General features: G+C 50.0%; 16 protein-coding genes across 18 annotated transcripts; 9 read left to right on the top strand and 7 right to left on the bottom strand.

Moving 5' to 3' along the window:
* Positions 1 to 1,616: 1,616 nt before the first annotated feature.
* LOC128270185 (odorant receptor 30a-like) lies at positions 1,617 to 2,921 on the bottom strand. Its single transcript, XM_053007590.1, has 4 exons — positions 2,820 to 2,921; positions 2,331 to 2,465; positions 1,731 to 1,886; positions 1,617 to 1,667 (listed from the first exon to the last, which is right to left on the bottom strand). Exons 1-4 carry the CDS (start codon positions 2,919 to 2,921, stop codon positions 1,617 to 1,619), a joined length of 444 nt encoding a protein of 147 aa, XP_052863550.1.
* Positions 2,922 to 29,776: 26,855 nt separating this feature from the next.
* On the top strand, positions 29,777 to 62,126 carry LOC128270184 (protein tincar). The gene is made up of 6 exons (XM_053007589.1): positions 29,777 to 30,372; positions 31,942 to 32,063; positions 57,852 to 59,684; positions 59,758 to 60,127; positions 60,764 to 61,196; positions 61,263 to 62,126. Exons 1-6 carry the CDS (start codon positions 29,777 to 29,779, stop codon positions 62,124 to 62,126), a joined length of 4,218 nt encoding a protein of 1,405 aa, XP_052863549.1.
* A 3,306-nt stretch (positions 62,127 to 65,432) lies between these two features.
* Positions 65,433 to 66,210, bottom strand: LOC128272796 (proteasome subunit beta type-3). 2 transcript variants are annotated; one of them, XM_053010674.1, is made up of 2 exons: positions 66,158 to 66,210; positions 65,433 to 66,091 (listed from the first exon to the last, which is right to left on the bottom strand). In XM_053010674.1, the coding sequence occupies exon 2, from the start codon at positions 66,048 to 66,050 to the stop codon at positions 65,433 to 65,435; it is 618 nt and encodes a 205-aa protein (XP_052866634.1). In that variant the 5' UTR covers positions 66,051 to 66,091; positions 66,158 to 66,210. The 2 variants fall into 2 exon arrangements, with proteins under 2 accessions (XP_052866634.1, XP_052866636.1); XM_053010676.1 differs by having other exon boundaries at positions 66,162 to 66,207.
* A 901-nt stretch (positions 66,211 to 67,111) lies between these two features.
* On the top strand, positions 67,112 to 75,674 carry LOC128272115 (fatty-acid amide hydrolase 2-B). Its single transcript, XM_053009853.1, has 3 exons — positions 67,112 to 67,367; positions 73,599 to 75,072; positions 75,141 to 75,674. The coding sequence occupies exons 1-3, from the start codon at positions 67,252 to 67,254 to the stop codon at positions 75,237 to 75,239; spliced, it is 1,689 nt and encodes a 562-aa protein (XP_052865813.1). The 5' UTR covers positions 67,112 to 67,251; the 3' UTR covers positions 75,240 to 75,674.
* Positions 75,675 to 76,718: 1,044 nt separating this feature from the next.
* On the bottom strand, positions 76,719 to 85,133 carry LOC128273130 (eIF-2-alpha kinase activator GCN1). The gene is made up of 5 exons (XM_053011049.1): positions 85,119 to 85,133; positions 84,909 to 85,011; positions 83,754 to 84,730; positions 82,431 to 83,689; positions 76,719 to 82,365 (listed from the first exon to the last, which is right to left on the bottom strand). Exons 1-5 carry the CDS (start codon positions 85,131 to 85,133, stop codon positions 76,719 to 76,721), a joined length of 8,001 nt encoding a protein of 2,666 aa, XP_052867009.1.
* A 226-nt stretch (positions 85,134 to 85,359) lies between these two features.
* LOC128272865 (protein LST8 homolog) lies at positions 85,360 to 86,479 on the bottom strand. The gene has a single exon (XM_053010747.1). It carries the CDS (start codon positions 86,415 to 86,417, stop codon positions 85,419 to 85,421), a length of 999 nt encoding a protein of 332 aa, XP_052866707.1. The 5' UTR covers positions 86,418 to 86,479; the 3' UTR covers positions 85,360 to 85,418.
* A 134-nt stretch (positions 86,480 to 86,613) lies between these two features.
* LOC128272624 (zinc carboxypeptidase-like) lies at positions 86,614 to 88,054 on the top strand. The gene is made up of 2 exons (XM_053010460.1): positions 86,614 to 86,938; positions 86,998 to 88,054. Exons 1-2 carry the CDS (start codon positions 86,645 to 86,647, stop codon positions 88,009 to 88,011), a joined length of 1,308 nt encoding a protein of 435 aa, XP_052866420.1. The 5' UTR covers positions 86,614 to 86,644; the 3' UTR covers positions 88,012 to 88,054.
* Positions 88,055 to 88,363: 309 nt separating this feature from the next.
* On the top strand, positions 88,364 to 90,752 carry LOC128273445 (interaptin). The gene is made up of 2 exons (XM_053011410.1): positions 88,364 to 89,668; positions 89,743 to 90,752. Exons 1-2 carry the CDS (start codon positions 88,364 to 88,366, stop codon positions 90,607 to 90,609), a joined length of 2,172 nt encoding a protein of 723 aa, XP_052867370.1. The 3' UTR covers positions 90,610 to 90,752.
* A 102-nt stretch (positions 90,753 to 90,854) lies between these two features.
* LOC128272144 (AP-2 complex subunit sigma) lies at positions 90,855 to 92,237 on the bottom strand. Its single transcript, XM_053009894.1, has 2 exons — positions 92,088 to 92,237; positions 90,855 to 91,991 (listed from the first exon to the last, which is right to left on the bottom strand). The coding sequence occupies exons 1-2, from the start codon at positions 92,088 to 92,090 to the stop codon at positions 91,566 to 91,568; spliced, it is 429 nt and encodes a 142-aa protein (XP_052865854.1). The 5' UTR covers positions 92,091 to 92,237; the 3' UTR covers positions 90,855 to 91,565.
* A 313-nt stretch (positions 92,238 to 92,550) lies between these two features.
* On the top strand, positions 92,551 to 93,966 carry LOC128271336 (isopentenyl-diphosphate Delta-isomerase 1). 2 transcript variants are annotated; one of them, XM_053008809.1, is made up of 3 exons: positions 92,551 to 92,931; positions 93,164 to 93,320; positions 93,394 to 93,966. In XM_053008809.1, exons 1-3 carry the CDS (start codon positions 92,656 to 92,658, stop codon positions 93,690 to 93,692), a joined length of 732 nt encoding a protein of 243 aa, XP_052864769.1. In that variant the 5' UTR covers positions 92,551 to 92,655; the 3' UTR covers positions 93,693 to 93,966. The 2 variants fall into 2 exon arrangements, with proteins under 2 accessions (XP_052864769.1, XP_052864767.1); XM_053008807.1 differs by having other exon boundaries at positions 93,164 to 93,310; positions 93,384 to 93,963.
* A 14,943-nt stretch (positions 93,967 to 108,909) lies between these two features.
* On the top strand, positions 108,910 to 110,451 carry LOC128273116 (uncharacterized). Its single transcript, XM_053011034.1, has 3 exons — positions 108,910 to 109,277; positions 109,352 to 109,527; positions 109,606 to 110,451. The coding sequence occupies exons 1-3, from the start codon at positions 108,910 to 108,912 to the stop codon at positions 110,190 to 110,192; spliced, it is 1,131 nt and encodes a 376-aa protein (XP_052866994.1). The 3' UTR covers positions 110,193 to 110,451.
* Positions 110,452 to 111,665: 1,214 nt separating this feature from the next.
* On the top strand, positions 111,666 to 115,883 carry LOC128272021 (insulin-like growth factor-binding protein complex acid labile subunit). The gene is made up of 2 exons (XM_053009730.1): positions 111,666 to 112,323; positions 113,979 to 115,883. Exons 1-2 carry the CDS (start codon positions 112,310 to 112,312, stop codon positions 115,693 to 115,695), a joined length of 1,731 nt encoding a protein of 576 aa, XP_052865690.1. The 5' UTR covers positions 111,666 to 112,309; the 3' UTR covers positions 115,696 to 115,883.
* A 799-nt stretch (positions 115,884 to 116,682) lies between these two features.
* Positions 116,683 to 118,722, top strand: LOC128271995 (serine protease gd-like). The gene is made up of 3 exons (XM_053009701.1): positions 116,683 to 117,183; positions 117,356 to 117,840; positions 117,914 to 118,722. Exons 1-3 carry the CDS (start codon positions 116,917 to 116,919, stop codon positions 118,707 to 118,709), a joined length of 1,548 nt encoding a protein of 515 aa, XP_052865661.1. The 5' UTR covers positions 116,683 to 116,916; the 3' UTR covers positions 118,710 to 118,722.
* Positions 118,723 to 120,948: 2,226 nt separating this feature from the next.
* Positions 120,949 to 125,341, top strand: LOC128271614 (serine protease gd-like). Its single transcript, XM_053009207.1, has 3 exons — positions 120,949 to 121,761; positions 123,507 to 124,006; positions 124,093 to 125,341. Exons 1-3 carry the CDS (start codon positions 121,495 to 121,497, stop codon positions 124,883 to 124,885), a joined length of 1,560 nt encoding a protein of 519 aa, XP_052865167.1. The 5' UTR covers positions 120,949 to 121,494; the 3' UTR covers positions 124,886 to 125,341.
* Positions 125,342 to 126,031: 690 nt separating this feature from the next.
* LOC128273669 (serine protease gd-like) lies at positions 126,032 to 127,155 on the bottom strand. Its single transcript, XM_053011692.1, has 2 exons — positions 126,728 to 127,155; positions 126,032 to 126,657 (listed from the first exon to the last, which is right to left on the bottom strand). Exons 1-2 carry the CDS (start codon positions 126,962 to 126,964, stop codon positions 126,049 to 126,051), a joined length of 846 nt encoding a protein of 281 aa, XP_052867652.1. The 5' UTR covers positions 126,965 to 127,155; the 3' UTR covers positions 126,032 to 126,048.
* Positions 127,156 to 129,567: 2,412 nt separating this feature from the next.
* Positions 129,568 to 135,764, bottom strand: LOC128270182 (PAX-interacting protein 1). The gene is made up of 5 exons (XM_053007588.1): positions 135,657 to 135,764; positions 134,152 to 135,576; positions 130,683 to 133,779; positions 130,377 to 130,605; positions 129,568 to 130,304 (listed from the first exon to the last, which is right to left on the bottom strand). Exons 1-5 carry the CDS (start codon positions 135,762 to 135,764, stop codon positions 129,731 to 129,733), a joined length of 5,433 nt encoding a protein of 1,810 aa, XP_052863548.1. The 3' UTR covers positions 129,568 to 129,730.
* Between the last annotated feature and the right edge of the window lie 252 nt (positions 135,765 to 136,016).

Genomic DNA, 136,016 nt, shown 5'->3' with positions numbered 1-136,016 from the left:
GGACATCCGTGAGCTACTTTGAGTTGCCGTTGAGTTCCTCTTGCTTATCGGTTATTTGTACCGATTCGGGTTGAGAGGCCATATTTTTCAATTTGACAGTTGGTACGGGCAACTTTTTTCGCTGTCCAAATTTTTGGACAGCATTTCGAGAGCGGATCAGATTATGACAAAGATGGCAATAGAAAGAGAAGGAAAACATCATTTGTTATTATTTGTAAACGTAGTTTGGTGTCAGCTGTTGTTTACGTTGATTGCAAGTTTGTGAATTTGAGAAATAAGTGCAAATTGTCCTCGGGAAAGGTATGTGCGAAATGCGGAAAATAATTTGAAGAACAATTTGGTGAACAAGAAAAAGTCGTTGTTCATGTTATCCGCAGAAAAGAATGGCGAACCATAACGGAATTGTTGAGGAACCACTGCCCAGCTATAGCTACCAATGGAAGCGGTGCGCCAAAAATCTGTTGCGGTCATTCGGGTGAAATTCCGGAACCCTATTCCATCGTTCAGCTGGTCGATTAAATGTAATCCGTGGTGTGAAGCCTCCGCGAAGAGCTCTCGCGTCCAACAACGTCGTGATACACGCTCAGCATCCAAATACTGAGCGTATGCAACAAGCACAGACGCACCAACTAAACACAGTTTTCGCGATTTAGATTTGTTTTTATTATTTTTAAAAGACATTTTAATATTCGAAGAAGCCTATTCGGTGCAAAACTGCAATTGGCAACAGAATGAAATGATAAACTGCCAAATTAAAAACATAAACAAACGAACTGTCATTTCACTCACTGGAGCTCACAGATTTGACGTCTAGAAATTGCTAGTGTGACAGCAAAAAGTTGGCCCAACTTGCTGCAAGTGTGGACGCAGGGTAACATAGAAAGTTACGCCCGTAGCAGCGGCCACTGTTATCGGCCAGCCCGGTTGTGGGAATCGAACCCAAGCTGGCTGCGTGACAACGACTAGCGTAACCGACTTCTCAATAAACGTGGCAATAAGCTCATGGCAATACGTATCCCAGACTAGTACTTCACGCAAAGGATTCTGAGGCTCAACTAAGGTATGTTTGAAAAGGTCTTCCGTATATGTGTGGATCTAACCGTTTGGCATTGGGAACTCACCTGGAGCACATAGGAGGGGTCAGCTCTAAGGGATGCCTTTGTGGTCCTGGATACCACGATTTATACCACCATCTGCAGTCCAATTAATTCCTGTGAAAAATTATAGTTTCAACATAACCAAAATTGGCAAAACCACATTTAGTGACGTAATCATTTATTCATCAACATTTTCTGTTACAACGTGGTGATATTCAATTTTAACATCGTTACAAACGGCAACGCGACAAGTGATATTGATGGGCGATGATATTGATCTTCCATACAACAATCAATTCGTTGGGTGATGATGATCCGTTGCAATTGTCCTGGTTATAATTGGAAAAACTGTTTGCCACATAAATTTCCACATTTCTACAGAAATGTTGTTGCCAAACGTAGTGTAGTTGTACATTTATGGAAATATAGTGCCAACAAAGGTAAACATATGAGGCCCGTATTCCCGGCGACGTTTCTACCGTGACTGTGTAGGTGCAGATGCTGCTTAGGCGATATTGCTCAGAGGACATCTTTTAGCACGAGAAAGGTTGAGTATGTCGTTCGGACGACCTGGATTGAGAAACAATTGTCCGGTTAAATAATTTGTATTTGATAAAAAAGCGTTACCATTACATTGCCAAAAAGCTCAAAGTTCATGTAACTGAATTTGCCAGCCGTTATACCGACAGGCTTCTGGGCCCGCACCATAACCAACTGAAGATCCGTTTGTACGGCGGTGGTTTCGTTCTCCCAGTTCGCTTCGTAGACAGCTTCGGCAACCTGAAAACTCTTTAAAATTGAGATGCTCAAATTAGATGGCTTCGACGACATAATTGTATGGTCGTACCGCAACTGACAAGGCGTCTCCGATGAAACAGTAACCAAAGGTTTCAGTTGTACTGAACACGAACAAGACCATAAGATTGATCTGCTGTGAATTCAGAGAACCCTACAAAAGTTTACAAAGAAATTGTTAGCTTCTCTTCTAAACCATGCATTCAATCGTAGAGTACCGACCGAGATTGAAAAAAATACCAGCATGAGACTCCAATTTAGAACGATCGTTAGGAGCTGCAGCAAAAGAACGGGAGACACAATCTGTTCGAGGAGCTTGGCACAATCGAGAACTTCCTCGTGCATCTTCACCAATGTTTTCATTTCTTTACGGTGCGAACTGTTTCGAGCCTGCTCATTTAGTCGGAGCGTTATTAGATCGAAGTGTATGGTACAGACGCCGGCCAGGTTCACGATCGTGGTCAGCTTAACTCCTCCGACCAGAGCACTATTGTAGGCTAGCATAATCATGAACGTCGCAAAAACGGAATAGTGACCCAGGTTGTTTCTGATGTCGAGTCCGTAAAATTCCTCCTCCATGTGCATATAAAATTGGACAGTGTCGTTTCCATTGCGTCCGACGGTATAGGACCACATAGTGAACACCACAGGACTGTAGCAGTAGATGCTTGCCGATAGGAACAAACCATAAAAAAACACTCTAGTGGCTCTCTGCCAGTTTTTGTTACTCGAAAGCATTCTATCGACCAGCGGCTTGTAATCCTCGTTATAAACTGGGAGCACAACAGGTATTAGTTCTTAGTTCTATTAAGTAGAACTTGTATCTTCATACTAACCATCTTCTGAAAGTTGCTGTATACGTCGGGTAAGCTCGATCATTGAGTCGTTTTGCAAAAAGAAAAAGAGCGTCCCTATGTAACAATTAACCTGTGAAAGCAATTCCGCCATGCCGATGATGAGACATTCGACGTCCCGGAATCCAAATACAGTTTTTGGAACACCAACCAAAAACACTGACATCGAAAACATGATGACGAATCGATAGCGAAGCTTGGGCGGTGCCGCAATAGCTCCAGTCAATTTCGCAACCTTCATCACTTCATTAAACACATCTGGACACTGGCGAAATGGTTCTACGACTGTCGTTCTGCTTTTGCGGTTTAAGCAGTCTTTAAATCGGGTGAAAATTTGCCTTAACTCGGACATTTATCGACACCTCTCACTCTTCGTCTAACGAAGGAATAGCCTGGAGCACTGATAAGGAACAGTCTGGAGCACTGCCGTATATACAGTCTTTTATTTTCACACGAGACGCATTACATGTTTATCTTGGTTGTTCGTTTGTTTGAACACTTTGCTATAATTTGATACCAATCACACATCAAAGTCGATAGCACGTTGTTGGAAAATGACATGCAGTCATTTCCTATACACTTTTCTACACGAGGGCGTGCCGTTTGGAAAATTGTAGCTTTGAAATATCACCAGGCTTCATCGAATATGTAGCAGAAAATTGCGTGTCTCATGAAAATAGGCGTATGATGTTGGTACCGCAATATTGATAATATCATATCTGATTGGCAATCTTTTTAAACAAACTTTTTCTTTCATTTGCACCAAACGGCACAAGAAATATTGCGAAAATGGAAACAAAGGAATTATGAACGTACGAATTTACGACCAACCAATTGAATGAGTGGTAAATCAATTCTAGCGGAAACGGTACAGCTTCAACAAAAATTAGCAACTAATTGTGTGACATGAAACATAATAAATGTGACATATTCAGTTATTGATTCGGTTTGGACGTTATTGAATTGAAAGGAGAAAAAAAATTCGGCATTCCTATGAACCCATTAGCGTTTCCATAAACCTTCAACGTTTCGGAATCCCAACGCAGCTTTTCGCACAGAAACCAAGAACACATAGTCTGAAAAGGTCTTCCGTATATGTGTGGATACCATCCGATTGCGCCATTATGGGCAAAGAACAGGCAGGCCTACCTCCCCACAGTTCAGGCGGTCTGTTGGTATGCGGAGAGTTCATTCATATGGTGTCTAGACTTCGATCTAATCGTTACGCATTGGGAGCTCACCTGGAGTACATAGAAGGGGTCAGCTCTAAGGGATGCCTTTGTGGTCCTGGATACCACGATTTATACCACCATCTGCAGTCCAATTAATTCCTGTGAAAAATTATAGTTTCAACATAACCAAAATTGGCAAAACCACATTTAGTGACGTAATCATTTATTCATTAACATTTTCTGTTACAACGTGATGATATTCAATTTTAACTTCGTTACAAACGGCAACGCGACAAGTGATATTGATGGGCGATGTTATTGATCATCCATACAACAATCAATTCGTTGGGTGATAATGATCCGTTGCAATTATCTGTGGGCAATTGATTAGAAGTGAAAAGGTGGTTGCTACATAAAATTTCACATTTCTTCAGAAATGTAGTGCCAAACCTAGTGTAGGTTTTATATTCTACGGAAATGTAGTGGCAAGAAAAAGGTAAACATATGAGGCCCATATTGCCGGCGACGTTTGTACCGTGGCTGTGTAGGTGCAGATGCGGCTTAGGAGATATTGCACGGCATTCAGAGGATATCCTTTAGCACGAGAAAGGTTGAGTATGTCTTTTGGACGACCTGGATTGAGAAACAATTGTCCGGTTAAATAATTTGTATTTGATAAAAAAGCGTTACCATTACATTGCCAAAAAGCTCAAAGTTCATGTAACTGAATTTGCCAGCCGTTATACCGACAGGCTTCTGGGCCCGCACCATAACCAACTGAAGATCCGTTTGTACGGCGGTGGTTTCGTTCTCCCAGTTCGCTTCGTAGACAGCTTCGGCAACCTGAAAACTCTTTAAAATTGAGATGCTCAAATTAGATGGCTTCGACGACATAATTGTATGGTCGTACCGCAACTGACAAGGCGTCTCCGATGAAACAGTAACCAAAGGTTTCAGTTGTACTGAACACGAACAAGACCATAAGATTGATCTGCTGTGAACTCAGAGAACCCTACAAAAGTTTACAAAGAAATTGTTAGCTTCTTTCCTAAATCATGCATACAATCGTAGGGTACCGACCGAGATTGAAAAAAATACCAGCATGAGACTCCAATTTAGAACGCACGTCACGAGCTGCAGCAAAAGAACGGGAGACACAATCTGTTCGAGGAGCTTGGGACAATCGAGAACTTCCTCGTGCATCTTCACCAATGTTTTCATTTCTTTACGGTGCGAACTGTTTCGAGCCTGCTCATTTAGTCGGAGCGTTATTAGGTCGAAGTGTACGGTACAGACGCCGGCCAGGTTTACGATCGTGGTCAGCTTAACTCCTCCGACCAGAGCACTATTGAAGGCTAGCATAATCATGAACGTCGCAAAAACGCAATAGTGACCCAGGTTGTTTCTGATGTCGAGTCCGTAAAATTCCTCCTCCATGTGCATATAAAATTGAGCAGTGTCGTTTTCATTGCGTCCTACGGTATAGGACCACATAGTGAACACCACAGGACTGTAGCAATAGATGCTCGCGGCAAGGAACAAACCATAAAAGTACACTCTAGTGGCTCTCTGCCAAATTTGGTTACTCGAAAGCATTCTATCGACCAGCGGCTTGCAATCCTCGTTATAAACTAAGAGAACAACAGGTATTAGTTCTTAGTTCTATTAAGTAGAACTTGTATCTTCATACTAACCATCTTCTGAAAGTTGCTGTATACGTCGGGTAAGCTCGATCATTGAGTCGTTTTGCAAAAAGAATAAGAGCGTCCCTACGTAACAGTTAACCTGCAAAAGCAATTCCGCCATGCCAATGATGAGACATTCAACGTCCCGGAATCCAAACGCAGTTTTTGGCACACCAACCAAAAACACTGACATCGAAAACATTATGACGAATCGGTAGCGAAGTTCGGGCGGTGCTGCAATAGCCCCAGTCAATTTCGCAACCCTCATCACTACATTCAACACATCTGGACACTGGCGAAATGGTTCTACGACCGTCGTTCTTCTTTTACGGTTTAAACAGTCCGTAAATCGGGTGAAAATTTGTTTGAACTCGGACATTTATCGAACCGATTGCTTTTCATAATTCAAGACACAATCTCACTCTTCCTCTAACGAAGGAATAGTCTAGAGCACTGATATGGAACACTCTGGAGCGCTGCAGTATATATAGCCCTTTATTTTCGCACGAGACGCATTACATGTTTATCTTGGTTGTTCGTTTGTTTGAACACTTTGCTATAATTTGATACCAATAACACATCAAAGCCGATAGTACATTGTTGGAAAATGACATGCAGTCATTTTCAGTAGACTTTTCTACACGAGGGCGTGTCGTTTGGAAAATCGTCGCTTTGAAATATCACCAGGCTTCATCGAATATGTAGCAGAAAATTGCGTGTCTCGTGAAAATAGGCATATGATGTTGGTGCCGCAATATTGATAATATCATATCTTATTGGCAATCTTTTTAAACAAACTATTCCTTTCATTTGTTGATTCGGCTGATTTCCGAAAGAGGAACAAGAAATATTATGAAAATGGAAGGAAAGGAATAATGTTATGAACGTACGCATTTACGACCAACCAATAGAATGTGTGGCCAATCAATTCTAGCGAAAACGGTAAAGGCTCAACAAAAGTTAGCAATTAAATGTGACATATTCAGTTATTGATTCGGTTGGGCAGTTATTAAATAGTATGGGAAAAGAAATAGAGCATTCCCATGAAACCATTAGCCATTTCCATAAACTGTCATCGTTTCGGAATTGAAACGCATCTTTTCGCACAGAAACCAAGAACACCGACATCAAAACATAATGACGAAACTATTGCGAAGCTCTGGCGGTGCCGCAACAGCTCCAGTCAATTTCGCAGCCCCCATCACTACATTCAACACATCTGGATACTTCTTCTATTCCTGTTGTTATTGCTAGCCTTCACTGTTACTGTTGCTACATGTTTTAAAACAAAGTATAATTCAACAAACTGATCAATAAAATTCACTTTTTCAGCAAGCCATTTGCAGCACAAAGGCGGCAAATGATACAGTAAAACCACAGTCTGGAACTGTTGATAACTGAAAACGGTAAGTACTTTCAGTAACATTAGCAAGTTCTCAATTAGGCCAAATCAAACAAATTTCAACAGCACAAAAATTTCCAGTAGAGCCTCTTTTGAAATATCGCAAAACTCATCTACCGCTCTACAAGTATTGCCAATGTCGAGGAGAAATCCGGCTGCGTGCATGGAATTAGAAGATTACCCGTTTTGCTGTCTTCGTTTCGCAACGCCGCGCGTGATTGGTTTGTCAATGGCTTTCTGTCGATCGATTGATTTCCGGATCCCCGACATTATGGTGCGCACCGAGCGTGAGGAGCGCACGGTTATTTACTCTTTCCGAGTGTTGATGTTGGCCAACCCCAACGCGCGTATTTGAAAAGCTTCCCAGAACGTGACGCTATGCAAATTGTCAATCATCAGTATGCGCGCTGCAGCGAGCGTAGCCTATAAAGTGGTGTGCTTTCGGCTTCACCTTTCTAGCCACCTCCGAAGCGCGCTGTGAAGTGCTAAAACATTTCCCCCTAAAAATAGAAGAAGAAAAGATTGAACGAATTGTACATGTTTTGCCAAAGCGCTGCGGATGAAGCCAACAACTCTTGGATAAAGATTTAGCCACCACTTGAACTGCCACGGGGTGCTTGGCATCCGGACCGGTATGCAAATAAAAGCAGGAAAATTGTTTTCCCGACGTGCAAATCGATTTTCACACACCGCTCACTCTTCACACCACTTCAGCAAAGTACGGTTTTGAAAGGCAATATATTGTTGATTAGATATGCTGTTTGTTAACCTCAGGACTGCCTATCACGTTCCGAGAGCAATAATCACCGAGAGGGCGTTGTTGTGCTGAAACAACAATAGGTGAAGCATAGGTTTAGATTTCCCGGAAAATGTTTTGACTTTCACGGTTTGGTAATCTGCACGGAAACAACACGTTCCATCTTAAATTTCACCAACATCATTAATATTACCTGGCGTAGCTTAGCGAAAATATGCTGAACGCCTTAAAGAGCCCAGAATTCATACATTCAAGGCAGCATACAAACAGTAACAGCGTCTCCCGGATTTCTAGCACATCATAAACGCTGAGAATCCTTCAGTGGGCGATAAAAACGAGACTCGACGGAAATTTGGACCATTTTCGAGCATTGTTTTGGGTCCATTGACACACAGCGCAACGCACGCAGGTCATCGCTCGATTAATGATGCCCACTCTCGGCCGTCCTTGTTGGGACGACTCCGTGGTACCTCGTGTCCCGGCGCGAAACACGGCCGAGCAGGACTTCGACACGTCGGCAAAGGCAAACAAACCACGGCCCAGTCTCGTGCGCCCGAAACGGAAACTGTCTCGTGTCGAGTGTAATCAAATTAATGGTTATTGACGCAGAATTCCCGGCCCGGGCTACGATTCTCCACCGTAGCAGTCCCTAGAATGAAGGCGAATATTGTGTCGTCGTTTGCGGCCCACGGGGCGGGACGAAAACAAACAACGCACCGGGAGCTTGAAAGGCAAAAGCTGAGAAACTATTCCGATACTTATAGGCGACCCGTTCCCGTTCGAGGTACGGCTCTTTACGTGTGAGTCCAGGCAGTTCACTCGGCGGATGACGCAGTACAAAATTTAATTTCTGTCCCAACATAGCTGAACCCTAATAACGCGCCGTGGCCCCAAAAGCGGGGTGGCCTCCTTGCCTTCATGCGCATACGGAAATGAATTAATATGCCCTTAGACCCGACCGTCTAACCGAGGCCTGCCGAAAGTACCGGTCCTTTCTGTTGCCCGGCGACCTTAGGAGGATCCTCATTCATTGATGTCATTTACATTTCACGTTTCATTTCTCTGTTGACGGTCGTGTGTGTGTTTGTGGTGCGTTTGGACCACGCGGTACTGGCAGCGAAAAGGTAACTGCATAATGAGACAAAGTTTGTCCAATTTTAAGCCCCAGTTATGATGCTCTCTTATGAAATTTTAATAGTCGGTGGTTTGTTTGGCTCGGACGAAAATTTGTCCCAGCCTCGTTTGCGGTGCGGTGCTTTCCGAAGGACCTTACACCTTTTCGTGTGACTGAACGATGCTCGGTCGTTGGAATTTTGATAGGAATTCATCAGAACAGCTCCGACGAATAACAATCTAACTTTTGGTCCATCGCACAATTTTATATGAGAGCTTATCTTAACCATGTAATATTTAATGTGCATGCAATATTTTTTTGCCACAATCTGCGAAACATACTTTATACTACTAGGCTGTTCATTAAGTTTTGACGTTCGATACCATAGGGCGCTGCTACGAATCTAATTTTTTTTGTTATACTGGTACACTCTTCAAATGAACGTATGTAAAGTTTCATTTCAATCGGACACTTAGTTTTTTTTTTACAAGCCATTTAGTATCGACATGTCACATTACTGTTTTACAGCTGTTATGACGTCATCATTTGATGAAAAACGTTTTCTGGGCACGATTTTTTTTAGGTTTGAAAACAGATGGAAGTCGCTAGGGGCCAAATCTGGTGAATTGGGTGGATACTCCAACAATTCGAACTTTAATTCATGGATTTTTGCCATTTTCGAAATGCACTTCTGACAGGGTGCATTGCCCTGATGCAAGAGGATGTTTTTCTTTTTCAAACCGGGTCTTTTTTCACAGATTTTCTCTTTCAGTTGGTCTAAAATGTGACAAAAATAATCAAAATTTATTGTTTTATCAATTTGCAAATAATCCGCTAGCAAAATTCCATTCGCATCCCACAAAACTGATGCTAACATCTCTTTTGGCAATTTCTGGTCGAACTCGTTTCGGAACCGAAGAAAAAGTTTCAAATCACTCCTTAACCTCTTGTTTTGATTCAGGATCATGGTAATAGACCTAAGCCTCATCCATAGTGATGATTCAATGCACAAAATCCACTTTATCCAATCGAAAACGCTTTAAATGGTGTCAACAAAGATGCATTCGAATGCGTTTGTAGCAAATGCGGCACCCATGTTGCAAACAGCTTTCAGGAACCCAAAACTTCAGTCTAAATATTGGTTATACTGCTCAATGAGGTACAATGGGATGGTACTTAATTTCTATCAGTGATTAGACGATTTTCGAAAACGATATCCTGTATTGTTTTACGATTTCCGATGTTGTGTCTGTTTTTTGACGTTTTTGACCTGGATCGTCTTAAAGGCTACTACGACCATGTTTAAACTCAGAAAACCGCATTTTAACCACCTAATTAAAGGTAAAGAGTCCTTATACACTTTCAGTATTGGTTCATAATTTTCCTTTGCATTTAAACATTCTAAAAAAAAAATGAAATCACTGCACGATACTTGATTTTTTTCACTGTAAAACAGTAATGTGACACGTCGATACTAAATGGCTTGTAAAAAAAAAATTAAGTGTCCGATTGAAATGAAACTTTACATACGTTCATTTGAAGAGTGTACCAGCATAACCAAAAAAAATTAGATTCGTAGCAGCGCCCTATGGTATCGAACGTCAAAACTTAATGAACAGCCTAGTATGTAACATAGTACAAGAAAGGTTGATTTTTTAGGGTTCTATCTCGAAAAGCATTGTATGCACTTAGCAATATTTCTAAGCAGCGATGCGCCACTCTGCTAAGATCAATCAAAACTGTGTTCCATCACGCGGCACAAAAATTGCAACCAATCGGCTCGAGGATGTAATTGGCGTATCATGGTCTCATCATGGCGTAACAGTGACGTTACGATCCACTGAATGGGGCCCGTGCAGCCAAATTCTGACTTTCTATCGATTACATACTGAATACATAAATGAACCGGGGCGGCTGCTTCCGATGGCCCACCACTAACCCAACCACAGTTTGTTCATTTATCATTTCACGCTTCTGCGATGGGGGATGCGTGCGTGCGGGACACATGAGACGATGTTGGGGGCCGCCGCATAAAATAGCTGCTTGTTTACGATGCCACGAAGCCGATCGGTATGGAACGATATAAAATTTATCTTTTAAATCCCATTCCTGATTGCTTTCATGTGCCTCGGAGATGAAGGGCGGATCCGTTTCGTTCACGTCCCAACCGCTATGTTCTTTGATCACTTTTGATACGTGAAACGAAATCGATATGTTTTGTTTTTGGTTTCTGGGGTGGACTACTGTTCTCACAAAAGTTCCAATGTTTGGCCATGCATTGATATTGGGTTCATAACTCCCCAAATGCGTTAATTTTATCATTTTTGAACGACTGAAACTCGATGTTGTAATGAAAATATTAGCTCACTCGAACTGAGAAAGTAAAAGCAGCACAGTGAGCGGAATGCAGTTCTTGGTGGCGTCATTTCCTAGTTTCAAACCAATGCACCAAACGAGCTACTGCACATGCCATCACTTAATCGGATTTAAAAACAGCAAGTTCGACCGTGTAGCTATTCTTCCAGACAAGCTTAGAACACAGTATTGACGAGTGTCGTTTTCCATCTCGAATCGCATAAAAAAGTAACCGAAACTCACACATGAGGCGCAAAGTGCCGATGATTCCAAGGGATACTATCTGCCACCGGCTGCAAACGGATGAAGTTCACTCGGTACAGCCGATTCCTGGGTATAGCAGGAAGCATTAGCGAGTTGGTTTCTCCGCCGATCGTCGAAGCCCGCCTCAATCTCTTGGTGCCTAGCCCACAAACGGTACCGTCATCCGTTCGGGTTTTATTACTTTTCTCCCAACGAAAGTACACCCAACGAGCTGATAAATGCGTCTCCATGCTGTCCCTGTCCCAGCTTTGAATTCCCAGTTTAATTTAAAAAAACACAAGAAAACAAGAGACAGGCCAATTTTAATGGAAAGCCACCTTTTTCAGCACCTCAAACGACGAACCACTCGAGCTGGGTGTAAGGATTGTTTCCATTATAAATTGCTTCGACCCACGGTGGAATTATGCTTGGTGGAAGTAATTTTCTCGTTACTCTCTACAATCGGGAAGGATGCCTTGCCGAGCGAACACACTGCACGCTGTGCGCCCACATGGTTAGGGCGCGTTCGTTAGTATGCGGAAATAGTCACCCCCGGAAAACCGCGCCATCCATTTTTCAGCGAGGTCTGCGGGAAAATTCCTTTATTACACCGAAAACGACGTCGCCTTTGAAGCCGCAGTGGTTGCACGGTGAACGTCCTTTCGTCTGCAATCTGCGGTATTGTTTGTGACATCTCGCTTCGTTCGGGCTTCGGGGAAATTCGCTCACAATTTCCCGCTTTAAATACCATTGATTTATTGTCCAACATCGCCCGCCCCACGAAAATTGATCCCGACAAGCCCTGAATGGCCCCGACGACAGAGTGAGTGCATGGTTGTGCGGGCATAGGAGGTTTTGCGTCACATGAGGTGCGACCTCCCCCAGCATCAGTTTACGACGTGATCAATATGATTGAAGGGAGCCATCCCCAGTTCGTGGAATACCGGTTTCGCCTTTTTATTATGCGACACCCAACGATGGAATGTTGGTATTGATTTAAATCCTGTTGTGATACGCCCTGGGCACCAGCTGCCCGGCTTTCAGGGGATATTATCAAATGTAAAACGATGCAAAATTTCTGACCATATGACCGTTTGTGATACTAACCAAGCTACCAAATACATTATTATTTAAGCTATGACTTACCGTAGTTCTTTATCTCACTGCTGATGTTATCCTTTTCACTGGGGATTTCAATTGCGCCGTAAAGGTAAAGCACGGTGAAGCTCCCAGAACGAATCCTTGAAGATTTTCACTCGACAAAATTTGGAGCGAAAATATTCCAAGTAGTTTTATTGTCCACAAACAGCGTTGCATGAATGAAATATCGTCGTCACTGGGACCTGAGTGCTGCCCGAGACAAGATAAACATTCGTGGAAAAGAACACTCCTCCAGACGGGATCACAGTGGACAAAAGGACGTGAACGTAGCACTGCAGTAAACAACAGCTGTCGATCGTATCACTTGCCCCCGCGCCGGAGTTGACAGGCAGCACCCGCCCGCCGGATATTGAGACCGATTCAGAGCCAGGATCAGGCAGGGGCAACGATAAAAACACGTAACACGGGACACTTTCTGCTGCTTAACAACGGTGTTTTGCATTGCACCGTTCAGGAGCACTCCCCGATCGGCCACCGTTCATCTGGAACGGAACGTTGACAACTTTCGCAAACGATTGACAGAATGGGAGCAGAGTGCATCCAGCGGTCGGGGTGAAGGGTGGTGCTGTCTCTGTAGGTGGGCCATTAGAGTAACTAGAACGGAGAAGCGGACTGTGTAGTGCACAGCAAGCGGGACGACAAAAAAAATCTCAACACAACAACTTGTCCGCCTGAGAAACCGGATATCCGGGCGTAGGCAAGTGAACATAAATCATTGCATCTCCATTCTGCTCTCTCGCCGTTCGTCTGCAACCCAGAAGCAGCAAACAAATAATCACTGCCGTCGGGGTCCTTCGCAAACGACGCTCAGTTTCATGTGCCCATGGCCGTGCGGACGAAGCCGAGAATGACGAATGGCCTTTTCATGGGCCCGGGACCCCCACGAAGAGGTTTAATCCTTGTAAATGCGAGTCCCACTTTTAACCATGACCGCGCCGAACTTTGTGTCCTCAAACCCGTTGCATTGTGCGCCGGAAATTCACTTCACTCCGAAAACTTCGTTCCATCGAAGAGCATAAAATCGTTGTCAAATGGCAGAACACAATCGCCAGAAGTGCCCGATGGAAAACCCATCATTTTAAAATGATTCCTGGGCCCCGCCCCGTGACACTGTCGGTCGGGACACGACAGGGTGAGCCGGGGTCTACGATTTCTTCGCACTTCCGGTACCGGTGTCCGTGGAAGAGGGCAATATTTATTTTGCTTCCGTGCCGTGATTTTAATTCAACCATTTACAGTCCGCTCGCGAGTGGTCGTTTTTACGTGCTGCGTGCGATTCGGACTGACTGTGTAGAGTTTCCCGCATTTTCTTGCTATTTTCATGTTGCGTGGCAGAGTATCGTTTCTTTATGCGCTCAAGTTCAAGAAGCAACAGCAGCCCCGTTTTATGCACCATTTTATTGGCGACTCAAGGCGCTGAATAAACCGGGCAACATTATTGCAATTGTGACTATTTGCCTATGCTAGTGCCCTCCTGGTGAGTGTAGTCTTTTATTTCGTCCACAGTTTGTTAAAACCAACTATTGCAAAACCACTTCTGTGTTCCATTTCGGGCAGAAACATTGTGCGATGAACAATCAAAGTCCCTCTCCTAGCCATCCAACATCGCACATGGTTACAGCTCGTTTCAAACAAATTACTGTATTACCGCACCTGTGGTTTGTGTGTGTGGCAGCCACCGGAAATTCGATGAATATTAAATGGTAGACCCCTTAAAATATGCGTCCAATCTCACCACCTGCGATTGTCCGTGCGTTCTTCCGCGGTGCTTTTGTTTTTTGAGCACACAAAAACAACGCAACAACACTTTGCGACTTTTTTGCAAGTCTGGCGTGTAGCGTTTCGTTTCGCGCACTCCCGAGCAGGGCACTCGGTCTGAAATAAGCGGATATAATTTATGCTGAGATGCTGCTCCCTTCCGTTGAAAAGTGCTGAGGGATAATGCTCCGTTTGTAGCACCTTCACGCAAGTCGGCAATCGTGAGACGGTTTGAGGGTTTCCCTTAATAACACCCATCGCACCTTTATTGTGCAAATTATTTCATTGTTGTTCAGCAAGTGTAGCACCGATTCAAGGGCATCACCACCTAAACACTGGCTGGGATTCGCCGAGGCAGCAGAAGAGCGCACACCAGGTCCGAAGCAATCCACATCCCCGACGGTTCTGTTGTTAATTAAAACTTTTGATCCCCGCAGCTCAATTGTTGCGAATATTTAACTTCATTTTGCCAACCTCCTTTTTGTTGACCCACGATGGGATGGGTTAGGTTGAATGGCGCCGGGCGAGAAAAATGCTCGCCAATTAGTCGGCATTTGACCCACAATTCGTGGAGCAACTTTCAATAAACAGAAAGTTTCATAAAGTTCGCTTCACCGACGCCCTAATGATACCAATGCGTCAGTGTTCATGCATGAAGCCAACTTCTGGGCAGCAATATACACCTAATTAGTGCTAATTGGCAATCCCTTTCTAGAGCGCCCAAAGCTTTATTCTTGATTGAGCATAATTTTTCTCAATCGATACGCTTCTAAGCACAGGTCCTCTTAGAGCAAGCTACCGGCTGACCCTCCGCCGGAAGCCACTTGTAAAAAACAACCATAAAAAACCAGATGAAACCCGAGAAAGGTGTCAACTTGACGCTCTCGGTCTGAAACGTTGGCAGCCCGCTGTCACTGCCGGGCACTGCCGGACCCAGTTGGCTTTCCTTTCTCACACTTTTGACAGCTAACATTGCCCTTGTAGACCAGACGTGCGAGCCCGGCTCGGGTGTTTTACGTCCAGCCAGCAACTTCACATGGTAATGGCCACAAAAGAGAGCCGAAAGAGGCCCAAACTTTCCGACTGGGATGGCTGAGATGATGAAGCATAAATGCGTGGGCAATTATACTCGTCATGGTCACTTCGGTTTACCATTTTGAGCATTCCATGGCCACGCTCAGGGTGGGTTTGGTGGTGGTCAAAAAGCAGTCTTCAAATCTGTCAGCACCAGGCGCCTCCATCGTCAAGCAATGCTCCCCTTCCTTAAAGTACGAGGGCGGCGTGAAGTGACACCGTCACAACAAAAGCCGAAACGACTCCGCAGCACTCCGACAGGAAGCTGGCTGTGCGTTAATTTGACTTTCAGCCGCAGTCATTTTGCAACTCCCATTCTTTTCGCCCATTTTTGCATCTGAAATGCTTCCAGCTGACGGAGCGTCACATGCTTCACAGCCTTGGAAAATCCCTGCCACAGTTTAGGCCACGCTAGTGCCCTGCCACCAGCCACTCTCTCAGCTCAGCCCAGCATAATACAATACTGACTCGAACGTTGAGCGAGCGTCGAGGAATGTGTGATGGAACAAAACAAATCATCTTCATGTGACTGCTCGGTATGTTGAAAAGACAAAGCGGTTACATTTGCCTCGAGCTCCGAGCTCAGTGCGGAAGGTTGCATTCAGACGAGACACCCCTTGCAGCGTGTAGCATAAATTGTAGTCCACGTTGCATGATCCAGAACCAGTTTGCCTGTTTCTCTACTGTCCTCCCTAATGTGGCTAGCTGTGGACCGTTTGACTTTGGGCTTGGTTCGGTGTTGTCTGGGAGGTATTTAACCTCTACGGTATTCTGCCGGTGCTTGCGACTCCTCGGTGATCCCGGGGAGTGGTATGGTTTTCCTTCATTATTTCCGAAAGAACCGATTCTGGAAGTTTACATCAAACTTTGGCTGGATTTTCATTCATTAGGAACGTTTGCTTAAATCGGTGTTTGGCCGCCTCGCCAGTAATATGGTGGACAAACTTGGGACCGCTGTCTTGCTCGGGGCAGAAACTTTATCATTCTTCCGAAAACGAGAAAAGACGCAACACGAAAAAGGACGTGCCCATTTGACTGAAACCAGTTTTAAATGATGATTTATTGCCATGAAGTGGCATTGCTGCTGGGCCTCTTCGAGGAAATCGAGCAAATCGAGTTGTTCATTGCACTTTCATCCCTCATAATTTGTATCATATCAAGGCACGCGTAGCTGATTGCTCTGGTCATCAAAGTTCAGGATGTTTCTTTCCAGCTGTGCTGCTTTAAAGAGAAGAAGCTAAAAATCGTATTCAACAATAGCTTTTTGTCATGTTCAACAAAGACGACGAATACTTTACTTCAAATAACATCGGCGTACAATCGGCATACAATATTACTAGTTTAATAACTTTTATAACCAAACAACATTTTAAAATTATTCGGATTCGAATCCGAGTTCGACTTTCCATAAACAACCTATGAAACAAAAATACTTTTGATTCGTAAACTAACCCCGAGTGGCCGCTGCTTAGTACAGAAGCATTTATTATTCGCATAATTGATGAGCCCACAAAAGTAAAACACTTCCTGTGCGCCGGCTTTTCATAAGGAACGACCGATGCCGCCGACAGGTAATTAATTTTACGATCAGAGGATCCACCCCAACTCTCGCCGATGCAATAACGTCGGCTCACGGCTTAGTCCCGGCATCATTTGCGCTTATAAAAATAAATCCTCGTCCGCTTTGCATGATTCCCCGGGCGTGCCTCTAATTGCATAACTTCCTGCCGCTTTCTTCGCACTGTCTATCCCAGTGTTTATTATCCTTCGCTCACCTTCGGCGTAATCCCTCCGTCATAGATTATAATTATCCTGCACTCTAATCCCAAATAAATGACCCTTTTCGTCGCCCCAGTCTGTCCGTTCTGGGCCGCCTCGAGGAGTTGTGTGAAGTGTCTACTTCCTTTGGTCCCGAAAAAGTTCTCGTCCCGCTAGTAGGGTTGCCTGACCACACCGCTCCACGGGTAGAATATGTGAAAGTTTTGCGGAGCTAAAGAAGTTTCCGCAATGCGCTTTTGAGGTTTGAGTGCCCGGGGCGTTTGCTTGCTTGTGCTGGGCAACGAAACAGGATCGATTTTGCTCAGTGAGCACAATAAAGTTGAGTAATTTGGCCACACAACAAACATTTTTGACGAAGTATCGTGAAAGAGTTGTTTATTTTTAAGATAATACAAAGTAGTAGAAAGGTCATCGAATACGCCTTTTAGAGGGACGCCTGTATCGGACAACAGAGGACACCCACAACCAATCAAGCCCTAACCTATCGTAAACGGCTCGCGGCAGATTTAATCCTTTCATTCATCACCGATTTTACATTGGTTGGACACGACATAATTCCGAATTACACACTTCAAAGGCTTCAAACAACACCACCCGGTGGTATCACTCGAGGCCAAATCCCACAACCGCCGAGATTCGACGGGCTGCAACCTTTACACCATGGCCACCATGGTACCACAGGGACCGCAACCTTTTCGGTAACCCCGGTTTTATCGTTGCGGCCGTGAGTCCTGTGGAAAATCCCCGAAAAATAATTGCGCCCCTGAGCGATGCGATTCGCAGGATCCACACGATTGAGTCCCCGCCATTTTGGGATCTTTTCACGCATGTCTGCCGGGTAATGGTTAGATAAAGGTTAGGTCTGTCGATTCCGTCGAAACCTCGCTCGGTCAATCTTCGTTGCCCCGGCGTCTCTGACCGTCTGGTGCTGTCTAGTCCGACCGTAGCAGCATAAGCCCCGTCAAAAGGTATTTAATGCTGTAGTATCTTGTCCTCTTGTCCTCTGTATTGGTCTTCGGACACTGCGCCTCTTTCAATCGAGTTGGTGCACCGAGTCATTCACCGTGGGCGCAGTAATTGAATTAAACTTGCAGTGGCTCTTGGCGGGCGTGCTTCGCTCTGATTGTATGTTACTGCATGTTGGATAATACCATCGCCTGCCCTACTAAAGGGTCGACGCTAGGTATCGCCCGTCGAAACGCAGGCTCGGACACACCGGCAGGCACCAGAACGTCACCGTCGGTTGGAAGTGGATTCAGCAAGGCACGCTACGTTCGTTATCCCTTCGAAAAACGGCACATCAGACTGTGGCTATGTGTCCGTTGTTCGTTATTTGAGTTCTCCGCACGTACGCCGGATGGTGAAAATCCGGAAACATAGCGACACAAAAGCAACGCACAGGACTGGACCTCAGATTGGAACCCATACGTGACCGCGTGCGGGTAGCTTCCTTTTTAGGAGCAACTTTAAGAACGATATTACCCATCCGCCCGAGCGACGGCGCATTACAACAGCATGTCACATTGCATTCGAATCTATGGCGAAACGGTTGAACGAGCCTGTCGAACTGCCATTTTGTTCCTTTTGCCTCCTGCTCCTACTGGTGGACAATATTGGGTGTGGAATCCAACGTCACCATTGAGGTTATGGCAAAAGTTTAACTGCCTTGACTTTGGCTAGTGAAAGTCATTATCGTCCTGTTTAATAGCTTGTCCTGCAATAATCGTTGAACCCCTTGCAAAAGCCAATGAAAAACCATGCTCCATTATTTGGCAGCGCATGAATATGAGTAAGTTGCATCTGTTGAACGCCTCCAATAGTTGTCATATTCATTATTATAACTTTCCAACTATTCTAACCATTACAACTATTCTAAAAGCAGTTCATCTTTTTATCAGGGTTTTCAATACTCAACAAGTCCGATGACTTGCTTTCCGATTATGGCGTTTGTTTTGAATTTGAACTCTTTAGTAAGTACTATTTATTAGGATACAGTCATCAAATCTTTGATATTGCAAAACGATTGAATAATCATTTTGAACCCTTTTTGATTAGGGTTAGAAATGTTAAAAGTATGAAAAAGTATACCATTTATTACCATTTTCACAGTATGCCAAAATACTCTAAATTTAATAAAATTACTGCCATAAAATCCTGCAGCAAGCGATCGTTAAAGGATCATTCTACTTGCTGTAGCAGTCGCATATTTCAACCGCCATTTTCTCCCCAGAGGCACGTTTGCCAAAGTCCAACGACATTCGCAACGAACGGTCACCGGGCACTCCCTCCGGCTATTGACCCGCCCTCGGTTGTATGCCCTATGACTCAAGTAGGCACATCCACTACGCCAAGGCACCTTCTTCCAACCACGCGCTGCACCCATTGGCTTTGCAGCTCGTTGCATGTTGTTGTTTGTGTTCATTACACCAAACCAATTGCGGTTTTGTAGTACCCGCCCGGTGCACTCTCGGCCGAGCGTCCCCAGACCCTTCCGTCGACTTCGCTGACCTGCACCGGCGGCTGAACTTTAACCGTACCGCCGCTAATTGCGTTACATCGGTTTCCGCGAAGCATGTGCGCGGCCGGGGCAATATGGCCAATTTCCCGCAGACTGCGATCGTACAACCAGATTGGCCGGGAGGCGTGTGTGCTACGCCACACCTGTAATGCTTGCCGGTGAAGGTTTAATTAAATCATTCAAATTATTTAGCGCACACGGCACGGCTAATCATCTTCTCTGACGTCAGGTATAATCAGACGAATTCTAATGCTTCTCGAAATAGGTGGCGCGAATGGTTTCCCTGGAAGTTAATAAGCCAATCTGGAACTTGATGATTAAGGGCACTGCAAAGCGCACCGTTTGATTTTTGCCACTTTCTGAAACTTATCCCTATCGATGATCTTAATCCTAAATGTAAGCCACCAATAATACTTGAGTTCTGTTCAACCGTTAATTTGATGAAACCTAAGTTGTATATTAATATATTATCAGAAGAAAGACATTTCAGCGTAAATGTCACCTTAAGGCAACAGTACATGAAGTGAGAAACGAATATTTTTCTATACGCAAAAGAGCCTGTGGTAAATTCATTTCGTTTCTACCTGAATCCCCGAACAACCGCAAACCGCACTCCGTGGATTCATAAATTCTCCCAGAAGTGCCCTTCAGGCCCCAGGTGGATAATTACAAGCACCAGGAATCTGCTTCGGCCGGCCGGCCGTCGAGCAATCATCGTCGAGGCGATTCGTGAGAAACACGCTCAAACATCAAACTTCCGACTCCGAGAGCCCCTAGAGTCGGCTGACATCGAGATTTATCAATTACTCATAACTCTTCTCGGAATCCACTCAAGATATTCCATTTCGGTTGCACAAAACGGCGGCACCCTTCTGTGCTGTATCGCACTATAACTCCGGCCCTCCGTCGGCACGAGGCACTTCGACGAATTGAAAGCAGCATTCTGGGGGACGGTAAGGACGCTTCTAGTATTTACCTACGGCCGCGTTCCCGCCCTGCAGGCGACCCGGTAGCCAGGGCTTTGCGCAAGACGCGCAGTAATCGACCGACCGATGCCGGCGGCTGTGGGCAAATGAAAATTATCCTTGGGCATTGCCGTTTGTCACGTTTTGCAATGGAAGGCATCCCGAAGCAATCGGGAGACTCGACTCCCTCGGCGAAGGCTTCTGCCCTTACTGCCAACTCACTCGGGCGGTTAAGAAGAGTTGGGCGAATTTGGCTGCGACACGCCAGATTGGATTGGGTTCAACTGGCCCACCCGCCGACCGGCGGCCAACCGGTCCCGATCGGGTGGAATGGATTTCAAATTGGATTAATGTTTTATACACGTTTCTGTGCAGATCGTAAATTGAAAATACCTTCCATGGTTTCCCCGTCCCGGCGCTATTATAATGGACGGTCGGCTGAGGCAAAGGACTGGTCGCAAATTTATCGTACACTGTTTGAATCCTGTTATGTTGCCACTGGATGAACGCTGGCCGTTCGTCATACAATCAATTCACGGCAAGACTTAATCCTCACTTTAAAGGTCCCGTTCGCAGGCACAATTGAACCGCATTGATTACTCTCGTCTGCTGCATTTTGCTACGATAGCCTATTCCAGTTACTTTGGCACTAATCATGGCTTAGTGCTATAGAAATAAACTAATTTTATTAAACGATTCATATAATTTATTCACACCACACTCAACCCGGTTTCTGTTTTAGTTTAGTTTTTTCAGTATTAGTTTTGTTGAGTTTAATATTTAACTGATTAGTAAACGATTTAAATGTTAAATATTTTCAATAAAAATGTTCCAAAATAGGTTTCAGGATTCATCAAAAGGATCGTGAAAACCTATGAGTCTCGTGGAAACAGAAAGGGCATCTGCCTCGTGTTGACCGAGCGCCGACAACTTTGTTCCACAACCGACAGCAAAACGTGCGAAAGCCGCGTGTCCGGATGCTGATAAACCCTTCCTGCACGTGGTTGACCGCTCAACAAGTTCATACGCAGCGAGACAGTGGGCCCCGAGGACATGCACTCTCGCCCTACAAGCTCGCCGCAACCGTTGGTTGCAATCGGCAAACCGACGTAATGGTTAACCCGATTCTGGTATTTTGCGTCGGTTAGACTCTCTTTTTTGCGCTGCCACAGTGCAACTCCTGCTGTCGTTACCAACACAGCTCTGCCTCGCGTGCGTTACGAATGTTACGAATGGTAACCCTTTTCCGGCTAAACCATAAACGAGCAGCTGCCACACGAAAGGGCGAGGAGAGTTTTAGATTTGGGAAAAAAGTGAATAACAGTTAGACGATGTGCGAAACCATGGAATGATTGAGGTCATCTGTGAGTACATCATCCGCGCCGCGCAACGGTGGGTTAATATTCCGTTGCGGCACTCGGGTTACTCACGCGTGTGAGCCACAAAGTCATCTGGCTGATGCTAGAATTCACTTCTTCACGATTAGCGTTCATGGTGTAAACGCTTTTCCGACCGTACGACATGAAGCTCGTTTCGTCTGAACTATCAGTTTCTGTTCGGATTGGATTGGACTGGGGGTTCATTGAGTTTACAACAAGTTTTCAATTCTTCCACCAAGACAGACATTGGCAGACAAAATGCCAAAGTGTCCCATCACAAGCAACCCTCCGAAGTGTCCCTCAAACAAAGTAAATTGAAAGCCACCGAAAGGATTAAGGAACGCCCACATAAGTGGCCCTCAATTCAATACCCTTCATTGCCACGTTTTTTTTTCGCACAGAGAAGACGCTGAAAACCCTTCAGTGGCGTAGCAAAATACATAAAATTTATAGTCAACTTTGCAAGACCCCGGGATTGGGCTTTGGGCCCGTTTAAATGCAACATTTGTCATGTGACAATCGCAATCGTATTCGCCCCGAGGTTCACCTGTTCTTGGCACCTGCAGATGGAGACGCTTGGTGGCCCGTGAGCCAGCGTCACGTTCATCCGTGCCCTTTCCGCCCGATTGGAGCCCAGCCTTTCGTGCATCGTACCGATGCAGCTTTCGATCACGTTGAATTTCTTTTTCTCATGCACCGGCAGCACGTCCCAGTGCAACGACTAGTGATGCATAGCGCTGTTGCCCGTGGTATGATTACTGTCTGGCTTCCGGCACGACCGTTCGAAAGTTGGAAATTTCCCAGCACGAAGAATGATGAGCATAACGGCAAACGTTTTGTTATTTCGTTTCTTGCATCGTTTTCAACCTTATTCGCAATACCATTACAAAAAGACTGTAAGAATCACTTGTATCAGTTTTCGGAGAACTTTATGCTAATTTTTTTTTATAAAACAACATGTTTTGACACATGTTCAACATGAATGTTTTGAACTTATTTTTACAAACTCAAATCATACTTTACTATCATCGACAAAATCATAAATGAAAGGTTTTCTAAAATTATTGTATTTTCATTAAATATTATACAAAGTTTGCCATTGTTTCAAGAAAAGTAGAATGAAGAACCAGCCAGCAAATACCCCAGTAGATACCCAAAAAGGGCTGATTTGATGTAGAACGATAAGAATGATGATGTCCGTAACGACGATCATCAACGGGATAACGATGATGACGATGATGATATAGGTTACGAAAGTAATGGGTAGGTTGCCGTGCGCCATAAACGGTTCGCCCCAGTTCACTTGCCTCGCTGGAGCGGATGAACCGAGCATGACTTATGGGAAAATATTGAGGAAAATGACGGGCCAACCTACGGGACAATGGACGCGGTACGATTGGTAAAAGTATGTGTAAGTACAAGAATGGCTGAGCAACCAAACAGGCTGGGCGCTTGCGATTGCCATCGAAAGTGAGTTTTAATGGCCGGTCACGGGTGCGTCACGAACCCGCAAAGCGCAAGCTATTGTGGGCGACATCTTCGGTCGATTGTGCGTATCATTAAAATAAAGCATTGGCTCCGTTCAATATCCGGCAGACCGTGGGACCAACAGCAGCTTGAATGTCGTTCATCTCCCGGCACATCAAACATTCCGGCGCACATTTATGTAGCGCAGCCGTGGACTCTAATCCATCACCGAACGCCGGCTCCGTAGGGAAGAGCTCATGTAAGCCCCTTTGGAACGGTCGGTAGCCTCCAGTCGTAAGGAAACCGATTCCACGCGTACGCACGACCTGCAATCCTGCTACCGGATGAGTGACATTTGTTTTTCCTACCCTGGAATGATGCCCCACAGAATGATGGATCAGTTAGTCGCAGTCGGTGTGCCTTGCCGTAGGCAAACACACGCAGCTCCAACACGGGATGTTTTGGGATGTTGGCCGATGCCGATTGCAATTGAGACGGAATACAAACAAATGCGCGACGCGTTGTGGCGACTTTAGGCGCGGTTTACTGTACAAGTTTGACTGATTAAGTCGTCGCCACATGGCGCACCGCAGGTTTACTTGACGCTGATAATCCACTCACGCGGTTAGTGGCGGATGCCATTTATTTACTCAGTCATCATACCGTGGTGTCCTGTCGCAGGAAATAACCAACATGTCTGGAGTGACTGAGCGATGAAAAAGCCGTCCAGGATTTCGAGAAGGCCCAATTGATAGAAAAATAAACAAATTATTTCCCATTCGATTAAACGCTAAGCAATTTACGGCAAAACAATAAAATGAAGGGAAATAAGTGCACCAAATTTGAGGCTCTTAATCCGCAGTTAAGTTAATTGAATTGCGACTCGCGTGTAAGCTGAAGAACAATGCTTAATGATGTCATCTGTTCGCGGAAAAAAGGACCAAAAATTTTATTTGAAATTATATTGTCCCTATGTTTACTCATTTGCTGGTCTTACATTTGCCAGAAAATGCTTCCCAACTTCTCTATTTTCTTTACGCTGTCTTCATTTGGCGTCGGTTTCTGGTGGATTTTTCGTTTCTTAATCAGCGCTCACCGTTGCCAGAGTGGTGCTGCTAAGTAATGTTTACTGATAACCTTGTTTTATTTGCTCACACTCACACACACACAGACAGCAGCTCTACCTTGAGGTTTGCTTCCTTATTCAGTTATTCGCTCAAAACCGTCTTGGGATTTCTGGATTTTAAGAATGTGCGCCACGCTGGTCGTGCAAAACAGCAAACAAAACATAAATATACCATAAAAATCTCCAGCCAGCCAGCCAGCCAGCCACTGGTGCCGCACAAAACAGTAAGTGGTCCCTCTTCTGGGCGAGGATTATGGTGTCATAAAAAATAAACGTGGAATGTCCTCTGCGATATACCGAGGGAGGCCACTAACGTCCGGGTGGTGGCCAGGGGCCGCCTCTTCTAAGAGCTTCCAAATCGATGCTCCAGATTCTGGCATTGCCCCGAAATGGGCTATACTTTTGCGTTCACGGCATAAATGAATGACATCTTCCACGCCACGTCACGGGCCAGGTAAGATCTGGGGCTATTTAACGGCTGCTAAAATGGTGCTCCGGAAGTGTTTTGTTTGGCAGAAAGGTACGATGTTTTTCAACGTTTTCGAATTGTTCCTTTAGAGGCCAAATTTAAGGGCACGTGCAGTCGGTAAATTTTATTGGCTTTATTTTGAAAACAACGTTAAGCTTGGATATGTTTACCATTCATTTTATACGCATGTGAAGCTTACATAGGTATGTTTATCTCTTCACAAAGCTATCCCAAGATATGCTAAGTTAAAGACATTTTTAATTCAAAGTTGGCGATTTGATTTGAATATGTTCTTTTTTAATAATACCGAAAGCTATATTGCATCACATTTATAATTTATTTTGATTGATCTGTTAACAAACAGCCGCTAGGGTAGGCAGCAAAGCATTGATCAAAAAAGTGTCGGTGTCTAGCCGACTGCGGCACCATTAATTTGTTCCTCCACTTGGCACGGAACGTCCGGATTTAACCGACATTCCCACTGCGGCCACAAAACCGTCCAGATCGGCCCCGAACTAATGAGATTAACGACTGCATTATGTTGTAATTAATTCCGGAAAGTCCCCGGGTTTTTCCTCGCGTGGATCATTTCGCAGCCCCACTCGGCTATGCGACTTTACCTCCCGATGGGCCGAACCGAAAAAAACACAAAAAGACACGAAACTTTACTTCCACAAAGCTGTGCTGTCACTTTTGTGGGAGTCGAAAAAAAATGAGTGTAATGTTATTAAAAATGAGAGTATAATGTTATTAAAAATATGTTTCTACAGTCCCGGCACATGATAAAGAATGGCTGACAGTAACTGTTTTTTTTTTCGTGTGTCCTCGGTTCGTCTTCCGAATGCGATTTATCACAATTTCTCCTGCGCCACCCGAACACTTCTGTTGGAATGAAAAAATGCCCCGTAAAATAGTACTACACGAACGGTTCGAATCTCATACTCCCAGACCAATGCTGTCCATCCGCTGTTGGGCCAGAGCGGATAATGAGTTTATTACGGGCCAGCGACATGACACGGACGACGAAACGGTTGTGTGGTCAATTACGAATATCAAATTACGTCGGTCTCATCAATCAACTCACAACTCCGGGGCCAGCTCCAAGATGGAACGGAAACCAAAATAACAGCCCCTCTTTTTCTGCATCGCTGCTTTAATGAGTAGATTATGGTCGACCAGCAATATTAAATTAACCTCCCTTAAAGGCATCGCGATCTAAGTCCTGATCGGGATTGACGTTTTGACTGGCACGTTCGGAAAGGATTCAACCAAACGATTTTCCTATTATTCTAGTTTTCCTTTTAAATCCTCCTTAACTTTCCAGTTAGCAGGGCCCTCGCGAAACACGTTTTAATTATTTGCAAACCGCCTTTGACATGCATTTTAATTACCGCCACAGAACTGACGACAGTTCGATGTCACAGAGGATCGTTTCCGCCCGGCCGGATAATGATAATTGATCGGCTTATTATAGTTGGCATTGGGCCATGCCACACACACAGCCACCGTCAGCCAAGCTCGGTTTCGGTTTTCGACAAGTTCCCGATTGGCGACAAGCCCTTGATAGCCCGTTTCAGTTGAGTTTGGCGCATACCAAGCTAACAACTTGCCCTGCCGACGAAACAGACAACTAATTGATATCGATTTTTAATTAGTCCCTCCGGGATGGGCTGGCCACACACTCCAATATGTCGCCGCGAAAAGCGTGGCGAGCATAATCTTCCTTCGGTCCCCACCCATCAACCACCCATCCCTGAATCCACACATCTCTGAATCGCATTCCGCCGTTCCCGTTTTGTGTTTCACTTCAGTCTCGAAGCTAGTATTTTCATTAGGGAAGCGAACGGCGTGGTCCAATTTTGAGCCGTTACGGACTGTGGCACTTATCGTGGCACAGTTTTCACTCGAGGCTCTCTCGCTCCCGTGCTCTCTCTCTCTCTGTCAAGAGTTGAGTTTTTCATTTTGCCTCATTTTCTTCCAAGAGCCACTTCAAACGCCAAGCACCGTCAGGAAATGGCGAAACGGCGCAGCCTCAAGCGGCCAAGAAGGAAGGAGTTTGAAAGCAGAAAAAGTAGGTCGCTTGAGTTGGCTTGCACTTGAGCACTTCCGCGTAACTCGCCACTATCGGCAGTCGTCCATCAATCTGCGCGTTCGGTGTGTGCGAGTGTTTGTAGGTTTTAGTACTCCAACATAAGGACTACGACTCCGACGGACCGAATTGTTGAAACTCGCACAGGTGCCTTATGCAACAGTTTTACCCACGTCCGTCAACCAGGCCAGGCCGTCAAGTGTGGACTAATGGATGTCGAAATGGATTCTGTTGGAGAACTGTAGTCAACTCAACGGCAGTCCCGTAATCCAGGGGGCTTTCCATTCGTGTGCTTAAAATGTCCGGCCACACGCTGATCTCTGGAGACCATTTTTTCGTTCCGTTGGGAACACGGATAAATGAAATAATCGTACCAATCAAATCACGCAGATGTTCATCCTTCTTTGACTAACATTTTGCTCGGTACGGCCTAGAGATTGTACTAAGAAAATCTCTTAAACAAATTTGTCTTTTCCATTGAATAAATTTAAGATCCATTTCTGCATTAAAATTAATTTATGCACCTCCCATTTGACACACAAAACGCAAACTGTTTGCAAACTTCCTTCTGCCAACTCGAAAGCTCACCGAAAAGATGGACTCCGTGTCGAATTATGTAAATGAACATTTTTCTTTGGCATCCCCGCCTGGCATCACTCGGCATGGCGCAGATCGAGTGCAGCAGTGGCATTCCGTTTCGGCTGTCCCACGTTCATTCTGGCTGACGAAAAACTTGCACTACATTATCATCGTCGTGATCGTCGTCGCTGCAGGAGCTCAGTCGGTGCCGCGCGCGGTGGTCTTCCTCATCACCATAATCTCGCCAACCCGCCAACGAGCGCACAAAAAAACGGGCCGTATGCTTGCCACAACACGGCCCTCGCAGACTCGGTGCACCCCGAACTCCCATCGGCAGCTGTTTCACGCCGGGTCGATTTTATTTCACGTCCTTTCGTCTGCCGTCCACTGAATTCTCTGAAATGTCCTTCGTTGCCATTCGGTGCCATTTCCCGGGACCCGCTGTTTTTTTTTGGCAACTGTACGGCTAAATCGATCAGTGCAGTGTGAATGAAAATGTGCTAACTAAACGAGACTTTGATTTCGCCCGCCGTCCTTTCGTTCGGTCGAGCTCTGAGTGTAACGAAGTTTCCGGCACGTCGCATAAAAACTGGCGAGACAAATAAACAATAATGTGAGAGCATGGCAAGGGAAAAAAGGTCGCCAATGCCGAGGTACTCGAGACGACGACGAGATTCGATATCGCACCGTCATGACCATTACACGTCAGCATGTCTCGGCCTCGGCGAGCCACTTACCTACCGGCTAACGCCTCCCGTCGATGAAGTGGGCCGCCGAGTTCACTGGACCATCCATGCCTAACGTGGTTTCGCACGTTGCTGCCACCGGTAAAGGACACACCGACGCGCGCGACCGACGTTAGCTTGAACTCATTTTTCTCTTCTCGCTCCACGGAAAACCTGAAAGAAGCTCGCTCCAGGCAGCGGCCCCACGGCATCATTACACCGCACACCGGGCGAAAACGAGGGCAGCCCAACACAATACGTTGTTTACAACTTTTGGTTCTTTTTCTCGGCCCCGGGGGCGCGCTCAAGCTGCCCGTCGGCGCCAAAAATTGTGGACACTGCTCGACAGGACGGACCAACATCATCGATTAGGAGCACCTGGGCGCCAAACAAAAAGTAGCTCACAAGGGGGGGACGCCCACAAAAACCACTGAATGAGAATGACGGCTGATGGCTGCAGCACAAAACGCGTGTTACTCTCGCGGTGAAAGCCACCGGTTTGGGTTAGATTATTAAGCTCCCTGTCAGTCAAAACAGGGTCAAACCCTCACTAGACGTGATGGGTGGATTCAGATGTAGGCCATAAATCTTTAAGCACTATTCCGGACATTATTTGTGTTCGGCTGGAAGTCTCACTCAACAAACTTGAGGACTGGCCATTGACTTTTCACTAGATTCGAGAGGATTTGGTTTAAGTGTCGTTTTTTAGTCACCAAAAGTCGCTCAACATATTCTAGCACTGCTCGGGAGTTCTTCCGTTTGGCTTTCAATCGATAACTCTATAGCGCTCCTCATTTCCGATGTTCCATTCCAGATCTTGTGCCAGAAGTTGGGACGGCACGGCACCGCATCCGCGCAATAATGCACGCCACACCTCGAAGGCCACCTGCGAAGGGCTTGCTGCAGAACACATAGCCGTCGTCTGCGTCGGTCGAAAGATGCTACATTATTCAGCTTTACCTACACCTCATCGAAACGCCATTCGCCACGCCACGCGTCTAGCATATCCAGTCTCTTAGTATGTCCAACGAACCGAACATAAATCTTAAACCTCGAACCGCGAGCTGTCGGGCATAGATTGGCTTCCAACGCACGCCGAGCTTCTAGAACAGGAGCGCCCGGGAGCCTACGGGACTGCGGGCCTCCTACAGGCCTCCTTCAATAATTCTGTCGCATTTTAAACTATTCAGCGTGACACAGACACGGTGCCACGATGTCGATAACGGGGTCGCTGGTCGGCTACGAGACCGGAGGCGACCTCTCGATGGTGTCGAAGAAGAACCGGTCGTTGCTCAACATCACCGCCACCTCGACCGCGTCCTCCAAGCAGTGCCAGAGCCTAAACTCCAGCATCTCGCACAGCAGCGTGGTGCTGACAAGCAGTAACACCATCGCCACGACGCAGTACGTCGGTAACTCCGGGTCGCTCCGTCGCCAGGCGCCAGAAGTGTTCCCTGGAAAGCACCGAAGGCGCCGGCTACACCTCAACACGCTGTGGTCGATCTGGTACGGCATCCTCGTGACGCTGCTGCAGGGCTACCTGATCGTGCAGGGCACGCACCGCTACGTCGGCCTGTCGGCGCTTAGCTGGAAGTACGAAAAACCGTCCACCGAGCTGGACATTCAGATCGTGTTCTGTGGGCTCGTGATACTATTCCTGCCGCTGCTGCTTGCCTCGGCCCTGTTTCGTGTCGGCAACCTTGCCAACGATGGCATGAAGCTGGCTTCGGGGACGAAGCTATGGCCCGGATCGACCACCGCTACCGGGCACGACGAGCTCGAAGAGGAAGCCTTCGAGGGAACGCTCCGGTAAGTTGAGTCCTAGACTTCCTGTAACAACAACTTTCACAAGTCGCTCCACCAAAATCGGGAGGTTTCCAATCCGGTATGGTATCGTCTTCGTCTAGAGAGAAGCGCCCTATAATTGTATTTATGTTTGTCTTGTCAGACAATTATTTGAAGCGTGATCTAGCACGAGACGCGCTACGACGACGTGCTACCATGCGCTAGGCAAAGCAATTTTCATTATATTCTCATTACGTGGCACACGATGCCACGGAAGAGCCACATGTTCCGTCGTCGATAGCACGCCGTTCGAGATGTGGTTTCGCGCGACCAACCGGCGCATCGACATTGTTTCGTGAAGCCCTGGAAACCCCTGGATTGGACGAAGTTTTCATGCCGACCCAGGCCGGGAAATGCAAAAGCTCATCAGTGAGCTGGCAAGATTCGGCAGCGATTCTCGCGCGGTTCCGAGACGGCACAACTTTAATTAAAAACTACCCCGTCGATGGCTCATCCATCTCCGAGACCGAGCCGTTCCCTCCGACCTGTGTACGTCGGGTCTTCCCGACGCGCTCCGCTGGTAAAGATCCAGCATTCGTCTTCCCGTCTTTCGCGTCAAGTTCTAATCCTGTTCGAAATGAACGCAGCCATCGTGGGACTACTGTGCCAACTTCGCCCGAAAATTATAGTGGAACAGCGGAGTGTTTTCGTAGCAGCTCAATTAGAGAGTAGAACTCCGAAGGATCTAGGCCATGAAAGTGGGCCCGTTGCAGATGGATGCATCTGTTGTGGTGATAATAAATTATTTTAGTTTTGGGCCAGGTGGCGTGAAAACTGCAGCGCCATCGTTGTGCTGTACGATAAATCTTATCCAAACCACCACACCGCAGTGCAACTGCCATTGAAGATGCCGTTTTTTCGATGCCCTCAGAAATGGCTTCCATCTGAGACTACTCACCTAACGGGGAGGTTCAGATTCCGTCAGAAGGTCCATGGTTCGGTGCTTGAGATTGCAATTCTCATTGAAAATGGGAAAAAAGCAAAAGAATAGGAACGATTTGAAGAAGCAATTGTTGCGTCTTCAGCGAACTTCACCAACACTCGAAGACCAACTAACCGAGGAGCGATTTGAAATTTAGATCTTGCTTAATGGCAGACACCTTCTTGACGAAACGAGCTCCCGCCTTTCTCAGTCCAAAGACCGGCTGGCATCTGTTTGCCTCGGAGTGTCACTCATTTTCGCCCGATCAATCTCATCTTTTCCAGCATCGAGCTGTCGACTTACACACAGCTTAGCTGAAGAGTTGCCCCGGAGCTATTTGAATTAAGTGACTTCAACGTTTTGCATGGCTTCTTTTCTTCGCTTTGCCGTTTCTGTCGGTTGTAGTCGGCTTCGAACTCACTGCCTGTTCAAATGGAAGGCTCGCCTTTGGCACATTCAACTTTATGTCAGTAGTTAATGCCTCATAAAATGTGTGTCCCATTGTATGAAAAAAAATCCCAACGGTGGCATCCTGTTGAGCCAACTGCTACGAGCCACGCGATATTGAAACTTTTATTAACATTAAACGTTTCCCTTCCCTTTTTCTCCAGCTCCCTTTGGATTCACGGTGGACCAACGTCGGCGTTCATACACATCATTACGGCGATCTGCTTGCTGCTGCCCCGACTGCTGTTGGAGGCCAAAGTGATCGAAAATGGACTGCTGCCTCGAGGTAACGTATCGTATGTTGCGTGCTCCTTTTTATTGCCTGGCCCTGGATATGTTTGCCTTGTGGCTTTTTGAACATTAAAAAGCGATCGCCCAACAGCCCCGAGGGGTAATTAAAATCGTGTCAAAACATTATCCGCGCTATCGATCTATTATTGGTTATTAATTAAAAAGGCATCATTGGTTCTCGCCGTGGTCGTTTTATTTCATGTGAATTTTATCTCTCTCTGTATTTATAGTAATTGGTTCCGCGTGTGCACATAAAAGTCAGCGAACATAATATGTGCGAGCATTTTGTTTTTACGTTTCTGGTTATGATGCGAATGTAACACCAGGAACCTCACATCAATTGCATGGAATGGTATCTTGTTTCACTACCATCAGTTTGTAGCACCATCAGTAGAACGAGTCTTGCAGGCATCGCATCGTTTCAAAAGCTGCTTACGGCGAGAAGAACAAACATTTCCAAAGCAAGTTGATACCTTTTTGCGCATGGAAACCGGCGGCTATGGATTGGCCCACGGGAAACCTCTCGAAAACAAATAAAGGTCTCGTATACTCCATTTCAAAGAAAGCATCTCTTTCCATTCTACGACATTGCTCTGCTAGTTAACCGTCGTTCCAAACGTGGGAGCTTTTTCCGCTATTTCTTTCGGGCAGCTTTTTCCGTTGTCTTCCCCGAACCGAAGCGACTAGTTCGGACGGGTAGCTCAAGTGTCTGACAAATTTGGTGACACAATTAGATTAGTCACAAAAATACCTCCATCTTCCGGCAGATGGTAATTGAGTCTAGGATGTAATTTTGAAAACGTTTAACCCATTAACTCACGGTTCTTCGAACGGTTTGCTGTTTAACGTTAAACTTTTAAGTGGATAAAATACGTTACAACTTTTGCACAAATGGTTCTATCGTGTCATCAAGTTGTGACCATGGCCCATGAACAACGACTTCTCAAGCTTTTATAAAATTTTACATCCCGTTTTTTCCTTCGCAACTACGGACCACCCATTCCAAAAGCATTTTCGCAAGTCGGTAAACAATCGCCGTTCCACCGAAACAGGCCCCGGGGCGGTTGGTCATTTGCGGAACGAGTGCATTCTTTACGGCAAATTTTCCCCATTCGAGTAGGAACTCCTACTTAAGTTTCCCACTAAACTACCCTCACGGGCGCAAAATTTACGGCACCTGGGAAGAGCTCCTTCGTTAACTACCATGGGGACAGCACCGACGACGGCGAATTCGACTTCACCTGCACAAAAGTTTCTCTAATGGAAAAGTTAACTGAAATTAAAGACGACAATAAATAAACATGAATTAATGTACGCTCGGAACGCGACCGATAATCGTGCCGTGGCACCGTGCAGGACTTCTGCGAGGGTCGTCCCTTCTAAACTCGTAACGCGTCGGGTATCATCGCTCGGTCGGTGGGTTTGCGTTGCGTTTGGGCGTTAAATGTAATTTCCCCGTTTGATAGCAACCCTGCGGTGCTAACGAACTTCAGCTTCGAAACGGGAGTCGCCTACCGTAGACTTAAAAGCGTGTGTTTACTTACAATGTCACGGCTCACCGCATCGACGACCGTTTACGTGTATTAGTGGGCCCGGAAAAGGGATTGTTCTATAGAGTCTTAGAGAACGAAGTATTCGAAGGATACCTGATACGAAAGGATACGTTTACGGAGCTTTTGCGTCGCGGTATTAGTACCAAATCTGTCGCGCTGTATTGTTTCAATAATTAAATTTCCACGATAAACCCTCATACTCATCAAGTATTTTGAAAGCCCATGCCAAAGGATCTAACCATGTTTTTACATATAATACCCTATCGAACATCTACAGGTCGGTCCCACGGCTTGTAAGCACCAGGTTTCGCAGGGCAATATTAAATTAGCTTCTCACACCCAGCTTGTCACCAGTGACAATATCAAATTGCACGTCTACTGCCCATTTTGTCGACCGAACCTCGACTTCCGGCCATCGATGACACGGTGGTGTGCTCCAGCGTGCAACATGCGCTCGGCCTATGTTTAGAACATGGTGTATTGTTTGCAAATTAGTCTAATTGGATGTAGTCCGACCGCAACGGCCGTCGCCACATCAGTCGGATGCTTTGTCTGGTGTGGAACGGGAAAACCGGGAGCTTGGAGTGCCCGAATAGCCACATCGGGCGCGACTCTTGAAATGACAGTAATGGAAAAAGATTTTTGTAATTTCAATTTTGCGTTTATTTTACTAGTCAGCAAGCAAGTTCCAAATCACGAAGTTAGCTAATTGCTGCATGTTTTGCAGGAAAAATAAGCAACGCTCCCTCCGTTGTCAATTACTCAAAGGACAAATACATGTCCATCCCCTACCTTACATCGTTACTAATTGTGTATCGTTTCTTTAAGGCTGTTCCGTCCTCAGCGCGCCATTTTCGATCCTTCGTTTGAAGGAAGTTTGTTCCCCGTGATGGTCCCCAAATTCCTTCCCTAATATTTCCGATTATCGGGCAGTCCTGCCAGGATACGGTTCCTTTCCGTTCCGTTACACCAGCACGCCGTTTCCAATATAAATTCTCAACCCAACCCAAAGAGCAATACTTCTCAGAAAACTTTTGATTTCGCAACACAGAATTATCGTGAGGGGGGACTTTACGGCAAAGGGCGGAACACGAACCATCATCATGATTTAAAAATAAGTTTCCCTTCGTCCCGATTGCCGTAAGTGGGGTGCCCTATGTCAAAATGGCCAAATGTCTTACCAGTGCCGCATCGGGCTCGAAGACGAAGGCCCACTTCCGGCGGTCGGTTGCGTTGCGGAAACTTTCCCGGCGGAACCATCTGGTCACATTCGCTCACGGGACGGGACACTCTGGAATCGGGACACTCTGGAATCGGGACGCAGAAATCGTTCGATTTTCCAACCGACCGACTGCACCGCGCCATTACGCACTGCTCCAGAATTGATTTACGGCCGCATGGCCACGCTGGCCACCGAGAATGTCACACAAACGGTAAAGATGGACCCAACACAAACAGACACACACACGTAAGGCTTGTAATTTACTGTCACTGCGGAACGAATTCGAGCGGCAGAACGAATCCTCGGCACTCAATAAATGGCCCAGAATTTAGTGACTTTCGATTTCCCGTTTGTGGAAAACAAATAAAAGTTGTATCAGCATTATGCAAGAATCGAACTCAAACATACGGATTTAAGAAGTACCTTATTTAGACTCCCGCAGGCGACCACAATGGCCCAAACCGTGGCGTACTACTTTACTGAGGCGTTCTGAGTTTTTTCGTTTTATTACCTAAATACGGGAAAGGATCCAGGTCCGTGTGCCGGGTTAACGGCCCGTCCCCGGGGGAAATCAGCCGGCCGGCACAAACTTTTCCCATAAAACACATCACCCATGTCCCGTGTCCGGTGGCAGGCAGGGGCTCCACACAAGCGGGGGAAAATTCCCTGTCGCTGCCGAAACGGTAAATAGAAAATCGATACCTACGGATCCGTAAGGAAGAGTTGTGCCGGCGTCGGTGATGTTGGGTAACTTTCTTCACCCATTACAGCCGCAGGTGTAAATTAATGGATTTTTAACACCAATTTGTTATCGTACTCCGAATTTGACCACGTGTACCGCGCCCACACGGGTTCTTGGAGCCTTCTGCTGATTGCAGTGGCGCCTTTTTGGAGCAACACAACTGACCCCGAAGGCTTCAAAACGCTTACTAACTTTTTTGGCCCGAAATGAAAACGATTTGTCAATCATCAAATAATATTACAGCATCCGGTAAAACAAGCCAAACGCCACCTGGCCGTTCCGTCGGTCGGCTGTTTGAAGGGCCAGTTTTTCTGGCAACTTGCAAAATTAAATTGGAAAATTCAATCAAACAGCGCCACTTTCAATGTCAAATGTCGTCTTGTTCGTTTCGTTTTTTCCCGCCCGCATGGCATTTGCTATTTATTTGATCTGTGTTCATGTTCGTTCTTTACCGCTAGCAATGCCATTCGCCACGTCAACAAACACGTCACCGCGAACGACAGCTGTCAAAGCGCGACGCAACCAGCTTCCGCGACACGGTGCCACGGCACCGGCACCCGAATCGGAGGAAATTGCGAAAAGTGAAAAGCCTTCGCTCGACAAATAGGCCATTTCTCTCGGCTGACGGCTCGTCGGAAGAAGTATCGTTTATTGCGCGGGGTTAGAGGTTACGCAATCGTTCTAATTTTTTCAAGGACCAATTACAGGGTGGGTCATTGGAAGTCGAGGCATCTGTTTTTTTCGAAGAAATACTTTAAAAATTACATTAGAAGTACATTTAAAAAAATCATTGTTTTTTATATATTCAGCCTGTATAAATCTTTGGTCTGATAAAACGATACATTAAAAAAGTTCCAATCTTTTCATACTTCCAAAAACATAAGGACTCAACAAAACGCACCCTGCGGGCGCTAGCTTCTTGTGGTTTTCTTGTAGAGAACTTGTGCCATCGACAGAACCATCCCAGATCGGACAAAAATTCCGCTCACCCCTAACCGCTAACAACTATGCTTCGCTCCAAAGCTTCGCAAAACTTTGTTTGCCTGCAGCGTGTTCGCAGCACGTTTTTCAGCACCAAGCATTCTCTGCCGGTCCTGGTGTTTGCCACTATTTTCCACTACGGCTCGGAAAATATTAAAATACAAATGAGTCATTAAGTCTCCCCGGTCGCTTCCTGTGGGAAGTGAGTTCTTCACCGGCGACCGGCGACCGGCGGAGGAAACATAAATTGTTCGCCACACACCCGTTCGACGTGCCCGAGTGTGTCGCATCGACGCCAGCCGGAAGCCACCAAAAGCCTAGACAAATAGCAGAACTATGTTTGTTTTCCACCCCCCACGGGGGCGGGCTTATCGTCTTTCGGCGTCGACGGCTGAAAATAAAGTTACTTTACGAGAGCGCCACCTTCCAGGCAGCTTCAGGTTCGGGTTTCTCCCGGCACTTGCGGCCGGAAATTGTGCGGTACGATAAGGAAATGCGCCAGCCAGTGCCGCGGCCGGGCCAAACTTTCGTTATCCGTTGCCACGGCTCGCAGTCCCCAAAAAGGAAAGCGAGGGCTGGAGTAAAACTTAAAATCTACACACCTTGCCGCATGTTTCCTGCAATTTACTTCAAAAACGGAGCGCCTAGGCCGACTCCAGAGTGGAAATGTGTGTTCCGTTAACAAGGCACCTGCTCAAAAGTGAAGAGGAATTGTCCCGACGACAGGAGTAAAGAGCATGCTAGTGATATACGACGGTTTATGGGTTATGAGGGTTACAAGATACGTAGAGCCCGTAGTTTCAACGACAAGCGGCTTCTAGACGGCTGGTAACCGCAATGTTCTACGACTTCGGCTCATAGAGCTGCACCTGTAAGGATTAGAGCGGGTGTTAAGATGCCAATGTAGAACTGTTCGAGAAGAAATTGATCAATTAGTACAATCCAGAGCGTCGGAGCGATTTGAAGTGAAACTCTTGAAAAACACTGCTGGTTTTCAATGTCTAATTTTGTTGGCTGAAGCCTAGGACGTTTAAAATCGGGAGTTCATCGGGGAATCGGAAACTCGAGCTCTATCTCAAGGAAGTGTTGACGAAAGTGAATTGTTTAAATATGAAATGACGCGAATTTCAATGTGCTCTAATCTCTCAAATGCTCAAATAAGAATAAAATATTCCGATTTGAATTTTTTTGTAAAACGAAAGGCTTTTCTGGGAATGCCTCACATCTGTGTTTGGATACCCGTCCGATCACCACGACGGGCCATCACAATGGACCATCTGCTTATAATTTCTTCCGCATTATGTTTAAGTTGTGGGAAATTTTGTGGATTAGTGTTCCTTCTGCTGCTGTCGAAGTATGGCCAAACATTGACAGGATGCTTGCGTGATGTTATGCACGAAACTTTCAAGTAAATTTATCTGCAAAAAGGGAGTGATGAGCTCGTAGAGCTCAAAAGAACTTATACTACAAGAATGGTTGTACAGAATTTGCCTAAAATTCATCTTCAAGTAAATTTCGTCGTCCACAAGTACAAATCTGTCGTACTTCTTTGGATCCGTTGAGTACAATTTTCGAAAGCACCTTTAGGGCTTTAAAATCGGTTTCAATATCCGGTTTGAACAAAATCCTTCATGAATGTTTTTCCTCCGTTGCGAATGGTCGTTTTTTAGTGCATTTTTGCGCAATGTGACCAAATTGATCGGTATTGCATTTTTTTATTCTTGATTTACCAGACCATTGACATGAGTGACCAAGATAAAGCTTCTCAGTCCGGCTTCCGTCGGTAAAAACTCCTCTAAATTTGAAACTGGAAACACTGGAAAAGGATGCATCTGCCACAATAAAATGCTGTTGCTGAAAGACATTAAGTAATTCTTCCCGATTCAAAGGCCCGATTGGTCCCCTTGGTTTTGTTGAATTCCGAATGCTAGGTTGTATTTTCTTATTTATTTAATTGAACGTCCGCTCAAAGTTCCACATAAGGGGTGTATCATATAATTGAGGAATCAGTATCAAAAATTGACCCTGGCTGAGTCCGAAGGTACAAGACCGCTACGCCGCTTTAAATAATGGTAAATCTTGTCCAAATAATGGCTACACCAATATTATCCCGGAGAAATATTGTCCCTCAAACACCGTGCCATGTTTACCTTTCCTGATTTTCTCCTCTCCTCGGAGGTCGAAGCATATTGTCGCTCCCCGGCAGTCAATCCCCACGGGGGCGCCCTCCGAGGGCGTTACATGATTCGGTTGAGAAAAATTGAAAAATTGAATCCATATTTTTCCGCTCATCCGTGAAACGGACGACGCCAATGATTGAACGCTAACGACAGCGAGGTGCTGAACATGCAAACAACCCTTTCACTCCCCTCACATTCCTCGGGGCGGATAAAATGTATCGATGGGTAATGTTGGCCTTCTTTATGATCCGCCTCTCCCCCCGTCAACACACCGATTTGGTTGAGGAAGGAGGCCCTTAAAGGTGGCGTGCAGTTTGGCCCATTCGAAGGATATGATTTCTTAAACCCCAATGTGCGGTGCTTCCTTGCCGAAGGGGTCGCACCGTAAAAAGGGATCGACCTGGCCGTTATGCTGTTGGGCTCGGGCGGGCGATAGGCGCAGAGGTTTATAATCGTAAATGGCACCGAACCGGAGCGGAATAGACGCCAAATTGATTTTTTCTTCTTTCGCCACTCGAACGCATCGAACCGCACCAACAACAGCCTTGTTTCGGGTAACGTGTTTGTAAGTGAGTTTGGAGGGTTTTCATTGTGAACAACATCACGTCGAAGACGTCGTAACCCGTTTGACTCCATTCATATCCACGAAACTCCCCTTTTTATTTCGTTTGTCATACATTCGCCGTTGCTCCATTTGAGTGATAAGTTTGATGGGCAGGAAGAAGAAGGCATTCGTTTCAGGGTTGAAGGGGTCCGAGACCCGGGAAACACTGGGGTCAGGAGCAAAAACAGACATCACTCGAGGACGTAGTTTAGAGTAGTTTTAGTAAATGGCTTATCGCTGCGACTCGAAACGTTTCTATCGATTTAAATGGCCCCAACATTCATCACCTACACACACCATCGATCGATGCGCGCTGATGTTTGTGGCATCTCGATCCGGCCCGGAAGCCAGTGCCGCCGTCCTTCGGCATCACGTGTTGCTCAAGGATGCTCAGAGTAGCGATCTGTACGGGTGTTCACCTGAAGCGGACTATAATTTACCGTCGATGCCCGGTTGGCAGTTCCCTGGAGATGGCAGGCTCGTTTTCCGCCATTAAGTTCGATGATAAACGGTTGGCAATTATAAACGGCCAACGGGTGAGGCCCATTCCCGCATCCCTGCGCATGTTTCGCATGTGTACGAAACATAACTGCACTTTGGAGAAATGCATATTCTGCCCACACCCTGCACCGAAAGCCCACCCTGAAAGCGAATGCTTTCAATTGGTATTCAGCGAGCTCACGTGGGCTCATGAAAAGCAGCTCGGGCTCATGAACATGAACGAGGGTTGATAGAAAAGGAGATGACTTTTGGGAAATTTACGAGTAGTCTTCTGGGAATATCAAAGGCAAATTGCGTCCGAATTACAGTCGAACGTATTTCAAACTCTGATTTTAATGAACGTTGTTTAATTTCATTCCACTTTGGATGGAACGAAGTTTGCGAAGTTGGCTAGTAAAGCATAATTTTTATAGTTTTTACTTACATGTCGGTTGTCACAAGCTCTTGAAAGTTTGTCCCGTTACTGATCGAGCTAATGAAACAGAACAGAGAGCAAGAGAGAAGTCCGAAGGTGACACAAATCACAACGACGACCTCTCTCTTTGTCACTCATTATCGTACACACATTGGCTGCACGGCACTCACTTACGAAACGGAGGAAAAAGCAACGATTTCAGTAATCAACTACTTCCAACTTACGCAATACTGGTCATTAAAGCTGATCACTTAGTATTCCACGTTAAGACTAATGCAATGGCCGAATTGTTTGGTTATCAAACAGTTTTACGATGTCCGCTACGGCAAATAATTTATGCCATGATTTCGCCAAGATACACCGACGGACTGTGCGATCGAGTGATCGAAATTCGGATCGATAGCTGTCAACTCGTTACGTCGCTGTCTCTTTTGCACACACACGGGTCGCATGGTCACCGACAAGCGTTTGAGACGATCTAGTCAGACACAGGCAACAGTTAAACAAACAATTGATATCGTTCTGAGAGTTCAACAATCCAATTGTCTAAAAAACATTACGAAATTTTGCCTCCTTATCTTTAATTTTTGAAATTGCCTAACAGAAAGTAAATTCGATGCCGAACCCCAAATGGGAAACATTTCAATTAACCCACTCAGCGACAGCTTTCCTGACGTGTATTCCTCCCAAACGCCATTTACATTGATCGCCACCAATTAAAGCCCGAGATTATGTCCCCCTCAAATACACACACATCTCTCGAAGCCCGTGTCACCTTTGTCTAATGCCCCCCTAAACGACGGTCTTCGTTCTGGTTTGCAGATGTTTTAAGCTTAGATTATCTCCCGGGCAATAATCTCGTATTGCGTCGCAATCGTCCGTAGCGGATGGCCCATGGCAGCGCGTCGCGTCACTTCCGCAATGGCCACCGGGGACCAGAACAATGGCCAACAACGCCCGGCTCTTCACAGCCGGGCGAATTTGCATAACTAATGACGGCTTTCTGACTGCCGGCGACCGGTCGCCGGTTGAGGGGCAATGTGCGACCTGTCTTTGATGGAGCTATGTTATCAGTGCACGTTACCGTGCGCTGTCACTCTGAGGCTCGAGAGTGTCGTCACCTGGAGCCGACATACGACGGTGTTATTCAAATTTCAAAAGGATTTACAAATTGCAGCATAAAACAAGTTTCATCCAACACCGCTGTCCTTGTCGAGCATGGCGCTAACATGTGTGCGTGTGCGGCTCGAGGCAAATAATGAGAACGATGATGACGATGGTTGGCTGCAAAAGATCAACCGTTTCGGGCCCACGTGGCTGACACTGCGCGAGCACGGTTTGCGTTGGAGTGCGAGAAATGCGATATCCGTTCTCGATGTGGCGTACGGACGACATTTGAGTCCATTGAATCAATAGTTCGTTTTAAAGCAGCCCCTACGTACGCCATACTGGTAGGACTTAGGACCATGTCACGGTTCCGAGATGGCTGTTGGTTTCATTTTTACGCAACCCTCGTAATGCGGAACTTTACGTCCTTTAAAACGCAAAAAAAGATACACTAAGATTGTTAAATCAATAGAGACAAATTTCTAAGCTTTCTTTGTCTGCGAGAAATCGCTTGGCAAAACCTTAGCCAAACTCTGATGATCCTTCTTTCATTCGCTGTCCATTTACATAATCCCACAATGAACTCGTCGATTGGTTGAAAGCCGGATACAGCCCCACGTCACGCTGTTCGCTGGTTGTTACTTCAACCAGCGAATTAAATTTCACCAACATTCCCCTGGCCAAATGAACCTTTTCTGCCGCCGTGGCTTTCTTCTCCAAAACAACAAAGTTCGATTATACGCTACAACGACTACGGCCAATCTCACGGTACCTCCGGGTGACTTAAGTTCGTTAAGAAGCCACGTTCTTTGTGATGGAAAAACACAGTAAAACTGAGACAGCGTCAAAGCGTTAGAATTGAATCATTCAATAAAGCACTAGTGCTGCCGGCTATCCGAAGGTCGGCCTGGCCTTTCTTCGGTCCCGGAAACGTTGCCAGAGCTGTTGGAAAACAACATTGAAAATGTGCCAGAAAAATGTAAACTATCTACCCAGAAGGCTGGAGGCCGGAAACAGAAGAGCACTAAACTAACGGCCAATCAAAGGCCAAACGGAACACGCAGGCAATGATCCAATTTGCGAAAAAAAAAAGGGACGCGCAACCGATCCGTGCCAGAAATGGAGGGAAGGCCGACGGATCTGAGCCAAGTGAATCGCGGCCGCCTCCGTCCGATGCACCACAAAGCCCTGTTTCGAACCGGAAACAGATCCCGACACCGGTCCCTTTTCTTATATTTAATTCGTTTCCATGCTCGCTCGCTCGCTCGCTTCAGGGGTTTATGTATGTTATCAATAATGATGTTATTGGTGTTGTTCCATTTCCGTTTTTACGTTTCGATTTTCCACGGGCTGGCTCCGACAGCTTCTGGCACCGACGACACACTCTCTGGGTCGTTCGAGTGCACCGTTTCCTTTTGTTTCTTGCGCTATCTTCGATCGGTTGGCGAGAAATTTCCATTTGCCCCATGTTTACCTTGTGCCTTCGACGCTTTTCTTGATGTTTAAATGGCTAATAAGATTTTTCCTCTCGTGACAACGAACGAACGGCCCGACGACGGACCACCGCGCTTCGGGGGGATTTTTCTTTCCACCGCTTGTTGTACACCATTTTTCACGAGGGACAGCCGGTCGCCAGGACGCAAAATGATTATTATTCAATGAAATGAAATTGAGAAAACTTCCCGCGTAGAGAACTCGGATGTCCTTTAGATAGAAAAAGGAATCACCAAACCAGGGTGGTCACTTTGGCGATGAAACTTTGCCGTTGCACAGGGAGCTTTCTCCCGGAGCCCATTTTGTGTCGGACAGCGTCGGTGTGAAATTATTTTCTAATGGTGCCATAATTGTATTTTCTACAGACATTTTAGCTCATTTTAGTGTCTGGTCGGCGCACGTTTTTTATTTGTTTTTCACGGAAGCCGAGGGGAGAGTCCACGGAAATAGATTTAAAAAAATGGTGGGAAATTCTTTGTGCCGTGTCGGGTTGTGTCTTGCGACGTCGTCTTCCAACTGGCGGCAGAGCTGGTCTGTTTGTCGATCGAAAATACTTTCCACTGCATTCATTCGTTCATTTTCTGTGGTAGTCTCACGACCGCGAATGTTATTTCCAATGCAAACAATTTTTCCGCATTCGCAATGATTGCAAAGCGGGAAACCCCCGAATGCATGAATGGAGTAGAAGGTATTTCTGTATAAATATTTAATCTTGTTCAGAGCAGCGCCCAGGGAAATACTCAAAGTACCGTGAAATCGTAACTACGGCAGAAGGAAAAACTATTTAACTTAAATTCCCCATCGTCGGTGATTTTATTTCGCGCCCCCCATAAATCGGCGAGGACAAAATATTGTAAACGCAATCGCAGCGAAAGAAAAAAGAATACCATTAGGCGATGCTTTTAAACTCATTTCCACATGAACTCTCGCGCGTCACGGATGTCCACTTTTGTCACTTTGCCCATCCACCAGGTCCAGGGGCGGTGCTCAAGTCATGGTCACGACTTTCGGCCGTGAAAAACGTGAATAAATAATAATCTTGCGGACAAGTACCGCAGCAGCAGCTGGAGCTGGAGTTGTCGCGTGGACGGTTCGTTTGGTTTCGGTAAACAAGCGGAATGTTTCAGCATTTCTGCCAGTTCCGGGAAACGAATGTCGTTGGAGCGTGTTTTTGTGAAGTTTCGTGGTGGGGCTGGAAGATCCACTCGAAACTTCCAACCAACAAATCCGCTGCCGTCAAATGCACGAACCGCAAGAAGGAATTATTTCTCTGTACCGTTTCCGTATCCGTGAACCGAACGCCGATGCGCTAGCTGCCGATATATTTGTTACTCTCTACAACTTAGTTTGGCATACGTAGTGCGACAAACATTCCTCGATACCGAGCCTATGCCTGTGCTACGATTAGAGAAGTATATTTAGCAACGTACTGTTGCTCAATCTCTTGAAAAATCCCCAAAAAACATACAAAAATAAGACTGAAGAGAGAATTCGAATGAGCATTAAACATCGCTTAAGAAATAATTCATCAAGTCTTAAAATATTGTTATTGGAAAATATAAATCATAGCAACCAATCATTTTTTCTCACAACTGATAACGTTTGTGCGATATTGAAGTTGAACACATGCTCGAGGACAGATCTAAAGGATTTCTCCGAGTACCCCAGAGTACGACGGCATTAAAATAACTTTAATTCTTATTGAACCATTATAACAAGGATTATAAAACTAAGAAATGTCTACTTTGAACAAAGCAAACAAGAATTTAATAAATAATCTTCTTCTTATACACACATACGCGTTCCATGTTTTTCATTATTTCACTTCAATTCGTTCATATGTGTAGTAATTAACTATACTTATCGTACTAATAAAATACGAACACCGTTATGCTTTAAGCGTTAAAGAGCATAACCTTGAACTGGTGATCTTCAGTCCAGTCAAATTTTATTTATGCTTTCCTTCAACTCCAGAACTCTTCGCCGAGCTCGACCCACAACGCACGAGAATACGTACAAAGTTACAAAAATGTCCTAATTAAAATTCCAATCCCTAAGCCCCGAACCTTCGTGACGGGGCAGCCAAAACAGCGATTCCATGTCCGTCGCATTTCGTAAGGTTTTATTTCTCCGGTCAAAAGAAAACGATGGAATGCTTGTAATGCTCCCCAAAGCTTAACTGATCTCGCCAACAAAAAAGTTTACCATTGAAATAAGCTTTCGTTATTTGATCCTCTCGGTGGCCACCTTGCGTCCAACGCGAGTGTTTATCGGCGCCCGAGGATCAACTCCGGGATTCGGCCACCGAGAAAAGTTGGGAACCTTTTTCCCGACTTTTAGGGAAGCCACCATTTGAAATTGTCTTCACCCGAGCCCACCCGAATTGTTCAGCCATCCCCGACCCATCGGCCCTGTTCGGTCGGTGTAAACTTCTGTCGCCTCCGGAGTCTCCCTCGTGAAGTGTTTTCACTCATCTGTTGTTGTTGGGGAGGGTGTGCGATAATTTTTCCAGCGGTTGTAAAGTTCTGGCTTCCCGCACACACACTAACAAGATTTCCCGCAGAGCACGCGATCCCGGACGATGGAGCCTTCCGGAAGCACCCCAGAAGAGGGCGGCCCCCTTTGTTCATCGGCGCGCGATTAAAGGGAATGGCGGGAAATAAACAACTTCGTTTATGTCTTGTGTCCCGCGTTATCGTTACACACGAGGGCCTACCATCACCACGGGTAGGCCCCTTGGTTGGTTAGTGTCCCTGCTCCCGGGCCGAGTAATTGCTTCAATCCTGGCCCAGCAATATAACAATTCCTGCACAACACCCAGCCGGCCTCGTAGGGTTGGCTGTGACACTTTATGAACCACATCCACATCTTCCCCAATTCTGGCGATAACCTTCGCTGGGGTTGAACTCGCCAACCGCAACCTATGACCTCCCGGGGGAATACTTTCCCAGCCGGGGTTTTTCTCCGGACCTAACTACGCCATGGTCGTAGAATAAACAAAAACCACAGAAACAAATAAATACTGCAAGGATGGCGGACGATAGGCGAATGGAGGCGATGTTGCAGCACCAAACCGAAACCGAGCCATCGCTGGTGTCATTGACCAGGTCCTGCTTCTGTGGCTTTTGTGACTTCAACTGTAGCATTTCATGTGGGAAGTTGTATTTTTTCATCCCTGGAGTTTACTTATCCTGTTTTGATAATATTAGGTGTATTCCTAGAAATCCGCAGTTTTTTTACCAAATTGAATCATTTATTGTTCAAAACTCTTTACAAACTGGTCACTCAAAGTACTGTCCGTCGCTAGCCAGTACTTTTTGCCATCTTTCTGGCAATTTTCGGATTCCATCGGAGAAGAATGTCTTATCTTTCAAGGCAATCCACCGATCAACGAAGTTTTTACATTCTTCATACGAAGTGAACCGCTCCTCAACCAATCCATGTGCCATTGATCTAAAGAGATGGTAATCGGAAGGAGCCAGATCTGGGGAATACAGCGGGGGGGTTAAGACCTCCCATTTCAGCATTTGAAGATATGTTTTTACCGGTTTCGCGACATGCGGCCGGACATTGTCGTGCCGCAGAATGATCTTATCATGCCTTTGGCCATATTCTGGCCGTTTCTCCTTCAATGCTCGGCTCAAATGCATTAGTTGGAGGCGGTAGTGGTCTCCGGTAGTTGTTTCATTTGGTTGCAGCAGCTCATAATAAATTCCGCCACGCTGATCCCGCCAAATGCAGAGCAGAAGCTTGGCTCCATGGAAATTTTGCTTGGTCGTCGATGTTGTCGCATGACCAGGATATTCATACGATTTTTTGCGCTTGGGATTATCATAATGAATCCACTTTTCATCGCCAGTAACTATTCGATCCAAAAAACCTTTGCGGATGTGTCGTTGGAGCAGTTGTTCACTCATGCATAAACGGCGTTCCACATCCCTTTGCTTCAACTCGTAAGGCAGTCAGTTTCCCAGCTTTTGGACCATTCTCAACGCTTTCAAACGTCTGGAAATTGTTCCTTGGTCCACTCCACATGCATCTGCAAGCTGTTGTTGTGTTTGGCACGGGTCGCCTTCCAGCAATGCTTCCAACTCTTCATCTGCGAACGTCTTCACTGGTCCCGGGTGCTCCTTGTCCTCAGTGCAAAAATCACCACTATTGAAGCGCCGAAACCGATCAAACCAACCGGTTTCGCCTATAATAGCATCGTCATAAGCCTCCCTAAGCAATTGGCATGCTTCGGCTGCAGTTTTCTTCAGATGAAAGTGATACAACGACACTTCCCGCAAATGACGCTTTTTTGGCTCAAATTCGCATATGGTTTCGTGTTAATAACAATCTCACAATGGCAAAATTGACAAATTTGATGATGCAGATTTGTTGGCAGATGCCTAAGCTTGACATTTGACAGTTATTTGATGACATTTGTGCCTTCTATCCAACAGTAGAGCCACCTATATGCAAACTGCGGATTTCTAGGAATACACCTAATAGTTTATGTAATATATCCTTTTTTACACTACACTTGCAAAGACGTTGACCTCTCTACTTTAACTGACCCAACCCAACATCATACGACGCCGAAGTTCTGCTTTAAGGTTGCATTCCCAACACCAACGACCCGGCGTTGCACCGGCGACTGGCTGTTTGTTTTCCTTCCATTACTTGCATCCTTGCGCTCGGTGAGGAGCCATAAAAAATTGCAACACAATCAAGATTACACCGCCACCGTCAGCTTCGGGCTTGGGGGCTCCTTCCCTTTTCCGGGAAAACGAATTATCGATTCAGTTTGTTGCGGCTGGATCTGGCCGGCTGCTTGTCGGCAATCGGAAAGTGGCTAGCGAAGCGAACTGAAGGTGAACGAAAGCACTGAACACTGTTGTTGTTTATTGTGGTTTCGCGGTTCCGTTCTGTTTTCGCTGATTCATTCGCGGCAATAATTCGAACTCAGCTTATCATTTCTTGTTTCGGTGATTGGTATTTCGAACTAACACCCCATCGGCTCTGTGCTGGAAAACAAAATGTTGAAAAGTAACAGGAGACCGCTCAGGAAATGATATTTTTCCTGGACAATTGCATACCTTCAGGCGCAAAATAGAATCATGTCCCACAAAGATTCAGTAACAGTTAAATGTGGGATCGTCCTAACTTTAATAACTTTCTTCGAATGTGCCGCACTAAACGGTATACATCTTGGTTTAAATTCCTCTTTTCATGCTTAACGCTTCCTTTCCACACGACTGGCGACGGCTCCGACTCCGACTCCAACACAATTACAAAGCTCGATAATCCCCTCAAATAAGCCACACAATAAATTGCGACGCCGACGCCGCCCACCGCGCCCTAATCCGTGGATCCGGTTTGGCTGCAGAGATTTTCACTTTTGAATTATCTTTTCAGGCGGATTCCTGGTGGCAGTTGTGCCGGCGCCAGGCTTTTCGCGCTCCGTTCGCTGCTGTCTGTTGTTGATAAAATAATAAACCTGCCAAACCTGCCCGCAAATCTCTTGCCGTGCGCCCGTGCCCGGACTTAAAGTGTCAGAAAGTGCAACCATCCTTTAACACGGCCCCGTTCTTGTGGCCCGGACTCCCCAGTTTGATTCCCAAGGGGAGGGGGCCGGGTTTGTGGTTACCACCGTGACTCGAGCACCCTCCAGCCATCGGCGACATTTAACGCGACGGTGCAATACGCGGTTTCGGGGTGGTGGCAAAGAAAAACCCATCCACAAAGAAGCACCTCCGGGCCGACCGGGGTTGCAGTGGGAATGAAACCGGAAGCCTTGATAGGCTTTTCCGGTTCGGGAAGGGATTTTCCACACGACCGAGCCAACTGTGAAAAGGTCCTTCGAGGGAAAACGAACGACCTGGAGGGATGGATGCACGGCGTCACGATGCGAAGGACTGTGACTAACTTTTCGCGCGCTACAGTAATTAGGTAACGAGATAAGTGTGCGGCAAAAGTCAACCACGGCCACCGCCACCGGATGTCGGGAAACCCCCGTGGAACACCGGGCGAGGTGATTTTAAACCCGTATTTGATCGCATTTTCCGCATTCATTCGGAAAATAATAACTTCCCACGACAAGCGGCGAGTTGTGTCGAGGATTGTGCCAATGACCTTTAGCTAAAAAAAAATGTCCCTTTTTATAGGAAGTCCAACCGAAAGTTAACTTGTTTGCCACAGTCGCCGCAGTGTTGTTTGTTACATCACCGTTACATACGGCGCTTGTGTTCGCTGTTTTGCACCACTCAAAGAAAGTTTTTATGTTACGGTTTTGCCATATTTTGCGGCCGTGACACGTACCCGCGGGAAAACCGTGTTTCACTCAATCAAGTAGAACTTATAATTGGATCAAGCCACTTGTTTCTGTCGGTTTTGGCCAGGTTATGCTTCCGCATGGCACGAGGCACCAAACGAAGACCTTTCCACAGTTGTCCAAAAACAACAAACCAGGAAAAATTGAAAACCATATTAGCAGCAAAAGGTGCTTTCAAGTTGGCAAAATGACTGATTATTGCACTCCAGCGTGTCTTGGGCATTGAAAAAGAAAGTAACTGGAAAAGGAAAACCCAAAACAACGTCAGGCTCTGTCCCAGGGCAAAAGAAAAGTTAACGAAAGTCTCAAAGGTTTGAGCCGCAGGCCTACATCGATACTTCTTTGTCAATGGAGCGACCCATCTTGAGGCTAACTTTTGGGCTAACTTTTTCCCGCTTTTGTGAAAAGTAAGAGCCCGTCCCTTTTTTCTTCCTTTTTTCGGTTGTGGCCCATTCGCTGCACTCTTCGCAGGCACTTCAAAGTGTTAAGCACGTGCTTGGCGTCGCCGTGACCCGGCCTCAAACATTTCGTGGTGCCCAGAAGGGGTTCCATCCTTAAGTATCATTTACCGACCGCATAACGCGGAGAGCCGGGCAGGCTGGCTTGAATGAAGGCTTTTCTTCGCATCTCCTCAGTGGCTCCTGTTGCACCGGCCGAGCACCGGCAAGTGGTCTGTATTGTTTTACTTTCCACAATTTATCACTAATCCCTTCCCGGGTTCGCGCCAAGCATCCACCATTCGGCCGCCAAAGACGGTGGAAGTTTATTTTTGACTTCCTCCCGTTTTTGGAAAGCGAAACAAAAAGCAAGGTTTTCGAGGGTCTGTCTTTCCATTCATATAGCAGTAAACTTTCTCATCACACACACACACTATGGACCGGCGCGAACACCGGGAATAAAGCCACTGTGAGCCATCCCTTTGCCGTGCGCAGCATAACAGATCATAATTCTCGGGCAATGTTTTGACACTTCTTCGGGGGCCTTACCTTCCTGTCGGCCAACAAAGAACACACAAAAAAGCACTCAACATGAACCGGGCGACCGGTTCAGTGCGTGTTTTGCGTAATCGCCTGCGTAGGCACTCTGATAGGGGTACAAAGGACATTTCGGCAAAAGGATTTCTGACACCCCTTTAGGGGAGTGGCCCGTTGGCGCTGGTGTGTGACGAGGGTTTGCTGCGTGTAGAAAACTTTCGGTTCCGAACCATATGGTGCACTTTTTGATACCGTTTACCGATTTCTGAGGTTGGCTTCTGTTAAGCTTATTTTGAGATTTATTCGAAGCTTGACATTTCTCGTCATAAAAGAAGATTATGAGTTGCCACGAATCGAAGAAACGTTGGTCCTTTGACGTATCTAAGAACACTGGATTCCTCAAAAATCGCTGTACTGCGGGCGGAACGAGGACGATAAGTTAACGGGCGAAATGGCGTAGAGCCAACGCTAACAGCGATAAAAGATCCTCTCGGATCCATTAGAATTACAAATTAATTTCAAGCTTTGCAAACGGCTTGCGGTTCATTCGCCATGTTCCCGACCCCACTGGAAGTGGGCACGAAACTTTCGACAACCGAAAACCGAACTCCGATCCGTCGCAGATACCGCAAATCTTTCGCTTCGCCCACAAAGTTCTTCCCACTCAAGGCAAGAATTTGAATCATCGCCCAAAGAAAGCTCGTGGAAGAGATTTGTCCTTCCACAAAAAGAGGCGACATTTTGCTGTCTCGCCGATGTCCTCCCTAATTTCAGCATGCGCCTTCGGTTGACACCGGCTCGTAAAACAAATACGGCCCACCCTTGAAAACCAACATCATTTCGATTCGATCAACACAAACATGCCAAACCGAAACCTTGTACATAAATCATGGAACTCATCCGGTGGTCCCAAATGTGATTTTACGAAGAACGAAAGGCAGGTGAAAAATCCTGTTCCATCAGCCTCCAAGCGGTGCTACCTCGGCTTCACTGCCCCGGAAAAGGAGAACCGGCTGGCGAAATGGAATTAAATTTCTGTTTAAGATGACAATGGCAAAAGTAAACTCAATTTCACTCTAGACACAGTGTACCTGAGGTAACCCGCCGACGGCTTCGGAGACAAATGCACGCGCTGTTCATTCGAGGTGTCTGATTTTTATGCTCTCCTTCCTGTAAAACTGAGCCCAACCGAGTCATTACAATGCTCCGGCGGTGATGATGTTTGTGAACATTTTGCTTCCAATTGTCGCAGCTTGCGGCTCAGGATGGCGTATCAAGTGGAGAACAGATGATGGCAGAGCAAACGGCGGAGCACGTGACTTAAGCTCCCGGCGGTGAAGGTTGGCCCAGAAGCGGGTTGCACATCGGCGTACAATGTCTGCATGTTGTTTCTGTAAACATCGCCGGCACGAGCATGTCTCGGAGGGCCGCCTTCCTATTGCTTCCGGAAGTGCTCGTCGCGTCGCGTAGGATTAGTATTCGGTGTTTAGCAATAAGTTGCCATTCGACCCCGCCTGCAGCTGGGAGTCATGTTATTCTCCGATCCGTACACTTTCTACTTACGGCTCCAGTCGAGGAGAGTTAAAACACAATTTAATACAACTCCCCGTGCGATGGGAAAATCCGCACCCGGCTCCGGGCAAAATGGCGCGCCCTGAAAACACATGGAAGGATTGTTGTTCGATCAGAAGAGCGACACGTTCCACGGTAGAGGACCGCAGAGACCCAATTATGGCGTGCGTGCGTACTACAAAATCGCACCAAATCCTACAGCTTAATGAAGATAAATAAATTCCGGGCAAAAAATACCACAGCACTCCAATCCTTTACGGACGGCTTCAGGCCAGCGCTTCGGGGCCAAAGGAATAAATTTATTCTGCGAATCTTTCTTTACGCGTTTTTGCTGGCAAAAGTTCTTTCGCTCGTCCGCCCGTCCCACGCTCACACAGTTCGTTAACTTGTTGCGTATTACGCATTTCGACATCAAAGCACCGAAATGATCCTTCGGCTACGTTCGGCGGTCCGACGGACAAAGATTTTGCCTTGTATTCAAATCGGTGGATGAGACAACAACTGGATTATTGTTTATTCATAAATTATGCTAACAAACCTCAAATTTAAAGAAAACCATATTTTATTATGGGGGCCGCTTGGAGTTCTTTGTCTGTGCGAAGGAGGCGCCTGGTGGTTCGCGGACAGTTGTCTTAAAAAATCTTGAAATGTTTAAATTCGTTGTGTTAAATTTGTGATAACATGCTCATCCCATTGTGAGCACCATCGCCATCAAAAGGCCATCTTATAACTCAGTAACAGGTCAATTACATCCCTCGGCTTACCGTTAATTTCTTTCTAATACCCCCATAAATATTCCTGGAACGCAACGGTTATCCTGAAAAACATTCCATCATTCTTATGCTGGAAATGAACTGACCGATCCCTCGCTGCTGCCCGCTGGGCTTAATCAGAAATGGATCAGCTTTAATTGCTATCATCCGTATCTCGTCCCTTGTTCCACCCCGTGCACTACAGGAGACGTGTCCTCCACAATGGTGATGCCGGTCGTTGTGGAAGCAAAACTGCGGAAAACTTGTGCCTCTCCACCGGGTTCCACAGGAAATAGTTTTCACCCGTCGTGACCCTTCCGAAAAGCGATAAAAGATCCCCAAGATTGAGACATTAAACAGTTTCCCGGGTTTAGTAGGGTGGTCGGTGAAAGTCGCTCATGTAGGGAGACCGTTGCAGCTCCGATGGTTTATATTCCGGCTCGATTCGATTGCGGATTACGGTGGGTGACTGAATGGGTGTCCGCACCGCCATGTTCTAGGGAACGGGAAACCCCTGGATCCCTGCAAATGAAATGGGCAGCGAAAGATATAAGTTTGCTGGAGGAGGACATAAAAAATAAATTGAATTTAATCTCGTTACTTCCGCCGTTTGATTCTTGTGGCTTCGGCCGGCCGCACCCCTTATTAACAACTTTGGATTGACAATAAATTGGGTTCAACTGGATTGAGCTGGAAAGTAAAGTTCCATTCTTTCGAAGCATTGTCCGTATTGTCCGCCACAAACATTGAGCATGTGTGAACTCGGAAGAAGCTAATTATCGGTTTAAACTGTCTTCGGTTAAATGTACGATACATACATTTTTCGTGTCAATTCATTCAATCTCGTTAGAACCGCTCAAATTTCTATTGAATCGAGTAGTATTTTTATTTTCAATCTACGGAATATTGTAAAAAATGAGGTGGAATCTGTTACCATTCCAAAAATGTATACCAAATGGCCGGTCTATGTTAAAATTGCATGAATAACAACGCATTTTTCAGATAACAAACATTAAGAGAGGTGCACTACAAGCAAACAAAGAGTCCACTAAGTAAAAAACCCGCAAAAAAGCAAAGCGTTACGGGCCGTTAGCAGTGGCCCCTCTTATCCGGTGGCTCACAGTCTTGGCCAACAGTCCGTTTCAGCCATCTACTTGGGACATCCTTTTGCCGAACTATGTTGGCCGGCGTTATTGAGCAACAAAGTGCATTTTCTACATCCAATAAAGGACACACTGCACAAGTACCACTACGAGAGCACATTGGCCAATGTTGAAGGTTTCCGGAGACCTTCCGTGTCCGTAAGGATCCTCCCGCTCTTTACCGGAAAACCAAAGCCAAACATCGGAATCGACAAAACAAAGCGGAAGAAGGGCTCCCGCTGCCAAATGGAAGGGAAAATTGAATTTTGTACATTTTTGTATCAATTTCTGCGATACCGTGCATGGTCCAACGTCTGCGTGTGGTATTAGGCAGACCAGCCGTATAGGGAATCGTTTCCATAGCCCATATTACGCTTCTAGTTGTAGCTCTATCTTCAAAGCCAGCTTCTTCGTGGCAGGTCTCTTTTTGGGGTGTAATGAAAGCAAGACTGTAGTGCTTTAATCAACCCTTTATCCCACTGCGCACGAGAAAAATGCATACATGACCTGTGTCTGCAGGAGATCCATGTAAACATCATCGTTTCTTGCGCTCCGAAATGATCAAAACAGCCCTCGGCTAATGGACCCATTAGCAGCCACGGGCACACAAAAGCAAAAGAAGAACCCCACTCCTTATTAAACGGCCATGCATTCATCGAACACAGAGTGAGGTGCTAAAAAAATTAAAAAATACTCTACACCGCCATGTGGGAGTCGAGTCTTACAGGTGGTTCGCAGGTGAAGCTAATTAAGCTGATTATTTTCCACTTCCTCGCGGAAAGCCATTCCGCGACTGGCAAACTGGTAACCTTTTCTCGACCCAATCAGACTGATCGCCAGCTCGGATCGGATCCAGTTCCCGGAGTGAAGGTCCGCCCAATCGTTGAGCTCAAAGTGGGCTTCCCGGCAGTTGTGCGGGGTGGCCGAACCATGGCACCAAATTCCACGGTGCTGCCAGCTCCTCCAGCCATCTCTGGCGGCGAAAAATGTAATTAGAGCTAATGACTTCCATTCACTCGCTGGATTGCACTTGGACCGGATGTATTTTATTTTGCTCCGCTTTCGGTTTTATCACTCCCAGGATTTTTTTGTTTTCTGTCGCACGTCTAGTCCTTTTTGCAAACCGATGCTGCTGCCGGCATCATCTATCGGCACGACGACGGGCACCATCGGGAAGCGAGTGCAACGAAACGAACTGGGCACTGGCACTCTAGCGAGTCCACTCCCAGACGGGGGCAGTAGGACGGAAATGGGAGCATAAAATGCAACGGAGATGAACTACGACGACTGATTGCAACTCTGCCGACCGGCCGGCCGGCCAGCCATGCTGTACGCCTTGATTATCGCAATGAATGAAACCATGCAACCATTCAGCGGGAAGTGCGTCAGGATTGCTTCTGCTTCGCGCAACTGGAATGGAACAAAGAAGCAATTCCAAATGGGCCGCGCTTTCCCGAGGACTTCCAGCGGACGGCCGGCTCCATGGCGCAGCCTTTAACTGCCATGTCTGCCATGATTTTATAATGATTTTTAATTAATGAGGCACCAGCGAACCGTCTTGCCGTTGTGAGCCGTGTCGAAAATGTTATCTAAAATAAATAGTTGGCAAGCTTATATTTAAACTGCCATCTCGTAAAAGTTGAGTCGAGAATTTGGCCAAGCCACACTTGCATATCATCGCCCAACTGTGCACCGTCATCGATGAACGATTCACGCCACACCTCATAACTGCTTGCGATGCAGCAAAGTTTTGGGGACAACGTTATGATCCTTCGCCTAGCTGATTGTCCCGTTACGGGACGTTTCGCTCGTTCGCTAATCTATTTTTCAATTTGGTACGGGAAACGGGAACCAACTTCTACTTCATCGACGTCACAAAGTTGTACCATAGCCATCCACTACCAGTATCGGTACGGGCCACCTTGAGACTTGCGAATTCTCAAACATAAGGCCACCTACCGGTGGAACTATAACTACTATGCCAAAGTTTTGTGGCCGAAAACTGCCACGTGAATCTCGGTTCGTTTGCGATCAAAAATGTTTAATATCACACTGCAACGGGGTTTTGCAGTGTGATATTAAACTGCAACGGGAACGCCCAGCAGCGCAACACTGGCCGGGTTCTATAAAATTGTAATAATGCCAATAAAACGACACCTGCGTACCTAACCATTCCGTGCCGGTCATTAGTGTCGTACGCACGGCTTAAGTAAATGAACGCAATTATGCCGCACGCCAAAATTAAGACGCCTTCAGGGACGGAGCTACACCGAGCAAGTACAGGACCTGGGGCAAATTTAGGCTATTGGAAGACAAAAAAGTGTGTGTTAAGAGAGGTGTGGTTAAAAGGAAAAAAGGAAGTGCTCGGAATGGACGAAACACTTGCAAAATCAACGAAATTAAACGCCTAGAAGAATGGCGAACCGTGCCCAGGGCCAGTTATTTTTTCTACTCCGCTCCGCTTAACCGGACCACCGGAGGCCGTAAGACCTGAATGTTACTATGTTGACGTTTAATTAATCACGTTTCAAGTTTTTTCTTTTTGCAAATGCCGTTCCGTTCCTTTTCTGGCCTTTTCCCGCAGAGTTTTACATCATCGCAGCGCGGCCAGAAGGGAGACTGATGAAAAGTTAAATTTCTTTCATTCACTGAAGCGGGAGGCTCTCGGTTCGGTCGTCACTCCCGACACGACGATTAGACGGATCGGAATGTAACGAAGCGAACCGAGGCGAATCCTTGCCGAAGTCGAGAGTAGTCAGTCGAACGAGAATTTGAGTGCTTGCTGCGCTCCGGCAAAAAAAAAGAATTCTGCCTTCTTTTATTAAATCCCTCATTGCCTATTGGTGTTCAAGTTTTGTTTTGGTGCGAAAATTACATGTCCTGAATTCTTGTTGCATCGATTCGAGTCGTCTATTGCTATGGTCGGATTGAGATTGAGAGACCACACTTGCATATTTGGCTTTTAAAATACGTTGGACTCCTGTCCGTACGTCCATCCACATAAATCCCGTCCGTAAAATGTTAATTCTCATGCACCGCTTCTGTAAGGACTCGATACGGCCTTAAACGGCCTTAAAGTACACCCAAGAGTAGTAGTTAGTGATATAAAATTCCCTTTCAGACCATCCGCTAGTCCAATGGGCCGGTGGTCACCATGATTAACTTTCACCCAACACACGGGTGAAGCTCAACACTGCGGACTACCGTCAGATCATGCTGGTTGCTAGTCAAATATTGACCATCCACTTCATAAGCCTGCATTTACACGTTCGATCATCAAAGTTCAATGAGGCGTAGGCCGCACGGCAAACACGACTCGGCACCGCGCCGCGCCATCGAGAGCATCGATGGTCAGGTGTACGGGTGGAACACCCGGCCACCCCTCGTGTTATCCGATAAACAAACACGGGACCCGGTTGGAGATTCGCCATTTTTTTGTTGTTGCTTCGAGCCCCTCTCGGCTAAAGTGCTTAAAATGGTGGGCAAGTTATCCTAACGACGCTATTTGGAGCACTTCCGGAATGGAGCTTAAGAGTTTTTGCTTGAAACTCTTCCCCCGCTGGGTTAGTTGGCCGCCCGGGGATTATGGAAAAAGAAATAGTTTCCCATCGGTACAGCGAGAGCAAGGAGGAGGAACCAATTTGACTGAATTATGTATCGCCACGGGCCATGGGCCATCGAGCCCGTGCGCTTCGCTCAAACTTAAAACGGAATTCTTAAACTAAAGCCACCCCGCTCCAGTTTTCTGTGGGAAGTGTGTCATCATCATCAGCGTGGTAGACAATCACTCTCCGCCGTCCGCACTTTCCTTCGTGGCGCAAGTTGACGAACGTTAAACGCTCCTTCGTACCAAGATTGCATTCCGGCCACTGATTCTTCCTCGGTGCCCCTCGGTTCCGGACGCAGCCAGCGTGGTTCCCAGCGGAAACGAAACTAATTTATGATGTCCCTCGACGGAAGCCGACGCTGGGAAGAGTCAGCTCTCTGTGAAGCCGCGGTTAAACGAGTTGCCTACGGGACTCCGGATGCAGTCGGTTGTCGGAGAGCTTCCCGTTTCGTGTAGGAACTGGTTGGCAGCATGCGATTTAGTGCCGCAGAACCAATTAAAGCTCTCTCGAGCTTTGAGCTTCAGAAGCGTTCCCAAACAATCTTCAATCGACTCCGCAATAAAGATCCCCTTTTCTGGCCGTCAACTAACCATTTCTACAATTCTTGGCCTTTCTTACAGAGAACGTTTGGCGGACGGACTTGGACTTCATGGTGACGCACAGCGACCGTCTGGTGGTGCTTTCGTTCATGACCTCCTCGCCGACGTACCCGAACACCAGCACCACGGCGCGACCCGGGATGACGGAGCTCGAGCGGAAGCTGTACCGGAACGGGTACCTCGAGCACAGCGATCTGGTGGAGAAGTTCTCGAGCTACGACGACGACGACGATGCGTTCGGTGGACTCGACACGAGCGACGAAGCGTTCCGGACGCACGAAGCCCTCGAGATGGGCGCTGGTGGTGAGTCGTTCGGTGGCTCTTCGAGCTCATCGGTGGCATTCTCGACCATGGTCGACTATGCGAGCGAAAATGTGACCACACTTCAGACGCTGCCACCGGTGCGCAACCTACTCACCACAACCACCACCTCGACGAGTCCGGTACCGCCGAGATTGAAGGCCCCAACCTCCACGCTCACGTCGACCGTCCCGTACTCTAGTGCCGAAGGAACCACCGCTGCCGGGGGCAGTAGCCGTGAGAGCCGCCGGAAGGAGGCGAACCGAGCCCACCGGAAGATACACGGATCGGGCAAGGGACACTCGGGAGCGAAGGGCAAGTCACAGCACGGTCACCACGCCGGCAATCACCACCACCACCAACATCAGCACAGTCACCAAGAATCACGGAATCGGTACGGGGAAGACATCGACACGCGGCTCGAGCTCCAGGAGCACCGCGAACTGGACTGGAGTCTGCTCAATCAACCCGAGGGTACACCAACGCTCCTCGAGACACCCGGCGGCGGCGGCGGTGGGAATCGAGCTCCCAAGGAACCGTCGCCAGCTCCGGCAGTTACGTCGAAAAGTCCCCCCCGGCGTACCACAACCCAGCTGCCTCCGACGACCTCGGTTCCGGTGATGAAGAAACCGCCCGCTACGAAGGACAGTGACATCCACGTGCTCAAGCCGGTCAACCTGCCGGAGAACGTCGTGCCTTCGACCCCGGTGACGACGGATTCGAAGATCATCGAAATCAAGCCCAGCACCGGGAGCGTCACGAGCGGGGGACGCAAAAGCAAGCGCTCCGAGCCGTCGGCGACGGACCCAGCGGTGGACAGTTTCAGCAGCGAAAGTCTCGAAAGCATCGAAAGCATCCCCAGCGTCGACGAGGACGAGTTCATCATCAAGGACGAGAACGGGATGGAGATCAAGCCGGCCTTTCTGATCGGTGCCATTCCGAGCGCCAACCTGACGTTCAAGCCGCTGGAACTGTCCGGCTTTCCGGCTCTGCTGGCGGCCATTTTTGGCTCGCCGGCGGACCGTCAGTTTAGTGCGGCGTCAGTGTGGGCCACGGTGCCGAGCCTGGAGTTTGTAAATCTGGCCATTGCGCTGGCCGTGTGGGCCGTTCGCTACCCGTCCGTCTTCTGGCACACGTCCAAGTCGTTCGCCTGTCTATTCAGCTTGCAGATGATCGCGAACGGAGCCGACATCCTGCTGAGCTTTGCCGGCGCGAGTGTCCTGTACAAGCTGCAAACCCTCGGCCAGGCGCTACCGTTGCAGGCACCGGCGCTGATTCTAAACGGCACCGTCACACTCGCCCTGACGATCCTGGCGCTCATCCTTACGATCGCTTCCTCGATGGTGCTGTACCTGTACGGGCACGGCAAGCTGACGGCGAAGGTGCGCGATCGCCGCCTGATCACGGCCAAGCACAGTGCGGACGTGTGGGCTTACTTTGCGCACTGCTCGTCCCTGTGCTTCGTGCTGGCGCTGGCCGTCGTGAAGGCTCCGCTGATGCACGATCTCTGCGCCACCTACCGGGGCAGTCTCGATGGAGCCGTTCTTGCCGCGGGTATGTCCGGATTCACAATCCACGATGGAGCACACACAAACTGTCTCTCTCTCTCTCTCTCTATCTTCTGCAGCTATGGGCTCCGTGCTCCATCTGTTCCTCTGGATCGTCCTGTGGTTGGGACTGACGGCGAAGCGTCGCTGGCACTTTAAGCTACCGCCGCTCGATGGAGGCCGCTTCGGGGGTGCCTCTGGCGGGGGTGCTGCCGGTCAACCGCTGCTGCGTGGACAGGGAAGCGTACGCTCACCCGGCGTCGGGGTTCCAGGTGGACTACCGACCGGTCTACCGCCACCCGGCACCAACTCGTCGGGCGGCGAGGAAGACACGATCTACTGGCCCAAGATTGCGCCCAACTCGCCCAAACTGAAGGTCACGTTCAACGAAGTTACCAGTACGTCCTCTGCCACTCACGGTCCAATCGGGCCACACGAACACGGCAAGCGGTAAAGCATTCAAGACAAGTCCTCACGGCTGGTGGCCGAATTCGCGTGTTGTTTGCGTGTTGTTGTTTGTGTGTTTTGCTTTTACGTTCTGAAATTTCTATTTCTTTTGCTTGAACTGTTAGCATGGTTAGAGGTTAGGTTTGCATCCCACAGCCCAGCACCTGGCCAGCATTGCACCAACCCGTAGGCTTTCTCGTAGGGTGAGCCATCAAGTGTTTGGATTTTAAACTACCGATTACGTGACTTTTTAGACGTAGAATGTTTTTCCAGATTTTAAAGTTTAAAGTTAAAAGTTTTTTCCAAATTGGGGATTCTTCAACTCAAGTTAGATGAAATCTTCGGCGTTGAATTGAAGTTGAAAACTTAAATGACTTGGCACCCCTTCTTCAGAATCCAAACACTAGATGGACCACCCTCGTTTATCTCCGACGAGTCCACATCCGAAACCACAGCGCCCAGAGCGATCTCTCGAAAGAAGTCCTTTCTATAGCACGTCTGTGTGTGTTTGTTTGTGTACGTAACTCCTCACTAGCGCTTGTCTGTTTGTTTGCATCGTTTGCGTTTCATTGTGTCCATCGCGCCCCCCAAAGCAAAAACTAACCGACCGTACCGACCATTCCGCTTGTCCATCGCCAGCCATCCGTCCGGTGGAACCACGATACGTGTGTCCAGTGTTACGGGGGAAACTGATGACGGAGACTACGCTACGCTAAGGGGCCCGCCGGGCGATCTGCTCGGTCACCTGGGCCCCTACGAGCACCCTGCCCCGTCCGGTTCTCCGCCACCTCCTCCACCGCCCCCGTCTGACGATTGCGATCTGCTGGATGTGGCCAGCAACAGCAACACACTGGTCGGCAGCATCAACGCGGACCACGCCGACGACACGTCCGAGGAGGGCAAGCTGTTGGCGTGCGTCCGGGACGACAGCGTGACGTACGCCTCGACTCGCGATCTCGAGCCTCCCCTCAACCGGACGGTGTCGCGCGAAACGTTCGTGCGGTCACCGGAGCAGCTCTGCAGTCCGCTGGCTCCCGTCACCGTGACCGTTCACAACCATCTCGAGAACTCCGTAAGTCTGATCTACTTTTCGACCGGGAACTCCACTAATGGACCCTCGTCCCCTGTCGTTCACTAGGGCCCTGGATCAACGCCCCGTTGTCTGCGGCGGGCTGACTCCGGCATGCCGACGGAGGCCCTAACGCCACGGTCCGACTCTACCTCAACCGAGAGCTCTACGTCACCGCCCGACTGCCGGGACGCACCGTCGGAAACGTCGAGCGGGGTGCACTCGGGCGAGGAAGGGCGCGACGAGGTCGTCATCCGGCCGCGCTCGGGTCCGTACAAGTCGGTCATCAAGGCGCCGCCACCGCCGGCCATTCAGGAGGAACCGTTCGGTCGCTCGACCAACATGAAGATGTCCAGCTTCAACAAGGACGGCACCAGCGCCACGCTGCCCCTGACGCGGGGGTCCCACGACCTGCACCACCACGCCGACTACCCGCAGTGCAGCACGATGCCCCTGCCGGCCGGTTACCACCAGCAGCAGGCGCAACACAACCTCCTCTATCACTCCCAGACATCGTTCGGTCCGCAGCCGGTTCACTCCGGTGCCGGCGGACGGCAACCACAGCACACGACCCTCCCGAACGGTGTCCGGTACGCCACGTCGTCGAACCAGTTCCTCAAGCGAATGCCGTACATGAAGAACGCCGAATCACCGTACGGCCACCTGGGGCTGGGGGCCGGCCATCACACCTTCTCCAAGCTTCTGCACGACCCGCTCGGCTCGACCGGCACCATGATGATGATGCCCGGGGTCCCCGGCCACCCCCACGGCCACGGCCACATGCCAGCGCACTCGCACTCGAACCACAGCACGTTCCTGCCGCCCGCCACCATCCCGGAGGACCGCGATTCGGCCAACTACTCGATGATCTCCGACCAGGACCGGGAGATGTACATAAACGCGCCCAGCCACATCGCACCGATGCACCACTAGGCCGCGTCGGCCCGCAGTCTATCCGCTTGCCTTCATACTCTAAGCGATTCATGCTCTCTGTACATAGGATCTGTCCATCTCGTAGAATACGCTAATCACTCACACTCACACAGTGTACATAGAATACGCCGCGGGAGCGATGGTTCCTTTGGCAAACATTGCTATCGCCATGTCATTCGCATCTTCGTGCTTGCCTTTAGCGCCACTGTAGAGGATCTTGGTCCTTCGAGTTCAAGATCATGTTCCGCCATCCCGCGCAATCATCTAGCAATACTAGGGCTGGACGGAGAAAGAAGGCATACGGTGAAGGGAGTCTTCTGGGATCGAACTGCTCAACTACTCAACTAACCCGCTAATCGTTTCGCCGCTTTGAAAGAGATCAGACTTTCGAACCGTAGCCTGTTCGAAGTCGATGTCTTTCGTTTGAATATTGCATATCGAAGCCGTAGCGCCGAAGTGGAAGCCCCGGAAAACGGTCCACGAACGCGGCGGACGACTACGCAACAGCCATATCCAAGATTCTGCGCGAGTAACAAACATACCAAACCAAAGCACAGCCATATCACCGTAATTGTCCCGCCAGACGACGAACCCGAAACGGATACATATGATGGAGCGTAGTGAAGCGGTAGAGAGAAGGACGTATATTTTTCTCCGTCATCCCAAGCAACGGAAGGCGATGCATATTTTGAACGATTTATAGCATTTACAGCGAACAGAGGCCAATCGAGAAGGTGAAACAGTCCATACAGACCACATACTCTCCATCGTGAACGCAACATCCATCATAGAACCCGCTGATCAGGAAACGAAACATATTAGCAGCAACAGCAACAGCATTCGAACCGCCACGAAACGGTGCTACGGAGGCATGGCAGCGTTGTAGTATTGTAACCACAGGACAATATAAACATGAGACCGATTTTTGCTTCCCACTCAACCTTCGGCGCCCCCCGCCCAGACGGAATGGCGGCGACCGTGTAGTGGGACTTTACCGAGTCACTAGCGACACTTGAGACAGGTTTACCGTGCAGGCCGTAATTGAAACTGAACCATGAAACAATAAACTATTACTATCGCATAAGGAAACGGAGACGGGACGGAGAGGCCAACCGATGCCGGAACGCTAACCCAAATAACGCAACCCCTTTTTACGATACACGTTTCGGGGGCTGGCCTCTTTTTGGGCCGGGTGGGCAACCCAGAACACAGTATAAATGTATAAATGCTCAGCTCAGAATGGTGGCTTAGATCGCAGCAAGATCGTTCTATTGGACAGCATTTCGGAGAAGGAGAAGAAGGTAAAATGTAGCAAAATTTTACGGAAAAGCATTCAACTCAGTTTCACTTCAAAGGCAGCGGTTCCAGGGCTCACAGCTCCCGAATAATGATCAAGTGATCAAGTTGCTCACACCACATGGGGAATGTTCGCGATCTCGAAATTCGAAAACGTTCCTTCCAGTCTGACGAAAATGACCTGACACATTGGCCGGTCGGACACCAAAAATCTGCCTGCCGGCGTTGGCGCGAGTGTGTAGTTAAAATTTACAATGATCGATTAGTCATATACGACCGTGTTTTTGTAATGCGCCCTTTTACTAACATTTACAACCGTGGGCGGCCCATGCTCAGGACCTCGATGTCCACACACTCTGCGCCCTCTGCGGAGCCGGCATCAGGAAACAGAACAGGACACAGGATCGACCGCTGTGTTCGACGTCGCTCCAGAAAAACCATAAGCCACTTTTCCTTCACCGACGGTGATCGGGTTGTACAGCTCATTCGTGTGAGAAACTCAGAATATTCCTTCACATTCAGTCGATTACCGTGCTGTGACTTGCATATTGGCGGGCCAGATGTGTATTGCTTGAATTGCTCTCCCTGCTTCGTGCTTCGTTTCTTTTGCTTCCGGAACCTGGGTTTGGCCACCCCCCACTAAACTATCGATAACGGAAAACGGATTCGCGCAAACTGCAACGCTATTTATTGGACGTCTCGTTTGGCGAACCTGCGCTGAGGGTTCGTGCCAGAAACGGAGAGAATTAAACCGAAAAGATTGATAAGGAACGCTCGGTAAGCTAAAGAGTTACAGAGAAAAGCTTATTTATACATATAGACCCAAATATATATATATTATATACACTTAAACACACTTATTGTAGTATGATAAGGAAAAGGACAATGCGTAAAATCAAAGCATAACGAACGAATGCGATAGTAAGATACGCGACGGGGCGAGAGGACCTTACGCTGACAATTAGGCTTATCGGGACCGATGTGTATAGTAATGTTTAGTTATCGATTGAACAGTCCCGAATATTCGCTCTTAGTCAATATACTTCCCTCACTACGTATTGAATGTGTTGATCCGGCTAGTAGTCCACCCAGAACACCGCACGGCGACACAATTAAGAGGACCGCAATTGGCAAAGCAATTGGCAATTAAAATCATCACAAACAAACTAAACTGGCCGTTTTAATTCGAATTTGGTTCGTGTTCGTGCTTTTTTTAAATTCAAAATTCAAAATCCACCTTCTACTACCAGCAGCAGCAACACACGGCGGACGCGAACCGGAAACTGGGAATGGTTTGGACCCGCACAGCAACGTGGAGACTGATTAGACTGACTTTAGCCACGAACCCCCTGGGGCGCCCCCGGGTATTTGACGACCTGTACCGAACGAGCTTGATTTGTTTCTCTTTCCGCTAGCGATAAGGCCGTTAAGTTTCGCTCTCTTTGCCGCTCATTTACCGTTGGGTTAGCTAATTTTTCCATTACACACCGATCTACAGCAACCGATCAAGTACATCGTAGCATAAGAAAACAATGTAAAAAGGTGAGGTGTGATGAGCCCTCGGTGAGAGGGACGCGTCCAGTTTCACATTCTTTCTCTAACCTATCCGTAATGCTTGAATAAACTGTATCAAGATGGGAAAACATAAGCTGCTACACAGAGTAATGTAATGCCACTAACTAACTACCGGCCACCGCTAGACGCTGACGCTCGTATCAATGGAACGACGGCAGGGCGCTAAGGAAACCCAGAAACCAAATCACAATAAACCACCGCTTTATGTAAAAGTATAAAACGAAGGCCGAAGGGACACATTTAGAGGGACAAACATCCGAACATTCGAAGAATAGTTTTTTGGCCTTCCTTGAAAATCAGAAAACAAAGAAACATTCCTTTAGTACGCGTTGTTGTGTGTTTTATTAAACGTTTCACGGCCTGCTGCGCGATCACCGCCAATGAGCCGCGGAAAGGATTACAAAGTAAATGAATGGAAAAAAGGATCCCTCGCGTTTAATCCATGCGCGTTTTCAGCTTCTTCACCGTGATCTTTTCCTTCTCGATGATGTACACGGTCGCACCCCAACCGGAGATGGCGTCACGGTCGAACGCGTTCACCAGGGACTGCGAGATGACCTCGAACAGATTGTTCGGCTCCAGATCCGGCTTCCAGAGCGTCTCGCACATACCGTACAGCTGTTCCGCGCAGGTACCGACCACAACGAAATCGTTCGGCAAGTTGGGACACCCGATCAGGTCCATGTTGCAGATGAACGGTTCGTAGGTTTTCGGGTCCAGGCCGGCGATCACCGGCTCGATGAAGTACGGTCCGAAGCGCTTCTCGTACAGAAAGTTGGAGAGCATCGCCGAGAACCGCTCCGGGGTCATCTGTCGGTTCTCGCGCACCTCGTACAGATTCTTCCGGAACAGTAGCCGCTGGTACACGGTCAGGATGTCCGTCTGCAGCCCGACCAGCCCGAGATACATGTGTGGGTTGATTTCAAACACTTTGTCGAAGTCTGTCGCAATCGTTTGTGCCTGCACGCCAAAGCGATGATCCGTCGCGACGGCCACACAGTTCTTGCCCTTCATCGCCACCACGCAACCACCGTTGTACGCCAGAATCGACATCGCTGGAGTGGCCTTATCTAACTATTCCTTTGCCAATAACACTGTGAACGGAAGCAGATTTCTTTTGTAAGAATCGAGTATTTCAGTGAAAGAAGCAACACAATTACCTACAAACTGTTCGGGCGCCGCAAGAGGTTAGCTGTTTACTTGCAGTTTTGCGGTGGCAATGACAGGACAGAAATTTTGACAGCCGACAGTTTGCTGACGATGGAACCCATCAGCTAGCGACACTCGAGATTGACGACCTAGTGAAATGGAATTATTTTTGCATTTCTTTGGTTTAAGAAAATAAAAGATACTTTGAGCAGCTAGAAACTGGTTGAATTGAATTAAAAAAGATTTTCAACAAATGCAATCAATTTTTACTTTCCTATTTTTTCCCCATGTTTGAGCTACCAGGCTTTGAGCTACTCTGATTTGAATGTTCACGAGCACACACACAGGCGCACACAGCATCATAACATTTTCGCCCATATGTTCACTGTTTACACGCACTTTGGGAAAACATGGTCATAAATCAACTTTAAAAAGTGAGTGTTTTAGTAATATTTTCCTAAAATAGACAAGTTATCTATGACCAAGCCGAATTCCTTCTCGAAATACCTTTCTGATTTGCGTAGATTCCGAGAATTTATCTGTGAAAGTCAAAAGAGTGATAAAATTACATTTTAAAATCATTTTTATCAAACATTCTCCATAGTGCCGATATCGGGATTCGAACCCAAAGTTGCGTAACAACTAACGGTTGCGCGTCACGGTGTGATATGAAATATTTGTCAAAAGTTTCTATAAGGTTCTGTTTCACACTGCTTTCTCGATAGATGGCTTTTTTTAAACTAAAAAATTCAGTTACAGTGTATCAAAACTTTGAATAATGATTCCGAGGATCAATAATAACAATACACTATAAGAGGATTTTAGGTTATAGGATTCTTCCTAAAACACAATATTCCATACAAATTCCCCATAGTGCCAGAGGTGCTAGGCCGCAAAAACGCAGTTGCGATGAACGTATCGCCAGTCACTCCTTGGCCACAAAGTGCCGCGGAGCGACATAAAAGTCGCTGGCCCCGCCAGCCTGATCCGATTCCAGCACCACTACTCGACCGGTTAGCGGCTCCGAGACCGAGAAAACCAGATGTGCTTCTAATACTGACCGCGTTTATTAAGTGGCCGCGTGTGCGCGAACGTCGACGTGCTGATGAAAGTGCACTCAGAAACGGTTACTACGATGAGTTCGCCACTGAAAGCGCTGGTGGAATTCCTGCGCCTCATCTACTCCAAGTGTTACCGGAAGGTGGTCCGAGAATGCAACCAGTAAGTTCTGTGGGACTGCCGATAAGCTGTGTGTGTGTGTTTGTTTGTGTCAATTTTCAAGTTCAATTTTAGACCCAGCCAAGCCCTAATGTTATTAATGGTCCACTACACAGAGGGCCTGTGCACGTTTTCAACCTGTGCATTCCACTAGACGTAGGCAAATGTATGATGAAGCCGAAGCAGGCCACGACGATTGGCATGAAACGAAGCCGGTGTGGAATCCTTCCTCCAAAGATTGCGGACCGCGGGTGTAAAGAAACAGCCCGCACCCCCAGCAGGTGGGGGATACGGTCGGGCCCTTTAAGCCCCACTCTACCACTGGCTGGGGGTGATCCACGTCCCATTGCGCCACCATACGCACAGCACACGCTCTTTTTTTATGGAGTGAAAGTCGCAGTAGTCGCAGTGAAATTGTTTCGCAATCTGCACGCGCGTCCGCAGGTAACAGAAAAACCGAACCCTCAATAAGCAGGGGTTCACGGTTCAAAACTGCCACCCCCGAAAAACGAGACATTCACCCTTTGGCTAACCCTGAGCACGGCGGCAATCGAACCGAATCTGTCAATCCAAGTGTTGTGGTGGTGCTCCCGAAATGCTGGTTTCCCCAATCGATTTTGCGGGGTTCGAAAAAGCTACAACCGATTGGCCTACTGTGCTGTGTGTTGTGGTGCTGATTGTTGATGTATCTGCTGCACGACCTGTGTTTGTGTGTGTACGCTTCGTGGAAAAAGTGCAATTAGTGCAAAAGTAGTACACACAAGCGACCCCAAGGTGGAGTGAGAGCGAGACAGAGAACAGAGAGAGACAGAGGGGCAGAGTTTCCAGTTTGTAGCCAAATTATCGATCCTTTAGCAAGCAAGCAGCCTTGTGCCCCTCGTGCCCCGTCCAGCAATCAGGAGGGGTCCACAATTTGATCTTGTGGTTTTTTAATCACCACAAACAAAACGTTGAACAATAATCATCGAGTATGCTTCGATTGTCCACTGGAAGAGCTATGTCTCTAATACTCAGATTTTGCACAGGAAAGGAGTGTTTCGAAGTGCAGTTATTCTCCGCGGAACGAACCGTACCCGTATGCATTACAGACCGGGCCATAGATTTATTACACTGCACACCGGAACCGTGGGCACAAATGCATAATGCATCAACACGGCACTACACTCGTCACCGGTCCGTCCGTATCACCTATCACCTTTATAAGACTTCCTTCTATGAGTCCACATATGCAGGCCGGTTTGCTGCATTTCCGTAGCGGACTTGTTCTTCCCCCTGCGGAAGATAAACAACCCTCTCGAAGCGTTAGCAAATAGCGAGCTCGAACCTGCAATTGCATTTTTCCTGAACACCTGAACGGAGGATGATGCACCGACGAAAGTGTTGGGCGCTTTAAAGACCCACAACAGAACACAACAGTCGTTCGTTCTGATCCAGCGTTTCCAAGACCGCCCGGTAATGAAGGTCAGGACAGTTTGCAGACCAAACAAATTAAGCGATCCATCTCGTCTACCGGGTCAGTGGTTTGAATGGGATTTCTTCGCCAACTGGAGACTCAACATGTTCCCGTTTCTTTTAAATGTCGCTAGTTCTGTTTATTTGGATTTTAACTATCTTGTTCGCCTGTTTGGCCAGAAAAAAAACGGATGAATATTTATGAGAGATGTTCGATCCGAGCGCACCGCCCACCGAGTGGTGCCTTTTGCAATACACTGGACTGGACACCAGAGAGAGAGATGACAAGGTGAGGCAACAGAGGTCAACGCTGAACAGCGTTCGAACCGGTCGGTGCGCTTAAAACCGGGACAAAGTCCGAGGGTCCCAATTCCCTGCCATGTGCCATGCGAAACCTGCCCAACACGCACCTTTTAGATTCCAAATACGAGCCGATTGCGTGAACTATTTCTTCCGCGCCGGCCGCTTCGCGTGGGTCACGTTAACGCCCGCCCGGTACAGATTTATCGGCACGAGGCAACGAAATCTGAGATAAAGATAATCAGTGCCCTGGTGCCGGTTTCCGTCTCCAGTCATTGTTCGATTGTACCGGCAGCAAGCAGCACACAACAAGCCAATAAAACCAGTCCGGGGTCCAGTGGGTGGAAGCCTTGTTATGATACCATGCCCAGTAAAATCGGCCTCGCTGTAGGTCTTGCCACCTACAGCATGTTTAGTGTTGAATGAAAAACCGTATCACAGGAACTTTTCAATATGTGCTTACATTATTGCCTGTCCTTGGTCAGCGTTGCGCACGGAATGCACGGAACTCTAACGATCTTATCGTTCGGGGAATGCGTTTTTTTTGTATTTGTCTATTGCATCTCCACTTTAAACCCGCGAAGTGGCGAAGGTGACACCTCGGCCCAGAGAACTAGAAACCAGCGGGGCGTGCCGAGCCCTACGAACAACTCTGGTGCTTAACACGTTTGACGCAAATTACTGTTTCGCGCCCCTTGACTATGCCTTCGGTAATTGCGGGCCACAATGTCACGGGAGCTTTCCGTTGATCGATGCCCGCAGCTGATCGTAGAGATTCCTCCAGGACTCGAGGCCACAGCCCTTATCATTAACGTCACATAACTCACCAAGCTCAACTCGAAGGTTGGGAAGCGAAATGTCCCACGGAAACCTGCTCCCACCCGGAGAGGGCGCAGGCGAGTACGGTGGTTGCGTGTGAAGGACGTTGTCAGCGTTTCTTTTTCTATTCCTTTTTTCGGCTACCCTTTTGCGGCCTGGATTGGGTCGATACCCGTCACGGATAGTATGAAACCGTTCCCCGAATACCGTGACCCAGGCGAAAGATTATAAATCAACCGGTCGGAGAACGTTGGGGCCACGGTTGACCACTGGCTGCCCCCGGCCCGGGCTGAATGAATGAAGGGTCCGTACTTTCGGCGTCAAGAGGAAGCCCGAACGAGGTGTGTGTGACGTAATAAACGGATTTCAACACCGGTTCCCGTGGTTTGGAAAACAATTAACGGGGTAGTTTGCTGACCCTAATACTTTACCACGCTACCCGGTGGTTAATTCATTTAAAATATTCGCTTCTTTCCGAAAAGCGTCCCCACGGATCTCTAAAGGTGGTCCTTGTGGTTGATCTTTTCTGTTCTGCTAATGGGCACGTTCATTAGTGGCGGCTGTGAATGGTTAGAAATGAAAGTTCTCTAATGTTCGAAACCGACACCTAATCGATCACCCGATCCCGGTGATCTTAAAATCCACTAGTTCCCCGCGATCGCGTTATTCATTATGCCATGTTCTGCTGTGCCGAAAGTGGCCCTCTAATAGCATGTTAATTCGTGGCCACGGCAGCGAAAATCCTGATCCTTTTCGTAGTGTCCAAATAGCACCCAGCACACTGACTTGACGTTTCATTTATCGCAACAGCTGTGCCGAAGCCGTGCTTCTTTATCTCATGCCATTAGCGTTATTTTGGCAAGCGAGACAACTGGCATGTTAGCAACACTAATGTCAAGTTTTGCATTTTTGTTACATGAGGTTTGAATGTTTTGAGTGCTTCGGATTGATTGGTTTCGGATCATGCTCCCCAAAAGAAAATGTTTGTCCAGTAAAATAAACTCTGGAATACAGGCCAAAATATCTCTAAGGTGCCAGACGCCGAATCTCTCGATCACTTAATTAGAGCTTGTGAACTGGACAGTCGTTCGTCATTATTGATACGTGTCCGGTCCACTGAAGTCTATTGAGTTTTGGTCAATATCATAATCTTCAGTGAACTTCATGAATCATGATTCCTCAGCACTTTCCGCCTACGGTAGCGAACCTGATCCGACTTGAGCATCTTCCGGCGAGAGATGTGGGCCCCAAAATCCAGTTTGAGTTCTTCTCCGGTACTCGCGGGTGTCTGCGGACCACAACGGTCAAATCGTCACGAATTCGAACACGAACCTACAAAGTTAGAAGATAATGGAATGGATCAACGAAACAGGTTTAAAACATGCGGAACCACTGAGTGGATGTATGTTTACATTTCTTTTTTGCATTATGCGTCACCGTGGCGGCCACGGCCCGACTCTTTGGAACCCGGTGGTGTGTACACTCTCTTACCAAACAGTCCACTTTGTAGCCATTAAGGAGCACTTTGAACGCAGCATCGCTGGGTACGCAAATACATTACAGCAGCGCCACGAAATCCGATCGCACAGCGGAACCGAAGTGTGATAACAATCGTTCGGCTTAGCTTCTATTGTTCAGCCACCCGGCCACGTACCATGGGTCGTGTAATTACAGCCTGGCTCGTTTTACCTACCCCTAGGCATCTGTTACGGAACACAGATCCATTTCAGATCCGCCACCCGCTGGGGATGCTCCAACATCGCCTGCCAGGCCCTTTTTTCGGTCGCACTATGGACACTGTACACACACACGCGTACTAATGAGATACTTTCGGTTCGCGAACGATGGCTCCAAAAAATTCCTAACAACCGGTCCACGAGTCGGACACGAACTAGACACTAAAACAAGTACCATAAATTCCAGAGGGAAACCTGTTGGTGGGAAACCTTCAAGAAGTTCCTTTTTATCGCACGTGGCCTCATCTTCAGGCTTCAGGCGTTTTATTAGGGTCGGACCCCCAAATGTTTGCGGGCCCTCCGGGCTTCTGCCTCGGTACCCGGTACAAGGCCATCCGGCAGCGATGATCACCGGCAAGGCAACGATCGTGTGTGTAGACCCCGAGCGCGGGTCGTGCCTAGCGGACCGAACCCGAACGTGGACAACGAGCGAGAGACGCTTCCACGCCAGCGGGCCGGATCAGTCTGACCAGAGGTACGAAACCGTTCGCCACGCATCCTCCGCAAAGAAAAGGTGAGGGACCTCCAAAAATTTATAGGCACAATACGTTATCATTCCGGACCCCGGTACGGTGTGTTCTCTACTCGTCGTGTTTCGCAGTTCGCCAGTGACGGGGGACAAAGCGATAGCCGTGAAGGACTATCTCGTTGGCATCCTGACCCATCTAAGCTGTGTGTGTGTGTGTGCGCGCTTTTCTGTGGTCAATGAACCAAACCACAGCATGTGTGTGACCTAATATCGCTAACGATTCGTGGCACATCCGCCCCTGCTGAACCTGAAGACGCGATCTGAGGCGATCTGAGGCGATCTGAGGGCGAGAACTGGTTTCCGTGGCCTGCGTTGGAAGACGGTGCGTTGTGTTTGTTCCCGATCGACCCATTTCACAGTTAGCTATGCAAATAGACGGAGCGACAATTGTGACAATCTGGGGCTAAGAGGCTGCGGAGTTTAGAACACATTCGCAAATATTAGCCTACTGCGCTTGCTGCCTTCGCTGTGCTGTGTTTGGGGAAGTCGCACAGTGGTGGCAATGAATAGAGGGCTACAGTCCCAACGATCGGCGTAGTTCAATCGAGCTTACGGTTGGTTAAGTTTCAACAAACAATACGCTTCGGGGGATTAAACGACGCCTCGTGCGGCGGGTGCTAAGTGGACAAACTAATTACAAGGTGCTGTTTTGTGCGCAACCAAAGGTCACAGGGGCTTAGGCAATATCCTTCGGACCGAACGGAAGTTTCCTATAACGCGGTGGTGGTGTCAAGGTCACTGTGATCAATCGCAAGCGATCGTTCGGAGTGTTGGGCTTTATTGCACCCTCCACGCGACGTGTCAGTTATGGACGAAAACAATTGCCCCTTTCACATGGCCTCCTCATCACCTCTTGGGTGTACTAAAAATATGTTTTCGCTCTTAATTTAGAACCGATGGGAAATTATTTTCAAAGCACCGAGGCCTTTCGAGGCTAAAACCGGAATCCCCGTGATTATCCTAACTCCTAACGGCGCAAAACTCAGCATGCCACGTTTCCCACTCGAGAAACCCCCCGGGTTTAAGTAACGGAAACGGAGCTTTTCGAGGGTCTCTTGAATCCCTTGGCCTCCGTCGGCCTTGAGTGCGCGCCACTTCAGAGAGGGCGCGCGGATATTCGCACGTTCCGGAGCCTTTCGGCGAAGGGGGTCCTCAAGCCTTTCGCTGTTTGGAATGCACCATAAAATTCCGATCGCAGCACTCCAGACCGCTAAAAAGTGTACTACTTTATTATGGGGGCTATTATGGCGAGACGGCTTATCGGCTAAATAATCTGTAAAGGCTTTCGATCGTGTTTTATAAAACGTACGATCCTCTCACGGCCCTCGAGGCCCTCTAATGAAGCATGTCTATTAACGCACGTGTCCGTTCTTTTGAATTCCCTCTCCCCCGCAACAGCGCCATGAGTTACGCTATACGACGGCTGCTTCGGGCAGCGATGTGCGTCTTTAGCTGGTTCGTGGTGCCCTACTCGCAGTGCGTCAGCGGCCGCATAGCACGCCGCAAACTGCCGCCCATCGAGGATCCGCTCCTGCTGCTGACCGCCACCGAGCTCGCCGACCGCATCCGCTCCGGACGCGTGAAGAGCGAACAGGTGGTCCAGGCGTACGTTTCACGCTGCCGCCAGGTGAATCCGCTGCTAAATGCGATCGTCGAGGATCGCTTCGAGGCCGCCCTGGAGGAAGCCCGCACCACCGACCGCCAGCTGGCCGAGGGATCGTTGGGGACGCCGGAAGAGTTGGCCCGCGACAAACCGCTGCTCGGGTTGCCGGTGTCGATCAAGGAAAGTCTGGCCGTGGAGGGCATGAGCAACACGGCGGGTCGGATACTGCGTGACCGGAAGGTCGCCCTGAGCGATGCGCCGGTCGTGCGGCAAATCAAACGCGCCGGCGGAATCGTGCTGCTCGTGAGCAACACACCCGAACTCTGTCTGTGCTGGGAAACGTACAACAGTTGCACCGGCCTGACGCGGAACCCCTACAACCTGCAGCGCACGGCCGGCGGATCGTCCGGAGGCGAGGCGGCCCTGATTGCTGCGGCCGGTTCGCTACTCGGCGTCACCACCGATATTGCCGGTTCGTCTCGACTGCCGGCCCTATTCAACGGCGTGTTCGGTCACAAACCGTCCCCGTACGTCGTCTCACCGTTCGGTCACCATCCGTCGTGTGATGACGAGAACTGGGGAAGCTTCTTCACGCCCGGCGCCATGTGCCGGTACGCCGAGGACCTGCCGCTGCTGCTCGGAGCCATGTGCGACCCGGAAGGGACACCCGTCACGCTGGACAAACACGTGCCGCTGGCCGCGATCAAGTGTTACTACATGGAAAACGATGGACCGTCGGGGCTGACCCGTCCGCTCGATCCCGACATTGTGCGCGCCATCCGCGACGTGGCCGCCCACCTGAACGCGCAGCGCGTCAACCTGAAGCGGCTCCGTTGGACGCTGGACATTTCGATCTGCAAAATGCTGCGCATGAAGAACATCGAAACGATCTACAGCCCGCAAGCGAACGGGAAGCCGGCGACCACGATTAAGCGCGAGGTGCTCAAGTATCTGCTCGGGCGCTCCAAGTCCGACCTACCGTCGGTCATGATTGGGCCGATGCAGCACATCATCAACCACTACATTCCGCAGTCGCGGCTCGACTTTCTCGACGCCCAGACGGAGAAGCTGCGCCGGGACTTTATCGACCTGCTCGGCACCGACGGCGTGTTTATCTATCCCGGCTTCCCGAACACGGCCCACCGGCACTACCGCATCTTCCACAAGCTGGTCGACACGACGTACATGATGGTGTTTAACACCGTCGGACTGCCGGCCGCCTCCTGCATGGTGGGACTCGATCGCGACAAGCTACCGATCGGTGTGCAGGTAATGGGGACTGCTTTTTACGCCCAGCAACAACAACAGGAACATTAACATTGCATTGTCCACTGCAGGTCGTTGCCGCCCCGGGCCAGGATCATCTCATCTTCGCGGTGGCCAAAGAGCTGGAACGACGGTTCGGTGGCTGGGTTCCACCGCCATCGGTCGAGTGAAGTGAAGCGCAACACACACAACCCGGCCCGCGCCGGGGACAGCCCGTCAGATTGTGATCCTTTCGAGCTTAGGACTAGGTTGCTGTTAGACATGTTGACCTTACGTTACGTGTACACATTATCGTTGCGTTTTGTTTTTTTGTTTTGTTGGACAACCCTCCGATTGCAATGAGGTGCACTTTTTCAGTCGAGTTATGTGTCCTTCCTTCGTCAGCCTTCGTTTCCGGATGGTATGAGACGCATAGGATCTCCGACGGCCGTCACAAGACAGCTCGCACTGGGCTCACTGAGCGGTGAAACTGGCCGTGTATTACGTATATATCGTTAATAAGTTCGTAACTGTAGTTAATCTGAGACTGTACGGTAGAAGGGATACAATGTTAAACATTACAGATACATCATAGTCCCCACTGGAATAGAGTTTAATAAATTACATGAACCTATCATACGCTGTTTTGGCTCGTTTTACTGCCGAATTCCGGTAAGGGTTAGTTCTAAAGCTGCTAGACCGTAAGGCTTTGTTCGCTGAAAAATCGGCCAACTGATTGGTTGCGTTCACTGATGGCTGATGACTGTTCCGATTCGCTAGTAACTCTAAGTGGAACGCTAGGCTCAGGGAGAATGAGCCAACCACGGACCTCTCTATTCTTTTAGAGTTATAAAGCAATGGATCGTAACAATAGGTAGAAAAATAGTTTAAAACACGGAAGTTATATGACACCAAATGCTTACAAAACTGTGACTGTGTGAAAATGGTTGAACAAACGCCAAGGCTTACTTCAATCAGCTTCCCGGTGTTGAAGTTTACACGGCACTACATTGTGGTACGGTCAGCGATCAAAGAATGCCTTCGGAAAACGGCTTCTGTATGCTATTGAAAAGCACACACGTTACGTTTTATCCTGGCACACTGGCCATCAGGAAAAGGTAGATTTATGAGGTACCGAAGTTGCACGACGAACATACTCTGGTGCTTTTTCTCAACATTCCGGGCCTTTCTAAAGGCACTTCGAATGGGGGAACGGCGGGTCAGTGCAACGAAAGCGAAGAACGAAACAGCCGCGACATACTTTCCTTTAAACGTAGATAATTTCTCAAGGCAACGCAATTAAGCCCTCCGCCCTTACGGACCTTTCAATGACATCAGAGTGCAAGGGCAGAGAACGAAAGCAAAGAGTGCCAACGATCCTTGATCAGTACACAATGCTCATGCCCGGGGTGAAACGGGAAGCAAGCCATTACGTGACAAACGACGAGAGTTCGGTACTGGGTACGGTTTTCATGTCTTTTATTCTCACTTCTCGCCAATCATAGCATCCACGGTAGCGACAATTTAGCCCGCCCGTAGCTTCTGGTTACATGTAAGATAGTATAAATCCGAATGGTATGATAGTGTCCGGCAAAGAGCTTGGCGGACCCTCTGCGTCGATCGTCACTGTGCCTCCATCGTCGTCGTACCATCGTCGGTTGACGACGCGATCACGAGAGGATCGTATCGTCTAGCTCTTCGTCTTTGCCGACCGGTTGCAGGGCGACCTTCCGCAGCGCCCGGCTTACGACTTCGCTGAGCGATTCCCGTGCGCCCGGTTCGAGCAGGGTCAGACAGCGCTGGTGGAACTCCTCGCCGTTGCGCAACCGGAGCACGTGCACGAGCGCAATCTCCGAGTTCGATTTCACGTAACCGTTCTTCTCCTTCGTCCCGTTGACCAGCATCGGAATGGCGAGCTTCAGATACTCGGGTGCGGTCCGCTCTGCCGGGACGACCCGCGCCAGGTAGGTGCAAGTTTTGGCCAGCAGTTGCTTCACCTCGTGGCTGCTGTGATTCATCGACTTGACGAACGGACCGATCACGGCCGTCGGTAGCCGCACGCCCTGCTCGACCCCGACCATCATGCCGTACTGCAGCAGGTAGCCGGCCGCTCGGACACCGTTCTGGGCGACCGGGACCTTATCGCAAGTGATCGCCCCCGTGATCACTTTAGCGATCTTTGTCTCGTACCGACCGGTAACGATCGCGGCAGGGTGTTCTTTCAGCGCCACGAACAGGGCCGCCGTCCGGCCATGTCGGAGCGTAGCATCGTCACCGTAGTCCTCGTTCAGCAGGTGTGACCCGAGTGCGTCATCGAGCTGGTCAGCCGACAGCCATCGACAGAGGGCCCCAAAGCAGCCGGCTGCCGCAGCCCGGGTCACATCCTCCGGGTGCCCCAGCAGCCCGGCGAGTGTGGCGTAGATCTGTTTGCGCAGCGGTTCCGTCATCTTGTCCCCGGCCGGGGTCACGATGCCGCGCAACGCCTGCAGCATCGTCTCGCGCACGGTGGAATCGTCCGCGTTCCGCACCCCGTTGTGCATCTCCATGAACAGTGGATCGGGTCGGGTGTGGATCAGGATGAGCTCGGCCAGTGCGTGACCGGCCTTGATGCGCACGGTACGGCTCGGATCGTGCAGCGCCTTCAGGAAGGTGGTCTGCAACTGCGGCAGGAACTGTTTCAACATGATGCCCACTTTGTGCAGCAATATGGCGAGCGTCTCGAGGACGGACGCCTTGACGCCGGCATTGAACCGGTCGCCCAGGATACGAATCAACGGACCGGTGATGTGGACGACCGACGGTTGCAGCGAGCTCGGAGAGGTCAGCTGGATCACCTCACCCAGCCCCTGGGCCGCGTTCTCCTTCTCCTCCGGCAGCCCATTGAGGATCGCTTCGCGGAACACCGGCAACAGGGGCGTGATACCCTTCGGCAGACAGAAGCCGGGGAGTTCGCTTCCCTTCGGCAGGTCGCTGCTGGCGAATTTGACCGCCTGCCGCACATCCGTCACGTGCGCGATCTGCTGTGCCGAGTCGAGCGTCTTCGTGACCGCGTTCAGGGCGTCCCAGGAGCGCTGCAACACGTCACGATCGGAATCGGCCAGCAGGCGGAGCAGCCCGCGGAACAGCTGGGGCACGTACTGAGAGTAATCGCCGGGCGAGTGCGTGCAGAAGGCACACAGCAACGTGGCGGCCGCTTTCCGGGTTTCCGCGTTGTCCGACTTGGTAGACTCCATCACCGTGTCCATGATGGTGCGGATGCCGACCTCGTCGCTGACGGACAGGATCACCGCCTGGCAGTACTCCAGCTCGAGCACCTCCTCCGGGGTGCCCTGTGCAGCGGCCAATGCCGACATGAGCGCCGGCAGAATCTTCGGCAGATACTTGGTCAACGCTTCACCCGCCACCGAGGCCAGGATCGAGAGTGCCTTCGTGTTGACCGGTGTGGCCGTGAGCTGCGGAATCAAGTACGGTAACACCACCCGTGACTTGATGGCCATCACCTGCCGCAACCCGTCCAGTGTCCACTCGGCCACATCCGGGTCCGGGTCGGACAGGCTCTCCAGCATCGACGGCAGAATGTCCTCGAGCGCCCGCGACCCGACCGTCGTGTGCAGGGAATCGAACGTCTTAGCGGCCGCATGCCGTACCTCCGGGAGCGGATCGGCCAGTGCTTTGCGGACCGTCGGCACCAGGCTGTTCACGAAGGTAAGCACCATATCGCGTGACGTGGACGCCATAATTTCCGACAGCCCAATGCAAACGCCCTGCCGCTGATCGGCCTGGTCCGAGTTGAGACCCCGCTCGAGGATCGGAATGATCTCCGGCAGGACGCGTTCGCCCAGTTTGCGCACCAAATCGCCGAGCGTCCGGGCTGCCACCTGGCGCTTGTCGTAGCTCGTACTGGCCAAACACCCGAGCAGCAGCGAGAACAGCGTCGGCAGAATTTCGCGCAACGTCCGCGGCGTGTTTGTGACCACGACCTTCCACACGTGGAGCGCGGCCTGACGCACCATCAGCGACACATCGCTGCGGCCCATGTACAGCCCGGCGAGCACGCGGTTGCGCCGATCGGCACCGAGACTGCGGATGATCGCCTTGTGGCTCTGTTCCGTGCCAAAGTTATCGTCCTCCGAAGCCGTCTGCGTCGTCATCTTGCCCGACACGCCCGAAATCTTGTACAGCAGATCTCCGAGCAGCTGCACCGAGCTGTACCGGATGCGCCAGTTATCATCGAACAGTCCCTTCTCCAGCTCCGGCAGCAACAGAGCGATCGCCGACTCCGCGTACAGATTGACGATCCGCTGGCCCGCCTTCAGCGCCGTATCGCGCACGTACTCATTCTCGTCGGCCAGCGCCTTCAGGATCGGGTTAATAATCTGCCCAATGTACGGTGTAAAGTCGTTCGGAAAGGCCGATGGCATGTAGATGAACATCATGATGTACCCGTCCTTGACGTGCGGCGCAATGTCCGTGCGCTCGGCCGTGGTAATGATTTCCGGCATCAGTTTGTGCAGCTTCTCTACCCCGAGCCCTCCGACCACCTCCGAGAGACCCTGCGCGGCACCGGACCGATCGACGCTGCTCGACTCCGAGGTCAGGGTTTGCATCAACCACGGGAGCAGATCCTCGAACGAAGACTCACCCATTCCGCGTACCATCGCGCCGAGGGCCCGGGCGGAAACGGCACGCACTTCCGGCACCGGATCGAGCAGCGACTGCTTCAGCCCCGGAATGATGTTGGGCAGGTACGGGGTAAGGTCTTTCTGGTCCGTCAGCGAGTACATGTTGCCGATGATTTGGGCCGCCATTTTGCGCGTCTCCGTCGAGCGGTCCATGAACGCGCGCTGCACCACCGGCATGATGAGGGCGAGCGAGGGCGCATCGATAAAGTGCACGAACTTTGTCTCCAGCAGCGACTGCAGACAGGCCGACGTTTTGCCCGAGGGATCCTCGAGAGCCTTCAGCAGCACCGGTACGATCGCCTGGATTTCCGGGTTCTTAATCACGCTGCCAATCACGCGCAGCGCATCGGCGCCCGCTTCCTGCACCTTGATGTGCGAGTCGCCGAGGACCTCCATCAGCTTCGGCACGATGCTCGGCAGGCAGGAGGACAGCTGTTTCGGGGCACAAAATGCCATCGCGCCAAGCAGCTCGACCGATGCGGTCTTCGTGCGCCACGAGTCCTCATCCAGTGCGTTCAGCAGCGACGGTAGCACCAGCTTGACGCCGTGCGCCGACAGCTTGGCCATCACCGTTTTGGCACACTCATCGGCGGCCTCGCGCACGTACGAGGACGAGTCACCGAAGCACTGCAGCAAATGGGGCAACACGTGCACGATGTACGGCTCGAACAGACGCCCGAGGGTGCTGCAGAGCATCTCGAACGCAAACAGGGCCCCCTCGCGGCACCGGTAGTTCTTCTTGTCCTGAATGTTGTTCGTCAGCTTGGACATGATGTCGAGCTGCTTGAGCGACAGAATGCCGAGCCCCTTCACGATGCCCGCGATCCCGTAGGCGGCCCCCCGTCGGACGCCGTATTTTTCCGACTTTACCAACTGCTGCATCAGCTTCTTCACCATGGCCGGGGCTTCCTCCTTCACCGACGGGATCAGGTGCGGTATACAGTTGGCCACCGCTTCCTGTACCTGCTGCGACGGTGTAGCGAGTGCCGCGAGCAACCGATCGATGATCGGTTTAATGCGTGGATCCTCCCGATCGAGATGGCGCGCCAGCGATCCCATCAGAATGACCACCGCCTGGCGAATGTTGTCGTACGAGCTGTGACTCGGCGCTTTGTCGAGAAACTGCTCGAACGTGGGCAGCAGATAGGCGACACTTTCCTTCCCGTGGTGCTCCACGATCGCTAGCGACGCAGCCAGCATCTCCTTGTGGACGATTTCTTCACGATCGCGCAACCCCGAGCGGACCATAAACTCGATCAAACTCTTCACGAGCGGTTGCGTCAGAAACGGTGCGATGTGACAGAACGCGATCGCCACACCCCGCCGTGGACCCCACGGATCGATGGCTGGTTCGATTTCGCGATCGAACTGATCCAACCGTGCCGGTATCATCGTCAGCTTCTCGCGGTAAATCTCGAGCAGCTGCTCCTGCACACCGTCCACCGCCGTAGCGTCCTCGAGCAGAATGGACACGAGCGATGCCGCGGCCGCTCGCTGGATGCACAGTTCCGGGTGGACAATGTCCTTCATCAGCTCGTCGGCCATCACCATCGGCAGCTCGTAGTTACCGTCCTGCCACAGGTTCTCCGCCAGCAGCTTCGTGTCGAGCGACACGTCGTGCTTGGCCACCCACAGACGCCGCAACACGCGCAACCCTTGCTCGTAGTCGTCCGCGATCGACGGCAGCACCTCGATCATGATGGCCAGGGCACGCAGGGCCACGTCGCGCACCGCGTCCAGCTCATCCTGGAGCGCCGTCAGCAGCGCCTCAACCTCCCGCTGATCCGCCCGAGCCGTATACTCGCGCCCCGAGCTACTTTCGGCCACATCCAGCAACGCAGCCACCGCTTGCGTTTGAACGCGTCCCCGGTGTTGCTGCGTTAAGCGCAACAGAAGCCGGATCATCTCGAGCCGCGGCATATACACCGGATGGTACAGATCGGTAAAGTCGTTCCCATCGACCGTATCGCCCCGGACCTGCGCGTGGTACGCAACGATCTGGATGCCGTTGATGAGCAAACTTTCATCCCGAGCCGCTTCCGGTAGCGTTAGGGCGCGCTTCAGGAACTCGAACGTGTAGCTGAAGGTGGGCGCATTCAGCAGGTAACCCTTGGCGCCGTCCTCCTCCCGGTGCACGTTGTACATATCGATCGTGTCGTCGTACAGCGACACCAGAATGTCGCTGACGAGCTCCACGATGTTGGCCGTGCACCAACCTTCCTCCAGATCGCAGTGCGGTTTGCTCATGCGCACGGTGGCGATCGAAATGTCGCGCCCCAGTTCGGCCTGTTCGGCAGTGAAGCAAGTGTCGCGCAGGCGAACGTACAGCCGCACCATCGGTGGAGCGGCCAGCGGCGACGAGAAGACTCGCACGATGGATGGTAGCAACGAAGGGAAGAACAGCGACAGTTGCTTCGGCGTTCCTTTGGCCGCGCCTTCAATCTGCGACACGAGGGTCGCGATCGTTGCGCTAAGGTTTCGCAACCGTGTCTTGATCGCGTTCTCCTTTTCGCGCTGCTTGTCGATCGCCTCCTTCTGTTTCGGGGTCAGTTGCGGTGGTTTCCACGTTCCCTCTTTGCGACGCTTCTCCTCCAGCTCACGGCGCAACTGCAGCTCCTCCAGTTGCTCTTTGTAGCTAAAATGGGAAACGAAAAGGTATTGCGGACATTGCGGATCGCTCCCTCCGTCCGAACTACGTACCTGTACGCCTTGTTTTCGCGCTTTAGGTGCGCCGTTTGGATCGGTTCATCCGAGCTCGGCAGGACGCTCTTGTCGTACAGCTCGCCGTCGGGCATGAGGTACGTGAAGTACTCCTCATCCGTCACGTTGGACATGCGCGAATTGTTCAGCTGGTCGGTCACGTTCTTCACCAGCACCGGCAGGATCAGTTCCGGGCTAATGCGCGACAACGTCGCCAACGTGCTCTCGTACATCGGTGTCGCTTTGTAGCCGTTGAAAAAAGCTTCTCCGATCTGGGCAGTGTTGAGGGCAATGAATTGCTTCCCGTCCAGCTTATACCGCGCCAGGATTCGCTCCCAGAGGTCACCCCGTACCGAGCACGCTGCCGGATGGTGCGAGCAAAGCATCGCGCTCAGTGCGATCGACTGTGCGTTCGCACTGGCCAACAGCTCAACGTCGCAGATGTCCCAAATCGCATCGACCAGGGCCTGTGCTGGCGCCACACCATCCTCATTCGGTTCGCCCTCACTCAGTATCTTGACCGTCTCCGCGTATCGGGTCAGCTCCGCCAGCAAACTTCGAGCCAACGGCACTCCATCCTCACTGTTCACCATCCGGCGGGCCAACGGCAGGCAGTGCTGACGCACCTTACGCAACGGTGACATCAGGCAAACGATCGCTGCCCGAAATAAGGGATCGGCCGAACCACCACCCTTCAGCTCGGAGCGATGGTGCAGTAGAAGCTGCTCGCAAATCACCATCACGTAGCAGAGCGTTTCGGCGTTCGTGGTGGCCAGAAACTTTTCGCCCAGAAACACCTGCCGGCCCATGTCGAGCACGACGTGCCAAAAGTCCTTCAGCTTCTCGTCCACCGTCCGGTTGGTGAGCAGCACGATGCAGGCCGCTCCGACGCCTTCCGAAACGAGCGGCGTTTGGGTGGGATTTTGGGCCGCCCGTTCGACGATCTTCGAGAGCGGGGCCGAAAAGTCGCTACCGGCCGGGAGTCGCCCGTGGTACAGACACGAGAGGAACCACTGCAGGTAGCTGGTGCGGATCGGTTGGGCTTTCGCTTCGAGGCCCTTCTTGAAGAGCTGCACGATTTTCGGCGGTACCTCGCCGCGATAGTTGACCGTCCAGAGGCCAAACATTTCCAGCGCGTGGCACACCACCTTCTCCTGTATCTCCGACTCGATCACCTTCGTGAAGTGATCGCACGCCGACGGCAGTATGGTTTGTATCTTATCAGCGGGGATTTTGTTGTAGCTTAGATTACCGGCACCCTGTGGGAGAAAGGAACAACGGTCTTAACACGGTGTCCGCTTCGATGAGGAACGCTGCACTCACCTGGAGCAGATTTATCCTCAGTTCGGCGACCGTTATCTTTCCGCCGGACCCATTAAGCACCGCAAACACCTCCTTGAGCAATGCTTCGAGCGCAGCCGCGGAACTGCATTTGAGGGCTACCTGTTTTAACGACTCGACCGCCTCCTGCCGTACCGTTTCCTCCTTCGAGGCCAGGTTCTGTACGAGGGCTTTGCCGAGATCGAGCGCATAGTCGCTAATGTCCAGTTCGAGCTCGTTCACTATTGCACCGACCGCCCGCAGGATAACCTCAGCCGAGCGCAGCATCGATCGCTGCAGCGCTGGCGCAATGAGCGTCCGGAATTCGTCCGTCGTGATTGCCTTCAACAGTGGCGCGCACCCAACAATATCACTGGCGTGCGGTTTCGTCTTGACCGTGACCAAACCCTTCACCACGTGGTCGAGGAGTTTCGTTTTGTGCTGCTCCAGCAGTGAAACCGAGTCCTGCTGGCGCCGTTGGGTGTACCTCAAGATCGCGCACAGCATCACGATCACTCCGCTTCCGGACGGTTCCAGCGCCAGCAGCCGGTCGAAGTAGGTTCGCTCGAGGCCGTCCTTTTGGTCGAAAAAGTCACACAGAACGCTAAACGCTTTGTCGGAAATTTTCTGTACCCCGGAGGTCAGGGCCAGCTGATAGAGGCCCGCCTGCACCTCGAGGAGCTTCGTAAACTCCTTCTTGCCGGTGGCCGACGTGTGGTCCGCATGCAGGGCGACCGTATTTGCCCATCCTAGCGCCAGCACCGCGGCCTGGGCACCTTTTAGTGGTGGAGCCGACGCTAGATCTTTCGTGTGGAGGGCCTTTAGCACGGCATTGAAGTGTTCGTACGCCAGGTCCGGATGGTGTTTCAGCACCGCCACCAACAGCTCCTTCACTAATGCTTGTGATTCGGGATCCTTGTACTTGGTGAGTGTTGTGCCGATCACTTTACAGATTCCTCGCACGATGGTAGCGTTAATACCTAGGGCAGGGAGAGAAAACGACACATTATTGCACAACGTTACATTGCGGCCGAGCGGTTGTCATTTCCCGGCAGATGAAAACAGTTTGAGGTTAGATTGAAGTGCACTGCAACTGTGGTTGATGTGAAAGCGGCCATAAGTCCATCGACGACTTACAGAGGACGCGGTTTTTCTCACCTGGGTTTGGCAACACCGCAATCACATTGCGAAACAGCTCCGGTCGCTCATCTACGGGAACATTTAGCACTCGATTCGGTAGATCTTTCAGGGCCTTAGCAAGCTGTGTGGGGAAATGAACAGTTACATGCAATTGTGTCCCTTCAAAGTGCTTCAAACCTTGCGTTCCGCCTAACAGTGGATCATTGCAAACCTCGACAGGACTCTTACCTCTGCATCAGCCATTTTTACAGCAAATTTTATCAATTTTCAGCGTGCCAAACCTCGCGAAACGAAACCCGCAGTTAGTGACAACTGGACAAGCGGTCTGGTTGGTTACCTTTTTATTTTTTCAACATTTTGACAACTTCCAGCATCGTGACAGCTGCCAAAACAAACGCTTCCCTGCAGCTAGTGCGTAACCCGAGAGCGAGAAACGAACATTTTCAATTTGGTTTGATTCATTTTATTTGATCCGCTTTAGAAACGTTGACTTTTACACTTTAGCCGTACACCATTTGAAATTGCAGTTTAATGGGGCGCCGCAAGACTGGTCCCGTTGTTCGTCGCGGTTCCCGCCGCGATAGCTACATCGCGAAATGCTAGTGCTGTCACGGCTTTTGCGTGGCCATTGCACTCACGCTCGATTGCTTGATTTTCGATGCGCCACAAACGGACCAGCATGTCGGACGAAGCGGTAAAAATGTACTTGGAGTCATTGCTGAACGCGGCATCCCACATCCAGCCCTTTTCGATGCGCAGCACGGCCCGTGGGGTCCAGCCGTCGGTATTATAGATACGTGCCGTGCCGTCGCCGGAACACGTCACCAGCAAGCTCGAGTCCGGACTGAATTTGCACCGCAAAGCGTACCTCTCGTGGGCCTGTATCTTATGTTGCGGCTGCCAGCGATTAAGCGTCGACGCCGTACCAAGTGAATCGCTCCAGTTCGACAGGGTCCAGATGAAACAACCACCTCGGTTGGTCACTGCTGCCATAAACGCCCCGTTCGGGCTTACGGCCACATCTTGCATCGAACACTCTACCTCCGGCATCAGGTGCTCATGGTTGTCCGACTTCACGTCCCAAAGATAGATGCCTCCGCCGTCGTGGGCCATCAGGAGCTCGACCTGGTTCGGCAGTAGACACACCGAGTTCACCGGACTCTGGCAGTCAAAGATGCGCTTGCACGACGGGTTCTGTGAGCCCATGTCCCAGATGCGCACCTTTCCGTCTTCACCGCCGGTAAACATCAATTTGCCATCCTCCTCGAACCCCACCCGGGTCACGTTCTTTGCGACGCCATCAAAGTTCACGATGGGGTGGTTCGAGTGCATATCGTAAAGCCGGATGTGCTGGTAACCTCCGGCAGCAAGCAGATTTCGCTTGGGGGATATCTCCAGCGAGTTCACCTGCGAATCGGTGTGTTGCATCGTACGCACGCAGGCACTAGAAAAGGGTTGCCATATCCGGATTGTGTGATCGTAACCGCCGGTTGCTAGGATCGGTTCCCCTGCCAAATCCGATGCCATTGCCGAATTAAATCACGGATTGCTTCGTTGCGAAAATATGTTTTGATTTCACCAGAGCATCTTCAAAACTACGAATGCCTGTTCTGCACTTTGCATGTTGGACGTCAAAAAATGTAAACAAACTGATTGCCGGTCTCAGCCACTCAGTGTACAATGAACGACAAAATTGCTCGTTCATTCATTTGCCAGTCGTTGTTCTAGATTCAACCCGGTTAATAGTGCTCGTCATGGGAATGTGCAATAAAAACCACTTTCTTCTGCTCTTATTGATTGCGTTCTTGGGAAATGTATTCGGCCATACCAATGAAGCGCGTTACGATAATGTGCGGCTATATCGTTTCTTTATTGAAACCGAGGACCAAGTGAAAATGTTGCAGAAATTAGAAAATACCAGCGATAGCTATTCCTTTATGGGCCACGCGAGACATGCAAACCAAAATTTAACAGTCATGGTAGCGGGTCACAAGATCGCGGAGATAACGGAGTTGATGCACAGATACCAACTAGAAGGAACCATCTTGGTAGTATAGTGATCAGCTTTGTTTGTACAATTGCTAACAATAACTTTTCTTCCCCGCAGTTATATAATATGCAAGAACTGATTGATAAGGAGAAGCTCTCGATCATGCCAAAAAGTACACCGGCTGAGAGTTTTGATTGGTCTCACTATCATCACTTGGACAGCATCAACCGCTGGCTGGACTGGCATGTTTCTCATCACCCTCAGCTGAAGACAATTCAGCTTGATCTTAGCTATGAGCAGCGACCATTACGCGGAGTTATGCTATCGAAAGACCCGGCAAATACGGCCGTGTTTTTGGAGTGTGGAATTCACGCCCGCGAATGGATCTCACCAGCGAGTTGCACGTTTATTCTCAACGAGCTACTGACCTCCGATCGACCAGATGTCCAGCGCTTGGCACAAAATTTCAATTGGATCATTTTTCCGGTCGTAAATCCCGATGGATACCATTACACCTTCGAGGCGGACCGTTTATGGCGTAAAAACACACGACCGTACGGCCTTTGCCGAGGGGTAGACCTGAATAGAAACTTTGCCAGCGACTGGAACGGTCCGGGTGCCAGTATGGATCCATGCCGGTATGATTTTGCCGGAGGCAGCGAATCAAGCGAACCTGAAACGAAATCACTGGCTGCATTCCTTCGCGACAACGTTGGCCAATATCGTATTCAGACATACTTTTCCATTCACTCTTTCTCGCAGCTAGTAATGTTCCCCTACGGGTACACCAATCAAAAGGTGGCAAACTACAATGATCTTGTGTCGATAGGACTGAAGGGTGCCCAGGCTATCAAAAATAAGCATGGCAAAAAGTATGTATCGGGGGCAACGATAGAAACGATTTATCCCACATCGGGTGCTAGTGTCGATTGGGTTTACGGTGACCTCGGTGTGCCGATAGTGTTTACGTTCGAGTTGAGAGGCCCGCCTGATAGCAACAACATGTTCGTGCTGCCCGCTAACGAAATAATTCCAACCGCCGAAGAACTTCTCGAAGCTTTGATCGCTATGCTGGATCAAGCCACTCGATTGGGATATTATACGCGCGATACGACCAAGGAAGACCTTTGAATGTCCGAAAAAGGTTGATGTTGGTATCTTGATCTGATAAACAATAAAAGACATGTAAAATTACTTAACACTTGCCTGTGGTTTTCTTTCAACTATTCAACGATCTGGCGCAACGATCGAGTACAAAGTAAAAATTGAGCAAAATGAACTCGAGATGAATGTTTGTAACGGCGTTTTAACTGTTTGTTTACATTTGTCCTTAATGACAGCTTGAGTTCATTTTGCTCAATTTGCCATCAACAAACGGTAGCGTTTTCGTTTTGTTTTGGAGTTAAGTCTAGTTTCCGGTGTTAACTATTGCTTGCTGTTATCTACCTGCATAAGTTCGATTACCGCTCGCCGGAAGAATGTGATGAGCGATTCCGGTGAGACGGATATTTTGCTGCTAATACCACCAGACTTCTTCAACTGCGAGTCCCCCGCGTTGGTGACGCCAAGAACACCCAAGGCAACCACCAACTGTTCCCTTGGCACTGTCGATCACCTATCATATGAGTCGTTTATCGATTGCAACGGCACAGCTTCAATGGCGGGGATAGAAAACTGTTCCATGGCACAATGTTCGGCCGCAAATCGAACGGAACAGTACGTGGCATCAACCCCGTTCAAACGGCACAACCACCGGGACCCGCACAAGGAGCGATACCTTCTGAACGAAATCGATCAGTATCTGCAAGAGAGCGATCATCATCGCCAAGCGCAGGAATCAGAGAAGCAGCAGCACGATCACCATCACAATGGCATCCGTAGCCCGCACGAGTCGCTGGTTGACATAAACGGTCTCTCGATAAACGAATACTCATCGTTATCGGGGAACGATTTTGGCAATCTTTTGAAGCCCATTCCATCGGGCGGACCAGTACCACAGAAACCGCCACGAAATGTTCAAAGCTCGCTACTGGTGAAACCGTACAGTAAAAATGGAAACATGCTCAATCTGAGCGATATCTGGCCAACACAGGGCAGTGCCATGCCGGACTACCAGAAAGCCTTGCAAGAGGAACGGCTCCGTCGGCAGCACTGTGAGCGTAACATTCAATCATTACAGATAAAGTTGCTCGAGTACGAGGAGAAAATGTCCGTCGCCCTCACCGTGGACAAGGAAAAGGTGTCCGTCATTGGCAAACTGGAGCAGGAGGTTGCTCGTTTGACCAACCGAATACGCGACATGGAGGGGAACCATATAGAAACGCATGAAAAGCTCATGAATGAGAACGTCGAAGTGCGTAACAAGAATCTGCTACTCGAAAACGAGCTTACGAGCACCGTCAACCTATCACGGAAGCTTCAAGAACAGAAGGACATACTGGAGCTGAAGGTGGACAATTTGGCCAGTGCCAATCGGGACGTTAACGAGGTGCATCGCAAACAGCAGGAAGACCTTCAAGTTCGGCTCGCCAATAGCCGCGATAGTGAGCGGCAGCTGAAAGAGCAAACGGGGAAACTGCGAAAGGCGAACGAAGGGCTTAACAGTGAGTTACAAGAAGAGAAGAGGAAGGTAGCGGAGAATGCCGGTTTACGCGAGGACGTTCGAACGTTGAGGAGGAAAAATGAGATGTTGGCGAAACAATTGGCTGATGCTTTGCGAGACAATGTGGGCCTCCAAGAACAGACAAAGCACATGAAACAACAAATATCCGTCCACCAAGAGGAATCGGTAAGAATCAACTCGGCGCCGGCCATATCTTACCTTAACGTAATGATTTTCACGAACCCTTTTTTTGCTTTCAGAAAAATCTTTTAAAAGAGTTGGAAATACAAAGAATTTCGTTGAAAAAGTACTACCAATCCCAACTAGAAGATGTGGTAACGGATAAGTTGAACGAATTCCAAAAACAGCTCACCACCGTCGAGGAGGAATTGAAAGGGGAAGCGTTCAAGAAGGAGCGTGCACTCGCGGATCGTGCCAAGCGGCAGATCGAACTGATCGATCAGAAGCGTGAACAGGAGGTGCTTCTTCTTACGGAGCGATACAACGAGCAGGAATCCTTGTACCGGCTCCAGTTGGCAAACTCGGCCAAACGTATACACGAACTGGAGGATAAACTGCGCACCATACAGAATCGTCGGGCGGACATTGCCTCGCAGCTGCACCTGATAATGGAGACCCAGTGGAAACAGGCGCTCGATGTGCTGATGAGCCCTGGGGGGCAGCATTCGGAGGAACGTTATTCTTCGAAGTTGTCCGATTTGGAAGCCAAGTCACAGTACTTCCAGCGCCTGTCCGCGGGGCAAGTCGATAAGGACCGGCTCGATGGTGTTTTATCGCTGAAACAAGCGATAGTAAGCGACGAGGTGAGCAACTTCCAAACGCCAGTGCAGGCCAGCCATCGTCAACCTTCCAACGGACCGCCGTCAGGCTTCCCGAAGGAACTGCTACATAACTATATCGAGCTGCTGCTAGAGAAATCCCCCAACGATCTCAAACGGCTTGAGGAAGTCCTGTCTAGCTGTCGAAAACAATCGGAGAAAGAATCGTGCACCGAAATGCACGGTGCCGATGGAGCGGCGAACATAACAAGATCAGCATCGGCCACGGCACTGAATCAGCTCGGTAAAAAACCGTACCCAAAAGGTGCTCCGAGGCCGTGGAAATGATAGATCTATGCCTACACGAGAGGTTGCTTGCAATTGTGTACTTTCTTATTTTAAAATCCACCGACGTATTCAGCGATTACGGAGTGAAAGTGTGCCTTACTTTTTAAGATTCTGCTTCCCTTAACACTCGGGATGCAACTGATAGACAAATAATAAAGAACTGTTAAAGTGCCTTCTTACCTTTGGCTACACTCACGCGCATGGAAGGCAAAAATACTATTTTCGAACGTCTGATTTCGGTTTCATGGTCTTACTCCGTTTTATTCGATTTCTACGCAAAACAGATCATTCAATAATACATATATTATATTATAGTATAGTATAGTAATATTACTATAACGTTTCTTTACGTTTGTTATGCTTATGTTTTCCCTTTTTCCGATTAATTTAAACGATTTCATTTGGTGAGTTGACGCGCCCATCAGAGTGTCGCGTGCTGTAGGATGTACAAAAACAGGGATGTCTCTACACAAACGATACTGGCGTGGATGCTGTAATGGATAACTGCTCCCCTAGGCCACGTTGGTGGCCCGCCTTTCGTCAACGGGCGTGTATGATTTTACTTAGGTGTGTTGTTCAAACGAAGCGATTGTGAGTAGATTGCTTATTCGGCCACTTTGTAGCTTGTTTTGGGACCAACGAAAACACACTTTCCACGTTCCACGGCACAGGAAGCAACGCCGGAGACACGGAAAACACAGGCTGGCCGGAGGTCCGTAAAATATGGCATACCAAGGCTCCAGACGTTTGACCACCTCATCAACCGCCGATTTTGGAATGATTTAATCTATTACTGTTTGTGCCTAGCGGCGGGCAGCGGTTTGTTATCCTCCAGTGTGGCCATCCGCACTGTGGCACACCATATTTGTGAACGCGGAACAGAAGAGGCAAACGAGGAGAAGCAACGACGAACAGTGTTAATATCTATGCACGTTCGTTCGACCACCGTCCGGTGCTTATTCTAACGAGTTGAGCGTTAGCAACTGTTTGAGAACTTTCGTCTGCGACGTTTCGCGGATTTCTCCGGCCAAAAACATCTCGTCCACCACGGTGTACACTTTGTAGAAGTTGAACACCAGATCCAGTTCGCACACGTTGTGGAAGTATTCGTTCAGCACCTCGACAAAGTTGTGGATCGCCTCCAGGTAGCACAGGTTGTTGTCGTTCACGTCGACGCAGATACAAAAGTAGAGGCCCGCGTACCGGCGGTACACGATCTTGAAGTTTCGGAACTCGACAAAGTTCGTGTGTTTCGCGTCGCGCACCGTTACGACGGCGTGCACTTCCTCGATTAGCTTCTGCTTTTCGTCATCGTCGAAATTCATGTACCACTTCGCGAGCCGAGTTTTGCCCGCCCGGTTCTGTATCAGAATGAAGCGAATCTGCAGAGGGAAATATGTGGGTGGAACACAGGAAGTTTGTTATCGGGTCGCCCCGTCGGTCGAGGTGTTGATAGTGCAACCACTCTCGGCACCTACCATCGTTGGCGATCTGTATTTTTCCGCAGTTTCTTCGATGCGTGGAAGTTTGTGGTCGAAAACCAGTCACAATCACACCGATTATGCTTAAGAATCGGTGGCACGATGACAAATTTACACTCCGAAAACCAGCTCTGCAAAATTACGAGATTGATTATCAACCAAATTTTCGTTTAATCAACGTCAAAACGTCAACTTGACAGCCCGAAAAGGCTTTTGGCTCAGCAAAAAGGGCTATTGAGATAAACACAGAACGAATAATAAAAATATAGAAAAAATAGAATCTTGTCCTCGCAAACGTGCTCAAAATTACTTTTCCAACGCATTGTGCAAGCGTTAAGCAACGACAGACACGTTGTGAAAAGATAAATCGAACTCCAAGTCCAGGACACTTATTAAAAACGTATGTGCATTGTTGACGTTTGAATCTGTTTGCCTGCCAATGTCACTAGTTCCGTGAACACCGTCGAACCCGAGAGCTGTGCAGGAATTTCCGTGAATCAATTCCGGTTGTGGTCAGCTTCAAACGTTTATCAGTCCTCCTCGGTGAAGTAAAGTGCGTTAGGAAATGTTGGGTCAATTGTTACGTGCCGCGAACGGACTAGTGCGCGAATGTCGCACTTATTCGAAAGCGGCATCCGTAAGTTCCGCCAAATTGCAGGAACTGGCGATGGAGGAGACCTGCTTGGTGGTAAACGATCAGGATCAGACAATTGGAACGGCATCGAAGCGAGACTGCCATCGGGTCGCCCCCGACGGTAACATCCGCCTGCACCGGGCGTTCAGCGTGTTTCTGTTCAACAGTGCGGGAGATATGCTGCTCCAACGGAGATCCCGCGACAAAGTACGTCCCCATCGCAAGCACAGCTTTCTCCTGCTTCGCTTTCCGCGCCACCCGTGCTCGATAGCAGCACCGTGCGGGTCAATCCGCTCAGTCTTACGTCACGCGAACCACGCATGAATAATTCAAGCCCTTCTCCGGAACACTGGCGACTAGTCCCGATCTTAGGATTACTAACGGTTTTTTCTCCCTGTTTTGTTTCGTTCGAATGATTTGAATATGGTCCACCCGGAAGATAACGTTTCCCGATTGTTACACGAATGCCTGCTGCAGCCATCCGCTGTACGATATCAAAGGTGAGCGCGAGGAACTGAATGCCCTTGGCATCCGTCGCGCTGCCCAGCGAAGGTTGAACTACGAACTTGGCATTCCGCTGGCACAGGTAAGATCTCGTGATGCTCTGTTTTTACATTTTGTCTTAAGAATAATTTCATTTCTCATCCACTGTCCTGCAGGCAAGGCTAGAAAACTTTCACTACCTCACCCGCATCCACTACGCTGACCGGGGCGATGGTACGTGGGGCGAGCACGAGATCGATTACATTCTGTTCCTGCAGAAAGAGGTCGATCTCAAACCGAACGATTCGGAGGTTAGCGAAGTGCGGTACATTAGCAGGAAGCAGCTGGACCAAACGATCAGTACGCTGAGCGCACCACTCACCCCATGGTTCCGGCTTATCCTGCAGCACCGACTGCCGCTGTGGTGGGACAATCTACATCAGTTGAAAAAATTCCAGAACCACGAGTCAATCGAAAGATTCTAAGGCGATTCTACGATCCTGTGTCACTATTAAGGGCATTAAGTCAGGCGTTGGGCGCGGGGTGAAATGTCAAACAGAGGCAATAAAAAGATTTCAAATCGTTTCTAGGTGTAAAGGGACCCCCTTCCGAAGTAAAACCGGTGACGGTAGTTCCGGAAGGGATGGGATGGAGAAGAAGCAAGTAGGGTTTAGTGGGTAGGACCTCGGCACCGAGGGAGAGTCCCACACTCCGTGCGTAAATGTGGTCCCTACTTGTAAAATATAAAAAAAAAAAAAAGGTGTAAAGGGAATCTTCGGGAGCTCTAGCTAAGGTTATACTAATACTGTTTTACGAATGTTACACCGGTTAAAAAAAAGAATATTTTCTATGCAATCTTTTCTTATGCAAAACATAAAATTGGTTTTATTTTATCCTTCGAAACGAATTGCGATCTACCTTTTCAGCATTACCTCGTTGTGAGATTTCATAAAATCAGCTCGGGGGATATTCTAAATATTTCTCTAAGTCTAATTACAATTTTACAGAAAAGTTAACCGCTGCCGCCATTATTTAATGAACCACCATAAGTTTTTAATCTAGCCCACAAAACGAAAATCATCTTGGTTTTATCAAGAACAGTGAATTAGTCACTTTGGGCACACCGGCGATATTTCTTTGCTGTCCGCTAACCGCATCGAAAGTAGCTCATTAGCCAACCGTGCGGTCCGTTACTAATCGTTACCGAACTAATGACGAACCCCTTCCGTGGTGCCGCGAGCATAACTCCCACCACCTCCCATCCATCTTACGCACATCTTAAGTTCCCGCGGGTCGCGGCAACACCGGAACCGGCCCGAATTCCCGATGCGCCCGCCGTTCTTACGCTCGGCTTTGGCTAGACCCGACGGATCGGGTTGTGGTGGGCAAGACACCGTGAACCGAACCGGCGATCGCATAGTCAGTCGTGCTTGAAACTCCGCTCGGCGCAGACACATCGTGCGACGTCCGTAGCACGTGGTCGGTGCCCGCTTTGCGTGTGGCGTGCAGCTTTCGCGCAATCAAAAAACGACACGCGTTGTGTTGCGCGTGGGTAACGATAAAGTCGGGCAAGACCGGTGGCATAAAAAATCATAATTGAACGTGAGTGCTGGACGCAAAGTATGTGTGTGTGCTCGTAAGTGGACCGTGTGCCGTGCAATCTGTGACGTTTCGCACATTATTTGCTCACGCAAAAGTGGCACAAACAGCTGCAGTTTCTAGTGTGATAAAGTAGAAAATCTGATCCAGAAACACGGAAATTCGATTGAAGAAATTTAATCACCGATTCGAACTACGGTAACTTCGCGCTCCCGGATAACCCGAAAACCGGTTCACCGGTTGGCTGCGACTGTAAAACCGTTGCAACACGGCGCAGCGAGAAGCGACCTAACCTCCCCCGGTCGACCAGTTTTTGTTGGTTTGAAAGTTGCTGAAAAGGAAAGTTTGACGACCGCCGGATCCTCAAGGAACTCGCGTCCACGGCCGTCGTAAGTAGAACACACGCAAGCCAGGGACGCGCACAGAATACACAAAGAACAGTGGCGTGGCAACACAAGAAAACTGGCCTTGCTCGGCTTCTCTCCCCAATCTCCCCAATCGTGTTGCAGAAAAGGGACCATGCTTCTACCCCATTATCAAACACGACGAAGACGCTTAATGGCGCCGACGGTTTTGCATCGCTTCGAATTAATCACCCCGCTGCCGATGCCGAGGGTGCAGAAAAGTGGCCGCGTGTTGTTGGCCCCATTTACCCTGGCAACTGCCCAGGGCGTTTGTGTGGGTAGAAAGCGAATGTTATCGCTTGTCCGGGGCTTGTGTTTGTAGAAACTTTTACTTTTTTTGGTCCCGGAGGCGGATGACACCGGAGGCGCGTTCAATAATAGTGCCTTTTGTTGGCGCCATGCCTGTTTCGAAGTAGGTTCGGAGCAACGGGGTTGGAAACTAGACGTTTGCAAAACTACGCGTAACGTATGCGAATGCACGCACAATTGTACTAACTGTTGAAAGTCTGCGCCAAAGTTTACTCTCAGCCAATATTTGCTCGCTTTCCTCATGGTTTTGGAACTTTCCAAACGCGCCCACACCGGACGCGGCACGACATATTTACGACCTCTACTTACTATGCTTGTTCCATTTCGCCGTCGCTTGTCGATATCATCTTACGTCCGCGCCTAGGCGCGCCCTGTCGAAGAGGCACAAGTGGCCCTCTGTATGTTTTTAGCGAGCGAAAACCGAAAACCCCTCGCCAGGGTAGGCCAGTGGCTTAGTTTGTTAATCCTTGCTGCATTTCGGGTGCACATGCAGGTGTGGCAGGCCGCGAAGGAGAGGCCGGCTGAAAGGGTCTCTTCGTGTTCGGAATAAATGGCCGGTCCCACCTAGCGACTGTCGCTTTGCGTCACGCTTCCAGTTCGCCAGTCGGCGGGCTGGCGGTGGCATTTACGTCCACAATTACCTATTGGTTGTTTTTGCTACTGTGGTTGGTTGGCCCAGGTGACCGTGCGCTGCGGTGAACGGCTCCAAGCAGGGGGCGAACGAACGCGAACCACTTTCCGAGCAGCGAGCACAGACTCTCAAACAGGCTTCTTCCTGTGGCTCCGTGCGGCGACGCCGAAGTGGAGCTCTCTTGAGAAATCATTCGAAACTCAAACCGGTGGAGGGCTAAGGACAGACGGCCCCGATGGGGAGTAGGTACAACGACGCTCGGATAGGCTCAGAATAAATCTCGATAGTTGCTGTCGTGTATGGAGTGGTTTGGCACACGACCAAACATAAGAACGGGCAATGAGTTGGTCTTTTTATCGCAGCCACGCCAAGCCCCGTTCTTGTGGAGCCGTTGTCGAACAGGTTTCCGAGAGACCATTCGGATTCGATCACAACTGAAGCCATTTAAAGAGGCCACTCATCAGTTGTATTGCCACGTAAACGAGGATCGTTCATGTCTAGTTCAACAATTAATATGCTTTTGTTGTATGAAGATTTCATAATCTTATTGTAATTTTTGGTTCAAAACTATCAAACAAAATTTAGGTTTCTTAAAACAATTTGTTCCAAAAGGTTGCTCCCGCGACATTGATAAATTCAATAAACAACTTGACCCTGGGGGTCGATGAACGATCTGTTGTGATCTTTTGACGATTCTCCGCCATCCGCGTCCATCCGCGCGGTGTCGCGAACAATAAGACGGTGTGCTTTGGAGGCGATGCGTAGGCTTCACTCCGTTAAACAAACGAAATCGAAGAAAAAGAAAACAATCCAAAATGGTCATGAATGGAAAGGTAAATGGACAAACGCGTAAACATCTCGCCAACCGAGATGGTCCGTCTCCCACATTTCATTTCTCAAGCCCCAACCAAGTCGGTGGGAGCCCTGACCGGAAACTGTCATTGAGAGAAACGCGCCACATTTGACCTTAAACCGTACGGTAAATTGTTCCACAAAAATCCCAAGTACGTGGGAGCACCTTTCTACGAACGGGGTCGGTTGCATTTGTGTGCCACTTCCGCCAGGAAAGCTGGTCCAGCGAAAGGCCCCACGGCAGGAAATCTATCGTGCAACGAGCCAATCATCGCACAACCGGATTGTTGCCAAACGGTGAAACGGTGATCTTCACCAAGGAAGTGACCGTCTGGTTTGGTTTGTAGCACAGTGGGCCACAAACGCGCCATCGGCAACGCAGCCAGTGCCATACTTTCTTTTACCAGTGCGTATCTCGTCGTTCAATGTCCCTAGTCCAATGGGTTTCGAGCACTGGAAGCTGGGCCATAACCTGGGAAACTCCTGCACAACAAGTATTAGACGAAAAGCGTGTTCGATATTTCAATACTCGGTCCTTAGGCTTCCTGGCCCAGTGATGCCATCTCACACCTGCACGGCTTTCAGTTCGAAAGTTCGCCTAGCAGTGAAATGGGTGATGGTGGTGGCGGCGATGCACTCCGAGCCGGGGCGGAATCCCCGGAATCAATAGATTGCTGCACAATTTTCCTATCACAAGAGAAAGTGTGTCAACGATCGGTAAACTAGCCTCCCCCCCGGGGAGATGTCTCTTGTGGGTTGAATTTACATTTTATCTCATGCATTATCTGAGAAAATCGATCCACAACATAAAAGCAGGATCCACATTTTTATGAAAGCTGTCAAGAAGGAGTCAGCTACGGGGTCAACTACTTCGAAAGCATACGCTCGTAGAGGTGATACTTTCATTTCTTGGCGTTTGAGTTTTAGGCCACTGTCCGGGCTGTGACTATCGAAAACTGCTACCTACGCTATCGCTCATTTGCTTCGCCTCCAGCTGTCCTTCTTTTGGCGGGTGATAATCATTAGAGCCGAATCGATCGTGATCTCGTGATTTCATGATGTTGTTGACCGACCAAGAGTCGAAGCAGTTGGCAATCTTCCGCTCGTTATAAGTTCGATCCATCTGCCCCTTTTCGGCAGTAACATTCGGCCAGTGGCCAGTGGTGACGAAACTAGGCCTAGACTACTGGGTGCGCATGGTAGCGAAATAAGGCCGACCTGGTCTCGATCGGGTCAATCGGTACGGTACGCCGTCACGCAACACTAATGACAAACCACGGACTAATAGATGCACGTTGCTGACACTCGGAATCTTCGAAAAAGCCCGAGAGCACAGACAGAGAGTGGGAGTCACAAAACAATTAGAGTATCAAACCTGTGTTCCTAAACATGTCGGAATCACGGGTCTCATTAAGCAGCTCTTACGTGCGCAAAGCCCGAGGGATGTGGGCAATCTTTGGTTTTGCACAATTTCGCGCACACCGTTCGCGTTCGCGGCAGGCCAAATTTACGCCGCTAATGCACGCCGCGGTTGGTAAAGATACTTTTCGACACTTCAAGTTCAACTTCAAAGTCAAATGCGATCGGCCACTTCGCGCCACGCGGGAGATTCGATATTATTCATGAAGCAACAGCCTATTCATTATATTCCTATTCAAATCGCAACCCAACCGCAGGCGGGGCGTCCGAAAACGCGTGAACTCTTCACGGTGGACCGGCTTTTTCTTATAATCGCACCGTTGGTTTGCTATTTTGGGTCCAATAGTTAACACCCCGGCGAGAACGACGCATGACAGCGTCACGGTTGGCTTCAAAAGATCTGCTTCGCACGATAGACACCCTTTAAGAATGGCTTCTTGTGTACGTTTCCCGATTGTGTTCCGCGGTCACATGGTAGGTAGAAGAAAGGCTCTTAAAGGAACATAAGTTGGAAGAAGTGCCCTCAACGAATATTCAACATATTGGTACAAAAGCTTTGTGCTGCTACTTGCGATCGTTCCGTTTGAGTCTTCTGTTAATCCTTCATCCATTTTATGAACACTCAATTGCACATTATTGTCCATCATATGCTTCTTGGGCTTTGGTGGTTTATCATCTACGATAATAATCCTTCAGAAGCGTTCGATTGAGCTAATTGTTTATGCTTATCGTGCAACCGATTGCCGTTAGCGCCTCCCAAAATAAAATTTATTGACTCGGAAGTGTCATTGAAATGCCGTTTATGCCAATCTAGCACCACGACGGTTGAACTGTGTATCGAAGAGGGTTATTTTTTATTCTATTCACAGCGAATAGAATCATAATTTGAACGGTACACACCTGGTCAGCTGATCTGCATCACTTCTTCGCCCCATGCGGCCTTGCCAGTTAATTAGCAAATCGGACACGTACATCGGAGGCTACGCGCCCGTAGCCATCCCGAATCAGCATCGACGATCGCACGACGCTGGCGACCACATTCGATGACCTTCCGGCACGGTGCCGATCGAAAGTAAACGCGTGTGTCTCCTCCCGCAATAGAGGGTACATGAGGGTGCTACTGACCAATCCGTGGCCTATAATGTGCCCTTCAGATAGGCCCGAAAAACGACGGTCGGCATGACGCTGCAAATGAACGCTTGCTTTATGTTTCAGCCGTAACACGGCCGAGAGTCACCTTTCCATGGGAACGTCCGGGGTTAGCGCGCGGACACTAAGTGGCCGCCGCTATTCCCACCGCTGTCCAATCGGCCAGTAAGCCACGGTACACGCGCGTTGAAGAAAATTTCGAATCTTCTTACTTCGATGGAACTCTTTTGCCTATTATTATGCTCCCATGCAAGCCGTGCGAACTCCGTTTTTCGTGAAGTGTCGCTTAATTTTATGATACCTTGTTTTTCTCCTTTTGTTGGTTTTATGCGGGGAAAGCGCACCCTTCAAGCGGATAGAGTGTTTATTTCTTGTTGTGTTTGTTTTGTTCCTTTTTTGCGTCGTGTTACATAAAATTAACTAAATTCTTCACCCCCGTTTTGCGGTGCCATTTTTTTGAGGGTTTTTTTCTTTTCAACACTCATTTTTATGTTCGCTTCGGTGCTTTCGAAATTTTGCGCGAATGCTTTTCGGTTGACTGTCGATGCAACGCAGGCAGACCGGATGGACCGAGCGGCGGGCTGGTTCCGTGTGTCGCACGAAAGCAGAAGGCTTTCTTTTGCGACACCGTGCACGCAGACGGATATACTGCAGCTGGCCATGGGTGAACAATAATCGGCTCCACCGACCAGCCGACTGACCTGCCGACGAACCTTTCCCTTTAGTGGGCCGCTCACTGGACAAACCTGTCGCTCTGACGCTTCGCATCGTCGTCAGAGGGGTGATAATAAATTCAAATTTCATTTCACCTTCTCCGGAACGGTGGAACGTGGGGGGGCGCGCGTTACGAGATCACGATAGCGTTCGAGCGATCTCGAACTTCCTTTCGAACCGGAATATCGTAAGATCAGTGAACGCCCGGCGGCTTTTGATATGGAGCATAACTTTTGGTCACTCTTTCTTTTCGCCATATTTAACACCTCGTCGGCGAAATTGTGTAGCGTAAAATCATTTCTTATCACCGACTGTCGCTGCTTCCGAAGTTACCGCCAAGGTCGGGTACCTTCTGGTAAGGGACCCGGCAAAAACAGGTGAACGGTTAACGATACGATTCAAGAGAAATTTCACTCGGGTCAGTTCAGTCTGGACGGAACTGTTGGTGTTGGTTGTGTAAGAGGTTGAATGCCTTTTGGGGTGAATTATTTTATTCCGATTTCCGAACGCTTGACAAAACCGGTCCAGCGGTTCAGCGACCGACCTGTTAATGATGAAATCAAGATAAATATGCGATATTAATCCCGGTAATACCCGGTCTCCCGGAATTGTAAGCAGTTACGAAACGGTGCGCTTTCGGACTATTTTTGGACTTTTAATTAAAATAACATGGTGCCCGTATTTCAAACCTGTTCAACTTTTGTGGCACTTTCAAGTAACCGTCGTTATCACGATTATCGATTGTCGATTGTCATGAAATGCTGTCAGCCAATGTAGCTGTCAGCCGGATTAAAACAACTTTCCACATATTCCGATTCGGGTTTTGATCGGTCCCTCTGAAAGACCAATGACGGATGAATCTAGCTGTAAATCATAGATCTGTTGAACACGTACTGGCCATCGGCAACCGTTGCGCAAGACAACGAGAGGCGGCATTGCCCACGCTCAGAACATCTGCTAAGGCAAAACCACCATTAAACCACTTCATTTGACTCATCTTTGTTTCTAGCGTCAGTATCAATAAATTGCATTCTTTATTCATTCTGTGCATGAGTACGGATCGCCCCTTGGCTGTGCTGACATCACGACAAAAAGCCCATCCACAGACACCCGGAACAGAGAAACCCAAAATGAAATGCGCCAAAATAAATACCACATCCGTTTCCGATGGTCCTAAGGAGCCTGCTGCCGGGCGCAGTCCTCCGGAACGCACCACAAAAACCGCAGCCCGGATTCCGGAATCTGGGAAAGGAAACCACAGCTCACTCACTGGCATGGAACCACTCTTCTATCCCTGCCCCACGCAACACGGTCGTCACGGCCTTTGTGCCCTTTGTGGCGACCAGAGCAGAAAGCCAAGCACTGCCCATGTTTCTTCCCGCATTTTTTCCGGCTTTCCCAACCACGAGAGAATGCGTCCGTTACGATCGATCGGAACACAGGTTTCTGTGTTTCGGCCCTCGAAGCCCATTACGAAGCCCATTGTTTCGCGTCGCAGACTAGTCACAGGGTAGTGGATTGCAGCGCAGCTGGAGATGCAACGTGCAGCGTCTTCTTTAGCCGGAATGCCGGCTGGCCTCGTGCGGTGTGGCAGCAAATAAGCAAAATTAGCTTTTCCGTTTCCCTCAGTTTCCCTCGCCGGGCGATGTTCTTCGGGAATGGATCCGGGCGTTTGAATTCGAATAGCAACACAATTGTACGCCGGTTTCATTTTCGAAGCGGGCTCGGCTTTAAAACGATAGTTAAGTGCTGATTGTGGTAAACCGTGGACTGTCTGCGCTTTTTATCTCTATTTTCGCGCTAAGCGGGCCCATCTTTGGCGGCGGTGGTAATGGCCACCGGCAGGGCAGATGTGGAGAAGAAAGTTTTCCTCGGCTTCGTTCGCACGATGGGTTCAATGTGACCACTAGAGCCTGCCCGTCTTAGTTGCAACATACATAATGGAGACGAGATGATGGGCAGATGAGCGTTGGAAGTGCATCGCACTCGTCGGCAGCGGTGCACTGTCGTCGTAATCGCCGGTGACGCCGGTGGTTGCGACTCAACACCGGCTGCCCGGTGTGGCTTCCATTGTTGAGCCGTGGCGGCGTAGTGAAAGGTGCCAACCGATCTGGCTAGTGATCGGGCTCTGCGCTCGGTGACTTATAGGAACGCGCCGTGTGTCAGTAATGATACCGGAAGACACCGCGGGTGCGTAGTTGATATAATTGCACGGGACATGTAATGCTCACTGCTTGCCAACGCAGCACCGTAATGGGAACGGATTGGTTGTAATTCTCCCAACTACTCTAATCACACCCGATTACCGATAGAAGTTTTCCGCTTCGCGGTATCCTATTCGAGGAAGTTATCTCTGTCACTTCACACTTGTCGGGTCGATTTCTTGTAAAGTTGCTGTAAGTGCGAAAATTCTAATGATTTTCCTTCAATTTTACGGTTTAAGTTTACATTTCGTTTCGGCGAGGCGCTACAAAAACAAAAGACTGCAAGCGACGAACCCATGGCGCATGGCACATTATTGACAGTATTTGGTTTGTTGACGGAGGAAGAAGGCCACAAGTCGACCCTTTTTTGTGTGAGTCACAAGCGAAAAAAAAAAAACAGGAACTCGGCGCGGAAGTGAACCGCGTGTATCAACCTGACCACCCGACCGTTGCTATTAGTTTTAAGTAAACGTTTTAGTCATCATCGGCACCCGGTCCCGTTGTGCCCCGCCGTACCGTTTTCAGGGGCAAGGCTCCGTCTCGGGACACTCGGGGTGTTCGTGCCGGTGACGCAGCAATCTCAAATCGCCCAATCACTCGGTTGCTTGAGGTCAGTCGCGGTACCGAACTGAACCTCCGGCGTAGCGAGTGACCAGAGCGAGGCAGACCACACCTTTTATGGAGCATCGGCGCGATCGGCTCAACGAACTGTGTGTGCGCGTTTCGCGAACTGGTTGTTCTGCTTCGATCGGTGTTCCAGGAGTGGCTCTGTTGGAGCTTATGGAGATGTTAAGAGCTGTTCTCTCGCAGCTGTGATCGATCAACAAAACGGGGCTGGTATTGACCAAAGCTTTCAATAGAGATTGCATTTGATTATGTTATGTTCATCTCATGATTTGCATCGTCGGTACTCTCGGCAATGTGCGGGCGAACGAGGAATTGTTTTTGGGCTAGAAACAACCACCACCGGTACGCAACATAGTCCACTGGCCTTTGGTCACGAGCATAAACCAGTCGTTACGTTTACGCAACCCATCCGGCGCGCAGTCCGTCGGGCCGATACCAGTAAACCCACGTAGACTGGCCATGCCGCGATTAATCAATCAACAACCGCGCCGCGTGCACGTTTGAACTGGGCACACACCCGACAGGCCCGGGCCCGGCCCCGTTCGGGTCAATTCGAGTCGTTGGTGGCCGAACTGGGATTATGCATTCCACTGTCGGTGCCCTATGCACGCGCCGGGTAATCTATTGAGTTTTGGTGGCCATTCGGTTGGTTTGCATAACCTCGTGCGGAAAGTCGTTTCTGTGATTGAAATGTAGAAAAAGGTAGACCCCCGCGCTTCGCGGTGTCTACGCGAACCAGGGCAACATGTATCGTTGTCAATTGCCAGTGCGATGGACGATTAATATTAATTGTTTTATTGGCAGCATTTGCATTTCTTTTGAATTGTTTGATATGTTTGATGTGTTTGAGAGAGTAACCGAAGTTTTAAAAACCAAACGTTAATCAATCATGTAAATTTATTTTATTGTTTGTTTGTTTGGTTTGACTCTCAACATTAAATTCAAGTTACAACACTAATACCACACCTAATAACCATATCTGAATTTGTTGCTCGATCATACATGTAAAGTGAAAAACATACAATTCTTTTCGTTTTCTCTCCTTTATTCACTGTTACTATTAGTCTTCACTGATTCACTGGTATTCGGAAACTGTTCCAAGTCGCCGCTACTCTGCGACTTTCCGACTGTTCGACTGTTTTCCGACTGCTCCCCGACTGCACTAATTTGCGATCCTTTCATACTTGAAGTTGTTCTCGGCTCAACCTCAGATCGTTCTCCGCCAGACAATGGGGGCGGGGGCTTAGTACGCATTCTACTTCTGACGTAACACGGTGTTTGCCCCCTTACATACATTTTAGTACAAACGATATACGACTTCAAGGTCGAAATATTAATTTTATTGGATCACTGATTGGTCCCCTCACTGTGCGGCGAAATGGCAACTTTATTTCAGGATCCGTCCACCACGTCCTCCGTGACACCAAAAATTAACCTACAGACGAGTAAACAAACTAATGCATAGGCGGCAGTCAAACTTGCCTCCTAACGCTGTAGAACTTTGCCAATTAACTGGCAAAAATAAATTTTACAACATGCTTACCAAAAAATTTAATAAAAATCGCTTCTTTACACATTCAATATTGGTAGCCGACCTAAACCCACAAGGCTTGACCTATTTTAATCAGCTGCGTTGCTTTCAAAACTCGTCAGCTCTTTAAAAGTGGAGGCCACGTGCTTTTGCGATGATTTATCGGGCCCCCATGCATTGCAACAATGGCAGCTCATAGCAGATGATGCTTATCGGCGGGAGCTGCACGATCTGTTTTCGATTGAGCATATTCCACACGATCCCACCGGGGGGGTGTCTCCTGTGCCCAGCTTTCCATCGTGTGTCGAGAGCCCGAGCCAAATGTTCGCACCCAAAGCGCTATCGTTTGTGAGCAGCACGCGCTTTCCATCGCGCTTCGAATCAAGGGTCCCAGCGATAAGTGCACCACTTCCAGCACCAGATTAGCCCGCCCTGAAACTGAACACCGACTCTGTTGCAGGGTGGCATGAATGAAATGAACAGTATCTAGCCGTCAGCCGGATCGGTGATCGGCGTGGGACCAACTTTTATTGGCAATCCAGTTGAAGCTGCCCTTAATATGGGCACTTGACACGGAAAAATGGCAGCAAAAGAAAAACTCACATTAAACATTTTATTTCAAGCTCAGGTTGAAGTTTTTTGTAGCTCACCGAGCGTTCACAGCAAGGCCGTATTTCTTTTGCCCGCTGTCCGATTAATCATCCATGCGGAATGAGTGATCGGTGTGGTGGATTGGTTTTTCTACCCCTCGCGATCATCATTTTAACGCTCGCTGATTGTATTAGTTCCATTTTCCGCCCGATACCCTCCGACAAGGGTCGGTTTAATATGTATTACTGAACGCACCGATTTTCCGCATCAAGAAAGTGAAGCGAAGGTACCGAGAAAATAATGCTTTAAAAGCATCCCCAATTTTCTACGCCACTTCAATGTACTCTGCAACTACTTAATTTTGTAGACATAATTCCGTAGCAATTTTCAATAATAATAATATTATGCCCCCGATTCACCGAATCTCTTCTACCAAACAATCGAGTCACGACCCTACGGCGCTTCTTAGTCGTAAATCTGTCGCAAGCGAGAATGCTGGTGCTTGGTGCAGAATTTTACTTTGTAATTTCACGTCACGACAACACGTTTTGCACAACCCACAAGGCCTGCATGAAGATGCGCCCAAGATTGGCGGTCCGCCGAGGATTTAGATCGGGTGTATAATTTTCGATTGAGACCTTCCCTTCGATCGGTGAACATTGGGCTCAGTGCAATGCTCACGACTTTATGGCTGACAGTAATCACCACTTGCGATGCACTTTTCTGGCTCTCGTTCTCCTACGTGTCAAAATAGAACGTGTCATGCGTGCTCGGGACCTCACGAGGCCGTTCTGCACGCTGACAACGCTCCCTCTGACTGGCGACCCGCTAAACCGCTACCTTCCCGCAGGCTCTGTCAGGGACACAACGGGCTTTACACAAAACATTTTCGCGCCAACGTCAGCGCCAGATTGGTGCAGTGGGGAACAATAGGGCCGCTAAATGTATCCACCAGACGGAAACCACCATCTGTCAGCGGCGACCCAGCAACTGCACCACGGTCATGATCCCTCCCCAGTGGACACTGTCCACATCGTCCACGCTTCCAATGGCAACCGACGCCTCGTCTTGGCAAAGTTCTGCTGCGTGTACTGGTCACCGGCGGGGAAATGCAATTTATCGTTCGCCAGGCCGTTGGCACTTCCCCTTGGGTCGGTAGCCACAACACGACATGGCACGGCACGGCACGGCATGGCGGTCAATCGTGGTGGCGTGGCGCAGTCGTGAGAAACGGGTCAAGCGGGAGTTATGGACCCCATCACCATCATCAACACAGCCACACGGTCGCCCTCGAAAGCCGAGAGCCCGTTTTTTGGCTTGACTTTCGAGGGGTTGTAAAGGTTTATTACTAACCGTGGTCCAGCTGATGTGAGGGCATGCTGCCGGTGGCGGTGCTTTTTCCCCGGTATTTTACAACCAATTTTGATTGTGGGAACTACACCGGAGCTAAGAAGTTTTTCGTTTGTAAAAGATATTAGACAGTAAGCCAGAACGAGGCCTTCCCAGAAGTGTGACCGTTATGATCTTTTTTAATGGCTTATTTCGCACATCTCAAAAATGAACGCAGATGTCATTCTCGCACATACTGATTAAAGAAAAAGCATTAGAGGTAGCACGGAAGACGAGAGTTACATCTTCAGAATGTGTATTTTGCAGCTTCTAAAGCAGTGTTTTTTATTTTAATGCCGAGAACCGGCTTTCAACGTGACTGAGTAACAGTAGTGCTGTATTTGATCATAACATGTGTTTGTTAGGAACTCGTTACCAATAGTTTTAGTAATGTAATTGAACTAAACACGTCGGGACAAAACCAATTATAGCATAAAAGTTTGCAAAACCTGTTAACTTCAAATGCTTAAGATGCTCCAAAAACCTCGCAAATAGTTCCACTTCCAATATTTCCTGGACTTCTACTCAATTTTCCAGGGAGGTAAGTTCAGGACAGATTTTAGGAACTTGTTCTGATAACCTAAGTTGTCTGCCTTTGGCTATATTATCCATTGCGTTATAGCAACAAAGAACTTGGTTTATTACATGACTGGAATTAGCAAATGATCTGTAGTCTATGATCGATGGCAACACTTTGTTATTTGATCAAAAAAACTTACTTAAATTATTTGAAAAAATGTTAACAAAACCCAATTTAAACCATTTTCAAATTGCAATACAAGCTTTGTCCAGGAATAAACCAGAATCAACTGAGAGATCTTTCTCTTCCACGATGTTTCTTCGCACGACCGACCTTTCCACTTATTTTTGGCCATCGTGCGCCTTTCTCTTTTACTACTCCACGTGTTGAGCATTTTAAGTTGTGCTGTTTTTGCGTTATTTTTTTTTTGTCATTTTAATCATCGCCTTTATCGAATGTTGTATCTTGTAGCAACTAACGGGCGGCGATAGTTGTGCTCCAGTTGTTGCAACCGGCCGTGACTGGTGTGCGTTTGTGTGTCGCATGGCCACTGTCTGCTCCTGAGCCAAACAATGAATTTATTACTTTCCGCGTAACATATGGACCTACAAGAGATGTCCACACGACGATAGACGCTACGGACAGCCTTGCTGATTCTGCGTGACATAAGCGTGAGCGTCATGTGACATGTAATCCGCACACAGTCTACTCGATCTACTTGAGGGATGCCGCTAATTGGAGTGTTATGCCGCGGTCGTCCCAAACGCTGAGCCAAGGTTCGCGGCACAACCGGCGCAATGTTTGCCAAAGAGAAATTCACGAGATATTCCGAATACTTTTTCGGTAAAAGCTCGGCTCACGTTCCACTGCGCCGCGATACCAACGTACAAAACGAATACATCCGGCTAGCTAAGGTAGCCGGTAGTAGCCGGTAGTAACAGTTCCGGAAGGAAGCACCCGGGAAAGAAGTGGTTCGCTACGGTACACCTTTGGCACCCAGCCCGGTGGCCCCCTTGCGCATAAAATGCGCCTCGAGCCGCACGCTTAGGAAGGTGTAACGGGCGATGTTTGACGATGATGTTACACTGCCCACATTCCTATTGTTCTGCCAGTGCAACCGATTTTCCGGCTAGTGGAAGTGAATTGCGATCGCGATCAAACCCGCCCCAGCCCCCGGGGGGAGTGGGTTTGCTCGCGTAGCACTCCCCGAGCATTACGCACCACCCTTTTTTACGCGCGAAGGCCTCTGTTTATGTTGCCCCAAGCGGGGACCGTACAGGGACCACCGCAGGCACGCGGAAGATGCACTTTTTGTGTGCGCCCGTGTGTGTGTGTGTGCCCGTACACGGTGTCGATTGTGAGCGATTTATTTGGCGAACCATTATCAAATTGTGCACCGAACGAAAAAGGAAAAAAACTATAACCACACACTTCTTTCTGGGGTGGGGTGCGGGTGCCTAGTGGGGGCTGCGAGCGTGGGCTGATGGGGCGGACCGTACCCTTTTAGGATTTCAATTGCCACCGAAGGCTCGTTGGGGTTGGTTCGAGCTAAAACTGGTACGCGGTTGCTGGTGTGTGCTCCCGTCGGGCGTCGAAGTGTAACTGTTAGTGTCCTGTCGTGTTAGTGGACTGCTCCGGAGTATTTATCTGGTGTTTATAATCGTTGTTTGTTATCTTCTTCTATTCCCTGAAAACATCCAGACATCGATTGGGGTACGCGTGTGACGGTTACGCCTGGCAAGCGGCTACTTAGTTCCCACACAATGATCACTCGGCGAAAATCGGTGGCGCTCGCAGTGGCGCTTCCGGTGGTGCTGCTGGTGATAGTGAACCGTTTGGAACCGTGCGAAGGACATGGGCGCCTGATAGAGCCCCCGAGCCGGGCCTCGGCCTGGCGGTACGGATTCTCGACGCCACCGAACTACAACGATCACGAGCTGTACTGTGGCGGGTTCAACCGGCAGTGGCAGAAGAACTCGGGCAAGTGCGGCGAGTGTGGCGATCCGTTCGATGCGCCCTCACCGCGGCCGCATGAGTTTGGCGGCAAATGGGGCCAGGGTGTGGTGGTCCGACGCTACAAGCCTGGAGCCGCCATCACAGTCCGCGTGGAACTGACCGCCAGTCACATGGGGTAAGTGTATCCGTTCGATCGTTTGGTTGTTGAACTTGGAAAATAATTCTCTATCGCCCCTCGTCCCCCGTCAGCTATTTCGAGTTCCGGATCTGTGACAGTGTACAGGCGAAGCAGGATTGCCTGGACAAGCACCTGATGCGGATCGTCAGCGGAACGCCCAGTATCCCGAACGCGAGCGATCTGAAGACGCGCTTCTACCCGCGCAACGGGAGCCGTATTTACGACATGAAAGTCGAGCTTCCGGCAGGTGAGTGGTCACTGCGAAGTCAGTCCCCCCTCACGCAGTACCATCCCAATCTAACGGACGATCTCACCACACCTACAGATCTGAACTGCAGCAACTGCGTCGTCCAGTGGAAGTACGTGGCCGGCAACAACTGGGGCATCTGTCCGGACGGGAATGGAGCCGTCGGCTGTGGACCGCAGGAAGAGTTCCGAGCGTGTGCCGACGTGTCGGTAGGCGATGGGGATGGACCGAACCGCACGCCACTGCGGCCGGGCCAGAAACCGGTGCCAACGCGGGCACCGGACGGCAGCAAACCGGCTGTTCCGGCCGACGGTACCGACGAGGCGATCGATACAGAGCCACCGAAGGGCGTCCCGTACATGGGCCCCGTCGTGGCTCTGTTGTCGCTTTTTCTGGTCCTATGTGGATTTGCTGCGCTATATATTTACCATTATCACGGGGGCCGGATAAAGGCGCTGATGCGCTGGAACCGCGAGAAGACCCAGAAGATCGTTCACGTCGAGCCACCGAACGCGGTGCCGGATGTCGAGGCACCGGTGCCACCGCCACGCACCAAGCGGCTGCGCGACATCGACTGCCAGCAATCGAGCGTCCTGACCGGCAGCACCAAGCACCAACCGTACGCGGTGTCCGACGTGAACGCGAGACCCCACGGTGGCGACTGAGCTGCCCGCAGCATCTGGCAGTGTACACCGCGTTTTATTTATTTGCAGTGTGGGGTCGCCCCTAAGCCTTTGGGAGAGAAACGGAATAGTTGAAGAAAAATGCTAAGGAGTACGGAATGGAGTAGGAGTTTCCGAAACACAAACAATCCTCCCACGAACGGGCACGAACAGCCGGCCACAGCCAGCGAAGCCAGCAACCCTGCCAGTAAGGAGGAGCTGTAAGATAACAGTTTTCTTGTTATCCCCACACGACGACGACGGCGACGACTCCGTTATTTTCTCCCCAATGAAAATAATTATAAACAAGTGTTTAGTATTACGTAGAGCAAAAGTGAAATAAAATGTATGTAGATTTGTTAAATGAAAAATGATCGGATTGAACACGCTAAACGCCTAGATGTATGCAGCGCTGCCGAACACCGATCAGTTTCGAGTTGGAGCGCGCGCAAACGATGCATTCCAGTGTCCAGTGCCCCGCGGAGGCTGACCTTGAGCATTGCAACAAATCAAGGGCATGCGGACCGCCACGAGGAACGAGAAGAATGCGCGGCACTGGGAGGAAATATCTTTTTAACAGCTGTGTCCATAAGCACACGCTGACGACGAGTGGCGTCTATTGTTTGCGGTGACACGTGCAGCTAGAGCTACAGCTTTGTTGTTGTGCCCGCGGACCGCGGTCTTGGTGGTAGAGGCAGAAAAATGCTCCGAATCAATCACAACAGAACGTCGCTATCAAACCGTGCGCAATTGTTTCACCTTAATTTTGATAGCCATTAAAAAGCGTTTAAGCTTATTTTCAAACACTCTCTGTCCGCTTTTGTGGCAGAGTTTGTGTGTTACATACGGCGATTTCCCGGCGATTTGGAGTCCGTTCCGTGCAGAACGCCAAAAACGGGTTGGATGATCTTACGAAACAAACGGAAAGCAATGGAGCACCGCAAGAAGCGCAAGCCTCGTAGCTCATCGCTGCTGTCCACTATCAGGGCGTGCCATAATTTGCGTGCCATAGCTCACCGCCGACAAAAACGCCATCAGATCACGTACGAGGGTCCGGTACGCTGCACACCGAGAGAGAGATTCGTCGATGGCTCGCCCAACCAGCCATTGTTGTAGCGTTCTAGTGCCCAAAAGGAAGGATACGCAGGACTCAGCGATCAGCCGGAGTGATGGAAAGTGTTGGCTGGTGGAGTTCGCCTTCCAGGACCGTCTGGGGTCCCACGGGAAGCTCACCGGCCCCACCGGCAGGGTGTGTTGTTGCGTAGTAGATAGGTGTAAAGAAATCCCTCGAATGCTCGGTGCGAATCACCAACACCACCAGCCGGCGGCGGCGGCCGGTTCGTTTCAGCGCCACTCGCGCTGATTACGCGCTCGCGGTGCCCGTGGCGCGACGCATCACTATGTTTGTAGCTTCTATTATAACATCCCCCTCGCGATTGATCGTGTACGATCAGTACGTGTTCAACTGTTGCCCGTTGCGCATCGCAGGGCGCAACTCAACGACGACGGCTTACACGACCAGGACAGGAATAGCCGTGGGAATACCGACCTTAGTGAAGAACTCGCCACCCGTACGATCCATTCAGCCGATTGTTGTGGTGTAGTGTAGTAGTTACAACTTCGGTCCAATTATTGTTGACAACAATCGTGCGGTGCATTCAGTCCCAACTTGGGTCGTGTTAAGGATCGTGCTTGTGACGGGTGTCTGAAGAATGTTTGAATTCCCCTGAACCTGTGGATGTCGCTAGACCACAGCTGATGTAATCGAGCCGAGTTGAAGCAAGATCAAGATCTTCAACCAGTTTGAAGCCATCATAAACATCCGTCAGCTAACCTTGGTGACACGAACGGCTTAGGTGTTTGTGTGTGTGCGCGCGCGTGCGATAGTTACTGGCACGCTAGGCGGTAGGACGAACCCGAACAGGACGTGACGTCGCTTAGTCCGTATCATCATATCGTCACAGAAGCATCGAAAGGGCGGAGTCCGCTTTTTTCCCAGATCATTCTCACGAACGAACCGAACGAGGCGACTGTGCAAAATCATCATCATTGCAGCCACCGTCCAGAGATTTGTGACAATCGGTTGGCCGTAATTACGGTGTGCGGAAAACAGCAGCAAAATGCAGCCGACAAGGTATGATTGAATTAATTGAACATTCTGGTCCCAAAGTAGCATTTAAAGTGGCGAATTAAGGCGAAAGCGGTCCACTTCCATTAGGTGTTTCGTGAAGGGCTAGGTCGTCGTTCTCTCTAAACGGTGGACCAAATGAGGAGAAGCTCAACCAGGATCGTTAGTAAAACGGCATTATAAGCTAGAAGCTAAACAAGAGTCGCCACTGCTGCCATGCGTGCCTCAAAGTGGACTAAACGACGCCACAACGACTACCTCGGGCACAAGTACGGGCACAGATAAATTGAACTTATCAGTAAACAAAAAGCTCTGGCAAACAGCTACTCCGGGCACGTACGCAAGATATCGACAGCCGTTGCCTTGAGTCACCGGCGTGGTGACGGAGGCCAGCTACGCAAGCCTTTGTTCTTCTGACTGTCCCAGGATGGTGCCATAACTCTGTTTTGAGTTATTTTGAAACAAATTCTTCACCTGCTCCGAGATTTTCACGATCGAAAACAAATATTTTGCGCCGGAATTCAGGCGACGTTTTACCCGGTTACACAAGCCCGTTCTTTGTGTGATGGAGCTGTACTGTGTGACGATAGCAGGCGCGCAATGAAGCGGAAGCGATCGAAAGCATTGCCGCCTTTGCGCGGATTGTCACCGGTTTTGGAGTCTTCCATATTCCCCGGAGCCCGGCGGGTGCGTTTTGGTCGACCCAAGGTCGACGGCGGCACAGAATAATAAACAAAGCTAACGTTCTGTTCGAGAAGAGCGAGATTCGAGCACGAGCTGTGCTATAATATCATTAATATGCACAAATTTTCCGGTACATCTGAAATGATGCCACGGCGGGAGGGATTTGATTAGCTTGCGTTGTGGGCCATGTTGTTGCACGGGTTTGCAAAAGCGGAAACATTTACACGACCCATTGCTGATGCGCCGACTGATAGGCGACGGCGTGGTGGGGTTCGTCGCCTGGAAGTCTTTCGTTTCAATGGAACCGCGACCATTATCACTCCGTTCCGTCCGACTGAAGCGGCGCGGTGCGCGGTGTCTGGCTGAATCGTTTGACTAATTCTGAGCGCGTTGATAAATTGCTCGATCGACAAAACATATTCTACCGATCATTAGGTAATGCAGGCGGGGCGTCGCTGTGAATAGCAATTAATAAATGTGTGATCATCAATGATCGTCACGGCTGGGCAGATGTCGGCAGGCCTGTGCCGATAAGTGCCTTCACCGGATTCGAGTGTCGGGAGTGTAGACGGTGCCAGTGAACGGGCCATAAAACCGGCAACTCAGAATACACTTACTGGGCCGTGAGATGCTGGCGCCGAGTGACGCGAGGCTAAAAGGCGGACACAACGGACGGCTTCGATCGACAGCACACCTTCACGTAAACGCCTGGTAATGGTACTAATTGAAATAAAAGATTCAAATTCAGAACCTGTTTCAACTCAGCTCTTCTGGGAATCATTTTGCACCCGATTCTCGGCCCCTAATCATGTAACCGAACCAAGGTGCACACGGGAGGGGATTGTCACGTTGTCGCTGATGACTGACGGGGACCGACCAAAAAGGACTGGTGCGATTACACACGTCCCCACTATTTCGCCGTCCCATAAACTGTAACTTATCTGCTGCACTGTACCTGTACCCAACTCTATTTTTAGGTTCCTATTCGTTGCGGTGGCTGCTCTTATCTGGTGCGCCCCAGCACGCGGTGATGAATGTGTTAGCACGAAACGGGACAGACATCGGACGATCATGGAAGAGTTTCGTCACTCGCCGAACTGGGAAGGCGTGCTGACGGAGGACACGCTCAATCTGCAGAACAACGAAACCGAAGTGGACCTGTCCCGACAGGGCTTCAAGGAGGTCCACTGGCACCTGAGCAGCATCGTGAACGAGGGCTACGAAATCTACGAGCTCGACCTATCCTTCAACAACCTGGAGCAGCTGAATGAGCTGACGTTTCTCAAGTTCTACTCCCTGGAAACGCTCAATCTGTCCAACAACCGCATCGAGACGATCAACAACCTAACGTTCGGCTCGTTGATCCGCCTGGCCGAGCTCGATCTGTCGTTCAATCTGATCCACACGCTCGAGAAGCAAGCTTTTGACCGACTCTACGGACTCGAGTCGCTGAGCCTGCGCGAGAACTGTCTGGTGACGCTGGCCCCGCACCAGTTCTACTTCAACGATCACCTCTCGTCGCTGCTGCTCGACCACAACCAGCTGTCGTTCTTGCCGCGCGTGCTCTTCGACACAATCACAATGGTGGACGAGCTGTATGAGCTCGACCTCTCGGACAACAACTTCCGCCGGATGCCGTACATCGACGCGAAGGAGATCTCGCTGCTGAAGATCGAAAACAATCACATCGAAACGCTCACGGTCAACAAATCGTTCAACGTGCGCGTGCTGCAGATGCAGAACAACAACATCTATGACGCGGACCTGTTCTCCTTTAGCCGGGCCGAGCACATTGACCTATCCCACAACAACCTGGACAACATCGTCGGTCTGCACGAGATGACGCAGCTCGAGTATCTGGACCTGTCGTCGAACAACGTGTCCCGGTTCGACTACAACCTCAAGTACTCGATCCGCAACATTCCCGGGCTGGTGACGCTTCGGCTCCAGAACTGCAGTCTGAACGATCAGAACATCGAGGGCTTGCTGGCGTCGGAGTCGATCCTCTATCTGGACCTCTCCCAGAACAACTTCGTCCGTCTGAATGTGAGCCACCTTTCGCGGCTTCGAACCCTACAGTACCTCAGCCTGAACTTTAACTATCTGCGTGAGCTGGTTAACTACGAGCGGATGGGGCACGAGTTCCCTTATCTGGATCGGGTGTCGCTGTCTTTTAACCGCTGGAACTGCTCGTACTACGATCGGCTCAATGCGCACCTGAACCGTACGCACATCCGCTCGACGAGTGATCCTCGCGACTGCTACATCAACGGGACCCACGTGACCGATTCGTACGTGACGGATGTTTTCGAGCCTCCGTACACGATGGTGCAGGTGAAGCGGGACATGGCGGTGCTGCGCAACCTGGGCCGCCACACCCTCTACTTCCTGCTGGCCATGTTTACCAGCTTGCGGTCACAGTGGAACGGGTCCGTGGTCAACCAGCAGACGTACCGCCGCCAGCTGGACTCCCTGGAGCACGACGTGGACCACCTGCTCGGCATGGTCGTGTTCCTGGTGGCCGTGTTTGCCGTTGCCCTGTTCGTGGCCGTCGCGTGGGGTTGCCAGCGGTTGGTCCGCCGGTGGCAGCACGACCGCTCGGTCAAGGTGGTGACGTACCAGAAGCGGGCCAACGAGTTCAGCAACGGTGTCACCGTAAACGATGTGATACGGGACAATGTGTCGGTTGCCTAGGGCAAGATCGCGGGATTGGGTATTTTAGCCGTCCATATTCCTGAAGCTCTCCCGGTCCACACACACACACATACACACACAGAGGTGTAAGATAGTGCATTGCGATGCAAAGTTACCAAATCTGAAAACTAAACCCGAGCCGCATTACTGTGTATCTTAGCGTGTAAGTGATATTATCAAATAAATGTAAAAACACTACAGTATCGTTGGCATGGGGCTTTCCCTATATGCAAAACTCTCGGGGGGGGGGCCCGTGTCGGGCACCAGCATCTCGTGCATTGTGCGGCAAGATGCGGTTCACATGAGAGCACCGCAATCGCGATCGTGATTCGCGTTTCACAGTGTATTGTTACCGAACAAGAGAGCGTTCCCGAATACCTCGATTACCTGCCCACCGGCGGCGGCGCCGGGTAAGCCTGTCCTGTCCTCCCGAAAAGGAGTGCTGTGCAGTTTACTGCCTCCTAATAGCCGTTTGCAGGATACGCCCCCTCGATAGGGATAGGTGGATCGACGGGCCTTACCAAAACAAAACAGGTTGTCCGGCGAAGTTGGGTTTTTCTGGAAGGTACTTCATTAATAAAATCTTCACCACACCAGAACGGAGTGTCCCTGGCGTCCAGGAGCGGTGCCCGGAACCTTCTAGCGCCCGGTTACGACACCTCAGACTTGGACGGGTACCCGTGTGCAGCGGACGATAGGTAGCAAGAGGTGCAGAAGCGCATCGCAGGGACCGGGTTAACCGCAAAACACGCGCGCGGGTTTACAAGTACCGCACCGGCGCTGTTGGTGTTTGTAGCGGCGCGCCAGTGCATTCGGTAAACCCCTTTGGGTACTCGGGTCCCGACAACAACACGTTAACGCACACCAGAGCGGCCGCTACCGCCCGCTACCGGTAGCCTCTTAAGTAATCAGTGCGCTACAGCATCTGGTTCCGAGCGGATCGTGTGATCGTGCGTTTGGAACAGCGTAACCCGGGAGCAAATCCGTAATGAGCGTACGATTCGTGCCCGCCTGGGAAGCCACGCCACGAATCTTCCACAGTGAGCAGTTCACGTTTAGTGTTTACTTCCCATAGGGCCATCATCGTAAACAAAAACAAGTGCGATCCGATAGGCCTGTCATACGGTTGTTTTGATTAGCGGATCGTATTCCGCGCGGCCGGAACATCCGAATGTGGACAGTAACGGAACGGTGAGAGCGCGAGCGAGAGGTTCTTGCACGATGCAGCCCAGCGTGTTAGGAGTTAGCGACTGGCGAAACTTGGTGGCGTTCCGTTGGTGCCTGGTCTGTGCGGTGCTTCTGCTTGGACCGGTTGCTAACGGGCCGGCCAAAGGCCAGTATCTGAGTTCGCCGTGTCCGAAAATATTTTCCTACCGGTTCGACCCGAACACGAGCGAGCCATTCGGATACGTCGAGCTGCACAACTTGCGCATCGGTCAGCTAGTCAAGCTGAACGTGGATCTCTCGATCGGCGTACCGGTTCCGAAGGTAAGCCGCCAATCCGTGTTGCGGTCGTGTCGAGTTCCTCAACTAGAATCGAGCGGGGGTTGAGTGCGTTCGCGGATCACGTGTGTGATCCGGCCTATTAAAGGCACTTCTCTCATGTGTATCTTTGCATTTTTCTCTCTCTCCTCTACACACGCATGTATATGCATTCCAGAGCAACGTGGGATCCATAACGCTAGTTAAATCGAGACCGCAAACGTTTCTCGACATTTTCAACAACCGCCCGGCGCAGTATCGTGTGAATTTCCCGTTCACCAACATCTACCCGTCCGTGCTGGCGATCAGCGTTAACGGGCAGGCGATCTGCACCGGGCAAAAGGTAAAGGGACCAATCGTGACGACCATCAATCTGGAGCACACACTGTTCACGCAGGTGCAGCAACTGAACTCGAACGGCAACACGGCGGCCGTCAACGCGAACGGCATCCAGTACCAGCCGGCGGTCCATCAGATCATCACCCAGCCCTCGGGCCGGCAGACCAACGACACGCCGACGGCGATCGTTTTCCAACCGCCCGAAACCGCGGTTACCACCCAGCGGTCAGTACTGTTCCCGAGAGTCCTGTTACCACCGTCGCAGCCGCAGCAAACAGTGTATCGACCTCTGCCAGCAGCGTCGACAAGGAGCTCCTCCGATATGTAAGTTTTCCCCGTCGCAGTCGCTGGCAGTTTGATCGCAGTAATAATCATCCTACCCGTTCCTGTCACTTAGTTCCTGCGGAACCGTGGCGCCGCTGGGCAGCCGACTGTCGATCAACGGCATTCGTTCGTCGAAAGGACAGTTCCCGTGGGCGGCACCGATTTTCAATACCGCCGGCGTCTCGAAACCCCAGTACATCTGCGGCAGTAGCCTGATTACCCCGACGCACGTGCTGACGGCGGCCCACTGCATGTATTTTCCCGCCGGCATGGAACGCCAGGCGGACCAGCTGTCGGTCGTGCCCGGGATGTACAACATCGACAACTTTTTCGACAGCAGCAACCAGGAGCGCGACGTGGCGCGGATATTCATTCACGACGACTACTACTTCGAGGACGCCGAACTGACGGACTCGGACATTTCGGTGCTGGCGCTCGCCCAACCGGTCGTCTACAACGATCTGGTGCGGCCAATCTGTCTGTGGAGCGAAAGTGACAACCTGGAGCAAATCATCGGCGCCAAGGGCTTCATTTCGAGCTGGGGCGTTACGGAGTCGGGCGGGGATGCGACGTATCCGAGCTACGTGACGGCCACCGTTATCGACAAGCGGGACTGCTCGCGCCAGCTGGGCCGCCTGGTACCGCCGTCGTCACGAACGTTCTGCGGTGCCGGCTACGGTGCCGTGCCGTGCAACGGTGACTCCGGGAGCGGGTTGGCCCTAAAACGCGGATCACGGTTCTACCTCCGGGGGATCGTGTCTACGGGCCAGCTCGACATCAACACGCAGCTGTGTGACTCGAAGAAGTACGTTATCTACACGGATGTCGCTCCGTTCCGGTACTGGCTGTCGCGGATTGTTAAAAAGTAGCGCGGCCAACGATCATCCCGATTCCATCCCGGCGAAAGCATCTTGGCTGTGTCGATAACGTAATGTTTCATTTAATGATCGTTTTCGAACCGGATGGAAGGCAGAGATTGGTGCGATGGATGAGTGGTACAACAACGAGTACAATAAACAGCATTAGAACGATGGTGCTGCGTGGCTGTAGTTATAATTTATAGTTATGCGACCGCGAGCTCTAGTGCATTGATGCAGCAGCTCTCAGTTCTAGTCAAAATTAGTCGCCCCCGTTCGGGGATGCCGCATTGGCCGCATTGGATTACCATTATTTTATTGCATCGGTGAGCGCGCATCGAGCAGATGTATCAGCCTAGGTAATAGCTAATACCCATAATGTTTACCATTAGACATGATGATAAAAGACTTTGTAAAAACCAATTTGCTGCATACGTTTGTTTATTTGCAATCATAACTCATTCCATTCTCTACCTTCGGGCGCGGCGAGCTGAAAACGCCGGAAATGGCTACGGTGCTGCTGAGCGCAATCGCCCGCAACCTCTTCAAGACGGACATCACGTGGGACAAGGTAGTGTCCCTATTTGCCATCGCCAGCGGCCTCTCGATCGACTGTGGCCGCCAGGGCCACCTAGACTATCTGCCAGAGCTCGTAGAGGGCGTAGCGGACGTGATCGAGGACGAGCTCGTCGCGTGGATCTCCGAAAACGGCAGCTATTCATTGTAGTGTTTCTCCTTAAGACCAACGGCCTGTAATACATTCCAAACATTTTTTCTTAAAACCGCATAAGCCGTCATTAGAATTGTCTTTATTTTCGCTGGAATTGGAAAGAAATTGGCGTCGGAAAGAAATGGGGGACAAAAGTAAGGTAAGACTCGCAGCAATGCACGAAAGAAAATTAGTTTCCGTCGGAAGCCTCAGGGAAAACATTTGGAAAAACGCTCCTCGCGTTTTTTTTCTTGACCTCTTCGACCATCCGGTGTCCTTTCGACTTCCTTTCTTTGACCGTCCTCTCGACCGTCCGGTATCACAAAACTACGCTGTGCAAAATTTCACGCAAATTGGGTTCAGTAGTTTTGGAGAAATAGCAGAGCAGACGACGGACATCCGAAAAAAGAAAGTACTTTTTAAAAAGATTCGGAAAACCCCGAAACCCGAAAAATCCGAAGTTTGACTAGGGCTGCAGGAGCGACTGGTAGGTAGCACCAGTGACTTGCATGCAATGCATTCTCCGCCGCTGCTCCTCTCTTCACGCCTGTTGGAGCTGCATCGTTATGGCCCGACAGGCCCGGGCGATGCGCTGAGCTCTCCGGTTTTCGCAGTCTCTCGCCCAGATTGTCCTGCATCAGTGGGGAGCGACCACTATCCTCTAGCAGTTGGAACCAGGTGCAGTAGAACATGGCGTGTTCCGTTGACTCGTTAGCCGCCGGGGACCAGGTGCAATCTAGGTACTGTCGGAAGAATGAGGACCTTGGACAAGTGGAAGTCCACGCGTCCATGTTTCCCGTTGACACAACGCGCAATGTCCGGAATAACTCTGTGGGCCGCTCGCTGGTACCGACTCGCATCAGGCCGCACCCTCATTGTTCCACTGCTCCTGTCCGAGGCTGACGGTGCGCTGGCGAAGAAAAAGGTGGCGTCGTTCCTTGTGGCCTTTGTTGTTGTTAACGCCACCGCTGCCCGTCTGCATCTGCATGCCGGAGGGTCGCTGAACTCATACGGGAACAGCGGGAAATAATTATTACCTGACAAACTATGTTCAAAATACTCGTATATCTTCACGTTTGTTTCGTCGTCCATAAGAACACATTCTTCGAGCTAATATCAATAAATTCTCGTTTCGCATCGGTCACATTTCCGTTGCGTCAACCCGTTTGCACAGGCTATTAGTGCTAAAGTATTTGCACGCCAAAAAGTGTAAACAAAAAATTGATAAATACTTGAGCTCACTCCCCAGCGAAGGTTATCATGCATATTCCGATGGCCAACGCGACTATGCTCCAATGTTGAAGCCGATCACCACGCGGAGCGAGCCATGAATACATCATCGGGTCGGATGAAAACCTGAATCGAGAAAACCGGCGGACCGCCGGCTGGGGATTTTTGTAATGTGAGTGAGACATCAGCCAGACACAACCTACCACTCCGCCAACTGATTGGCCGGCCGCGATATTCCGTCCGTGGACGATGATCTCGAAAGCGCGGGCTGCTAGTGTGCCGCAGCGTCTTCAACCGACCGGACGGATCGCGAGTTCCTGCGCTGTGCTAGAAATCAGTGCCCACGACCACGCTTGCGGGTTATCAACACGGAGCCCTGTTGCTGCTAGCGCTTAGCGCATCTCCGTTTCTTGCACCTTAGTGTTTGTCTAGTTCTCCCTTGACGCCGTCGCCGTCACTCACCCTGTCACCTACGCATAGTGATATCTTCGCGTCGATCGGCCCCTGAAATCCGGTCCGGTGGGAGATTCATTTCGACCAATAAACCGGTAATACCCGGGTCGGTTCTACTGGCAGCCGGAATCGGATATCGGAGATTGCTCTCTCCGCGGTGTCGTGTTGTGGCAGCCGCACTCGGTGCCATTATGATAGGAATGTAGCTCCAGTTTTCGAAACGACTGTGCAAAGGCCGCGCGTGTGGTTCGTATGTGTCCTCTACGCGCTTGGTGATATGTTTTGTTAGCAACTTTTGCCACTCGTAAAAACTGGACCCCGGAGCGATACCGTTTTATTTATAGCATCTTACGCCAGTGCGCGGTCGCCATTCGAGGAGCAAAGATCACCCGGATCAACGCCACAATGTCCTTACCGCGAAAAAAAGTGTCACGCTTGAGCCAAGCCAGTGTGTTCCTGTTACCAACCACGATTCTGTTGTTTCTAGTCGGTCCGATCGGCCACAATACGGTCAGTGGGCAGTACCTTAGCTCACCTTGCCCGGAAGTGTTCAGCTATCGCCTGGAACCGAACAGCAACCAAGCGTTCGGATACGTCGAGCTTCACGGGCTACGCATCGGAACCACGGTTAAGCTCATGATCGATCTGTCCTACAACGTGGAAGTGGGAAAGGTAAATCCATCAGCTGATCCTCGTTCCTAACTTGTACATTTCTCCTCAGTAATCGCTCGTCGGGAGCGTGAATTCCCGTGGTAAACTCGGCCTACTGAGACTGGGTTTTGTGCAAACTTATATACGTTTACCCCGCTTCACTATAAACAAACAATCACCAGGCAGCAGCAGCAGTAGCTGGCAAAGGTTATCGGCTTGAGCTAGGTCATACCGTGGCCGGAGGAACGCAATAGCTCCTTCAGCTCTCGCTTGCTATCAATTGGAGTGGCCGCGGACCACGGAAATCCCCAACATCATCGTTGGCGGCGCCGTCTTTGCATGGCGATCGTCTCGCGAAAGTGTTGCGCTGTGACATCTCTCGGTTAATCGGTTGTTTCAAAACCTCGGTAAAAACCGAGTAGGCTTGAATTTACGCATGGGACACGTGACGTCACACAAAAACCAGTTTTGTGATGCGCCTCTCCACGCGGGGCCCGACTACGGAAGAGTCTGTAATGCCGTCGGGTGCCGCTCGGCACAGTGTTAAGTTAGGGGATGAAAATTTAAGTAACAATTTCGGTCCCGTCTCGAAGTTTTATCACCAAAAGCATTCAGCTTGCGGTCATCGGGGGGTCGAATCAGTCCAAAGGCCAAATATAGGGCGATCCATCAAGTGTTTGGATTTTTTTTGGACGTTAAACTTCATTCTTGAAATTGTAAACGTTTAGTAAAAACTTTGACATTTACGAAACGGGGTTGCAGAAAATTGGCAAATATTGAAAACTTATTTCCAAAATGATGAGTCTCCAAATCAAACCGTACGAAATTTGAAAAGCTCATTTCCAAGAAGGAGCCGTAATCGTCGATGGCGACTTTGCGCACCTTCTTCGGAATCCAAACACTAGATGGACCACCCCAAAGGACAAATAGAGGCAAGCATTACTATTTGGCATTTCCCATTTCAAATCTTTGGTTTCGTAAATTCTGCATCGGAAACGTTAAAAATTCAAATTAGCCATGTTGGAATGATGCTTCCAAAAAGTGGATTTCGAAGGACAATGTTTTTTTTTTTTTGTTACTCTTAAAGGACGGGCAGAGCCGTATTTATCAAATCTAAACTTAAATCTACCGACATAACAAAAACTTAGAGCTAAGCATCATGTAAGATGCGGGTGGCGTGGCGTTTCCTCCAACGCGCAAATGCCTTATCCCGGGCTTGCTCGGTTAAGGACAATGTTTTAATGATAGTATTAACGATCGCAACATACAGTATACGACTCAATTGAATTTTCTTTTAAATTTATTCATCTTGCTCCGATCGAAAGTGACCGAATCTTCCAATGTTTCTACTGCCGTTCAATCGGGAAATCGAATTCGCAAAGTTCCGAAAACGGCCAACCTAGTGATGCAAACACGGTTTTCTTGTAGAGTTCGACGCACACACGTCATTGCCACTAATGAACGCTGATTGCCACTAATGAATGCTGAGGCATGGCCGTGGTAGGGTAGGGTGTAGGGATTCTTGCGCTAATTTGATCTCGATTAGCGAAAACCCTCATTAGCATGCTACTCTGCCACAATCTTTGGCCAAAAACATCTTGAATTCAGTGCGATTTCGAGACAAAGCCGGTCTTGAACGATCGCGGTCCTGAACGAAGCAGAAGCCACGGTTAGGTATTGCCCGGCTCAGTAGGCATTTGATGTTATTGCAAATATTCTTCCTCGTCACATTCTTCAACATTCTGTTCCGTCTCGTCTGTTTGCAGCAAAACTTGGGCTCGATCACCCTCGTCAAGTCGAACGAACAAACGTTTCGCGACATCTACAATAATCAGCCGGCGCAGTATCGTGTGAGCTTCCCGTTCCAAAACATCGTTCCGCGGGTGCTATCGATCACCGTTAACGGCCAAACGATATGCACCGGACAGGCGGCGAGCGGGCGCACAGTGACAACGGTCAAACTGGAGCACACCCTCTACACCAAGGTGAACGGAAACGGCAACGGCAATGATTTCAACCAGATACTGCCGTACCAACCGACGTACCAGCCGACGTACCAGCCGCCAGCACAACAGCGACCACCCCAGACCACCCCTGCGCCGTTTGTCTACCAACCGGCGATGCCAGAGTATAGCCCTCAGCGGCCATTCAATCAACGGCCATCCGCTCAACGGCCGCCAGTGCAAGAGCAGCCCAGACCACAGCAGACCAGACCACCGCAGCCAGTGACAGCCCCACCACAGCCGTCCTTAACTAACGCGGATATGTAAGTAATCCTTAGGCTAGTTGAATCCGGCCATGCCAAAGACTAGCCACGGAACTAAACTGGAACATTCTAACATCAAATTGCAGCACCTGTGGATCGGTGGCTCCACTAGGCACCCGGCTGTCGATCAACGGCGTTCGCTCGTCGAAAGGACAGTTCCCGTGGGCGGTGCCCATTTTCAACGTCGCCGGCGTCTCGAAACCCCAGTACATCTGCGGCAGTAGCCTGATTGGACCGACGCACATATTGACGGCAGCCCACTGCATGTACTTCCCGGACGGGACGCTCCGACAGGCGGACCAGCTGGCGGTGGTGCCCGGGATGTTCAACATCGACAACTTCTCGGACGATGAGAACCAGGAACGCGAAGTGACCACAATCCACGTTCATGAGGAGTACCTGCACGAAGATATCCTCGTGACCGACTCCGATATTGCCGTGCTGGTGATCCGTCAGGCGGTCACCTACAACGATCTGGTGCGACCGATTTGTCTGTGGTCCGGGAGCGACAACCTGGAGCAGATCATCGGCTCCAAGGGGTTCGTGTCGGGCTGGGGCATTACGGAAACGGGCGATGCGAAGTATCCCAGCTACGTGACGGCCTCGGTCATCGAGAAGCGCCAGTGTTCCCTCCAGCTGGGGCGCCTCTTTTCGTCCACCTCGCGGACATTCTGCGCCGACGGTCACGGGGCCGTCCCGTGCAACGGTGATTCGGGCAGCGGGTTGGCGTTGAAGCGGGGCACGAGATACTATCTGCGGGGCATCGTGTCCACCGGCCAGCAGGATCCCGTCACGTTGCTGTGTGACGCGCAGAAGTACGTAGTCTACACCGATGTCGCTCCGTTCCGGTTCTGGTTGTCTCGTATCATGAAATCGTAAGCAGCAGCTCGTCCAACGAAGGTGGCCACTGTTGCCCGTTCGGTTTACTCACCACTAGAATGCTTTCACTATGGCTTTGGCCCAGTGCGCCGAAATTTACCGTGGAGCCCCGTCCGAAGCGAGGGCAGCAGAGTTGGCGTGTCACAGTAACGTATATCCCAGATCGTCAGTCAGTAAGTGGCCATATTTAATTAACTAATTTAAGCACAAACTGTCATCAGCCGTCCAAGTACGAGTAAAATGCGTTTGCTGTACAGAGAGTGATGGCCTATTGCGTAGTTGGAAATGGATCTCTCCCGTTTACGGTCCGCGGTGGCAAATTCTAGAAATCACAATCCCCTACGCAATTTTATTTTAATGCCTTTTGGGTATGTACAGCAAAACGAAGTCGTTTTCTTGTTTGTTGTGTCATCAACGGCCCAAAACGGAGAACGGAGAAATAAATGTATAAAGTATAAACAGAATACTTATAATTTCCTTCCTCTGTGAGTTAAATAAATGTTGGAACAAAACACTCTACAGGTTTCAATAGGTACTTTCAAGACGTTTCGTGATGCTGGACGCTTCCCGCGCGGAACACAAACGAAACGCAAAAGACACGCGGGTGAAACCGGAAAGAAGCCGCTCAGATCATGGGAATAAAATTAGCAGGATGAGCAAAGCCCTGTGCTATGCGTTTGTGCCAATGCCGACACTGTTCCGACCGAACGGTGCAGCTTATCAGCTTAATCCTTTCGAATTCCGCCATAAATTTCGTTCGGTGGAGTCCAGGTGGTTCACTGAAATTGCCATCCTAACTAACGCGCGCGCGATGAACGAGCAAATCACACCTGAAACCCCGGATGTGTGTTGCGATCGTTCATATTGCTCGGGCCTCACACGGGTGGGTGATTCACATAAAGTACACGAAGACGTGGAGACGAAAACCTGATTTCGCGCGCGCGTCGAAGAAACTGGTTGATCAGATTCATTAACGCCGACGCGATGGGGAGCCCCATCGCGGGGGTCGCATTATCCGCTGACCTCGCCGCAAACGCTAGCCCACGACTTCAAGCTTCGGCTGTGATAAATAAGAGATAAACTTTATTCAAATGCTCTGTTAGTCGGCAGAATGTGATCTGGGAGTGGACTTCAAAGGCGGCCGCCACCCGAGCACATCCGATCTACTGGAAGCCCGCGCCGCTGACGAACGAAGGCAGCTTCAGTTCGTCCGGCTGCAGGCTTCCGGTTCCGTCCGGTGTGATGACCTGTTTGCGGTAGGTGATCTCCTCTCGGATGTACTTCACCGAGGAGCCGTTCCCGTGCGGGTTTGTCGTTTCCTCCTTACGCTCGATCGTCCGCTGGTACTCGTGCTGGATAGTCGGGACGGTGCCCGTCTCCGTTGGCCCGTCTGCCTTTGCCGTGGGTCTCGGGCCGGGTCCAGCGGCAATCGGAGCGACGGTTGTTTCCGGTCGCTGCGAGCTCGGTGGCACGAGCGGTGCAGGGTTCGGTGGCACGAAAGGTGCCGGGTTCGGTGGCAGTAGCTTGCTGGGTTCACACTTATCCTTGCACGTATCGGACCGCAGGAAGTGCCGCAGCGTCACCGAGCTGACGAAGGATCCACGGTCGCCGGGGCCGGTGCACAGTTCGCGCCCGTTAAATACAAGCTTCGTGAGCTTCGGTAGCGGCTCCTGGAGCGGGAAGTTGATCCGATACGATACTCCGCGTCCCTTGCTGAACTGCTCCGTAATCTGCGCATTGTCTTCGATGGCCTCGATGGATCCGACGTATTTCTGCGGACGAGACCGGACGAGAGGCTACGTTAAGGGGCACTAAGTGTCGCCGAACGCTTTGGATACTCACCGACAGTAGTTCCCCGGCGATCGAGAGATGCAACTCAAGGGTGCCGGTCTTATCCACCTGTTGTTGTCGCGTGTCCACGACACCGTAGATCTGTTGCTTGATACTATCCGCGGCGTATCTGAAGATGCTCGGGCACGGTGACGCTGGCAGCGCAGTACTACCGACCGAACCACACTCCGCACTGCCGAGCAGAACTGCCAACAGAAGCACGGCCGATCGGACACGGTGGCTCATCATGACTGAGGGCTCTTCAACGCACAACTTTTTGGAGGGCAAAATCGGCCAAACGTGTTTCAAACAAGAAGCACTGCTGCAGCGAACTGCATTCACCGATCGACCTGATGCACTGGACTGCTTTAGAGGGCGATCGCAACCTACACACTGTCTATATACTGCCGTTCCGTTCGCGGGAAAAACCGTCCTGGGTAGCAGCAGCCTTGACGTGTGCACTTCGGCGGCGAGCTCGGGGAAGAATAAAGTTCTTAATCGCACCGACACATGCTTAAATGCGATCTAGCTCGCCCCCGTCGACCCGAGACCGAGCTCCCGCCGCTCGATCGCCGATCGTGCGTAACCGTCGGCTGCCGGCGATCGTCCGGAAGGAGTGAACCTGAGGCACTGAGAAGTTCTGCTCACTCTTCTTTTTTCACGCTTCCTTCTCAAATGTTGTGTACCGATTTGCATACGGATAATGGCCCGTGCCGTGCCGATGGATTAGTTTCACTAATATTTTAATATTTCACTGCTGGTGAGGAGCGACACACTCGTTCTCTGTCGCTACGTCTCTCTCTCTCTCTCTCTCTCTCTCTCGATCATGTCCGGCGATCTCTGGCGATTTTTCTCCGGCAGCCAAAAGCTAGTACATCCTGGTGACTTTCGCACCGCCTCTCTTCCGTTGGCTTGACAGGTATGGCCACTGGACTAGCTCGTCGGCAAATCCGATCGACGACGGCGCCAGTAACTTGACGGTAACTTAAGACGGCCAATCTGGCGCCAAGTTTCGGAAATTAATAAATTTAATTGCTTCACGCGTCGACATTATTGATGGTGGCGTGGAAAGCGCTTTATTAAAAACAAAATAAAATGATTGAAAGACTGTAGTTCCTTCGAGTAATTTGAAATGGGTTTTAAATTTGAAAATGTTCTTTTTTCACCAGTTAGTCAACCATTTTGGATAAATAAAGCTTTTAATTCTTTAAGATATGTTTCGAGCACGAACACAAGAGTAACCAGTGCATCCTGCATGCCTGCTCCGGAACAGCTTACATGACCAGCTTACTGAGGCATGACCTGTGAAGCTTATCGCTGGCTCTTGGGTAGGTGGTAAATAAAGTTAACTAAAAACTTTGAAAAGTATGATTCTTATCAGTCTCAGCCTCTCTCTAGGGAGCTACGTGGCGCAATAGAACCCGATCCCGCTGGCGCCAGCCGTTATGCATAGTTATGGATTTGCTAAACGGCATCAAATATCGGAAATGGCTGGATCGTAAAACTGTGGACAGAATTGTGATTTTTACGACATATTAACTTTCGACCAGTTCTTCCACGGTCTCTCTCGTTCTTTCTTGGAATTCTGCCAGTGATAATGGTGACCCGTTGGAGGTCCTGCGTTTCGCGGGCGCTTCAGGCCAAGCTCACTTACGGTCGTCCCGTAGGTGGCCATAAATTGCGTGAGTACTCCGTTACTAATGCGGGACATTGAAAATTCACATATTTCATACTTCGTAAAGAGCTTAGCGTCATCCGGTGGCTTCTGTTTCGGTGGCCATAATCCGCTTACCGTCCGCCGAAGCCGTGCCAGAGGCCGCCTGGGAATGGGCGCCATGGGAAGAAAATCGATAAAAAATTAAGTGAAACGCCGCACATAAATGACGGCGCCCGTTCTTCTGTTCTGCCCGATGCGGCAGTTCGCGGATGGACCCGGACTAATAGACGGCTTTCGAATATCCGTTCACGCGCCATTATGTCGGCGTGTTGGCGCCGCCGTCAACATCGATTCTTCGCTCGACGTCTGTTTCACAAAACGACGGTTAGCGCGGTGATTAGGATGACCGAATCCGGCTCGAACGCAGCTACTGGCTACGCCGCCACCGCCGCCGGTGCTGGTGGCATCTGACACCTCTGACGGGTTGACCACATTCAACCTGCTCGTTTGAATAATATTTGTGTGTTTTTATCGATTTGCTAATAACGTATGAAATTTCTCAAACCATCGCCTCCGGGCTCCTTCCGAGTGGCTACGGCTCTCCCAGGTGTGAAACGACGCCATATATTACTGGGAATGACAAGAAGGCGCCACGGTATCGATTCGCCTATGCCATAGCAATAAACTTGCCACGGGGTGGCAAAGGCAAAGAACTCCCCGGCGCATCACGCCGGTTTCACATTTCAGTCTCGCGCCAGTCTCTCGGCGATTAGCGACCATTTATGTTTTATGACACTTTACATGCCTTTACGTGCCGTAATTAACATAATTGGCATGCTCTCTATTGGGGTGCGAAGCATCAGTTTTGAGGTGCTTGCATTTAACTTCGCAATCGGCCGCAACCTCTTGGATGTCAATATTATCATCAAAAGAGCAACCCTGCTGTGAATTGAATCAAATCTATAGCATTTTATTCATCTTCGGTAGTCTTGTTTTAAGTCTGGTCCTTTTGCCAGAAATATTTAAACCTTATGTACACAAATATCAAGAAAACGGTTCCATCGGAGAGGAGCTGGTACCGGCAAACGTGATTATATTCATCTGTCACTATCTCTACCTCTAGTACCGCGCATATCACTTATTGATCGACAAAAAAAGAAAAGAGGACGTTGAAAGCCGCCCCACTCCGCCCACTCCGCCCCTCTTTTCTTCTACTCTCCGAACAGGATTCTCGCACGGGCGAAAGCAACATCACCCACTTATGTACACACAACAAATGGCTCTCTCCGTGCTCGACCAACGGCAGAACAACGGTCCCGGGGGGCTCCGGGAGATGGCTTTTGTTCTCTCGGATCGCTCTAGGACCCGAGCTCCCACTTGATGATGTGCGGCTCGATCGATAGCCGCTGCTGCATGATCGACTGCATCACGTACTCGGTGGTGCAGATCTGGCAGACCGCGTGCTTGCCCTTCTGTATGAACGGCTGAATGATGATGCGATCCTCCGGGCAGCTGACGATCACGTAGCTGCCCGCCTTCTCCGCGTTCGTCTCCCGGATGCGCTTGATCGTGCGCGGGTTCTTCTCGACCGTACCGCCGCCGAGCTCGATCATCTGCCGGACGTCCTTGCAGGACGGCTTCACCTGTGGCGTAACGAAAAACACTTTGCCCTCGAACAGTTTGGTGCGTGCCGGCGTGTCGAGCACCTGGTGCAGATCGGACTTGAACTGTTCGTTCAGTTCGGCCACGTCCAGCTTGTACGCTTCGATCGGCAGAAAGTAGCCGGCCGTCGCACTGTCGGACAACCACTTGCTGCTCAGCAGGTGGCGCACGGTCGCGAGGGCTAGAATTAGCTTCACCGTCCGGGCAACGCGCGTCATCACGAGATGCGTGGCCTCGGTTGCCCCAGTCACCACCTTACCCCCGAGCGCTCTGTGGAGAAGAAAGAACGGAGGAGAATGTGGTGGTATGTGTGGTGACGAAACCGAAACCGCTGTGGCATACATTACGGCTCGGGTAAGGCCCTCGGTGTTGTCGATCTGTGAGAAGAGCACACTCGGCACGGCATCGCTAGCCGGCTGACGTTGACAGACGATTTCCGCCGGAACGGGCTCCATCAATGGGAGCGTGCGGGGCTTCTTAACGCCCGTCGCCGGAGGCGGAAGCTCACTGAGCGTCCGTTTGACCCGTTCGTGCGATTCCTGAGTTAAGTTAATCGGAGATTTCCAGGCAGCTAGCAGCAGGAAGGTGGGCAGAATAGAAACCGGTCAGTATGCAGAGCACTGGCCCAGTGGCGCCCTCTATACTTACTCATTAGGTGCATCACTAGGTTGTAGTCGACCCGAAAGTGGCAGGTCAGGTTAAACTGCTGGTACTTGGGCGCCTCGCACTGCTGCATCGCGTTCAGGTTGCCGAGCAGGATGTCGCTCAGCCAGATCGTATTGACCGCCGGAACGTTCCACTCCTTCGCGAACTTGTACTTCGGATTGTCAATCTGCCGGCACAGCAGCACGGTGTTGGACTTGGAGAAGTACGGCGTCATGCGTGCGCCCGACTCCTCGATCATCTGCTTGATACGGACGCGCTCCTCGCCCTCGAACCCGGTGATCGACATGTTGTGCTTGGTGGCCGGCTTCTGCGTGCCGAAGATGGCGGGCGTCGGCAGGTGGAGCGCCTGCCACGGGGGCTGCAGCTGGCGCTTCACGATGATGTCGTTCAGCCAGTAGGTGGTGATGCAGCGCTTTGCGTCGCGAATGGCCTGCATTACGACGCCGTGCCGCTGCGTACGGCACAGCACGTGCGTCACCTTCGGCCCATAGTACGACTCGATCTCGCCGCCATGCTTCTTGATGATCATCTTCCACTCCTCGATCTCGGCCGCACTGTGCGTTTCGTCGTACTCGATGATGTAGAAGGTGCACCCGAGCAGGAACAGCTCCGGGTGCAGCTTCAGGTTCGGATTGTGCCCATAGTACTGCGGCCGATGCAGCGGTGCCCGCCCGGGACTGAACTGTGCCGGACCGCCACCCTTCATCGCGGCGGCCGCAACGGCGACCGTGTTTTGTATCATCACCGGGCCAGCGGCACCGGGCACCGGCACCGGAATGACCCCGGCACCGGACGATTGAATGATCTGATTGACCACCGGACCTGCTCCACCGGGGCCTAGCGGCGATTGCACCACGCCACTGTTGGTAATGTTGCCCAGGGTGCGGCGGACAACCTGCTGCTGCAATTGTTGTTGCTGCTGCTGCTGCTGTTGAGGATGCAAAAGGTGTTGCTGAATTTGCTGCTGTTGCTGTTGTTGCTGCTGCTGCTGCTGTTGACAGGCTTGCTGTTGCTGTTGAAGCGCCAGAATGTCCTGCGGCGATCGGCCCAACGTTTGCTGTAGGGCAGCATTGTGTTGGGCCGTCATCAGACGCAGTGTTCCGGCGGCCGATGGTTCCGCTCCGGGTCCGGGACCATCGACCAAAGTGCCACTAGAGCCGACAGGCCCACCCGGAACCGTGCCCCCGTTTCCCAGTCGATTGCTTAACATGTTGGCCAAAGCGGTTTTCGTTTTGCTTTGCATCTGTTGCTGCTGCTGATGAGCTTGCAGTGAGCCTCCGGCGGGGTCTTGCGGCGATTGTGGCACCGGCCCGGCCGTAGGTTGACCAGAGGCACCGACGAGGGTTTGCTGCTGAACCACCATCGTACTTCCATCGGCACCGACGACCACTTCCGACGGGAAGCCACCTCCAGGAGTGCGTGGAGAAATCATCTGACCGCCCATTTGCGGTGCTCCCGGTTGCTGTTGCTGCTGCTGCTGCTGCTGTTGGTTTTTCTGAACCTGATCGCGCTGCAGCTGCATCTGCAGCAGACGGTGTTGCTGCATCCGTTGTTGCTGGGCGGAAGCATTCGGATCAATCGGATACGGCGTTCCGGGCGGGCCAGTTCCAATCGTTTGCTGCGTGATCGGACTCAGCCCGGGGGCTACCGGTCGAACAACAACCTGCCGGGCGTTTTGTTGTTGCTGCTGTTGCTGCTGATGGTGTAGCCAGCGGACCTGCTGCTGCTGATTCATCCCCGGTGGCATCGGACTCCGGATGACGATCTGCTGGCGAGCCCCTGGGTGAGCTCCAGGATGACCGGGGCGCGCCTGAAATGCGGCCTGCTGCCTTTGCATGTGATTGTGCTTGGCCTGCAACCGGCTTATGAACTCCTGCTGTCCGGCCGGATCAAGCTTCATCAGCTCGGCACGGGCCTGCGGATCGAGCTGAATTAGTTGCCGTGGCCCCTGCGGGCGCAACGTCGTCCGAATGAACTGTGGCTGGCCGGGAACACCCGGCTGGCCTGGAACGGCTTGCGGGTGGCCCTGCGGTGATTGCACGATCGTTTGCTGCACAATGGTTGTCCCGGACGGAAGCATCCCGGCGCCCTGCTGCTGCTGCTGCACCGGAGACTGTTGCATCTGTTGCGGAGATTGTTGCATTTGCTGGGGCGATTGTTGCGCCTGGAACGGCGTTCCCGGCTGCTGGAGGGGACTCTGTGGTGCCCAAGGTTGCGGGGTGCCCGGCGGTTGCTGGGTAGGCGTTTGCGGTTGCTGCTGCTGCTGCTGCTGAGGTAGCATCATTTCGTTTCCTCCAAGACCGGCTTGAATCATTTGTTCGCCCCCATTACCGCCGGCCATCAGTTGTTGCTGCGGAGCACCATTCGGACCCAGTATTTGCTGCTGCATGATCGGTTGACCTCCCTGTTGCATCATCGGTCCCGTCGCGCCGATCGTTTGCTGGAGCATCTGTTGCTGTGAAGGGTGTTGCTGCATCTGGTTCGACACCATCGGTTGTTGTATGATTTGTTGCTGATTTATGATCAACTGTTGCTGCTGCTGCTGTTGCTGAGATGGTTGGTGAGATGTTGAAATAATTTGCTGTTGTACCATTGTGCCTTGCTGCATCATCGTGCCAGGTTGCTGCTGCACGACGATCGTTTGTTGTTGGCCACCGGCCGATGTTTGTATGATTTGCTGCTGCATCGGTTGTTGCTGTCCTTGCTGAATTAGCAGTTGCTGCTGCTGTTGCGGCTGCGGTTGGCCCTGCATTTGTTGCTGTAATTGCGCCCTTTGTTGAAGCATCACGCTCTGCCCGTTATCCTGGGCCGCGACAACGGTGCGCTGCTGTATTATTTGCTGCTGCTGCTGCTGCTGCGAGGCAGCGGTAGACATTGGCCCAGAACTGCTGACTACAATCTGTTGATGTTGCTGCTGCAATTGCTGCTTTTGCTGCTGTTGCATGTACTGTAAGCGCTGCTGAGGGTTCATTGGCTGCGCGCCTGGGCCCGAAATGATCTGCTGTTGGTTTGTCGACTGATTAACGATCACTATGTTCTGCCCCGGAAAGACTTGCTGCTGCACAATTCGCTGGACCATCTGCGGTTGGCCCGGTTGCGGTCCACCAGCGGATGCCGGACCCATTGGTTTAATTTGCTGCTGTTGCATTTGTTGTTGTTGCTGTTGCTGCTGCGACTGCTGATCTTGCTGTTCAACGACAACCTGCTTCGTGACGGTTTGATAGTTTGGGCCCATCGATTGAATGATCGTTTGCTGTATAAACTTGGGTTGCCCTTGAACCGCCTGACTGTTGTTGTTCATCATTGAAATCTGGCCCGAGGATGTGGTAACGACGCCCTGTTGGGAGGAGAGCTGTTGCTGCTGAAATTGTAATTGTTGCTGCTGCTGGTGCTGCTGTTGTTGCTGCTGCTGTAGCTGGAGTTGCTGTGAACCGCCCATGGTGCGCTGTACCTGAATAATTTGCTGCTGCATCGGTTGCGATTGGGACACTTGGATAGTTTGTTGTCCAGCTGCCTGGGATTGCATCTGCTGCTGCATTTGGCCCTGCATCATCTGCTGTCCCGGTTGGAGTTGGTTCTGATTGATCGTTATTTGGCGAAGGATCTGCTTCGGTTGCTGCTGCCCATCGATGCCGGTTGCGACCGTGGTGACCGCAGTTTGATTATACTGTTGCTGTTGCTGCACTTGCAGCTGCCCTTGCTGCTGTTGATTAGGGCCACTTTTGTAGACAACCTGTATATTTTGCTTTCCCTGCTGCTGGGGCGTTTGTTGCTGTTGCTGCGGTAGCTGCTGCTGATGCGGTCCCTGCGTTTGAGGAGTATTTTGCAGTGGGGATTGTATGATTTGCTGAATAATGGTGCCGCTCTGGGACGCAGATTGCTGGAAGTTAATTTGTGTCTGTTGCAACGGTTGTTGCTGAGGTTGCACGGTCGCGGTAGGATGTTGCAGCGATTGCTGCAAAATATTGTTATTTGTCGAATTCATTGTCATTTGCTGCTGCTGCAATTGTTGCTGTTGTTGAGCTTGCAGAGCTTTTTGCAACTGTTGCTGGTTTTGTTGCTGTGTGTTGAGAGTTTGCGGAGCCGGTCCTCGTAGTCTGTGTGTATGCTGTGGTCCTTGTTGTTGTTGTTGCTGCTGCTGCTGCTGCGGTCTCGTGTAGCGCGAAGCGGTGGAGAACACCTGGCCGCTTTGCTTCGTACTTCCGGTAGTACTTTCCGCTCCTTGTTGGCCAATCAGCCTCGGTTTGGGCTCTTCCTTTCTGCCGCTACCGTGCGTGGGTACCTCCGTCTTGGCGATGCCTTCTTCAAAATCAAACCCTAAAATGCTGTTCAAGGGTTGCTTTTCTGTCGGAGCTTTGGCCGTGGCGCCTTGCTTGAGGAATACTTGCTCGAGCAGTAACCGCGGATGGTACACTGCGACCGGTTTCAAGCTGGTCGACTTAAGGCAGTCCGCTACCCAGTCGGGGGTCACTATCTGAACGCCCGTACCGCACGCAACTGCCTTGCTATAGGCGGCTCCTCGTGGGCTGCCACAGACCAGGTGCGTCGTGTTGCGGTCGAGCCGAACACTGAATGTTCCGCCGTGGAACGTGAGAACGGCGTAGAGTCTTCGCAGATCGCGACTGTCGAGCTGGGTGACGGCGAATCGCAGACCGCAAAAAATGCCCGTCTTCAGCGGAAAGTACGCCTTCGTCGAGGCCAGCCGCCCGAGGTGCACCGACGCTACTACCCACGCCTCCGTCACGGTCGGAATATCGTATAGTTCCGCTGCCTCTGTTATATCGTTTTCGTCGTAGTTGAGGCCGCACACGACGTGCGTGCTAAAGTCCATAAACCTCGACAGCGACACACCGCCATCTTCCAACAGTTTACTTATCTGTTTACGGCGGAAAACAAGAGAAACAATAACACTTTCGTAGCCAGCATCACCTGTGGCGCCCGCCGGTTGACTCTTACCTTTGGGTCTAGGGTGCCCGTCACGAAGCATTTCACATTTCGAAACAAATCGCTCTTCAGCTGAAGGTTCTCCAAATTGCTGAAGACCGATGCCGGATCGATGCTCATCTTCCTGTTGTGTGTCTTAGCGAATTCCTCAAGCCGACCGCGGGGTCGGCAACGTTAACTTCACCGTCGCCCGTAATCGCAAACAATGCCCGCCACGACGGAGAACGTTCATCACGAATCGAAACCTACGGGACCTGCGCTCCCAAGGTGTTGGGTTTGTGTTGTTGGTCGGTCTTCCCTCAGTGCCTTCTTCTTCCGGCACTCAAGCAAGCGTAACGCGCTGGAATAGCTGCGCTTTCCGCGAGTTCTATA

This window comes from Anopheles cruzii, chromosome 3 (genome assembly GCF_943734635.1).
Source record: "Anopheles cruzii chromosome 3, idAnoCruzAS_RS32_06, whole genome shotgun sequence".
Lineage (NCBI taxonomy): Eukaryota > Metazoa > Arthropoda > Insecta > Diptera > Culicidae > Anopheles > Anopheles cruzii.
Note: the sequence above shows the minus strand (reverse complement) of the source record. Positions and strands in the feature narration are given on the sequence as shown.

Excerpts from the sequence above, each read along its gene's own strand:
- LOC128270185 (XM_053007590.1), bottom strand. The coding sequence starts at position 2,921 with ATGTTTTCGATGTCAGTGTTTTTGGTTGGTGTTCCAAAAACTGTATTT. Across the intron at positions 2,466-2,819 it reads TGGCGGAATTGCTTTCACAG|GAGGAATTTTACGGACTCGA; the intron begins GTTAATTGTTAC and ends ATGCACATGGAG. Across the intron at positions 1,668-1,730 it reads ACTTTGAGCTTTTTGGCAAT|GTCGTCCGAACGACATACTC; the intron begins GTAATGGTAACG and ends TTCTCAATCCAG.
- LOC128270184 (XM_053007589.1), top strand. The coding sequence starts at position 29,777 with ATGTCGATAACGGGGTCGCTGGTCGGCTACGAGACCGGAGGCGACCTC. Across the intron at positions 32,064-57,851 it reads AAATGGACTGCTGCCTCGAG|AGAACGTTTGGCGGACGGAC; the intron begins GTAACGTATCGT and ends CCTTTCTTACAG. Across the intron at positions 60,128-60,763 it reads CCACACGAACACGGCAAGCG|CCATCCGTCCGGTGGAACCA; the intron begins GTAAAGCATTCA and ends GTCCATCGCCAG.
- LOC128272796 (XM_053010674.1), bottom strand. The coding sequence starts at position 66,050 with ATGTCGATTCTGGCGTACAACGGTGGTTGCGTGGTGGCGATGAAGGGC.
- LOC128272115 (XM_053009853.1), top strand. The coding sequence starts at position 67,252 with ATGAAAGTGCACTCAGAAACGGTTACTACGATGAGTTCGCCACTGAAA. Across the intron at positions 67,368-73,598 it reads GTGGTCCGAGAATGCAACCA|CGCCATGAGTTACGCTATAC; the intron begins GTAAGTTCTGTG and ends CCCCCGCAACAG. Across the intron at positions 75,073-75,140 it reads AGCTACCGATCGGTGTGCAG|GTCGTTGCCGCCCCGGGCCA; the intron begins GTAATGGGGACT and ends TGTCCACTGCAG.
- LOC128273130 (XM_053011049.1), bottom strand. Across the intron at positions 84,731-84,908 it reads TGCGGTGTTGCCAAACCCAG|GTATTAACGCTACCATCGTG; the intron begins GTGAGAAAAACC and ends TCCCTGCCCTAG. Across the intron at positions 82,366-82,430 it reads CGCGAAAACAAGGCGTACAG|CTACAAAGAGCAACTGGAGG; the intron begins GTACGTAGTTCG and ends TTCCCATTTTAG.
- LOC128272865 (XM_053010747.1), bottom strand. The coding sequence starts at position 86,417 with ATGGCATCGGATTTGGCAGGGGAACCGATCCTAGCAACCGGCGGTTAC.
- LOC128272624 (XM_053010460.1), top strand. The coding sequence starts at position 86,645 with ATGGGAATGTGCAATAAAAACCACTTTCTTCTGCTCTTATTGATTGCG. Across the intron at positions 86,939-86,997 it reads AACTAGAAGGAACCATCTTG|TTATATAATATGCAAGAACT; the intron begins GTAGTATAGTGA and ends TCTTCCCCGCAG.
- LOC128273445 (XM_053011410.1), top strand. The coding sequence starts at position 88,364 with ATGAGCGATTCCGGTGAGACGGATATTTTGCTGCTAATACCACCAGAC. Across the intron at positions 89,669-89,742 it reads CCGTCCACCAAGAGGAATCG|AAAAATCTTTTAAAAGAGTT; the intron begins GTAAGAATCAAC and ends TTTTGCTTTCAG.
- LOC128271336 (XM_053008809.1), top strand. The coding sequence starts at position 92,656 with ATGTTGGGTCAATTGTTACGTGCCGCGAACGGACTAGTGCGCGAATGT. Across the intron at positions 92,932-93,163 it reads AACGGAGATCCCGCGACAAA|ATAACGTTTCCCGATTGTTA; the intron begins GTACGTCCCCAT and ends TCCACCCGGAAG. Across the intron at positions 93,321-93,393 it reads GCTGGCACAGGTAAGATCTC|AAAACTTTCACTACCTCACC; the intron begins GTGATGCTCTGT and ends AGGCAAGGCTAG.
- LOC128273116 (XM_053011034.1), top strand. The coding sequence starts at position 108,910 with ATGATCACTCGGCGAAAATCGGTGGCGCTCGCAGTGGCGCTTCCGGTG. Across the intron at positions 109,278-109,351 it reads CTGACCGCCAGTCACATGGG|CTATTTCGAGTTCCGGATCT; the intron begins GTAAGTGTATCC and ends GTCCCCCGTCAG. Across the intron at positions 109,528-109,605 it reads GAAAGTCGAGCTTCCGGCAG|ATCTGAACTGCAGCAACTGC; the intron begins GTGAGTGGTCAC and ends CCACACCTACAG.
- LOC128271995 (XM_053009701.1), top strand. The coding sequence starts at position 116,917 with ATGCAGCCCAGCGTGTTAGGAGTTAGCGACTGGCGAAACTTGGTGGCG. Across the intron at positions 117,184-117,355 it reads TCGGCGTACCGGTTCCGAAG|AGCAACGTGGGATCCATAAC; the intron begins GTAAGCCGCCAA and ends TATGCATTCCAG. Across the intron at positions 117,841-117,913 it reads ACAAGGAGCTCCTCCGATAT|TTCCTGCGGAACCGTGGCGC; the intron begins GTAAGTTTTCCC and ends CCTGTCACTTAG.
- LOC128271614 (XM_053009207.1), top strand. The coding sequence starts at position 121,495 with ATGTCCTTACCGCGAAAAAAAGTGTCACGCTTGAGCCAAGCCAGTGTG. Across the intron at positions 121,762-123,506 it reads ACAACGTGGAAGTGGGAAAG|CAAAACTTGGGCTCGATCAC; the intron begins GTAAATCCATCA and ends GTCTGTTTGCAG. Across the intron at positions 124,007-124,092 it reads TCCTTAACTAACGCGGATAT|CACCTGTGGATCGGTGGCTC; the intron begins GTAAGTAATCCT and ends ATCAAATTGCAG.
- LOC128273669 (XM_053011692.1), bottom strand. The coding sequence starts at position 126,964 with ATGATGAGCCACCGTGTCCGATCGGCCGTGCTTCTGTTGGCAGTTCTG. Across the intron at positions 126,658-126,727 it reads TCGCCGGGGAACTACTGTCG|AAATACGTCGGATCCATCGA; the intron begins GTGAGTATCCAA and ends TCTCGTCCGCAG.
- LOC128270182 (XM_053007588.1), bottom strand. The coding sequence starts at position 135,764 with ATGAGCATCGATCCGGCATCGGTCTTCAGCAATTTGGAGAACCTTCAG. Across the intron at positions 135,577-135,656 it reads CGGGCACCCTAGACCCAAAG|ATAAGTAAACTGTTGGAAGA; the intron begins GTAAGAGTCAAC and ends CGCCGTAAACAG. Across the intron at positions 130,305-130,376 it reads GGCCTTACCCGAGCCGTAAT|AGCGCTCGGGGGTAAGGTGG; the intron begins GTATGCCACAGC and ends TCTTCTCCACAG.